This window comes from Cetorhinus maximus, chromosome 13, assembly GCF_964194155.1.
Source record: "Cetorhinus maximus chromosome 13, sCetMax3.hap1.1, whole genome shotgun sequence".
Classification (NCBI taxonomy): Eukaryota; Metazoa; Chordata; class Chondrichthyes; order Lamniformes; family Cetorhinidae; genus Cetorhinus; species Cetorhinus maximus.
The window spans coordinates 86,730,302-86,872,897 of NC_135891.1; the positions used below are offsets into that span (position 1 = coordinate 86,730,302).

General features: G+C 41.5%; 3 protein-coding genes across 6 annotated transcripts in view; 2 read left to right on the forward strand and 1 right to left on the reverse strand.

Annotated features, from left to right (window-relative positions):
* The first annotated feature begins 520 nt into the window (after nucleotides 1-520).
* On the forward strand, nucleotides 521-45,967 carry chaf1a (chromatin assembly factor 1, subunit A (p150)). 3 transcript variants are annotated; one of them, XM_078555690.1, is made up of 15 exons: nucleotides 521-831; nucleotides 5,918-5,971; nucleotides 9,023-9,852; nucleotides 22,045-22,092; nucleotides 23,980-24,215; nucleotides 25,342-25,402; nucleotides 25,922-26,002; nucleotides 29,780-30,009; nucleotides 33,608-33,779; nucleotides 34,784-34,864; nucleotides 36,122-36,214; nucleotides 38,131-38,383; nucleotides 40,197-40,720; nucleotides 43,986-44,091; nucleotides 44,897-45,967. In XM_078555690.1, exons 1-15 carry the CDS (start codon nucleotides 771-773, stop codon nucleotides 45,124-45,126), a joined length of 3,060 nt encoding a protein of 1,019 aa, XP_078411816.1. In that variant the 5' UTR covers nucleotides 521-770; the 3' UTR covers nucleotides 45,127-45,967. The 3 variants fall into 3 exon arrangements, with proteins under 3 accessions (XP_078411816.1, XP_078411817.1, XP_078411818.1); XM_078555691.1 differs by having other exon boundaries at nucleotides 33,611-33,779; XM_078555692.1 differs by lacking the exon at nucleotides 521-831 and adding an exon at nucleotides 3,156-3,174.
* Nucleotides 45,968-48,092: 2,125 nt separating this feature from the next.
* On the reverse strand, nucleotides 48,093-93,098 carry ubxn6 (UBX domain protein 6). Its single transcript, XM_078555689.1, has 11 exons — nucleotides 92,935-93,098; nucleotides 82,899-83,053; nucleotides 81,216-81,274; nucleotides 79,456-79,587; nucleotides 76,813-76,910; nucleotides 73,168-73,243; nucleotides 69,100-69,184; nucleotides 64,858-65,077; nucleotides 58,499-58,629; nucleotides 52,674-52,819; nucleotides 48,093-52,035 (listed from the first exon to the last, which is right to left on the reverse strand). Exons 1-11 carry the CDS (start codon nucleotides 93,015-93,017, stop codon nucleotides 51,910-51,912), a joined length of 1,311 nt encoding a protein of 436 aa, XP_078411815.1. The 5' UTR covers nucleotides 93,018-93,098; the 3' UTR covers nucleotides 48,093-51,909.
* Nucleotides 93,099-118,249: 25,151 nt separating this feature from the next.
* hdgfl2 (HDGF like 2) overlaps nucleotides 118,250-142,596 on the forward strand; it is a 62,600-nt gene continuing 38,253 nt past the window's right edge. For both annotated transcript variants that reach the window (XM_078555693.1, XM_078555694.1), the window contains exons 1-3: nucleotides 118,250-118,433; nucleotides 135,798-135,874; nucleotides 136,474-136,612. In XM_078555693.1, the coding sequence (XP_078411819.1) occupies nucleotides 118,362-118,433; nucleotides 135,798-135,874; nucleotides 136,474-136,612 (288 nt within the window). In that variant the 5' untranslated portion in view covers nucleotides 118,250-118,361. The remainder of the gene's footprint in view (nucleotides 118,434-135,797; nucleotides 135,875-136,473; nucleotides 136,613-142,596) is intronic.

The window sequence follows — 142,596 nt, forward strand, 5'->3', positions numbered from 1 at the left end:
GGAAAAGAAACACAGGATTATTAATTACAGAATCACAGTTGGGGTAAATTTTGTGGTTTTCTCCTACTCTAATTGTTGCAATCCCCAACTACTTTTTGATTTTAGGTTCCTCCTCAAGGCTTTTTTTAAATAAAAAAAAGTGCAATATTTCTCAAGATATTGCTGATTTAATTAAATGTTATATACAGTTAGTTTCAAAGCTCCAACGAGAGTAAGAACCCAACATTCAGCTTACTCCAGGCTCTCCTGCTTTGGTGTCAGTCCTGAAAAAGGTCCAGTAAACCTGTCAATCATTTCCGTCCGACCAACCGATTGGTCAAACCAGCTGTCAAGCAGCCCTCGCCCCAGTGACCAATCGGGAAGATGGGGGCGGATTGAACAGGGTGACCTGTTGAATTTATTTTTTAAAACCCTATTTGAATCTTTTGCCTTCAGGGAAAGCCTTTTGTGAGAAATTATGTTTTAAAATAGCTTTAACGAGCGGCTGTTATTGTGAAGTTGGGGGCACGTGACGCGAGGCAGCCAATGAGGGTGGAGGTGATGCCGGCTCGTGTGGGTTCCCGCCAAATACGAGCGGCTGGCGACTGGGGGGAGGGGAAGGAGCGGGAGCGGCGGTCGGGAGGGAGGCCAGGCAGCAGGGGAAGCAGCGCCGTGCGGCCCGTCCACAGCTGCCTACCTCAGCCTATCTCATACAAGAGAGCCGGTGGTACCGGGCCTGACCTGGGCTTGGGGGGGGGGGGTGGGGACTGAGGCGGAGGTGGGGGGGAAAGATGCTGCAGGTCCCGAGCCCAGGACAGCAGGAGCAGGCGGCCGCACTGAGAGGGAACCGAGGTGAGTGAGTGAGTGCTGTGGGAGGCTCGGAACTGGCCACAAGGCCCCGGCTAAAGTGAGGGCAGCCGGCTCTGGATTGACAAGGCAGCTAATACATCCTGACAGACCGGGAGATGGAGGGGAGGGGGTGCATTGGGGGGGGGGGGGGGGGGGTTGGATCTGAGAGTGGAAAGTGGCTTTGGAGAGGGGGCAAACTGGAATAAACTCTCACTTCAATCTCCAAGGCATTTTCTTTTAAATTAAACTTCATTTTAAGGCGCTGACAGGAAGTTTGTTGCCTGTGGCCCCGATCCCCTTCACTCAGCTGCTGAAAGGCGGGAGAAGCCGAGTCCCGAATTAAATGGAGCTATACCCAGGCAGGGCAGATCAATCGCTTAGAGATGTTTATACTTCAAATATAAACATCCATCTTTTGACATTTTTATGTAATCGGTGTAAATCCTACTCAATATTATTTCAGGTGTAGTTCTGAAGCTTTTGATCACTTTTTTGGAGTTTATTTTGGAGCTGACTTCCCTGTGGGGCTTGTAAACAAACCTTATTTTGTTCAGTTCTGTAATCCAATTTTTTTTGTCCATATCTCACCTTTCTTTCTCTTTCTCTCAAGCCCCCCCATTCCCCTACAATTAGTGCGGGACTCTTTGTTTCTTCCCCCTCCCTCGTTCTGTTTGAATTAAGTGAAATCAGTGCTTCTAATAATTTTCCGCCTTAACACTATACGTGGGAATTCAATGCATTAAAAAGATGGTTTCACATTTTACAAGAAATGGAATTGATCTGTGCAAAGCGATTGTCAAAATTGAACGTTTTTGTAGAATAAATCCATAGTATATGAATATGCATGCTACTGCATTGCTTTCAAATACGTGCAGCTATTCATTGGGAGGATCTGAACCCTTTGTGAATACTTGTTCATTGAGTAACATCAGTGTGATCCGTTTCATAAGGTGACGAGATTCTAGTGACTCCACAATTGCAATAGTGTGTTTTATGAAAGTCATCACTGGTTATTTTGAAGTTTGTTGTGTACTTTCTCAGTTGAAAGAGGTGTATGTTTAGTTGGTGACTTGTTTCCAAGACTTGCGCTAGATTTAGAGTTGGAGGCTGTGATGTATGCTTTGGTAGGGGAGGAAAGAGTGAATGTAGCAACAACAACAAAATTGTAATTCCTAAATGACAGCTGCCTCGCGTGGTTTTAACATGGTGTATTTCAGCAGATAATTGTGGAATAGCGCTGAGTAAAGTTTTTTTTTGGTGATCACATGCCATCCTAGGTGGCTGTCTCAAATTTGCTGTAGGAAGATTATGCATACCACTGTCTTCCTCAAAAATCCCTGCATAGAACTGCTTGATGCTTTCCTCACAACAATGTTATTCAAGATGGAGACTCCAGAAATTGTAGCAATAAACCATTTTGTGGCATAATTAATTTGTTCTGGGTTGCAAGGCTGTTGCTACTACACGGATAGTTGTGTTTTGGAAGTTGAATACCTATTTCTAGAAGAAGTTAATAAAGTAACGGACAAGTATACCAGCTGAATGTTAACACATTAGCTTACAGATGCAGAGAAAGTGTTTACGGCTTGATTGATAGAATTATCATTTTGCTATCCTCCATAAGCCCTATGTGTGTGAAACTAATTTAGAAGAATGTTATAGATTTTAATGGAGGTACTTGAGAAGGGATACTTGTGTCAATAGCTCTGTTAATCTGTCAGATTTTGACAAGACTAAAAACAAAAAACTACTGCGGATGCTTCTCCACCGATGCTGCCAGACCTGCTGAGTTTTTCCAGGTAATTCTGTTTTTGTTTTGACAAGACTAACTTGTCTTTTAGATCTATTTTCACTCTCTCAAACCACTTATGAACTATTGAAGCTTCACACCCCCCCCTTGCCCCCTGTAAGTTTCCATTAATTGGTGCTTTCTTTTACTAGTCAGCTGAGATTTAAAACTTCTCATTGGGATGCACTTTTGAATTTGATGGTAGCACTGGTGTATTAGGGGATACTGTCCCATTGTTCACCCAGGATAAAGTAATTTATTGATAAGAATTATTTATTGGTGATGTATTGCTTAGGGTATTTCTCCCCTCCCCACTCCACCCCTTTTTTACTGTTTACCTGACAACCTGGATAGCGTACTTTTGATATTTAGCCTCCCTTTCATGGTATGCTGGGGATTCTCAAAGAACTGACTGACCTTTGTCGTAATGAACCACAGATCAACTGGAGACGTCTGGGTCCAATCTTAACTCTAAAAACTTTTGAAATGTTTTCTGGGCTGCCAGAAGTTGAGCAATTCCCGCAATATCATTGCATTCCTTGGAGGTAACCTCTGAAGTAGGTCAATTGTTTTGGTAGAATTTTATATTGCTGAATTGCATTTTTGTCTTGTGAAGTTGAGTGGCCAAGCCCAAAACATTACTATATGTGACATCTCAGATTATGCTTCACAAAGTTTCAAGGGGCTTTTGTGCTTGTGTTACCCTTACTATTGTACACAGCAGGATAGTTTTTAAAGTCACTAGGCTGAAAAGATTCATGATTTACACTCAATTGAGGATTTACAAAAGCCATTGTTAAAACTGAAATCCTAGGCTTGATTCTCCAGTTAATAGTACTTTTATATTATGTACATTGCCACATTGGCCATAATCTTTCATCAATGTTTATCAATGTTGAGTGGATGTCATTGCAATAAATATTGGTGAAATAGCTGAGATTTGTGGGACCTCTGTAGTAAAAATCCCTTTGCTATCACTCCAGACAGGGTTGAGTTCAAATATTCTATTCTATGTGATTTGGGTTACACCAAATAAATTAATGCCTTGAAAGTGCTGAGTAGAGGCCCTGCTGCTTTTCTTCAAGTTGTTTATGCGTACTTTGTGTTGGGACTTGGAGTAGAGGTCGACACTAAGATTGCTTCCCCTGGCTGGGGAATCTAGAACCCAGGGGCACAGTGTCAGGATAAGGGGCTGATCATCTATAACTGAGATGAGAAGACATTTCTCAACTTGGGTTGTGAATCTTTGGAATTCTCTACCTCAGAAGGTTGTGGATGCTCCATCATCAAATATATTTAAGGCCGAGATACATATTTTTGACCTCACAAGGAATTGAGGGATTGGGTGAGAAAGTGAAGTTGGCCAGCAATCAGCCATGAATGGCAGAGGATGCTCGAGGGGCAGTATTGTCTCCTATTTTATGTTCTTATGGGCTTCAGAGCTAAATTGGCAAATGTATGAGTAGGCTGCATACTTGCAGCCTTTACTGTAGAGTGAAGAGTCTGCCACTGAACAAGAAAATTACCATGTAGTAAATTTCATATACTGCTCATACCAGGTTGCAGTTTGACAGTTTCTGGCATCATTCCAGTTGCTGCCTATTCATCTTTGAATGGGGAAAGTGATAGCAGTTACTCAGCAATGAGGGACATTACACCCAAGGTGTATTTTGTTTACTTGATAACCGCATCTGAACTTTCCAGTAGAAGTTAGGGGGCAGCACTCAACAGGAGCCTTGCTGTACTACTTTCTTGTCACTGTAGGACATGTAGTGTGCAGTCAATTCTAGTGATTCCGCCACTAGCTTATTGAATCTGGACAGGGTGGCGCAGCACTCCTTTGTGCAGTATATTATAAAACATTTCTTTTGTCCATTATCAATTTTCAACATTTATTCGTGGTGAAATATTTGCTTTCTGAGCTTTATCCAGTCTATTCTTAGTTCAAAGCTATTCAGTTGAGTTGAGATGATCTTTTGCGCTAAATTTCCATACTATGTTCTTTGTTAATTCAGTTTTTTAAACACATCCAATGAATATGAATTATTACTGGTGGACAGTATTCTGATAACTTGCAATTTCACCCATAAGACATAGGAGCAGACATTAGGCCATTCGGCCCATTGAGTCTGCTCCGCCATTCAATCATGGCTGATAAGTTTCTCAACCCCATTCTCCCGCCTTCTCCCTGTAACCTTTGATCCCCTCACCAATCAAGAACCTATCTATCTCGGTCTTAAATACACTCAATGACCTGGCCTCCGCAGCCTTCTGTGGCAATGAATTCCATAGATTCACCACTCTCTGGCTAAAGAAGTTTCTCCTCATCTCTGTTCTAAAAGGTCTTCCCTTTACTCTGAGGCTGTGCCCTCAGGTCCTAGTCTCTCCTACTAATGGAAACATCTTCCCCACGTCCACTCTATCCAGGCCTTTCAGTATTCTGTAAGTTTCAATCAGATCCCCCTCATCCTTCTAAACTCCATCGAGTATAGACCCAGAGTCCTCAAACGTTCCTCATATGTTAAGCCTTTCATTCCTGGGATCATTCTCGTGAACCTCCTCTGGACCCTCTCCAGGGCCAGCACATCCTTCCTGAGATACGGGGCCCAAAATTGTTCTCAATATTCTAAATGTGGTCTGACCAGAGCCTTATAAAGTCTCAGCAGCACATCCCTACTTTTATATTCTAGTCCTCTTGAAATAAATGCCAACATTGCAGTTGCCTTCCTAACTACCAACTTAACCTGCAAGTTAACCTTAAGAGAATCCTGGACTAGGACTCCCAAGTTCCTTTGCACTCCAGATTTCTGAATTCTCTCCCCATTTAGAAAATAGTCTATGCCTCTATTCTTCCTACCAAAGTGCTTGCAATTTCACCCATGTATGCCTATACATTACTTTAGAGTTTAGGCAAACGTTGCAGCTAAGATGAAAACTATATGTGGAACAACAATTGCTAACAAGGCAATAAAATTACTTTGAATTAGCAGTTCAAGTGCAGCTGGCAATGTGGTCGTCTTATTTTTTTTTGCATGATGTATGGGATCTATAAGAATTGTATAAAAATTGTACATTTTTTTAAATATAAATTTTTAGTCTGCACACATTTCCCTAGCAAAATCTGGGGTTTCATTTTTGGGATACTTTAATCAATGGTATACAGCTTTTGCTTTTGATAGAATTACAAATAATATGAGGGGTGAATAATTTAGGACGTGCTGTAGGACATTTGAGTGACATTTTATTTATAAAGAAAAAAAGTTTGTTTTTGTGTGAATAACTTATTTATTTTCTTTGCAGTAATGGAGGAATGCAAGTTGAAAGCAGTCACTCCAGCAAAGAAACTGGTCCAAGGTAACTAGTTCTTGGGTATCAATATGTTGCAATTCTTGATTGTGATATAATGGGTCACAACATGGTCCTTTCAGGCTTCTAAACCTTGAGCTATGTTTCAGCCAAGATAGAGACCATTAATGTCTCCCATGATTGAACTTTACCCCTATTCTTTCATCCAGTTGCACACTTGAATGATTTTCTGAAATGAAATCCCTTGCCAAACTGATGCTTTGTTTGGAATTCTAGTTTTTGGCTTTCTATTTCTTCCTCTCCCCACCCTGCCCCCAAGCCTCGTTACCATGAAAATCTCTTGTGTTTTTACACTAGCTGTAAATTAGTTTTTATATGCAGAGACGCACTGCTGATATTAAGGGCCATTGCTTTTTATGGAAAGCAAGTTGCCTCTGCAGGAGACACGGTCAAAATGGCAAGAGCACTAAATGGAACCAAGTGTAACTGGACATGACTTCATCTAATTTTTATGATTCAATATTTGAAAATCTTGACATTTTTAATCATTGGCAGGACAGAGTTGAGATTACTACAATTGGCCACCATCATGCTGTGTTCCTACATGTCACAACTATCCAGTGTGATTAAAAACTGCTTGTGTGGGCACCAATTGAAGGCATTATCGTACTCAGCTGTGATGTTCCAGTGGTCTCTTAACCATTTGATACTCAGTTGAAGCTCACACGTGTGAAGAATGGTAACTTCTGGTGAAATACTAAAGTGCAATGGAGCTGCAGAGCAGCATGAATCTGTCTGAGGGGAAAAGTAATAATGGATTGGGAGACAGTGATTAATTAAATGTTATCCTTGCAGGACTTTGTTGTTGCTTAGAAACATGAGCTTAATATTTCTGTATGTACATGTCTAAAACTCTTGAGGATTTTTTTCTCCCAATATGTTAAGAAAAATTCAGCTGCATTTTGTGATGTTGTGATGTTGCCTGTAGGAACGTGGGATGTAACTGCAGGGTATGTGAAGAACAGTTTTGGTGTCCAAATAAATGAAATTCTGCAAGGCTAATCAATCTTATATTTTCTACTTTCATGAAGAGACAGTAAATCTTCAGAAATTCATATTGTTGGTAGAATTACCATTGATCAGAGGGTTATAAGTTGACCAGGCAGATAAGCTGACCCCATTCTTTGGCACCAAAATGCATGTTTGGACTGAGAGTGTGTAGAATTCAGCCCCACTTTTCTGCTAAATAATGCTATGCTTTTATTTTGAGCCACCCTCAATTTATCACCTCAGAAATGCATGCTTTACTCGCCTTCATAAGTCATGAGGGATCAAGCAGGTGACAGAAGCCATGTTACTAAGATGTGTGGAAGTTTAAGACATGCCCACAGAGCAGAGTTGCATATGGCGACCGATGAACAGGAATTGGTCCTCAGGCAAAAAGAATGAAGTATTAAACTGGTTACAAGCTAAAAGTGGGCACGTTTGCTAACTTGTCAAATAATTGTGCTGCAGCGAGGGAATTCTGTGTAAGTGAAAAAGTGGTGTAAGAATGGAAGAAGCAGAAATCCACCCTGAATAAGGTACCCAAGGCCAAATGTACCATGAGAACCAGGACGATCCACTGGCCTGATCTTGAGAAGCATGTATCAGAATGCGTCCTCAAATCGTCAGTTATATGATCGCCAGAAATGCACAGGGTCAAAAAATTGGATCAAAGCAAATCTTGAGTCCAGCAAGGATTTCAGAGCAACAGCTAGTTGGTGTAGCTGCTTTATGGAGCAAAAATGTCTAACAGAAGACCAAGATCACTCAGACAAACAAAAGACCTCATTGCCAAAATTACCAGCTACCAGTAATTCACCAGACAGTGGAAAAAATACAAGTACAGATCGGCAATATGGATGAACGCCCATTAATTTCAATATGCCCAGCATCCAAACTGTGGAATGGAAAGGACCTTCACAGAAAGTGGAAATATGCTTGATGTTTTGTGTGCTTTAGTCATCAAATCGTGGGATATTATTAATGCACAAACTCGTCAGACTGTTCAAAAAATGTGAAAAATCTATTTCATTGGATGGAGAGAGATGATTTGTTGTGGACAGATGATTGAAACCAAGAGCACCAAATCTGATCCAGAGTGGGATCCTTATGATGATGCCATAGCCAAAGTTACTCTGGATGTCAGGTGCAAAGACAATTACTTTGACAGTTTTAAAAATGTTTTGATTGTGGTTATAGGTATCTTTGCCGTATTAATTCATTCAATAAAACATCTCGCATTGACTTAATTTGAAATACCACTTCTTTTTACCACACTTCAAAATGGTGACCACCTAACACCAACATAAGTCGATCATCGTTTTTGGAAGGATTTTGAGGCTTCAAAGTTGACACATGCCGCAAACTACAGGAACTGCAAACTTCAATCTCTTCATTATGTAATATATGAATTGTACTTGAGACTCCAGGAAACTGAGTTCTTGGCACTACATTTCTTATCACTACATTCCATTTGTTTTAAGCTGCTCTATTTAGCTTGTTCAGCTGTCTATCTTATTGGCTTCCTTTGGGATATATGCATCATATGATATGGCATTTATCCATTCAAAATTGGATCCTTGATTTATAATGATTTGGTTTGATATTAATTAGAAACAGCCAACCCCAGGATATAATATTCAATGACACTCCAGTACAATACCAAGGTCAACTGCATTTTTTTGAAATTGCTGTCCTCTGCTTGCTTAACTATTTTAAAGATTACACTAAAAGGGCAGGGTGTTTTTTTTTGGTGTCCAAACCAGCATTATTGCCCCTGTCATTAAAAACAAATTAACTGCCCATGTGATGGCCTTGTGGCCAGTAGTCTGCCACAATACTGCTCAGGCTAGCTAATGAAGCAGTTTTTTGAATTTCTGGACAGCTGTTGGTAGCCATGAGGTCTATTGTTGAGCATGAGTAGTTAACCCCTGGATTGGAGGTGGGGGAGGAAATTGGAAGAAGCAGTCCTGGTTTATTTTTGTTTAATATGTTGTGAACTGCTTGGTTTGAAGTCTACTTAACAAAGGAACTTTGTTTATGCTTATATTGCAGCACGATTGCCTTTCAAACGTCTCAACCCTGTACCAAAGCCAGGAAATGAAGAGGCTACTGATACTAAGCGGACAAAAATTTCTACCAGTGCACCGGCACAACTAACTGCAGTCACAATGATTGCATCTGTCGAAGATGTTGAAAATGATTGCAAAATAAACTTGGACGGCCAAGCTGAAAGTTCTGAAACAGTAGATGGGCATCTGGCTCCCTCCAAACTTGTTAATGGGAAAGGACCTCTTGATGATTTCTTGCATTCCATTCAGAAGAATAATCCTACGGTTAAGATGCACAGTAATGAACTCCATTCCACAATTGACTTAACATGCGATTCTAGCAATGAAGTCTTGGACAGCGTAGGCACCACAGATGTAAAAATGCTGGCTTCTGCTAAAGACCTGAGTAAGAAAACAAAAGGAAACAAAAATGGTGGTTCTGAAAGAAAATGTAACTGGTTGGATAGCCTGAAGCCTAGTGTAAGCCAAGAGGTAAATTCTGAAAGTTCAGCACCTGGGCAGAGTAGCAGGGAAAGTAAAGCAAATCAAGGACAAGAAATTGAAGGCGATAGCCCTATTGTGAACAGTGTGTTCAAAGGCAGAGTGCCAGTAGTGGTGTTAAAAGATATAATGGCTGACAAGTCATGCTGGACTGGGAGTTTAGAGAAGGGCATAGTGCAAGTGGAAGGAACTGGGTCATTTACAAATGAAAGCAACGAGTCACCCATCAGTTCCTTATCAAGTTCTATTTCAGCTACTGATAGCTCACCAGAAGCAAGGTCTCCAGCGGATGAGCGAAGTCCCAGATCTGCATTCTCAACACCTGGAAACAAGGTTGATATGAAATTATTTTTGTACATTTTGAAATTTGGGGGTGGGGAAAAAGAAACATTAGTGTCTCTGGTACGTTAATGAGAACTTGTATCGCGTCCACTTGAACAGTGAAATATCTAGGAGTACAATTAAGCATGCTTGGAAAAATCATTTTAAGCTGTTTAACAAAGATAAAATGCTGCTTAATGGTGTGAAGAGAGCATTTTATAAACAAGAGGGTTGTGCAGTAATATCCTATTAACTTAATTGCATATGTATTTTGGATTTCTTGACACAATCCAAATTAATCTGACAATTGTTCTGCTTTGGGTTGTCCTCTAGTTAAGGTAGGCAAGGTTGCCACTTGATTATTCTGTTGTTGTTGGCTACAAAATATGTTTAAATATCTTTTCTAAGCAGCATGGAATTTTCAATTCTCTTGCATTATTTGTTATAGAAATCTGCAAAGTATTTTGTGTAATGTGAATTGCTGAACCTCACGTGCGTATAATGCTTTTGATTGGATTGCCTCCGGAGATAGAAGGATTGTGTTCATGAAAGTTAGACCAACTGCCTGGCTTGTACTGGGCACAGTAGTGCTCCTTCTCGTGTAAGTGAGAAAAAGCAAAATGCTCTAAATGCACAGCAGGTTGGACGGCTTCTAAAACAGGAACCTAGGTTAACCCACAAGGGTGGGGTCACTATCAGACTGCAAGGACCCACTCTTTACCATAAACATTTTTTTTTACTGAGTCTCTAGATATTTCTATTGCTTACAAGTATGACTTTAATGCATTGTTTGAATTTGAGAAATTAGGATAGGTTTCTTCCCAGCTGCTTGGCTCTCAAAAACTTGTCCAGTAAGGCACCTTAGGGATTCTGTTTTAAATATTTCTCAAACTCGGAGTTCATATTCCTCAAAGACAAAATTTCGTCTTCACTATTGCTAGCTCTCCTTTCCTCCTTTGTCATCTCTTCTACTGTATCCATCCTTTAAAATTTCATAGCAATATTTAATTGTTGTTTTATTTCAGCTTCTTTACAAATATTAGTCCAGTTCCCTTTTTTAATTAAATAGTTTCAGATAATTGTCACTTGAAAAGATTTCATAAGGAGATTATTGATCTAATAACCACTGGGGTGGGTGTGGGGGGAGAAACATCCTTGTGATTTCATTCTTCAAATGGTCATCATCAATCCACAACAACTAGAGGAAACCATCTACTACTTGCACTTAATCTTTCTCAAAGATTCTATTCCCACACCCCTTAACCTTCTGTGGAAAAAAGCCTACATTTGTCAAGTATCTCTTCGATTATAGCATTTTTTTTGAGTGAATCTTCATTGTACCCATTCCAGGACTCTAATGTTCCTCTAATGGGGTGTTCAGAATTGCAGCTCAACCTACATATGAAACTGACTCCTATTTTATCTTTACTGTGAACATATGAATAGGAGCAGAAGTAGGCCATTCGGCCCCTTGAGCCTGCTCTGCCATGCAACAAGATCATGCTCATCTGTTTGTGTTTTGAGTTCCACGTTCCCATCTAGCCCCAGTAACCTTTTAGATTCTTGTCGTTAGGCAAGGGAATCAATCTACCTCTGCTTTAAAAATATTCAGTGACCCCCCGCTTCCACTGCCTTCTGAGGCAGAGAGTTCCAAAGTCGCACAACCCTCTCAGAGAAAAAATTCTCCTCATCTCTGTCCTATAAGGGTGACCCCTAATTTTAAAACAGTGCCCTCTAGTTCTGGACTCAAGAGGAAACATCCTTTCCATGTCCACCTTGTCAAGACCATTCAGGATCTTGTATGCTTCAATCAAGTCACCCCTCACTCTTAACTCTAGTGGAAACAAGCCCAGCCTGTCCAACCTTTCCTCATCTAAAGCAACCTGCTCATTCCAGGCATTGATCTAATAAACCTCCCCTGAACCGCCTCCAATGCATTTACATCCTTCCTTAAATAAGGAGACCAAAACTGCACACTGTATTTGAGATACAGTCTCACCAATATAATCAGTATAACTAAAGCATAACATCCTCCCTCTTGTAATAAAGGATAGCATTCCTTTATTAGCTTTCTTGATTACACCCTGTACCTGCATACTAACTTTTTGGGACTTGTGCATGAGAACATCTAGATCCCTCTGCACCTTGGAATTCTGCATTCGTTCTCTGTTTTAAGTAATGCTCTGCTTTTTTTTTTATTCTTCCTGCCAAAGTGAACAGCTTCACATTTTCCCACATTAAAACTCCATCTGCCAGATCTTTGTCCACTCGCTCGATCTATCTACATCCTGCAAACTCTTTGTTATCCTCACAACATACTTTCCCACCTATCTTTGTGTCATCTACAAATCTAGCTACCTTTGCTCTCCTCATCTAAGTCATTGATGTAAATTGTTAAAAGTTGAGACCCCAGTACAGACCCCTGCGAGACTCCACTAGTCACATCCTGCAAATTGGACGAAGACCCACTTACATGCTTTGTTCTCTGCCAGCCAGCCAATCTCCTATCCAGGCTAATATGTAACCCCCTACACTGAGCATTTATTTTCTGCAATAACCTTTGATGTGGCACCTTATCAAATGTGCTCTGGAAATCCAAGTACAGAATGTCTACAGGTTCTCCTGTATGCATGCTACATGTTACTCCTTCAAAGAACTCTAATAAATTGGTTAAACATGATTTCCCTTTCATAAAACCATGCTGACTATTTTCTATTACCTTGAGTTTTTCTCAGTGCCCAGCTATAACCTCCCTAATGATCAATTCTAACACCTTCCCTGTGACAGTTGTCAAGCTAACAGGCCTATAGTTTCCTGTTTTCTACCTCCATTCTTGAATAGAGGGGTTATATTTGCTCCTTTCCAGAATCTAGGGAATTTTGGAAAATTAACACCAATTCATCTACCTCATTAGCCACCTCTTTAGGCCCCAGGATGAATTTCAAAAGGACCCGGAGACTTGTCAGCCTGCAACTCCATCCGTTTGCTCAGCACCGCTTCCTTAGTGATTCTAACTTCACCAAGTTCCTCTCTCCCATCCCCTCCTGATTTACAGCTATTACTGGAATGTTTTTTGCATCCTCTATAGTGAAGACTGAAGCAAAATATTTGTTCATTTCATCCACCATTCCTCATCTATTATTAACTCTCCATTCTCACTCTAAAGGACCAACACTCACTTTATCTACTCTCTCTGTTTAAATACTTGTAGAAATTCTTGCTATCTGTTTTTACATTTCTAGCTAGCTTCCTCTCGTACTCTTAATTTCTTTCTCCAGATTAACTGCTGTTCTTTATAATCTGACCAACCAGCTGAGTTACCACTCATCTTTGAGCAGTTATATACTTTTTCCTTGAGTTTGATGCTTTCCTTGACTTTAGTTAACCATTGATGGTGGATCCTCTCGTTAGATTTTTTCTTTATAGGAGGAATATACTTATTCTGAAATACACCCTTAAATGTCTGTCACTGCTATAGACCACTCCCACTAGTGACATTTTCCCTGACTATTCCTCATCTCCACCAAAAATGATTCTACATCCTGATCTCCTGAACCAAGGTAATCTCTACCTATTGCACAAATGCCACTCTTGATCAACAGTGCTACCCCTCCACCTTTACCTAGCTTCCTATTCTTCTTGAATGTCTTTTAATCCTCAATATTCAGGACCCAATCCTTGTTATCCTTCAGCTTGGTCACTGTAATGGCTATCAAATCATATTTTTTTACTTTGTGTGCTATAAATTTGTTTACTTTGTTATGAATGCTACCCACATTCAGATACAGAGCCTTTAGTCTTCGTTATCTTTGTGACATCTAGTCTTGATTCTTTGTGCATTCTTAGACTTTTATTCTGTCTGTGCTTCCCATTCTCTGACCCTCATTTCCCAAATTGCTATTTTCCTCTCTTACATTGGTTCCACTCTTTGTACCACATCATTCCACATTTGATCCCTTGCCCCCAAATTTAGCTTAATACTCTCTCTCCTTGCCTAGTTATGTGGTTTGCCAGAACACTGGTCCCAGCCCAGTTCAGGTGTAGACTGTCCCAAAGGTACAGCCCCCACTTTCCCCAGTACTAGTGCCTGTGCCCCACAAACCAGAATCTGTTTCTCCCACACCATATATTCATCTCTCTAATTTTATGTATCCTATGCCAATTTGCATGTGGCTCAGGTTATAATCCAGAGATTATAATTTTTGAGGTTCTGCTTTTCAGTGGTGTCTAGCTTCTCATAGTCTCTACACAGAACCGCTTTTCTGGTTCTACCTATGTCACTGGTACGTACATGAACCACGACAACTGGATCCTTACCCCTCTCACTGCAAGTTCCTCTCCAGCCCTGAGCAGATGCCCCAAACCTTGGTACTGGGCAGGCAACACAGTGGCTTGGACTCTTGCTCTTTGCTGCAGATAACAGTGTCAATCCCTCTGACTGTACTGTCTCCTACTACCACTACATTCCTTTATGCTCCCCCCACTAGGTTGGCTTCCTGTACCACAGTGCCATGGTCAGTTTGCTCATCCACTCTGCAGTCCCCGCTCTCATCCAAACAAGCTGAGAGAACCGCAAATCTATTGAACAATTGCAGAGGCTCGCATTCCTGCACTCCTGCCCTCTCTGTCCCCTTACCTGCCTCAGCCACAGTCATACCCTCCTGTCCCTGACCACTGACCAAATCAGAAGACCCAATCCTAAGTGTTGTGACTGCCTCCTGGTATAAAGCATCCAGATAACTTTCCCCCTCCCTAATGCGTCGCAGAGTATGCAGCTCAGCCTCCAGCTTAATGACTGAGTTGAAGTTACTCAAGTGGCAAAGACTCACTACAGACATGTTTGCCCTGGATCCCAATGTTATCCAGGAGCCCCCACATGCGGTAGCCTTGACACATCACCCGTCCTGCCATCCTTAATCTGTTTTAAATAATTACTTAATTATATTATTCACTTTTATATTGCTTTTTAATATATTTTATTAACTTTACCATCAAATTGTGCACTATTTTAAACTTTAGGGGTAGAATAGAACTTACCTACCTAACAGATACTCGCCAAACAGCTAACTCCTTCCACCGTAGAAGAGCAAGAACCAATTCCACCAGGCTGAGAAAGATAGAAAAAGGAAACTAATGCCTTCTCCCCTCTCTGAATGTGTACTAAACTGGACTGGGGCTTCAGTAACCAGATTCAACCAGTTAGCTAATTAGCTACTTAGCTCCCAGAGCTGAAAGTGAGTTTACCCTGTTTAAACTGTAAGAAAGAAGGAATTTAGCTTGCTTGCATAGTACTTTCCAGTTACTGCTATTTACAGACTAGATTAGATTTTAAGAGCAAAATTTAAGAACAAAATTAACACTTTAAACTCCCCCACTTGCCACTCTCCAAGTCTGCACTGTTTCCTCAGCTGCATTCCGTTTGCCTTTTCTGCACTTATTTTATAAAGAAATGTGCTTCATTTCACCTTTTTTCTAAAATGTACTATTCCACATGACTCTTATATCAGAAAATTGAGATATTAATTTTGTGCTTGCATCCTAATCCTTACTTGGAAACACCAACTAAAAAGAGTCGGCATTGGGATGAGTAATTGGTAATGTAGAAACATAGTTTTTGTTAGGTAGTGAGAATTTGCATTAATTAGACACCCATAAACCATTCGAGCCTGCTCTGCCGTTCAATAGGATCATGGTTAATCGAATTTTAACCTCAGCTTCACATTCTTGCCTACCCCGGATAATCTTTCATCCCCTTGCTTATTAAGAATGTATCTATCTCTGCCTTTAAAGATATTCAGACTCTGCCTCAACCACCTTTTGAGGAAGAGAATTCCAAACTCTCAACCCTCTGAGAGAAAAAGTTTTTTCCTCATCTGTCTCGAATTGGTGACCCTAGTTCTAGATTCTCCCACAAGACAAAACACCTTTTCCACAGCCACCCTGTCAAGTCCCCTCAGGATCTTATTTGTTTCAGTCAAGCTACTTCTTGCTCTTCTAAACTCCGGCGGATACGAACCTAGCCTGTCCAGCCTTTCCTCATGAGGCAGCCCACCCATTCCAGGTATTTAAGCTACTAAACCTTCTCTGAACTGCTTCCAATGCATTTACATCCCTCAAACTGAATGTAAAATTCAATCATGTGATCACTGCTACCTGGGGGTGCCTTCACTATTAGGTACTTATCCGTCATGTATAAGAAAGCCAGTCTGCAGTCATCAAATGTTTTTTTAAAAAGAACTTCATATAGTACTTCCTACTTTAAAATATAGGATTATTAGTGTTCTCCAGTCCCTCCCTTTCTTTGTTAAAGCAGCCTAACGACTTCCCTACAGTTTTTTTTTCTAAACCAACCCTAACTGTCTTTGTAACTGACTAGTTTTAAGTGCAGTGTAAGAAAGTATCAGTCAGCACTTGTCAATTTGTTGCTTCTCTTAAGTTAGTGGCCGTTGTTGCATCTGCAGATGGCCAGCTGCAGGTAATGTTCAATGATGCCCAGCTTTTCCTCCCCTATGAGTTCATTTCTGGAAATACTAAAGAGTAAAATCCAAGACTTGGACTATAATTTATTAGAGTTTTAGATAATCATGAATTATCATCTTGAAATGTCAAACAGGAAAGGAATACAAGTTATGAAAAGTAACATTTTGTGGCAATAAACTTTTCCCTTCCATTTTGCTTGTCTCTTGCTACTTTTTTCCCTGCTTATCCATTTTCTTTACTATTTGTTTTTGAGTTTTTTTTTTGTTTCTATTACCATTGACAGATTTGAGGCAGCATTGTTACTGGAAAGAGATGCAGTTGCCTGGAATTCTCTCCTTCCATGGGAAGGGGCAAGAAGGAGAAAGAGAGGGGTACTGTGTGCACATTTGTGAACCATATTTGCGTGAGTTGGTCTTTAAGCCCTCCTAGTAGCCCACCTGTCCACTCTGCACCACAGCTACATAAGTGGATCTAGTCACCTGTGACAAAAGCAGATGATCTGTTGGTTAACAAAATTGTTGCCAGATTTTGCAATGAGGGTGCATGTGGCTGCTGACTTCCCTAGCCATACTATTTTTTTGTTTTATTCTCATCCCAGTCCAGCTTCACAAATAAACCAAACCGTAGGAGCTGTGAAAAGACTGATAGCAGTGTTGCTCAGAGTCGTATAGTTAATTTAGTGCTCCCCGATGGCAGAACTGGCATAACAGACTTTATCTTTGCCCACATGCTAATTAACTTGCTGTGCATTACTAGTATTTTATTTCTGGCTTTCACCATTTATTTTTGACTACTGTAAAAATGAGCAATGTTAGTGGCTCTGTTTCTAGCTGAACAAACTTTCTATCTGAAATTCCATTCTTAAAATCTTCAATATCTACACACTAAAAATGAGAATTCTGGACACTTTCCACATAATTAACTTCTGACTCTTTGTCTCACTGAGAAGGAACCATTTGGTTAGAAAATAACCTATTTCCAAATCTTTAGCTAGTCTAACGGGCTGTATCTGCAATGTGAATCTATTGTGAATGTGCAAAAGAAATGATGCTGAAATTTAAGACTTGAAAAAGGCTCGGCAATGAAAAATGAAGGGACACTGATCTCAGAGGCAATAACTAAAATGGAAACATAACTAAGAAAAGGTGGACAAGAAACGCTAGAAACTGTAATATTGACAAAAGGAGTATTAATTGAAAATGGATCTACTTTTAAGTAAGAACATAGCCATGACGTTTTACTTGCCGCTTTTTCAATCCATATAAGATTTTATTGAACTCAAATGAGCTGAACCTGGACTAGGGAGAAAAGTCGCACTAATATTCCTTAAGAGTACATCACAGCCATCTGCTAAATTCAACTTGTTTTGTTTTCAATAAATTTTTCTGTCACACTGTATTGTTCATTCCAAAATGTTGCAACACTTATTAAAATAACTACTCCTGAAAACATTTGGTTTGCTAAATACCATATCCCTAATGTACTTTGTTAAACATTGCAGCAGTTCTCACCTTTTGACTTTAGTGCTGCTGTTTAACTGGGGCCTATTCAGTTTCCTGCAGCTAAATTGTTATAACCTGGGTCCTGCTCTTCTCCAGGTTTACAAATTATTAGTGAAATTCTGCCTAGAGGGTGCAGTAGGTGGTGCTAAGATCATGAACAGTGCCGCCCTTTTCTCAAAGCCTGTGTTATCCATTTATCTATAGTAGTACTTCTCACGAATAAACCTTGGATTTGTGGATCTTGCTGCATGAATTTCTTATTCCCAGGCCATGTGCCGACTGTGGCTAGACTGTTCCTTGGTTTGTTAATATTACTTGAGCCAATTGTGAGATATACATGGCTGGCCTGTAGTATTACCATCTTTGTTCTTATCTGTACATGCTCTTCATAGTAGCATAGCTGAGGGTGATAAACAAACCTCTGCCTTTTGCCCAATATGCTGTCTTCCCTTATCACTGGGGAGCTAACGGTTTTTTTCTCTCCCCAATAAATTAGTCCCATCTGAAAGTTAAGTGTGTCTGAAGACAGTTTTTATGCAATTGTGCTCCTTGCACAGTGCTTGCTCTCGTACGTGTAGCATGTCAGAAAATCATGGGCTCACTCAACTTAACTTTTTCACTTATTAATTTTAATAGACGTAATATCATGGCAAGTGAACCTGCGATTTCTCAATTTGTATTATGGCACAGATTGTCCTCACCCTAACAGTACACAGAAGATGCACTCAGAATTTGTCCTGCATTAACTGATCATTCCATTCTCAAAGAGAGATCAGTTAGAATTGTAAAGTTGACCTTGGCCCTCCAGGTTAGAGAAGGGATAGTTGTTTTTGCTAAAAATTTGCATGTTGGATGAGGACAGGATCAGGCCTGGGTGTGATGCCACCCATGTAAGCTGGACTACTGCTATTTACTGAAGTTGATAGATGGAGTGACACTTGAGGCTGGTATCCTATATTTTGATTTCAAGGGAAGGATTGAATTCTAAAGCATCCATTTTAGTAACTGGAACTTAAAAGTTGTTCCATTGGTTTTCAACCTCCAGTTAATAATTAACATGCAACTGTTTACAATAACAATGGAACCATTGAATTGTGGGTGTGGGTAGAAAAGTTAAACTTTAATTTCATCTAGCTGGGGACCTGGAAAAGTTTGGGGCTTGGCAGGGGCCAATGGGCCTTATGCACACACCTAAGCATCATGCCTTTTTCTCTCATGAATCTTCTGTTTCAGACTCCAAAGCTGTGGTGCGGACCAAGCTTTGAGGCATTTTCCATTGCAGCATTTAACTGCATTTGTGTATCTTGTTGGCATTGATTATACTAGAAAAGGAAAAGTTTTATCAGCCTTTGAAAAGGTATTGTGGTGTCATTAGGACACTTGGATAGACTTGCTCCCTGTATGAGTTTGTTTTTTAAAACCTGCACAAGCTGTATTGGATATTTTATTTACAGTGGTACAACGCTCTTAAATTATTTTAAAATCTGATATTTGCACTGCTTTCTGTCAGTGATATTTAAATTTTATTTGCATTGCGTTTTATTTGTTGGGATAAAGGATATCTCTGGTGTTTTTCTGAAAGTGTCAACAGCTAACCCTTGTATTTTGGGTGTAGTATTGGCCTGATGCACTTTTAAAGATTTCATCCATTCACACACACTCTTCTCGCCAGGGAAAAAATTCTTTTTCATGCCACCTGTTCTGATTTATCAGGTCATACCTAGTTTTGTGCACTTCCCACAATTGTTGGTAATAGGATTTAGCCGAAGTTGAATCTAGATCCCAGAAGTATGCAAACTCACTCTATTGAAATCGTATGCAAGTGTTTCCTTCAAACGTAATTTTACATAGTCTTATCCTGGACAGTTCTGGGAAAGGGGCATTATATGACTAAATCCTATGTCCCTAATCATGATTCTTGGTATCTTAGTGTTTTGTAACGGCAGCGCCTGTTTATGTCATCTTTTATGTATTCTGCACAGAGTTGTAAGGAATTGGGTGATGTAGGGTAGTATGAGTTCTGTTTTTTTTTTAATTGGGATTTTAATCCAGCCTAAATTGATTGACATCCAAGGCTCTCCCATGCTAGTAAATAAGATTTAATGTAACTTCGATTCCAGTACTCTGACCCTGGGCCAACATAAGATATTAGTTCAATCTAGTTTAACTGGGTACCAATCCATATCAAGGTTAATGTTGTGGGGAATGCAAAAGTTTGCTTCTTGGTTTTTTTAATTCTTTACTAGTGCTTGAGTATGGCTGAAATTTTTAAAGGGCATTGCATCTCCTCTATCAAAAGCTTCTGACATCTCTTGGGCATGCATAATCTAGGTCGAAATAATATAATAAGCTAGCGATCAAGTTTTGAAACTACTCGAGTGTTGGAATCATATTCATCAATTTCCAGAAACCCAGACCTTTTCAATCACCAAAGGTATTCCAATTGTGAGTCCCTATTTGAGTGTCTTGTGAATGATTTGACTTTGGCAAACCTGATTTTTTATTTACTTCTTCTGGGTCGTATGAAAGCAAAAAATATGGTTTTCTAGTGCCAAATGCAAGTGTAGAAATTTTGAAGGGTGCTGTGTCAAATAACTTCATTTATTTTTAATGGAAGTATACTGCCAAATTTAATACCATGCTGTATCAGTTGAGCCATCTTAGCAAACCAATAACAAAGCAAAATGTTGAAGGTTGCAAGTTGAGCTGAAAGAGTTAATGCTACGTTTGAGACCCTTGGTCATAACTATCAAAGTTGTGAAAGATTCTCAATTCGAGAACAACCCATTATGCTTTCAGGTGCTCTCACCTATGCATTTTCAGAATGTTTTGTTTCTTCAATGAAATTTGATATTTAGCTGATTATTGCAAAATTGACTAGATTTTGAATCTATTTAATGAAGCCAGCTGCAGTTGTATATTGACTTGTTTTGATGCTGCTGCTTTAGGTTCTGTGCTACATTGAATTTCCCAGTAAAATGTCAGTTAGGAATCAGAAGTAATGTAACCAAAGCTAGAGTTCCTGCAAGAGAAACAAACTCTTAACTGTGTGCTTTCAGTTTTTTAAAAAAAAAACCCAGTGCATCTGCAAGTAAGTTTCTATGTTTAAAGCTGTGTGCTTGGAGAAATTTTAGTGTAAATCTATGCTGGTACTCCTTTGGAAATTGGGCAATGGTTAGAATAGCAATCAACCACTGCTTCTATTCAGCATAAGTTTAATGAAAACTCAGCACTTTTCTTTTCCTGGATGACATGAAGTTTAGTAATTAGTTCTGACATCTTTATGGCTACTTTTTTTTTTAATAAAGCGACTGATGGTCGTCAGTGATTTTCTTTTTCACATTCCTGTAAGTTTCTAAATTGAAAGAACTTTGTGACCTGTTTTGCCATCATCTTGGTCTTTTTAGATTTTTATATGCTGTCAATTGGTATAAAATGGATATTGAAGCTTTCAATTATCTTGCATTTCATCCAAGTTTATGTGCAATCTTAAACTATGGCAGACGAGGTTAGTGTATACCATCCTCTTGGATCTGACTTTGAATGTAGCCTCATATTGATGAGATTCACTTCGAAAACCCTGCTTTAACTATATAAGGTTTGTAACTCATTCGTGGGACACATTATTCTGCACATGTTTAAAGCGTTCAGGATTTTAAAGTTAGGTCCGGGATTTGTTAAATTGAAAAAGCAAAGAGGAAAAAAAAACTGTCCACCTTGTGTTGGATGGTGCAATTTTATAATATTTTGTAATATTCCCATAAACTGGAGCATTTAAGGTGCCGGATGTGGTTCAGTTGGTAGCGCTCTCACCTCTAAATCAGGGTGTGGGTTCAAGTCCCGCTCCATATTCATCCCTCAATCAATATCACTTAAAAACAGAATATCTGGTCATTATCATATTGTTGTTTGCAGGAGCTTAGTATGCAAATTGGCTGCCATGTTTTCTACAGTTATAGATACATGACTACACTTCAAAGGTACTTCATTGGCTGTAAAGCACTTTAAGATGTCTGGTGGTGGTGAAAGGTGCTATGTAAATGCAAGACTTTATTTCAAATGCTGCTGCTGTGCTGCATTATTTTTTTAAAGGGTGGAGTACATGCAGTGAGGGGCTTTCAAACATGATAGTTGGATTTGTGCAATTAGCTTTTTCTGTGTAATATTGGGTATGGAAGTTTTATTTCTATGCTGTACTTAAGAAGAGCCATTGTATTTGCAGATTGCATGGACACCGAAGTTGCAAGGCAAGAGACTCAAGCAGCAACAGGTATTCCAATATATTTCCTAAACACTGTCAGGAAATTAACTAATCATTTGTGAGCCCAAATCAGACCAGAGCTGCAGAATCATTAACTTCCCCCAATTCTGACCCAGATCACATCCTTTTCAAGTGGCTTCCTGCTATGTTTTCCTTTTCTCCTCATAGATTGTCTGCAATTTCACACTATCAGGCATCTTAAACTAACAAATGTGTTTGTACCACCATGCTTCAAGTTGTTCCCAAATTTTAATGCTGGACTTCAACGTCTGTTCCTCTCCCTCCTTCATTGTTTCCAGAATCTAGAACCAGTAATAATCCCGTTGACTCCATAGTATCTAATTTTGCACATTTGAACACTGACTCCATATAGAAGACCTGCTGCCATAGATCAAGGGCCAGATTTGCATACTACTAATGAGGCTCTTAACCTGAGTTTTTCTTTGGCTGTAGGTATCTCAGTGGCATCTACTTTGAAAGTTTTAAAGAATTGGAAGGAAATTATTCAGTTGCTGCAAACATAACTAATATAAACTTTTGAGGTGTGACATTAAGTGTCTTAAGGACACCAAATACTGTATGTTATTTGGTTGGAGTATTCAATAATTGCATTTAAAGGAAAAGTGAAACATGAATAGTTTTTGTTCAAATCAAAATGCCTACTTGGAATCTCTCTGACCAATTTGCCCTCCAGTTTATGACTTTTTTAAAAAAAAAAGTAGTTTGATTTTTGCCTGTGACAACAAAATAAGGTTTACTTTGGCAGCATTGTAATGCTAGGGTTGGGTAGCCCTCAAGACTGAAGCACATTTGCTTCCTCGTGAAAGGATGATGTTTGCACAATTGATAAGTTGTTAATAGGTGTCCAGGCCATCTTCTAATATAGCCAACTGATTATTTGGTGAAGCAACTTGTAAGCTCTCCTTGTCTGGTTGTTGGATGTTCTTGATGTGACCGACCAGGCAATATCGAGGTAGATTCTGCTTATCCTATGACTGCAGCTTGAGCAAATCTGCGGTGGACTTTTTAAATTTTACCTGTAATCTTGATCAAGCTTCTTGTACTAATTGATACCATTTTAGGCACAATGCTTCTCGTTGTCCTGGAATTTTAATGCTAGGCTTTATCTTCTCTCTCTTTTCCCACTACCCCCACCTCCCCACACCCTCAATTTTTACCACTTCAGCAAAGTTCAGCTGGAGGTTGAATAAATAGCGGTGTTTTTTGCTGACTGTTGGTGGTCACTGGTCTCTCAAATAGAGATGAATATTGAATGACACCAAAAATGCTTCGTGTATATATCAAAGGGTGAATAGGCTGGGTCTCTTTTCTCTTGCTGAAAGAGGAATGACCTAACAGAGGTGTTTAAGATTATGAAATGTTTTGGTGGAGTGGATACAAGGAAAATGTTTCTATTTGTGGGGCCATCAATATTAAATAGTCACCAAGAAATCAAATAGGAAATTTATAGGAAACTTCTTTACTCAAAGTAGTGGGAATGTGGAATTCATTACATCAGAGTGGGTGAGGCGAATAGTCTAGATACATTTAAGGGGAAGTTAGACAAGCTTCTAAGAGAGAAAGGAATAAAGGGTTACAATGATAGATTTGGAGAGAGCTCACGTGGAGCATAAACGTTGTGTTCCTTCTTTGCATGACTTGGATCTCTGCTATTATCTTCTTTCAAAACGAGTATATTTCCAGGATATACTCCTATGTGCAGAGATCAAACCATGTGGTCCATGTTAGATTAAACTCTTAAAGGTACGATGTCTTTGGCTTTCCCTTTATTTGGATATAGGATTGCAAAGACTTGACCTATAGTAAGTACTTGCAACATTCTGTTACTAGCTTTAAATGTATTTATCAATGCTTTATGGTTTTGTTGTGTCATAGGAGCGTGAAGAGAAAAGACAAAAGCTAAAATTAGAAAAGGAAGAGCGGGAACGTGCAAGAGAAGAGGCCAGACTTGCCAAAGAACGTGCAAAGGAAGAGGCTAAGAGAAAAAAGGATGAGGAAAAAGAACAAAAAGACAAGGAGAGGAAGGAGAAAAAAGAGAAAGAAGAAAAGGAGAAAGCAGAGAGGCTGAGATTAAAGGAGGAAAAACGGAAGGAGAAACAAGATGCGTTGGAGTGAGTAGCTCCCACTATATCTGCTTGCTTGGGAGAGTTTGGATAATTGTAGAATGCTCTTATTTCAGTTTTGGCTTGCTTCATATACAAGGTAATGCTATAATTTGGACTTGTAAAATTTAGTTTTGTTGAGGATTAAGATGTAGTATCGTAATTGTCTCCCACTTAGACCATTCACTTTAGTGAAATACAATTGTGTTTTATGTTTTTGTTTCTGAGCTCTTAAAGTATCCCTGTTTACAACAGTGCCCCAAATTTTAGATCTGAAAAATACTCTGGTGTGATTCTACAGGCAGGTACTTAGTGCAATTTAGTGTGGCCTAATTAGCAGACTGGTCTTGTGTAAATTCTTAGTTGGGTTGACTAGTGTGCTGATTTCATACACATGAGTTTATTGCAGTGTTCATGTGAGTACACAGCATGTCTGCATATCAAGGGGAGCAAGCTGTGTTTATGGAATACCTTATGCCTTTAGGAGAACCTAAAATGGTGCCTAGCCAATATTTTGAAAAACTATTGCCTTCATACGTTGGCAAACACTAGGTTGCATATAGTAAAGTCCTACAAACAGCTATTGAATGGCTACATAATCTGTTTTTAGTGGTGTTGATTTGTGGAGGAATGGTGGCGAGGGAGAAAGGAGAGCTCTAAGCTTCTCTAAATAGTGCTATTGGATTGTTTTATGTCCTCCTATGGTGATTTGATTTAAAATTGTCTTTTTTAAAAAAAAAAAATGGCACCTACTTCCTCAGTTGCTGCACTGAAGTGTCAGCTTCGATTATGTGCTTGTTCATAATGGGACTTGAACCTGCGATCTTCAGACTTCCAAAGTGAGTGTTATCAGCTAGGCTGGGCTAATACTAACCACTATTCATAATACCAATTCTGAAGAAGAGTTATATTCGACTCAACGTTAACTCTGTTTCTCTCTCCAGATGCTGCCAGACTGGCTGAGTATTTCCAGCATTTCCTGTTTTTAGATTTCCAGCATCTGCAATATTTTACTTTTACTAATCACAATTTATTTTGTACAGCATGCATTTCTATGTTTTTAGTATTAACTGAGCATTATTTACCTGGATGAAAAGGTGCACTAAACATATAATTTCTCTCGTTTTTGTAAAAGGGCCAAATTGGAAGAGAAGAAAAAGAAGGAAGAAGAGAAACGGTTGAAAGAAGAAGAAAAAGTAAAGACAAATTATCTTTCTGTTTTGTAATCCTTTAGTCTTCCCTGATACAGCTGTTGATTTTAGTTCCGATAACTCCCTCATCTACATCTTTGTCTTAACTCTCATCAAAGCTTTATATTTTCTCATCATTAGCAGTTCCCCCAGTAAAACCCCCATCTTTGTTTGCTCAAGTCCAAGGAGCACATGTTTGAGCATGTCTGGCACACAACTGGTTTAGCTATTTGTCATATCTGGCTCAGCTAGTGCCATTGGGCCTCATTCTCTTCTGTCAAAACTATCGCAGGATAATCTTGGTGAGCACAGATAATCCCTTGCTGTTTGCTTCTACATATGCTGCAATAATTAACCACTCAGATGTGCACGAGAAATACTTGATCATTGAAATTTATGCCCCATTTACAAATTATGTAAAATTTATCTTCATGTGGCAGTTTTTACTGTGTGCTCTAATGTTACCTCATGGAGGTTAGCTATATTGTCTGTTATTGAGGTATACCATGTTAAATGTGATTACAGCGTTTGAAGGCAGAAAAAGTGAAAGAGATTTCAGAAATAACCAGATTCTTCCAAAAACCAAAGGCTCCACAAGCCCCTAAGGTAAGGATTCTTTTTGCGAACTTGAAAATGCTTGCATCTTAAAGCCTCACCAGTGCAAACTAAATTAAATCCTGTAAGGTATTTTCACCAATATCTCTTTAATATCTTTCTTGCTGTTGTGGCCATTACTTTGTTAAAACATGATATAATCATGAGTAAAATACTGACCACCGGCTTGATTTTATTTTGTCCTTATTTTCCTATCCTGACTGAATAAGCAGGTACTTGATACATAATGCTATCTATACACCCCCAAGTTTTCCCTATGCTATGGTATCTCAACTGCACCCTATTTGACTCTGTCATTATGATAGGAATTGGGAACTGCTTTGGATGAAATGTGTTGTAACGAGTGAGCTTTGAGCTGGATATTGAACTCTGTGGAGGAGCTTAGTAAATCTATTGGCCCTCTTGCCATGGATGAAACTCCAGGTGCTGATGCTGTACTGCCTGAACTCATCAAGCACAGGAAACTAGCACTCCTCCAGCATCTGCACAAACTTATCTGCCTCTGCAGGAGGGCCTCAGGATATGCCTGATGCAAAAATTGTGACCCTGTATAAGACCAAGGGCAACTGTGGCAATTGCAACATCTGTTGAGGCACCTCCCTACTGAGCATTGTGGGAAATGATGGCGGACATTGCTGACAAGTGGGAGACAGTTGCTGACAGCCATGACCTCTGGAGACTGACTAGAGGGGCATAGGAAGAGGCAAGCAGAAATGGAAAGCTCAGCTGGCTGAGAAGAGGGCCTAGAGAAAATTTAAGGCCAGTGAATCCAGCATTTTCTCAGCCCCTTGTCTTTGCAGAAAATGCAGCAGAGACTGCCATGCCAAGTGAGGCTCCTGAACCACATCTGGTGATGTTTAACACAGTTGACCACCACAGTGCCAAAACATCATCTCACTGGATGGAAGACTGCCAAAAGAGGGCTTTAAGAGTGCTTCCATTCTTCTGGTTACATTGCTCTTTATCGAGTTGTGGGAAGATGCACAAGGTTGTTATCCTCCTGTGGGGAAGCTTGCCTTGCCTCTGCACTCTAATTTTGGAAGTGGAGGATGCCAGAATAAAATTTGACAAGCCTGAGCAAGATTATAGTTAACAGAACATAAGCACCATCTGTTGTCTTCCCTGCACCCATCCACCCCTGCAGCCTTAAACCCTAAGGTGCTGAAACAATACAGACTATATTTAAGTATTGATTCTGGTCAACAAGGGAAGTATTTAAATGCTAGCGGCAGTACCAAAAAAAAAGGTTGGCCTCTTTTATAAAGGCTTCTTTGAATAATAAACTTGGACTTTTCAGCCTTGAAGTGTGGTGCCTCAGAAATGTATATGTTGGTTGACTAGAAAACGTAAATATGAAATGTTACTTGAGTTGTAAGAAAAGTAAATGCCAGTTCAAACTAGTAAAAGCTAACTATAACAGATACTAAGAGGTTATTCACACAAAATGAGCAACGTATGAAATGGGTTTTCCAATAAAGTGGTAGAGGTGCAAACACTAGAATTAATTACTGATTAAATTGGAAGTTTTCCTAGATGGAAGAGTCAAATGTGCTTACTGTAACCATTTTTTACAAAATGGTTAAAACTCCATGAATATGCATCGGGTCAATAAAAACAGAAAGTGCTGGAATAACTCAGCAGGTCTGACAGCATCTGGGGAGAGAGAAGAGTCATACGGACTCGAAATGTTGACGCTTCGTTAACGTTTCTCTCTCCCCAGATGCGGTCAGACCTGCTGAGTTTTTCCAGCATTTTCTGTTTTTATTTCAGGTTTCTAGCATCCGCAGTATATTTGCTTTTATCAAATGCAAAGGGTTGTCTCCAGCCTGCAAGCGATCCCTAGCCGTATTAATTACCTGCAATCCATGCTTGGCATTCAAGCTTAATCACAAAATATCAGTCAACAGAAAATTGAAATGTGCCTGGTTGTAAAAGCACTTACTTTTATTAATTGAGGTTTAAGATTTCAATGACCTGTATTGTTGAGGCCTTTTTAGAGCACCTTCACCATCTGCCTAAATTTAACCAGCCCAGCGATGAGCCAGGGATTTTCCTGCAACTGAGTACCACTTTTCCTGATGTTTTTATCCACTGTAACTGCTTATTTTAATGTACAAGGCATGATGGTAGTCTTTAAGATTATGAAAGGATTTGATAAGCTGTGGAGAGATTTCCTCATGCAGGTGAGACCAGAAATAGGAGTCATAAACAAAAGACGGTCACTAATAAATCCAATAGGCAACTCAAGAGAAACTTATTTTCACATTGTAGTTAGAATGTGGAATTCAAGAACTTAACTTTAATACGCCCATGCTATTATCTTAAGCTAGGTAAACACGTGAGGGTGAATGAAATAGAAGGATACGTTGATGTGGTTAGAGGAAGAAGAGTGGGAGACAATGTTCCCTCTTGTTTTCCTTTGTGCACAGCCAATTTGTTGCTTTGTGCAGCATATCCTGGATTGCAATGCACCATTGCAGTTTAGAGGAAGCATTGGAAGGACTGCAGTGGTTCAAGGAGGCAACTCACCACCACCTTAAGGGCAAGGGCAACTAGGATGGGCAATAAATGCCGACAGCAAATGTCAGCGATGCCCACATCCCATGAATGAATTAAGAAAAAGGCTCCTTTTGAAGCTTAAAACATTGGCATATATCAGTTGGACAAAATGTCTGAGCCTGTACTGAAGTATTATAAAATCCATTTTTAAAATGGAGCTATATGCATAATTCAGAGTGAGACTGAATTTATTTTGTGCTTTCATCTGGTTGCTTTTTTAACTTAAACGGCTCCCAGAGGCTGTTGGAATTCATAACCTCCACTTTGCTAGACATTACTACAGAGGTTGTATTTTATGCTGGCTTGCTATTCCATTACCTAAATGACTGACTGGCTAGTGCAGGATCATTTTCTGCTGCTCCACTGTACAGGTACCAGTCTGCCACTGTAATCTTTTATCCTGCACTGGATGCTGCTGAGTGATTTCCATGTTGCTTCTTGTGTAGCAGAGGAAAGTGCAGCCACTTCACACAACTCTTTGTTGGACTGGGTTGGAGAAGCTGCTAAGGCTACCGCTGCCACGCAGCTTATTGTGTTTCTTGCCCTGCAGTTGTTCTTTGGGCTATCCATTTCCTCTGCCTCCAGGTCTTTGCTGGTCTCAATCCTGAGTTTTAACCCCATTGTCCATACTGTTTTGATCTCTGATCCATTGATCAGTCCGTAACTTTGAAAGCACAGGTTAACCTCCAGGATCTTTGTTTACAAACTATGCCTTTTCTTTTGCTCTCCATCAACTGGACAATCTCCACCAGTATTGCAGCAGCTCCTCCTACAGCTTCTGGGCCTACTCACTTTTGACATTGGATATTGGTTGGAAGCTGCTCCTCAAATTTCACCCAGTGTAGTCTACAAATGGACTTCATCCCACCTACAGAGCTTAATCTTTGGGATATTTTTTCATATTTCCTCCTTGCCTGACTTTTACATTTCTCACCTAATCTTTGCCCTGTCTATGTAGCCCAGAATTCCTTGTCTGTGCTTATTTTGCCATTTTTGATCTAAGCCATTTAATTGTTTCCTTTTTGTTTGGGCCTTTCATTTCTCTCCCTATCCATTGATTTAGACTTTAACTGTAATTTTGATATTTTTGCTGTATTTGGTGAGCAAATCATCGAATGTGCCAACTAAAATAGCATACAGTTGAAAAATTACCAATGTTTATGTGCGGTGCATGCTACATCTCTTACCCAAAGTTCATCTGTTCTTCAGACTCTAGCTGGATCCTGTGGGAAGTTTGCTCCTTTTGAAATCAAAGAGCACATGGTCCTTGCTCCAACAAGCCGGATATGCTTAGATCAAGATGTTCTTGAGCAGTTAGATGAGCTGCTGGAAAGTCAGAGTTTTAACTCTAATTACATTAAAGAGTTGCACAACCAGAAGCCAAGAACATCGGGTCCTACAAGTCCCAGAATAAGCATCACAGAAGATAGTTCATGCAGGTAAAGATGAAGCTCCATGTTTTTCAGAATTTTTATTGACTTTCTTACAAATTGGTGAGGACGATGGAGACAAGTAGATTAAAATTGTAATAGTTTTCTCTTCCCGTGCCTGACTGCCTTAACCCACCTTCTTTAATGGCCTCAGCCACCTATTTTTAATGCCTTCTGAACCTGAACACTGAAAACCCTCATTCTAATCCCCAACCTTGCCCCATTCAAAGTATAATTTTTATTAAAATGCCATATGGAAACAGGAGTAGAACATTTAACCCCTTGACCACACCCTGCCATTCAGAAAGATCATGGCTGAGCTTTACCTCAACTCAGTTAACCCACCTTTGCTCCCTATTGCTTAACACCCTTGCAAAATAATAGCCAAAAATTATTGATTTTCATCTTAAGTTTTAATTGGTCAAGTATCCTTTGGGAAATGAGTTCCAGATTTGAAATACGGCATGGGGAAAGTGCTTTCTGATTTTGTTCTAAATTTTAAGATTATGTCCTCTTGTTTTGAATTGCCCCACTAGAATCATAGAACACTACAGCACTGAAAACAGGCCATTTGGCCCTTCTAGTCTGTGCCGAAATATTATTCCGCTAGTCCCATTGACCTGCACCTAATCTATAACCCTCCAGACCTCTCCCATCCATGTATCTATCCAATTTATTCTTAAAACTTAAGAGTGAGCCCGCATTTACCACGTCAGATGGTAGCTCGTTCCACACTCTCACATCTCTCTGAGTGAAGAAGTTCCCCCTAATGTTCCCCCTAAACCTTTCCCCTTTCACCCTAAAGCCATGTCCTCTCGTGTTTATCTCTCCTAATCTAAGTGGAAAGAGCCTACTCGCATTTACTCTGTCTATACCCCTCATAATTTTGTAAACTATCAAATCTCCCCTCATTCTTCTACGCTCCAAGGAATAAAGTCCTAACCTGTTTAATCTTTCCCTGTAACTCAACTCCTTAAGACCCGGCAGCATCCTAGTAAATCTTCTCTGCACATTCTCAATCTTACTGATATCCTTCCTGTAGTTAGGCGACCAGAACTGCACACAATACTCCAAAGTTGGCCTCACCAATGTCTTATACAACCTCACCATAACATCCCAACTCCTATACTCAATACTTTGATTTATGAAGGCCAGTATGCCAAAAGCTTTCTTTACAACCCTGTCTACCTGTGACGCCACTCAGGGAATTATGTATCTGAACTCCCAGATCCCTTTGTTCCTCCACACTCCTCAGTGCCCTACCATTTATTGTGTATGTCCTACCTTGGTTTGACCTTCCAAAATGCAACACCACGTACTTTTCCGCATTAAATTCCATCTGCCATTTTCTGGCCCATTTTTCCAGTTGGTCCAGATCCCTCTGCAAGCTTTGAAAGCCTTCCTCGCTGTCCACAACGCCTCCAATCTTAGTGTCATCAGCAAACTTGCTGATCCAATTCACCACATTATCATCCAAATCATTGATATAGACAACAAACAACAATGGTCCCAGCACAGATCCCTGAGGCACACCACTAGTCACAGACCTCCAGTCTGAGAAGCAAACATCCACTACACCACTCTGTCTTCTCCCACACAGCCAATTTCGAATCCAGTTTACAACCTCTCCATGATACCAAGTGTCTGAAACTTCTGAACTAACCTCCCATGTGGGACCTTGTCAAAGGCCTTACTAAAGTCCATGAAGACAACATCCACAGCCTTTCCTTCATCTACTTTCTTGGTAACCTCCTTGAAAAACTCTACAAGGTTCATTAAACACGACCTACCACGCGCAAAGCCATGCTGACTATCCTTAATCAGCCCTTGGCTGTCCAAATAATTATATATCCGATCTCTCAGAACACCTTCCAATAATTTACCTACTTCTGACGTCAGGTTCACTGGCCTATAATTACCTGGTTTACTTTTGGAGACTTTTTTAAACAACGGAACAACATGAGCTACCCCCTAATCCTCCGGCACCTCACCCGTGGCTAAGGACATTTTAAATATTTCTGCCAGGGCCCCTGCAATTTCTACACTAGTCTCCCTCAAGGTCCGAGGGAATATCATGTCAGGCCCGGGGGATTTATCTACCTTTATTCGCTGTAAGGCAGCAAGCACCTTAATCTTTATATGTTTCATGACACAACTGCTTGTTTCCCTTCCTTCCTTGTACACTATGCCAGTTTCCTGAGTAAATACTGATGCAAAAAAAACTGTTTAAGATCTCCCCCATCTCGTGAGGCTCCACACATAGATGACCACTCTGATCTTCGAGGGGACCAATTGTGTCCCTTACCCTTTTACTCTTAATATACTTGTTCGGTAAAACCTTCGGGTTTACCTTCACATTATCTGCCAAAGCAACCTCATGTCTTTTTGCCTTCCTGATTTCCTTTTTTAGTATTTTCTTACATTTTCTATACTCTACAAGTACCTCATTTGCTCCTTGTTGCCTATACCTGCTATACACCTCTCTCTTCTTCTTAACTAGATCACCAATATCCCTTGAAAACCAAGGTTCCATATGCCTGTTAACTTTGCCTTTGATCCTGACAGGAACATGCAAACTCTGCACTCTCAAAATTTCGCCTTTGAATGCCTTCCACTTACTGAACACATCCTTGCCAGAAAACAACTTATCCCAATCCACTCTTCCTAGATCCTTTCTCATTTCCACACAATTGGCCTTTCTCCAATTTAAAATCTCAACTCGAGGACCAGACCTATCCTTATCCATAATTAACTTAAAACTAATGACATTGTGGTCACTGGACCCAAAATAGTTTCTCTTCCCTCCCTACCCAATTGAATTTATCATTTTAAACCCCAATTTGATTATTACTCATACTTGATGACATTGAATTTCACCTGCCACTCCTGTTCATTCCTCCACCTTTCCAGTATCTCTCTATGACTACCCTGTACTTAGTATTATTTACCATGTCTCTATTTTAATATCTGCAAATGTGGACACCACTACTTCTAACCTTGTAATCCTTTTATGCCAAACAGAATGCTCTATTTCCTTCTAACCAGTTTCAATCCAATTTGTTTCCCTTTAATCTTCAGTACCTTGGCAGAAGCATGTTTTTCCTGCATCCAACATATCTCACTTCTTCAAAGAGCTCTTCAGATGCCTTGCCCTAAAATACGTTCTAAACTTCAATTTTCTTTATCTTGACATCTTTGCCCAAAAACTGCCTGAGTAAAATAACTTAATTTGAATATCCTTCAGCTTCTTATTAATTTTAATTGCATGAGACTTTAATATAGGAATTGGTTTGTTACAGACCCTTCATCATGCTTTTCGTTATCTAATTTTGAAGTGGAGATAAATGTCACGAATTACTCAACGCTTGTAATCTCATTGCTGTTCGTTCTTGTTTTCTGGGTGCCAAGTGAATGTCTGCAATGGAGGTGTGGAAACCAGTGTGTTTTGTGGAATTGGTCTCTGATTTGAAAAATTATCAGTTTGCTTATTGAAACTCTTTCCTGACTTTTGGGGGGGTGTGGTGCTGGGAGTGGATCATAGCTGCAGTTTGTAGATAAGCTATGTTCACTTCCAAATTAATGTTAATTTTACCCTTGTTTTTTCTAGTAGTGATGTGATTGTGATAGACACTAATTTAAATAGTGGAATCGTTGATCGGAAAAAACTTTGCAGGATGAAGCTGTTGCAGTTTTGTGAAAATCACCGTCCTGCCTACTGGGGGACCTGGCAGAAGAAGAGTGTGAAGGTGAACCCTCGGAATCCTTTCACTAAAGATGAGGTAAGGAATTTGATGCAGAGATTATTGGGGAAAGAGCTCTGACTAAGATAAATCTGAGATTTCTCCGTAAATCACCAATCTTTCAGTATAAAATGTGACACCAAGCCAATGGAGTAGTTAAGTTCATTAAATGGATAATTATTGTGGGAATAGGCTAAAGGTTATAGCAATGGGGAATTTATGTCTGTAAACTCCCTTCCAGATGAGGGTCTAAAACAACATTTACTGGCAAAGTGACTTATTGTATTGATCACAAACTGTCATGCTTTTCTACAGGCTGAAGAAGGCAATTTTTATACTTTGAACCAAAAAATTAGGGCATGGTAAACTAGACCATTTCTTTGTTTCTCCTTGTGGTGGGTTTAAGAGCAAGATATTGAAATATTGAAATTGTCACCTGGCTGTGCTTTTATCAGCCTTGGGATCTAAGAACAACTAAAATTAGGAAGAAAGGCTCAGTGGGTAAATGCACCACTTGTTGGAAGATTTTCTAGCCAGTAGTATGGTCTCCTGGGCTAGGGTAAGTATATCATCGCTCTTTTCCTAACAAAGGAGGAGACCTGAATTGTGTCTGTGTCCTATTAATAAAATTGAGCTTTTTATGAATGGAAATAAAGTGAGTGTTTTGCTGATATTGAATAGGGGAGGCAGTTTGAGTAGCAAGTTCCTCCCCCTAATTTAGTGGCAAAATTGCTGGAGAATTTGTAATATATAGGAAAAAATAATTTACAGTAACACTTAAATAAAACAGTCCTCTTTGTAACTAGTGTTTGTAGAATGGATAGTACTAAAGTCTTGATAACTGTTGCTAGGTACACTGATCATCTTCTGCTTTACATTAGTGAAAATAATGTGTTTTGCTCTATGACATCATACTTTATAGTAGAGCGCAGGAAGTAAATTGTTTTCTTAATTGTGTAACTATTTGCTGGTAATTCCAAAATTGAGGTTGAACTTTTTTTCCACCCTACTAACATAATGTTTAAATTTTAATTTGTCCCTAGCAATTGTTGGATTATGAAGTGGATAGTGATGACGAGTGGGAGGAAGAAGAACCTGGCGAATCTCTCTCCCATAGTGAAGGAGTTAGTACAAACATTTTATTCTCATTTTTAAATGAAATATTTCACTGTTTGAGGAATGTCTAGCAAAACAATTTTATAGTTGCTGTAGTAGATGATAAGATGTACATTTTATTTGGTTTGATTTAATGGGAGTAGTTTGAGCTTTTCCAGTTGATATCCGTGGTGTACAGAAAAATGCAGGACCGAAGTAAAAACACCGCAGTTCATCTGGCTAATCTCCCAAGTTTTAAAAAAAAAAATGCTGCCAAATACTATTTCAGATCCCATCATTTCTTTAACTCCACATTTCTTTATGTAGTAGGTGGCATGCATCCTTTGTTTCATCAGTCACTTAATGTGATTGACCCACTGGAAGAAAAGGTCTTTATAAAACAGTGACTACGCTTTGAAAAGCATTTATTCGGCTGAGAAATGTTTTGCAATGTTATCAGGACATGTGTGTGTATTTATTATATACTGTTACTTTCTCTCCTCTGTAGGCAAAATATTAGGAATAACTGCTATTCAGTTTCTGTAGTATATCAGGGCAAATTGAATCTCTACAAACTGATAAATGTACAGAAATCAAATTTGTAAGCAATATATGGTTACTGATAAACATCTTTCCTTTTGAGTTATTAAGCAATTTCACTTGCACCCAAGAGGATGGGAAGCTCTGTATTCCAGTGGAAAGCTTACTGCAATTAACTGGATTGAAAAGTAGTTATGAAAGTTTGAAGTGGGGTCTGGTATGGGGTCACTGCAATAAAGTAACTGGAGAGCTCTTTAAAAAATGAATATAGTATGTCATATCCAGTACCATTTAACATTTGAACACCTTGCATCATATCACGGTTTTGTTCCAAAGAGACTAGAAATGTTGATTTTTTTTGTTAAAGCAATTGCCAGTTGTGTACTTGAGGTTTTATAAGTTACAAATGAAGAGAAAATGGTTTTTATACAGCAACTGCTGGAAATTGAAACAGCTGAGCCTTGCTGTAAAGGATCATAACCCGTCCTTATTTCGGATATTGACTGAATTGTGCATTTTCACTATTTTTTCCTTTGCCTACAATGATTGACTTTATTTGATGGAATGCAGAGCTTCAGCATGATTGTACACAGCATTGCATAACAAATGCCATGGATTTGATTTTTCCATGCTGTAGGGAAAAATGATGCATAGAAATGTAATTACTAAATGAAGGACACTGGAATAAACTAGTAACCATGGAAAATCTATCCTTTTAAACTTAATTTTTACATCTTCCTGTTTAGGATGAAGATGACGAGGCAGATGATGAAGATGATGATGATGGATTTTTCGTCCCTCATGGCTATCTGTCTGAAGGAGAAGGTGCAACTGATGAAGTAAGGCTTCACAGCTGAGGCAATGGGACTTATGGTTAGCCACATCAAGCAATAGTAACAAGCTTCTTGACCACCTGATTGCTCATGAACAAAGGAATATCACGTAGTACTAAACCACACAGATAAAGTAGGCTCACTTCCTAATCTCTCAGAGGTGTCAGCTGTGGCTCAGTTCATAGCACCCTCGCCTTTGAATCAGAGGGTTGTGGGTTCATGTCCCACTCCCGGAAACCAAGAACTGTGATTGTACTCGAAAAGAGTTGCAATCTGTGACTGTTGGTAACTCGAAAGAGTTTCCTAATCTCTCAGATTTCTGATCCAGGTTTAACCAGTAGTTGGATTTAGTGCACCTGGGTGAGGGGTGGGAAAACTTGATTGTAGCAAATGGATAACGAAGGGTGGTGCATGCTGGATGAGAAGATTGGGTATGAATGTAGTCAAATAGCCTGCTAATATTTATAGGTTTGTATAAATCAGCCATTTAGATGATGTGATAGGGGATAGCCTGGGAGTCCTGTGATAGGTTTCTGCCTGGCACCCTTTTATTGAGAGGGGGATGGAGCATAAAAGTAGGGAAGTCTTGCTATAACTGTGCAGGGCATTGTTGAGACCTCACACAGTTGTTGTAATGGCACAGCTGATGGTAAATGCTGAGCTGCTCAAATCCCAAAAGGAAACTGAAAACAACTGTTTTGCAATTTATATAAATTTCAAGATGTGTGCCTTGAATTCAGTAGTAATAAGACCACTGAGTCTTTTGGGTTTCTTACAAAACTAAATTAAACCTTTATTAATAGAAGAAATGATTTTAAGAAAATATATAGATCTACAATTACTACATTGATAACTTCTTCTAAATCTCCTAATTAATCTAACTCCCAGTTATACTTTTGTTAAGGCAACAGTAAGACACAGATTTTATAAGACCCAGGCAAAGAAACATGATACCCTGAGCAATCCAATTCAAAGTGAGTTTTCTTAACTTCAGTTCTCTGTAGACAGCAGCTTGAGGCTTATATGCTGAAGGCTTTTCACATGCTTGTTAGACCTTAGAATGCCTACCCTTACACACAGCCTTCACTCCTTTATACATATTGTCCCCTTTGAATGCAAACTCCCTTTACACCTATGTTTACCTACTTAACATTTCAAACCTAGCTTATCTTCTGTTACGTCAAAGCCTTCAGACCAGCTAACTTTAATTCAATTAAGATGCGCGCACACACACACACACACACTCTCTTACTCTACTTTATAAATTCCAATAAAATTATGAAAATTATTATATCTTCCTGACATTGTGTACAATTATACTTGCATTGGAGGCATTTCAGATAAGGCTGATTGTGGAGATGAATGGGTTGTCTTATGAGGAAAGGTTGAGCAGGTTGGGTCTATACTCATTGAAGTTTAGAAGAATGAAAGGTGATCTTATTGAAACATATAAGATCCTGAAGAGGCTTGACAAGGTAGTTGCTGAGAGGATGCTTGCCCTCATGGGGAATCTGGAACTAGGGAGCAAAGTTTGAAAATAAGGGGTCACCCATTTAAGATGGAGACGAGGAATTTGTTCTGTTAGTCTTTGGAATTTTCTTCCCCTTGAGAGCAGTGGCAGCTTGGTCATTAAATATATTCCAGGCTTAGTACGATTTGATCTATAAGGGAGTCTAGGATTATTTGAGGGGGGTGGGGTGCGGCAGGAAAGTGGACTTGAGGCCAAGGTTTTATTGAATGGCAGAACAGGCTCAATGGGCTGAATGGCCTACTCTTAGGATCCTGTGCGCCATCTGAGATCAGGAAAAATAACCAGTGCAAGCAGATATGTTAGATGGTCAATTCCATTTAAATGATGACACGCGGTGGGGTGGGTGGGTGGGAAACATGGCTATTCTGAGCTCCATTTTTGCTTTGTTCAGGAGGGCGAAAATCCTGAAAAGCAGAAAATCCGTCAGAAGATGAAAGCAAAAGAATGGGATGAGTTGATGAAAGGGAAGAAATTCCAGGTGCTGCAGCCCACCCTGATTGGATGTTTTTGGGAGAACGACAGTGATATTTTGCAGAGCTCAGCCATGAAGATACTTCAGCAATTTTCAATCTGTCTGTTTGATAACCAAATGGAAGATGAACAGCTACAGGAAATACACAATGGAAAATTAAAAGAGGAACAAAGTAAGGGCATTTCATGAGTGCTTTAAGTCACATCTAGAATATTGTTTTGCCATTTTTTCAGTTGAAACTGTATGTGACAATTCTAAAACTTTGCTTCCTGCCTGTCAAAATAATTTCTTGCTCAAGTAGCTAATATAAAATTAAATGAAGTGCCTGCAATCTATGGGAGAAAATGCCTTTTTTCACTTCAGAATATGCTTTGCCGTCTTAAAAGTTTTTTTGGGAGGGGTGGATTCTTTTGGAGATTGGAGGCTGTATAAATATAAGATGTATGCTAGTGTGTGCAGTACTGCTAATGACAAGAGCTAATACTAAAGCATTGCACCATTTTTATACAGCAATGCTGAGAACCTGAGGTAATATTCAAGTTTGCAGTGGCCTAGGTTTACTTAGCTCTGCAACTAAATTCCAAATTGGTGCATGCTTGACTGACTGTCATTTATTGCAGTAATGTGCTTGGCACACCGAATAAGAATCTTTTAATTTTGACATTTTTAATTAATATAAGCTGAAATATCATATTTTTAAGCCCCCAGTGGCAACATGCAACCTAACAAATTTGAGGAAAACTAGGTTGCCTGACATTGCAATTACACAACTGGGAAGCACCGAGCAGGGCTACACAAAATGACTGCCCTAGACAAATTAGTCATTGGGTGAGCTCCCTTTTAGCTTGATGGGTTAACGTGCCACCTTAGAGTAGCACTGAGCCATTCTGATCAAAAAGATCCTATTTCCCCCATCCCAGGATCTGCTGATTAAACTGATCTCCACTGAGGGGGTCTGAAAACTAACCTCATGTCCCTGAGCGAGGAAGGAGTAAAGCAATATGGGTTCCTTTCCCTGATGACTATGTTGGGATGGAGAAAACAACTGAATGCTGTTGGAAACTGTACCTCCCCATGGCTTCCCAAAGAAAAGTTGCTGCTTGGGCAAGGTATTCTTTATACCTGTAGAGACAGATGAACTCCTTCAGAACTGCAGAGGGTGGACCTCTTTATTAAAGAACTTGGATTTGTTTAGTAACTTTGCCACGGCTCCCCAAAGTGCTTAGCAGTCAATGAAATTCTTTAATTACTGTTTTATAGGCAAAGTCCCACAGATCACCTAGTCATTTATCTTTTAGTAATCTAATTGTAGTGGTGTTTTTGAAGGATAAGTCTTTGCCAGGGTGGCAAGAGAAACTGCCCTGCTCCTCAGATCTTTTTATGTTGAGCTAAACAGGCATATGAAACCTTGGCTTAACTTATCTGAAAGACAGCATCTCCAAAACCGCACTACTCTACTCTACTCTCTCTTACACTAGATATCAATTTAGGTTTCTGCTCATTTAGCTAAATAGGATTTGAATCTGCAGCCTTCTGACTTAGGCAAGAATGCTGCCATTTGAGCCAAGCCGACATTTGTTGAGGCTCAACTCCAACTTTGGGTACAAAAGCAAAATACTGCAGATGTTGGAAATCTGAAATTTAAAAAAAAAAAGTGCTGGAAATGCCCAGCAGGTCAGGCAGTATCTGTGAAGGGAAACAGAGTTAATGTTTCAGGTCAAGATGACCTTCTGATGAAAGGTCATAAGGTCATCTCGACCTGAAATGTTAACTGTTTCTCTCCACAAGATGTTCCCTGACCTCCTGAACATTTCCACTTTTTGGTTTGTGTTTTACACACACGATTCAAACTAAGAAAATACTTGTATTGTTGCAGCATTGACTCTTAACTAATTTAGACCACATGGTCATTAATGTCTTACCTTGCAAGCCACAGTAAGAATTTAGTGTTCTCTTGGGTACTAAATGTGTCTTCTCTCCTACAGTATTAATAAGCCTGCTTCCACTTCTTCATGGAAATGTGAATGGCAAAAAGGCCATAATCAAGGAATTTCAGGAGTGGTACAAACAGAAACCTTCTGCAAACATGCTGGCACTCCCTCCTTCTGATTCCACGAATCCCCTAGGCTCTGATGCCTCTAGACCCGAGACACACTCAGTGGATGAGGACTTGTCCATTCCGTCCAAGGCAAAATTACAACGCCTTATTTCAGAAAATGGAATATATGAGAAAAGAAGGGCTTTCAGACTGAAGTGCTGGTATGTACATGAAGAGGTGCTGAAAAGGTTTAGGATGGAAAACCTTCCTGTTCCAGGACAGTGGAATTACCTCACGCAGGTCCAATCTACAGCCAAGGAAGAAAGCACCATTGCAGCAGGGAGTGGACAGAATGCTCCCAGTTTGGGAAGGAATACAGGGCAATGTGTAACTGGTTCAGCGAAGAGGAAGGCTGCTGGAAGTATGTCAATCAAAAAGTTCATGCACAAGTTTGTGGATGCTGATGGTCAGGTAAGATATTGTCTTATAAGTGAATTACATTTATCTGTTAAATGTTGGCCCTTGTATGCTTTCTGTTCTAAGTAACTTCTTTCCCCAGCACTGCCACTTTATGGTGAGTAATAATAAACATATAGCATTCCTCAGGAAAACATTACAAGCACTTCACATTGAGAACAAAACAGTGTATGATAATGGTGAGGGACAGTGGAGAAGGTTAGGATAAATCAGAACATGGGGGAAAATGGCATTTTTGAGGAGGTTTTTGCAGCCAAGAGACAAGTGATAAGGCAGAAGCTGAACAAGCACCCGCTAATGTTGAAGTGGGAAGATAAGGGTATACCTAGTGTTGGGTAGAGTAATAATGGGGAATGGGGGGCTCTGGTGGAAGGTGTCTGAAGGGAGGGGCCTTAAAATGGCTTAAGACATGGAGGGATGTGAAAACGTGGGCACAAAGCAAATTGGTGATAGAATACTGATTATTGTTTGGGTTAGAAAGTTGAATTTTGACTGGTTAAAGTTGGAGCTAGATTGTAATGTTAGGAAAACTGAACCTCAAGCTGTTGGATGCACAGACTAGGATTTCAACAAGGCTAACAGGAGTGGGATAACAGACTTTTGTCTAGGTTAAAGCCTAGCTCAAAGTTGAGCAAAATGTCTTTTCTATACTTTCTAAGGTGGCAGTCAGGGAGGTTAATGGAGTGTCAGAAGCACATAGAAGCTTATAGGAACTTTGATTTTGTCCATTTGAAACCTGGGGACATTTTTTGTCAGAATGGTGCAACAGTTTCTAGATCAACAAAAGTGGCAGATGGTGTCAGCATACAAGTGGAAACCAATCCCATTTTTCTGAAGTTATCCATGGTGGAGGACCAGAGGAACACAGCGAGTCATTGTGGTTAAAAGAAAAGCCATTGGAGGAGAACCAGGAATTAGCAATGCTGCAGAGGTGAACTGGAGGAAACATTGGAACATTGTCCTTTGATAGTTGATGATTCCTAGGGAGTGAGAATGAGACACTCATCATCACCCCAGTTATCTGATTTTCGTGCAGTGCTAGTAGTGGCAAAGAAGAAACTGGATTGGAGCACCTTGTAAGAAGAGGTGGAAGAATAGATGTGTGGCATCTTGAGAGAAAAGAGCAGAAATTGGGTTCTAGTTGAAGAGCATGGCAAAATAATCTTGGAGGTAAATGACAGTACCAGAATTAGGCTTATGTCAACTTTTGCCTAAGGAAGTGAAGTTGAGTAGTCGGATGCAGTTTTGGGAGAGGATCAAGTGGTAGGCTTCATGAGTGTAATCAGTGGAATGAGGGCTGATGGAGAAACTCCAGTGAGTGGAGAATGGCTGAGAACTTAGCTGGGAGAGGGAAAATTGAGACTCGTAGGGGACATTCACTGTGGGCGGCCTTGATTTTTGACACACTCCTCTGAGGCAAAACCAGTTGCCACTTTCATTTGATCTTCCTTGACTGACTGCTCCAAGACATCACTGGATGACCACTGTTTTTGCAGTGGAAGCTGTGACCTTGAGACCAGCCTGCGAGTCAATCCTGAGAAAGCACATTGCCAGCTGGGTACGCAGTTTGTGTAGTGTTATCATGGTTTCCCATTCTTCTTTGCCTTTGGGTTGGTACTGAGATTGGAGTCATGGGGTGAATGCAAGCTTTGCCAAGATCAATTGTATTGGTTCAAAAGTGTGGTGAAAAATATTAGTTGATACTGGGTGCTATTTGATATGATTAAAAACTGGTTTATGATTAAAGCATTTTAAAATGGTGTTGTGAGCCACCTGATTTTATATGGCTAAAAATGACTTGAGCATAGAACCATTTCCTAGTTACATTTGGGCACAGTAGTCAGTTTCTAGTAAAATTGCATTCAAAGCTTTAAAAACATTCCTACTGATGTCCCTGCACTGAAAAGTTCCAGCTTAATTTTCGGAGCTTCCTTAAAGGTCTGCAACAGAATGCAAGGGAAATTAGGGATGAGTAGTTAATGCTAGCCAGCTAGTGACACTCACATTCCATGAACGAATTATAAAAAAAATTAGCAGGAACTCTCAAAGGTGATAGGCTAGTATTATTGTTATGGGTAGGTCCATCATCTGGCACGATTGGTTACCTGTGTGACATTGTCAAAGCACAATTACTGACCATCCTTTGCCTTTTGAGATTGACAACGGAAAACGCTCTGCATTGACCATCTCTGCCCAACAAGAGCTGCATTAAGATTGCCCAAACTTTCCACTTTCATCTCATGTTTTGATGCCAGTTGGTGTAAACCATCTTTAGATTCCAGCTGCATCTGATGGGGTTCGTGCCAAGAACTTGTCGTGAAAACTTGTAGTATCTTTGACATTAAGATGGAAAACTTCAGTTCAACTGAGAGCCATCTTCTGTGTCTGCACTCCAGTCTACCATCACTAAACTATTTCTAAATCTAAATTTTTAAATTTGGTTATCTGTTTCTAAATCTGAACAAACAACTTAAAGAATGGAAAACTGTTACCAAGTGAGATATCAATTTAAATATTTGTTTATGAATCTTTCTACTTGAGGTTTAGAAAATAACTGGATTGCTATTGTTGAAAAAGTTATTGTTGTATTTTATAGTAAATTGTGCTATTAATTCATTTGAACTAGTAGAAACTAAATAACCAAGCCATTTTTGCTGCCATCCTATCAGTTTTCCCAATTTAGAAACTCACTCCCCATCCCCTGGTAGCTCAGCAGTTTTTCCATCATTTGTACCAGTCGATAGTTGAAGCAGAGAGACGTTAGTTATATTTTGGATCTGATTTCCTGAGACAAAATTGTGCCTTTTTATCTTTTTTGTTCCACTTCATCTTTGTTCATCAAGCTCTGTAGGAAAACTCTATTGGTTGGTGATTGGAAACTGAAGGACTTGTGCTAGTGGCAGCTGTCTTTTCCACTTCCTCTTCCACTGGCACAGTCCTTGTGTATGGAAGGCATAAGTTTAGACTAAAGGAATCACTTCTAATTTAGTACCTTGAAAATCCAGTTTTTGTTTGTTTCGAGTAGACAGTATATTACTTTCTCTCTTCAGTGTAAGGTTTATGAATTTCTCCTTTTATTAATTTCTTCTACCAGTAGATAAAACCAACTGTACAGCAGCTAAAGAAGCATTTTTGCTTTGTGGCCACAACAGCTTTTCTCTGGTTTCTGTGATGCTTCATTTTTACCAAGTGTTGGGTGTACAAATGGAGATAATATTGAAAGAACAGATTAACCGTGTGATGCACTTCTTGTTTCTAGGCTGAAGTAACTGAGACAGATGGTTTTCAGGCAGACACGGAAGAGGATGATGATGCTGATTGTGTAATTGTTGAAGTAAACACGAATAAGCCTATTCCAAACCAAGGTACACATCTACTTGTTTATATAAAAGCATCCTCAATGTATAATTGCTGCACCACCCATATGGGGAAAAATTCCAAGAGACCTGAACCTTTTGGTCATGGACATACCTGTGAACATCACCCAATGCACATTCTTGTCCCCATGTCATGTGCCCATGTCTTTACTATTATCTGTAGCAGTGTCTCCCACACTTGCTGCCACTGGGAATGATTCTTTGAAGTATTTCATCTCTTGGAGTTGGTTTATCTACTTTTTCTATTTGTAGCCAATTGGCTCACTTGACCATTTCAGAATCCACCATATTGCTGTAGCTCGGAGTCACATGGACCAGACAGGGTAAAGACAGCAGATTGCCTTCCCTAAAGTACATTACTGATTGTGTACCTTTTCATTCCAGATTTATTTAATTAACTGAATTTGAATGTTGCCGTGGTGGGATTTGATCTCGTCTCTAGTGTACCCCTGACTGTTTCATTGACCATTCTAGCTGCAGGTGGTTATTACCAGGCCTTTGGCTAGTTTTCTACTTAATATTTTGTGTGAAGACTTTCTAAAAGGATCAGTATAATGATTTGAATGCTGATGGGTAATCTGAGGACATGACTGATTGTTTCTTCCACCAGGAACAGATTGGACTTGTTTAAGATTTTATAGATATTTTCGATATAAATATTATCTTAACACTTTCAATGAAGGCTACACGGCACCATAAGAGAGTATCTATTAAACAACTATGGGAACTTAAATAGCTTCTGGTTACTAATGAGATGTTTCTATTTTTTCCACACCTACCTCCAAACCCTCAGAGAGCAAGGAGGAGTCTGCAGATTTATGCTCTGGATTGGTAAAAAGTGAGGAACTGCCTACAAAGTCTGGCTCTGGACTGGTCAGGAGCGAGGCACAGTCTGTGTTGTGTTGTGGTTTGGCAGCTGGTGATGGTCAGTCCACAGAGCAGAGCTCAGACTTGACCACTGATGAGACGATGGACATTGAACCCTGTGAAAATGCTGCTGTCAAACCATCCAACAGTACCTGAATTGATTTAAGATATATATACTAATAGCTGTATGTATGTAGGCTACTTTTTAGAAACTTTAAAAAACCTTTCTGTATCATTTCATAAACTCTGACTTAAAATACTTGAAGTTCTGTAAAAAAAAATAAATAAAATGGCACTTTTGCAACAGATTTGTAATTTGATAAATTAATATAAGTAAAATCTTGGCATTCATAAACCCACCTGTTACTGTACAATGTGAAAGATGTTGGTATAATAACATTTCACAAACACTTCAAACTTTACTATCCTTCACTCTGGTGATTTATTGCATGTAGATTTATTTTTAAACTTGGCTGATTTTATTGTAATGCGAGCCACCCTTTTCACAGTGCCATTCAACACTATCATCAGCCACAAGAAACCTAGTTTGTGATTCTTTGTAGATAATGGCCTAGTTTTGGAACACCTTTTGTATTTAACTTTTTATATTCTCATGAATAGATGTTGATTTTCATCCTCTTTTTTCTCTTGCCCTTTTCCAGCACCTGCAACAGTGAGAACAATTAAATTACGTAACCCCATGTACATCAGCTGTATTATTTTGAAGTTGGTTGCAGTGCACTTTTCCTTTAGTTTAGTGCAAATGTAATGGATTTTATAGACCCAAACTTGTTTTTTTAAACTTGTGTTAAGGTTCTTGCTCCCAAAGATGAACTCTGGACATCAATTATTACTGGAATTGAAACTAAAGAGACTGGCCTTGGGGTTTTTTTGAGATTTAATTCTCTTGACAAGCACATGCTTCCAACTTGTGTTCGGTGATGATGTGTATTTAAGTGTCCAGATTGTATTAAAATCAACACCTGTTCACAAGTGAGATGATGGTCTTGTTTTTTGGTGGAAGCTTTTTGAACAGAGTAATGTGATTGAGTGAAAACATAATAGAATTTTGGGTCATCCCTAGTTCAGTTGTTTGGTATTTGCCTTTTAATCTAATCAGTGTTTATAATCTAGAGTTTCCTCCTGCTAATCTCTCATTCCATATGTTTAAAATGGATCCAATTTGGTTATCACAACCCCAATGCATGAATGAAATATTTAAGAACTGTTTTAAGTCTCCCTGTCACTTGGTTCCTTTGCAGGGTCATATTTACCCTGGTATTGACTTCAGCCATGAAATGTGCAGGATGTGGTCAATGATGGAGGTGTTAGGTATGGTGCAAATCTGAGGTGCACCCTAACTTTCAAAGCCTTTTGATGAGGGTCACCATGCAGGAAGAATAAATGGTGTGGAACTGGGGGAAGTATCAAAAATTTGATTCTAAAACTGGTTAAAAGGGAGTAAATTGAGTGGTGGTTTAGTTGAAACCAGGTAATGGCATCCCAGTGGGGTTCTATTGAGGCTTTGTTTATTGTGTATATTAGTGATTTGTATATAGGCAAGAGTTGAAGTGCAATAATGACTCAACTATCTCTCAACCTCAATCTGGCTGTAGCTTTTGACAGGCTGATCACATCATCCTCCAACATCTCCCTACCATCATCCACTTGTTCCATTTTTATCTAATTTCTCACCTATATGCTGTTACATTGCTATCATCCATGAACTCTGGCAACACAAGCTCTACCTTGCCATCACTTCTGATATTAGGAAAACCAAATAATTTTCTTTGTTCCCTAGCCAGTGAACCCATGCAGGTCTGTGATAAGAGACTGAAGTTTACCATACTACTCACAACCTTGGTATTGCATTTGACTGAAGCTTTTGACCAAAACATCACCTGATTCCATATCTGCTCCAAAACTCCCAGCCATGTCTTTGTTACTATTCTGGCACACTCCTGGCTGGCCTCAAGTTCTACGCTCTAAATTTTACATCATCCAAAACTCTGCTGTCCATGTCTTAACTCACACCAAGTCCCCTTCAGAACATCTCAGCTCACTGAGCTACATTGCTCAACTGGGAGCCAACATCTCAATTTCAAAATTCTCATCTATTTTCGAATGTCTCCTTCCTGTCTCTAATCTCCTCCAGCCCCACAATACTCAGATCTTTGCATTCCTAATCTTAGCCTCAAACATCCCCTAGTTTAATCACTCCACCATTGGTAGTGTGGCTTAGCTACCTAGGCCCAAAGCTCTAGCATTCCCTTCCTAAATCTCCACTTTTTCCTCCTTTAAGATGCCTGTTAAGACTGACCTCTTTGGCCAAGTGTTTTGGGCAGTGTTAAGTAAAGATTTTTTAAAATTGGAGCTATAATTACAAATTGATTTGATGGGTGTTTAGCATAATTGGGACTAAGGGATATAATAAGATTGAGAGATTTGGGACAGAAAGAGAAACTGATTCCATGGGGTTGTGAATGCATAGGCAGAGACCACATCAGCATTAAATAATGGATTCTACAGGTTTAAGGAAGGATATGGGAACCAGGCAGGCAAATTGATTTCGACTATTCATTGGGAGGATAAATAAACAGCCTAGTTTTATCTAATTTATGATTAGGATAATAAATTTTCATACTTTTAACACTATAATTACAGTTTGGACAGTTCTCCAATAGATTGTTCAAGTGGCCATTCTCATCCCAAACTTGTTAGTTGATGGCAGCAGAGTGTGATAGTGGTTGTTGTTTCTAGCAGAAGTCAAAACTTTTTAATGTTCTTCAACTGGGACAGTCCTGTTTGTTTACACGTTGTATAGTATCACTCTGAAGCAACGTACAAAGTTTTAATAAATTATTCAATACCAACAGCCTTCCATGAGAAAATCAACCAGCAGATTTGTTTCAGTACCCATGGAGCTCAACTTGGAACACATTAGGATGCAAACTTCAGACTCCACAATATTCTCTCATTACCTTTGCTGCTAAGGAACAAAGAGCAATTGGGATAAACTTTCAAGGACAAAGATTGTGCATGAAACTTTGTTTGGCATGCAGATGGAAAGATGTAAGATGTAGTTAGCTTAACAACGTGAAAGTATATTAAACACAATCAAATTGTTGAATAATTAGTTTATATAATAGGTGAATTATGAAAACTAAAGCAATATTACATAGAATGTTTTCATACATTACTTAATATTCCCAGCCTCTCATCATCAGCTGTATTAATATTTGATATTTGAATCAGTTAAAATACATCAAGCAAGTTACTAGTTAAGGGGATCGGTTACAAAAATGATTAACTATCTCCTGCAAAGTACTCCTTTCTACAGCACAATTTCACAGGAGTGCCACAATAATTCAAGGGGCGAGGCATTGAAAGGTAGGCAGTGATTTCTGTTTCTACATCAGTAACAAGATCATAAACTGACAAATGACTCCTGTTACTGGGAGTAAAGATGATCCGGTTTTTGGTGTGGAACAAAATATATAAGTGCTCAGAAATTTGAATACAATTTTCAAATGTTTACTAGCTGGGTCAGTAATAGTTATTAGTACAAATTTAAACACAGGAGTTGGCTGCAAGATTACAAATAATTAGCTTCTGTGCCTATGCTAAGAAAGGAAATAAAATCAGTCCCAAGAGAAAACACTGATATGAACAGTGGCTAAATATGAGCTCAAATGTGTTACAGCACAGTTGCTAACACTGGAGAACTGCTAGCATCTGTTGAACTGTACCCCAGGAAGAATTAGGGCAGGGAACAGAGGAGAAACTAAATGCTGAACTAATGAATGGTGCTGCATTTGGCCTTAAGCTTGAAACAAAATACTACAAAGCTTTTGCCAGTATACATCCCTTTTTATAGGAGGTGACCAAATTGCTTTACAAGTGTAAAATGTGAGGAAGCTTCATGACTGGAACTAAAGCTTCTTTGACAAACGGGTTATTCTCTTCAAAAAATTTAAGGTGGGCTTGTAATGCTTTAATCAAATCTCAGTTTGGTTTAGTTTTGAGGATAAGATCATTCTGAACAAATATACAACATTAATAATATGTAATTGCCTGCCTTAAGTGCTATTAAATTAAATCTAAAGGTTCAATTGGTCAGAATTTGTTTCCTATCTCCAGTGTCAAAGTATAACAGCTCTACCTGCATTCATTGCATAGATAGAGGCTGGTCCCTAACCCATTTAACAGTTCCATTAACAGTATGGTATGCAGCTGAAGCAATTAAAACACTCGAGCATAACCAGGTGACCAAAGAAACTCAAACTGCACAAGATGTTTGGTAAACAGTGTAGGCAGGCCATCTGTATAATCAAACATACAGTATTTGAATACAAATCCAAGTTAATGTAAAAGCCACTGTTGAAATCACTTTCAGAATTTGGTTCTCCAACTGGATATGGTGAGTGATGATCCAGAATGGAATTTATAATTTGTATATTAAACCATTCAGATGGAGCACATTTACAAGATTTTTTGCTTAAAATATGGAATCCCTTTTTAAATGTAATGAATGCTCCATTTCTTGATACACCAAGTGTTATAAAGAAAGAACTTTCATTTATATTTCACCTTTCATATCCTCAGCATTTCTCAGTAATTGATTACTTTTGTAGCGTAGTCACTTTCGTAGGTAAATGCAGGAACTAATTTGAACTCAGCAAGGTGATGATCAACTCATCTGCTTTTGGTGAAAGATAAATGTTGACCAAGACACCTCTGAATAATGCTACAGAAGTTTTTACATGCACCCGAGCAACAACAGGGCCTAAGTCAATGCCTTATCTAAAAAACGGCACCAACACGATAACCCTTATTCTACTGTACTAATGCAGCAACCTAGATTATGGTGTGGTGCTTGTACCTACAACCATTTGGCACAAAGGTAATAGTGTTCCCACTCCCAATTCATTAAGTACCAATCTATGAGCACTGGGCTAGCCACATGTCAATCTACACATGACCTACAACTGAGTTTTGACAAACAGTTCAACAGGGAGGTTAAGAGCAAATCCAATCATGACCTCACCTAACTCGCATTACATAATCAGGAGTAGGAACTTGGACCTACATTTTTCTCTCCCTTGCACCAGCCTCAGATAAGGCTACTGAGACCAATGGCAGCATCTGTACCACTTTCACCCCTGAAAATTCAGTAAACTCAGAGGAAAGATGTGATGGCACCCATGTCTTTACTGGTTTGTATGGCTTAGCTCCACAGCAGGTTGCACATGTAATAGGCATCATACTTTAAAAAGCAATTCAACTTGCAAATGCTTGAAATGTCTCCAGGTGATTAGGTGTCATATAAGTGCAAATATTTTAATGTAATTTATTAACTAAGCCAGGAGTAAGTCCAGTATTCAATCGCACCTAGAGGACACTGTCACCTTTGTGTTAAAACACACCTTTAACTGATCAACTATACATTAGTGTCACTTAATAAAATTATAGCTTGAAACCCTTTTTAGAAATCTCATTTACATAATAAATAACAAATGTTAAGTGTCACACATAATGCATTCCTAGCCAAACAATATTGAATTTGTTGCTAATTAAGCAATATTTTATAGGAAGGTGTGCTACTGGGTACAAATTAATACTGTATCAAGACAGGTTTACTTCAAACAGTGCAAAAGAAACAGAAGGGGAGTGGAATGATTTACAGGGAAAATCTAGACATTAGGTATGTTATTAAATCACAGCATCATATTTCACCATTAGAATAATAGCCAAGGATGGTTTGAATTCCATAAGCCAAATGAGAACAGGAAATGCTAGGAATATGTAGCAGATCAGCCAGCAGGTGAATGGGTAGAGTCCAACCTGATTCCAAAGGGAAACTTTTTGTATCAATGTTAAGAGTTTTTTGTTTAAATGTAGCTTTCCACTGACTCCACTCAATACTCACATATGCTTTCACCTGACCTGGCGCACAATATGTTATTAAACAGCTCCAATTTCCACTGAAGGCTCGCAGATCTGAATATGAAAAAGGGAAAACCATTGGGCTTCTACTAACCCACTTTTTCCTACAATGATCCCACCTGAGTGACGTTACCACTGCCAATGATCATTTAATTTGATGTGTTCATGGTAAATTGAATCTCAGGTTTTCTCTTGCAAAATCTGGTTCTTTTCTGAAACTATATGACAAAGTACAAAACGATAACTCTTGGCAGTTCACAGCAGACTTATTTTATCATGCTGCAAACACCACAGAATATAGGAAACCTCAGCAAGTATCAGCTACAATTTCATCATGGAATCTGGACAGTATCACAAATAATCATCTGAACCCAGGCATGGAGGTCTGTAGGTAAAGAGGCAGTGGTAACATTCAGCATACTCAACAGCAGTACCTGGCACTATAATACTAAGCTCAGCACATTACTGATGAATAACATATAGTTAAACTAACACCAAGACCAAATCCGGCTCAAAACTAAGTTCAATAGCAGCGGTTTAATCAATGCTCTCAAATCTTTTCATTCTGCCTTCTCTCCAACCAAGTTCTTGTATTTTTGGAAGAAATGCTCTTCCACTCGTGAGTTCAAACTCCATATGCATAACTTCCTAACTAATAATTGATCCATTTCAACATCATCCTCACTACTTATTGTGGTTACACCCACAAAGCCTTGGGTTCAGACCCAATCAGTTTTTTCTTCCCTTTGGGAAGTGCATCCTTAAATGGGCCAGACCAAAAGTGGGAACCTAGTATCCAAGAAACTACATCTAATGGCTGCATATTAATATCGCAATGTACACCTGCCTTTAATCGTGTTACTTCAAATGGCTCCAGAAAATTCTTGATTCTTCCCTTCCCCTATTGGATACAGTATTAATATGATGCCATTTATTTTATACAAAATAAATTTACATACAATATTCATCTGAGCATTGGAAGTCCATTTTTACTTATACAAGTGTTTGGACATTAGACAGCAGTTCTTGTTTGAGCATGTTGGTATGACTTTGTCCTGTAGCCTCGAGATCGGATAGGACCTCTGCATCCCACGTCAAGGTCAGCAGAGCAGCAGGAACCTGAAAACAAAGGGGCAAAATGTCAGTGGGACACTGGTCTTGAAGACACAGTACTCCTTTTGATTACCTATATCGACTGGATAATATTAGTCTCCCTCCTTCCTATACATAACTTTCAGCTTGTACACACATCAGATGACCATGAAAAAAAACAAAGATACTGGAAATTCATATCTGCATCTGTACAGAGAAAAGATAGGATTCGGAGTAGAAATTGGAAAATAGCATAAAAGGTCATTACTTGAAACATTAACTAGTATTTACAGTATTTATCATTTTACCAGTCAGTTCTTTGTTGTGCTTACTATCTGCCTTATGCCCTAGGAAACAGTGCATGCACCAACCCTGTAGATAATGGCATTCCTGCAATTTCTTATTTTCTACAAATGAAAAAATGGGAACAAATGAGTAACACCAATCCTCTCCCTTCTGCAGAAGGCAGAAAATTTGAACATTGTTATACCAAAAGAACAGATGCTTCTTCAGTGTAAGAGGTGAGGGAGGAACAGATCATATAGGAGTGCCTCCTGGCTAATTGTTTTCAACAGGCATCAGCGGAGTCAAGGACAGGGAGACATCCTCACTCCTAAATTAAGGGAAAAGCACAAGTTGTATAGGGAAATTGTAAATCAGTTTACCAATCCCACTTCAATAAACATTGCAGATTCATCTTTCAGTTTCTGTCCTCCAGGAGCCACCAGTTCAAAAGGAATCCAGTCTTTTTCCAGAACATCGTGGACAAATTCACGAAGCGCTAAAACCCTCTCTCGGGCATAGAAAGTCCCTGGAAGGAAGGAAGGAAGGAATACTCAATAAATTTACCACCACAAAAGAGTGAGAGATTTACACTTACTTTGTTTTACATACAGTAAAAAGGCTGATACTTCAGCTTTAGTTATCAAACATTGATGGCCTCACTGGAATCCCACACACATTTCCTCAAACTGTTGGGGTTATAAGCATCATTTTATTAAAAAAAACATTCTATCAGGTTCATGTCGACATATTAAAATACAATATTCAATTCCCTTGCCCAAACAAATTTGAAATCCTGATAAGGAAGTCTTAAGAACAGTTTGTAGCTTTTTTTTACCCATATAGAGAACGCAGGGATGAGAAATAAGCCTGTCAAATGGCATTTAAGTTCTTGGAAATAACTATTCATTAATAGAGAAGAGAACGTGAGAGCAGAAGAAATAGGAGGTGGAGAACATATTTGGCCCTTGGAGCCTGCTCCACCATTCCGTAAGATCATGGCTGATCTCAGATGCATCGTCCTGCACTATTCTCATACCCCCAGATTCCCTTAGTACATGAAAATCTATCTCCACCTTGAATATACTCAACAACTGGGCATTCACAGCTCTCTGGTGTTTAGAATTCCAAAAATTTTGAGGAGTTGAAGAAATTTCTCAGCTCAGCACTAAATCTCCGACCTATTATTCTAAAGCTGTGACCCCGTGTTCTAGGTTCCCCAGCGCAGGACAAATATTTTCTCATCATCTACCCTGTCAAGCCCATTAAGAAATTTATATGCTTCAAATAGGTCACTTCTCATCTTTCTAAGCTCCAACAAATATAAGCCTGGTCTACTCAATCTCTCCTTATAGGACAATCCCCTCATCTCAGGAACCAGTCCAGTGAACCTTCATTGCACTCCCTCTAGGAGTGTCCTTCCTCAGGTAAGGTGGGTGTGACCTTACCAATGCCCTGTTCTTTTATTTATTCATTCAAGGGATGTGGGCTTCGCTGGCTAGACCAGTATTTATTACCCATCCCTAATTGCCCTCAAGAAGGTAGTGGTGAGCTTCCTTCTTGAACCGCTGCAGTCCATGTGGTGTAGGTACACCCACAGTGCTGTTAGGGAGGGAGTTCCAGAATTTTGACCCAGCAACGGTGAAGGAATGGCGATATATTTCCAAGTCAGGATGGTGATTGACTTGGAGGGGAACTTCCAGGTGGTGGTGTTCCCATGTGTCTGCTGCCCTTGTCCTTCTCGATGGTAGTGGTCGTGGGTTTGGAAGGTGCTGTGTAAGGAGCCTTGATGAGTTTCTGCAGTGCATCTTGTGGATGGTACACACTGCTGCCATTGTGCATCAGTGGTGGAGGGAATGAATGTTTATGGATGGGGTACCAATCAAGCAGGCTGTTTTGTCCTGAATGGTGTCGAGCTTCCTGAGGGTTGTTGGAGTTGCACTCGTCCAGGCAAGTGGAGAGTATTCCATCACATTCCTGACTTGTGCCTTGCAGATTGTGGACAGGCTTTGGGGAGTCAGGAGGTGAGTTACTCGCTGCAGAATTCCTAGTCTCTGACCTGCTCTTGTAGCCACAGTATTGATATGGCTAGTCCAGTTCAATTTCTGGTCAATGGTAGCCTCTAGGATGTTGATAGTTGGTGATTCAGCGATGGTAATGCCATTGAATGTCAAGGGACGATGGTTAGATTCTCTCTTGTTGGAGATGGTTATTGCCTGGCACTTGTATGGCATGATTGTTACTTGCCACTTGTCTGCCCAAGCCTGGACGTTGTCCAGGTCTTGCTACATTTGAACATGGACTGCTTCAGTATCTGAGGAGTCACGAATGGTGCTGAACATTGTGTAATCATCAGCGAACATCCCCACTTCTGACCTTATGATAGAAAGAAAGTCATTGATGAAGCAGCTGAAGATGGTTGGACCTTGGACACTACCCTGAGTAACTCTTACAGTGATGCCCTGGAGCTGAGATGATTGACATCCAATAGGCACAACCATCTTCCTTTCTGCTAGGTATGGCTCTAACCAACAGAGAGCTTTCCCCTTATTCCCATTAACTCCAGTTTTGTTAGGGCTCCTTGATGCCACACGCGGTCAAATGCTGCCTTGGTGGCAAGGGCAGTCACTCTCACCTCATCTCTGGAGTTCAGCTCTTTTGTCCATGCTTGAACCAAGGCTGTATGAGGTCAGAAGCTGAGTGGCTCCAACTGAGCCCAAACTGAGCGTCAGTGAGCAGGTTATTGCTAAGCAAGTGCCACTTGATAGCACGGTTAATGACCTCTTCCATCACTTTACTGATGATCGAGAGAAGACTGATGGGCCGAAAGTTGGCCGGGTTGGATTTGTCCTGTATTTTGCCTACAGGACATACCTGGGCAATTTTCCATATTGCGGGCTAGATGCCAGTGTTGTAGCTGTACTGGAACAGCTTGGCTAGGGGCACGGCAAGTTCTGGAGCACAAGTCTTCAGTACTATTGCCGGAATATTGTCAGGGCCCATAGTCTTTGCAGTATCTAGTGCCTTCAGCTGTTTCTTGGTATCACATGAAGTAAATTGAATTAGCTGAAGCCTGGCATCTGTGATGCTGGGGATCTCTGGAGGCTGAGATGGATCATCCACTCGGCATTTCTGGCTGAAGATTGTAGCAAATGCTTCAGCCTGATCTTTTGCATTGATGTGCTGGGCTCCCCCATCATTGAGGATGGGGATATTTGTGGAGCCTCCTCCTCCAGTGAGTTGTTTAATTGTCCTCCACCATTCACGGCTGGATGTGGAAGGACTGCAGAGCTTAGATCTGGTTGTGGAATTGCTCATCTCTGTCCAATTGTAGTAAGACTTCTATACTCTTATGCAGGACTCTACTGCCTTTGTAACAAAATTTAACATTGCATTTGCTTTCTTAATTGCTTGCAGTATCTGCACGTTAACTTTGAAATTCATTTACATGGACACTCTGAATACAAGCATTTCCCAGTCTCTCACAAAACATTTTTATATCCCTACAAAAGTGGATAATATCACACTTTAGCATGTTATATTCCACCTTCCATGCAAAGCTCGGGAGAGGTGGGGGGTGTGCACAAGGTGGAAAACACCAGGGCCTGTCCTCTAGAGGAGGCCCAGACTCACTATACCAAGGATGGTCAAACAGAAAAATCTCATCCGGAGAGGGTCACATTTTTATTGCTGGCAAATTGCACTTAATTTACATTTAATCTTTGGAGAATAAAAAATATAGAAATTCAAGCCAATAAATACTCCAAATTAAACTCCTTTCTCATAAAAAGGGAATGGATCAGCAAATGAGCAGTTATTGGCAGTGATGGGTTACATGCTTGGCAGCTGATGAGTGCCAGTTGACCATGTGTTGAATGGGGGTGGGGGGGGGGGGGGGGGGGGGTCACGTGTTGCAGGACTGTGGTTGGTGGTCGATAGTGTTGGGGTCACGTGTTAGGCAATGGGGGGGGGGGGGGTGGCAATGGGGTCATGTGTTGCAGGAATGTGGTCAGAGATTGGCAGTGACAGGGTCACGTGTAGAGCACCTCGTGGGCAGCGGTTGACATTTGGCAGGGGTCGCATGTCGGGCAGGATGAAGGCCCCAGGAGCCACTGAGGTTTGAGGGGAAGGGAGGCGGTTGTGGGCCAGTGAAGAGTGACAGAGAGGGCAGCGGAAGAGCAGGTAGAAATCAGACTGGGTGATATCAGCCAGCTTAAACATTAATTACAGAGCCATGTGACTGTGTTCCAGGTTCAGCCGGTGCCGGGATTGGGCTGGGCTGGTGGGGGTTTCTCTCCTGCAAAGGCTCTGGCTGGTGGGAGAGGGTTAGTGAGGCCACCAGTGCTATGCCTCTGGCTTCAAAGCCCCTCTCTCTCCAGGGTTAGAGTACCTCCAGGATAAAGGCCACCCACCTTCGGCACCGCAAGGCAAGAGGTGCTGCTAAACCAAGGAGCCATTTCCCTCTCCTGCTGCTTCAGTTGAAGATTAAAGATCCCATGGCCCCTGTTTGAAGAACATTTCCTGGTGTAATAAACAACATTACTCTCTCTGGACTCGTACCATTTCTCCCTCTCCCCTTCACTTCCTCTCAATAATTAAAAGGGGGGTGGAAATAGGGACCCTGGAAACAGGAGAAGCAACAGGGCCCATGATACAGGGCCCATGATTTCTCTCCCAAGCTCATCTCCCTGCTGCAATGTTCTTGCCCACTCACCAACCTGTCTCTATCCCTTTGCAGTTTCCTTATATCCTCCTCACTGCTTAATTTCCCACCTAACTCTGTATCATTAGTAAACTTGGAAACATTACACTCAGTCCCCTCATCTAAGTCAAGAACATAGACTGTAAACAGCTGAGGCCCAGGTATTGTCCCTTGCATATCCCACTAGTTACAGCCTGCCAAGCAATAATGTCCCATTTATTCCTATTCTCAGTTTGACCAATCCTCAATCCGCACTAACATGACCTCTAACCCCATAAATCATAATTTTCTGTTAAAACCTCATGTGACACTTTATAGATTTTCTGAAAATCCAAATACTCTGCAACCACTGTTCCCCTTATCCATCCTCCAAGCTACATCCTCAAAAAGCTCTTAACAGATTTGTCAAACACTATTTGCCATTTCATAAATCCATGCTGATTCTGTTCAATCATATGCCCTGTCACTAATTCCATAATAATAGATTCTTAGCATTCTGCCTACTACTGATATTAGGCTAACTGGCCTATAGTTCTGTATTTTCTCTCTTTCCTTAAATAGCAAATTTATGTTTGCTACTTTCCAGTCCTTAAGATCTGTTCTTGAATTTAAAAAAAAACACTAGAAGACCAAATCCATACATCCGCTGTCTCTGCAGCTACTTATTTTAAAACCCTAGGCCGTCAGGTTCAGGGAATTTGCCGCTACTTAGTTCAATTAATTTTTCCAGTACTATTTCTTTACTTATACTGACTTCTTTAAGTTCCACATTCTCACTAGACCCTTGATTCCCCATTATTTCTGAAGTGCTTTTTGTGTCTTCCATCATGAAAACAGAGACAAAACATTTGCGCAATGTCACTGTCATTTCCTTATTCCCCATTATTATTTCATGGGACTCTGCCTCTCATGGGCCCAGATTTTCTTTCATTAATCTCTTCTTTTTTCCATACCTATAGGATTGTTGTAATCTGTTTCCATGTCTCTTGTTGGTTCTACTCTCATATTCTCTTTTCCCTTTCCTTATCAATTTATTTGCTGAATTCTAAAGTCCATCCAATCTTATTACTCGTTTTGGTGACAATATAAGCCTTTGATCTAATATTATTTTTAACTCCTTTTGTTAGCATCTTCTCGAGAGTTGACCCACTTGAAATCTTTACAAAAAGTATGGAACACTAGGTCTTGCAGTCAGAAAAGATCACAGGACAGAAAAGATCTGTGTATCAAACATAACATATAAAAGGATGTAAAAATCGTGATTTTATACTTTTTCTAACCATTCCAGGAACCACATAATGCATACCTATTTACAGCGAAAATTCTATCAGTTAGACATTCTCTATTGTAAAATTAAATTACTTAATCTAATACAGTATTCCACCAAGATTTAAAAGAATTAGAGGGAATTTAGATTAAATCAAGAAACTAGTGAACTGACATCTTTTTGGGGATTTTAAAGAGCATGGCCAGACTGACTGCAGGTTTTCTAAAAAGCGGAATTACCTTGTAAAATGTATCCATCTGGAAACCTTACACGCAAGAGTGTGTAGTTATATTTCTTCAATTCTCTCTGCTCGTCCCTCTCCCGCATGGCTTTAGTTCTCAGTTTGGTCATCCTATCCACAGCTTCTGATCTGCCATCAAACACCCAATTGCCACATTAATTTATACAACAGAGATCTGCACAAACAATGCAGCACCCACTGTGGCACTGGCATAAAGACCAGGTTCAATTCTGGGTCTAAGCCAACTAAAAGTAGTGATGGTGCCAATAGTCTTTGGGAGGGGAAAGAAATTACAGAGTCTCTAGCACAATAAATTGCTTGTACATAAAAGACTTGCATTTACCAATGCACATTAGACTGCTGGAACACAACAAAGATCAAAGCTTGAGTATTGCTGAAAAAAAGAGACATGTCGAAGCTTTTCATCTTGCATTCTTCAGGACGCTTCTCAAGAATTCCAACATATAGGGGGAAGACAACAATTTATACTGTATGTGAAGAAAGTGTTGATTGATTAGCAAGTGGACTCTGACTGGTAAAGGCGTTGCCATGGAGAATGCACCAATAATGGTGATTGATGGTTAACTGCCATTCATTGTTTGAAATTTAAACCAGGCAGCTTGACCCTGATTGGTCAAGGCATTGCCCTGAGGAATGAGTCAGCAAATGGCTGTCACTTATTTTGTTTAGCTGAAAAAGGCACAGTGTATGTGCATGTTCTGTCTGCAAAGAACAGGGCCCTGTGTATTAATATATATAGCTTCCAGTACACGCAAATGCGCCACACTGCGTGCCCAACTGACAATCTTAAATTGGTTGTCAGCATAATTCTTAGCACACTGAAGATTATTTAGCAAATATTGTCCAATCGCAGAATCATATCTAATGTTGGACACTGTTTTGAGTTTTGCAAGCACAGACTGGTTGGGGACGGTCTGTAACGTGTCCATTACGAACAGCAGCAGGGACATGCTGTTTGATACGATCCGCCAGTCTTTGGGACATAGAGCCAACATACCTAGCATCACACTGACATTGAAATTCATATACCACATTACTCATTTGTGAGATTGGCAGAACGTGTTTTTGGATTGAAGGCAGCATCTTACTGGTGGTGAATACCACTCGTCGGCAGAGCAAAGCATTGACGTTCTTGTTACATTTAGTTATTTGTATTACGTTCAAATAAACAACTTCATACAGCCCAGAAGCCTCGGTTATTCAGCCCAACTTGACTATGCAGGCATTTATGCTCCACATGAGCCACTTCATCTTACCCATCAACATATCTTTCTATTCTTTTCTCCCTCACGTTCTCGTCTAAGTTCCCCTTAAATGCATCTATGCTTTTGGCCTACATTACTCTGTCATAGACAGAATTTGTGTGTTTTCTTACTGTCCGTGATCAGTGTATTTTGTATGTGAGCAGTGTGTGCTTTCTTATCCTCAGAGTGATTGTCCCAATTTAAATAATTCCAGCAGCAATCATTTTGTGAATTTAAAAATAAGTAAGGTTATTTATTATCACACACTTGCCCTGGAAGTTTAAAAATGTGCACTCATTCAACTCTCACACATTATCACTCATACAAAGATGAGATACAGATGAAGGGGCAGCCTGTAGTTTCTTAGATGAGTTGATTTAGTTGAAGCGAATGTCTTATAAAGCAGATGATTAGTGAAGGTCTTATAAAGCAGATGATTTTTTCAGTAAGCTGTGGAGCCTCTTGTAGTCAAATTTCCAAGAGGTTGGTTCTCAGGCGAACTCGAAGTTGGAACAGGTTGGAGAGAGTCCTCCAAGTTTCAAGGTATGATTGTTTATCACCTTGACTGCTTAGTCGACTTGCAGTAGATTTGATGGTTGTCTGATGACCTCTGTCTCTGAGCAGCTTCTTGCTGAATTCTTAAAGTAGATCACAAAATAGCTTCTTCACCATGTGACTTGTACAAGTTCAAAGTCCTTTTTTCCAAAAGGTGTGATGATTACACATCCTGTGTTGTCGTCTGACACTTTGAAATTCACCCTGTCTAATTTGGAAGAGAGGCCATCATAATACAATGGAAGGTTGATAGAAATCCATTCATATTCATCTAATACACATTAAGTTTTGATGTTTCTTTTGTCCATGGTGAAACTGAAAGATGAACCAGCTGGAAGACTATAGCTCTTTCGTTGTCGGTCCATCTTTAAACAGTAGGATATGTGAATCCTCCGGATGTCTGTGAATGTCTATACTTAATTAGGTATTTGCTTGAGACTCAGGACTGTCTGAAGCTCAGATGTCAAAAGGTCACATGATTTGCAATGGCCATTTTAATAGAGGGCGTTCAAAAGTTTTGACTGAAAGTTCATAATATGCTTGAACATGACAAAGCAATCTGGTAGCAAGTTCCACATTCTAACCACTCTTAGAGTGAAGAGTTTTCTCCTGAATTCCTAATTGGGTTTATTAGTGACTAGGTTATACTTACGGTCATTTGTGGACTCCTGTGCAGATAGAAACATCTTTCTTACTGCTAACCTCTTAATTTTAGAAATCTCTATTAGATCACCTCGCAGCCTTCTCTATTAAAGAGAAAAAATCCCAACCTGTTTAGTTTTTCCTGATAGTTATAACCTCTCAGCTTCGATATCATCCTTGTAAGCCATTTTTGCATTTGCACCTTCAGTAATGCCTCTGTATCTTTTACATACCATAGAGACCGGGACAGATCACAGTACTTTAAGTGTGACAGTCATCTAGGATTCACCCATCCCATCACTAGCCAACAACTCAAACTAGACATTAAAAATAACTTTGGAATAAGAAAAGGACAGGATTTGATTCAATTAAGATAACATTAAATGGAAATAATAATTTTGTACTTATGTTGCATATTTCATGTCTTCAGAACACCCCAAAGTACTTTTCAACCAATGAGTCACTTATTGAAGTGCTGTCGCTGCTTTGTAAGCAAACATGCAAGTGAATTTGCATACAGAAAAGTCCAAACAATCAGTTAATCTGATAAAAACAAAAAAACTGCGGATGCTGGAAATCCAAAACAAAAAATAAAAAATACCTGGAAAAACTCAGCAGGTCTGGCAGCATCGGCGGAGAAGAGTACAGTTGACATTTCGAGTCCTTGAGGACTCAAAACGTCAACTGTACTCTTCTCCGCCGATGCTGCCAGACCTGCTGAGTTTTTCCAGGTATTTTTTATTTTTTGAATCAGTTAATGTGATTTTGATGGTGGGAAGAATGCTATGTGCAAGTATTGGAGGACCACCAGCAATCGTAGTGCTGTATCTCAGGGGACATCTTCAGGAGCAGACACAAAGACAAGGAGAAAATACATACAGAGCTCAGTGCCACTGCTGCACAAATCACACACTCAGTTATCAAAGGGGAGAAACTATTTCTTTGGAAAGTTATACAAAACAAAAGATACGAAGAGCCCTAGAAATAACAGTAATTTGCACTATTTATAGCTAAATTAGCATGGTTCTATAGAGGTACAACTGTGCCAGTATGGGAACATACAGACTAGCATCTATGAATCTCACATATAGTTCCCAAACTTGGTCAGCGTCATCTGTATGCAAAGCTTAGGTTCAAAAAATAGTAAAAAAAAAGTCAATAATGCAACATACACAGAGGTTATTAGGACCTGTTGAATTGCTCAACCTTGACGACACTCACCATTCTGAAAATGTGTCTTAACATAACAATAAAGTGGAACTGAAAGAGAAGCTTCAGTGCAAACCTGATCCTCCCACTAAGACTTGGCCTGGGACTGCTTTTGAAAATCACCATACTTTGGCAACACTGTCTGCTCTCATGTATCCCTTCGCAACCACAAAGAAATACTGGTACATTTGATTTGTAATTTGGGAAAAGAATGTCACAACCAGAATTTGGTAATGCTATTCAGTTTTTTAAAAAAAATAAAATCAGCCAATAACCTCTATAAAATCCTTAGATAAAAAGCAAAATACTGCGGATGCTGGAAATCTAGAACAAAAACAAAAATATCTGGAAAAACTCAGCAGGTCTGACAGCATCTGCGGAGAGGGATACAGTTGACGTTTCAAGTCCGTATATAAAATCCTTGTTTGTGCCAATTGTTGCTGCTGTGAAGTTGTTCAAATCCATGCCCCTCAGGGAGCAGCATCTGGCACCATCGCCAGAGAAAAAGGCAATTAAAAAAATTAAATCCCCTTTCACCTTCCATAGCCATCCTCGCATACACAAAATCTTAGTTTCTTTTTTTAAAAATTCATTCAAGGGATGTGGGCTTCGCTGGCTGGGCCAGCATTTATTGCCCATCCCTAGTTGCCCTTGAGAAGGTGGTGGTGAGCGGCCTTCTTGAACCGCTGCAGTCCATGTGGTGTAGGTACACCACAGTGCTGTTAGGAAGGGAGTTCCAGGATTTTGACCCAGCAACAGTGAAGGAATGGCGATATATTTCCAAGTCAGGATGGTGAGTGACTTGGAGGGGAACTTCCAGGTGGTGGTGTTCCCATCTATCTGCTGCCCTTGTCCTTCTAGATGGTAGTGGTCGTGGGTTTCAAAGGTGCTGTCTAAGAAGCCTTGGTGGATTCCTGCAGTGCACCTTGTAGATGGTGCACACTGCTGCTACTGTACGTTGGTGGTGGAGGGAATGAGTGTTTGTGGATGTGGTGCCAATCAAGCGGGCTGCTTTGTTCTGGATGGTGTCAAGCTTCTTCAGTGTTGTAGGAGCTGCACTCATCCAGGCAAGTGGGGAGTATTCCATCTTGGTTCAAACATGATGGTGGACAGGCTTTGGGGAGTCAGGAGGCGAGTTACTCGTCGCACTATTCCTAGCCTCTGACCTGCCCTTGTAGCCACAGTATTTATATGGCTAGTCCAGTTCAGTTTCTGGTCAATGGTAACCCCCAGGATGTTGATAGTGCGGGATTCAGTGATGGTAATGCCATTGAACATCAAGGGGCGATGGTTGGATTCTCTCTTGTTGGAGATGGTCATTGCCTGACACTCGTGTGGCGCAAATGTTACTAGCCACTTGTCAGCCCAAACCTGGATATTGTCCAGGTCTTGCTGCATTTGGACATGGACTCCTTCAGTATCGGAGGAGTCGCGAATGGTGCTGAACATTGTGCAATCATCAGTGAACATCCCCACTTCTGACCTTATGATGGAAGGAAGGTCATTGATGAAGCAGCTGAAAACGGTTGGGACTAGGGCACTACCCTGAGGAACTCCTGCAATGATATCCTGGAGCTGAGATAACTGACCTCCAACAACACAACCATCTTCCTTTGTGTTAGGTATGACTCCAACCAGCGGAGAGCTTTCCGCCCAATTTCCATTGACTGCGGTTTTGCTAGGACCCCTTGATGCCACACGCGGTCAAATGCTGCCTTAATGTCAAGGGCAGTCACCCTCACCTCACCTCAGGGGTTCAGCTCTTTTGTCCATGTTTGAACCAAGGCTGTAACGAGGTCAGGAGCTGAGTGGCCCTGGCAGGACCCAAACTGGGCATCAATGAGCAGGTTATTACTAAGCAAGTGCCGCTTGATAGCACTGTTGATGACCCCTTCCATTACCTTACTGATGATCAAGTAGACTGGTGGGACGGTAATTGGCCGGGTTGGATTTGTCCTGCTTTTCGTATACATTCCTTCTGTTACACTGCTGTGCAAGTGCCAGGAATCCAGACACAGACACATGCATAGAAGCAGTTTATATAAAGATAAACTTGCCAGATTTGCTAAGGCTATGCACAAGACTCATGAGTCGGGAGCTGGCAATACTAATACAATACAAAAGCAGCTCAATCGGGATTACGGCAGAGAGATTTTTGTGGCAGAAATTTCGTACATTGGAGCAGCTGAGCCTGGTCGGACATAAGGCAGAAATCTGTAACTGACTGTGTGAAGGTCGAAGAATGGAAACCTGTTTCACTGCTCTACAATGCAGAACAGTGGAAATAGTGATAGCAGACTTTCCACTGTACTCAGCAACTGGAACACATACAACAAATAAAAAAAGAAAAACATTCCTAAAGCTTTAAATGATTTTCTTTTAAGCGATGCAGTAATCAGTGTCAGCTTGGCTCATTTCCGAGTCAGGAGGTGCTGGGTTCAAGTCCCACACAAAAATTTGAACACGTACTCTAGTTTGACACTTCAGTACCAAGAAAGTGCAGAGTTCAGCTGTTCAAATAATGTAGGAAGCTGCAGTAAAGAGACAGCTAGAATTGATACGCTGGCAGCATGAGGTCAGGCCTTCTTCATGCATTCATATCCAATTTTTAAAAACACAACTGTATTTTCAATAACCGAACCACAGATTGCAACCCATTGGCACCTCTATCTGAATCAGGCCTTACCTCATCAGCTGCTCCCGTTTAATTTCATCAGCAGTCAGGTTATAGAAGTCACTGGGCAACTCAAATCTTGCTGCCTGGGGTGAAGGTCGAAAAACCTGGATCCGCCGATCCAATTGCGCTCTAACAGGCTCAGCACTTAAAAGTTCATCCTTGTACTGTCTAAGCTCTTCAAATGTGGTGAGAAATTCCTCATTTAGCACGTAAAAATCTTCTTCATTTTCTACACAAAAATATATAAAAGGTTTGTTACACTACACCATAAAAGGTCAATTTCTTTAACGCACTGAAATCTCACTTTGATGGTTTCTCCTTCACTGCAGAGCTCCCACTAACAGAAAGTGACCATGCCAGAGCAACTCCATTCATTACCAGTGGAGCCAGAACTTTGGACTAGCCCCAGAGTCAAACTGAAGACACTAACCCAGGAAATTGGGCTAGGTGCTGATGAAATTTATTATAGTCAGGGGAACAGATAGGCGCTACTGTGGCCATCAACGTGACTCCAGGATGGTGTGTTGCCTCCCTGGTTCCAGCGTCCGGGATGTCACTGAACGGCTGCAGGGCATCGTGAAGGGGGAGGGTGATGCCTGGGGGAGGAATGAGGTCCTGCATCAAGAATTCAGGGAGTTAGGCAGTAGACTGAAAAGCAGGACCTCTCGGGTTGTAATCTCTGGATTACTCCCAGTGCCACATGCTAGCAAGCACAGAAATAGAAGAATAGCGCAGATGAATACATGGCTTAAGAGTTGGTGCAGGAGGGAGGGTTTTAGATTCCTGGATCACTGGGACCGTTTCTGGGGAAGGTGGGACCTGTACAAGCGGGACGGTCTACATCTGAACCAGGCGGGACTAACATCCTTGCAGGCGGGTTTGCTAGTGCTGTTGGGAGGAGTTTAAACTAATTCAGCAGGGGGAAGGGACACAGAATGTTAGCAGAATAGGGACATATCATAATACAGTAAAACAATCAAGTCAGAGGGAGTACAGCTGCATTAAGTTTCAAGGGAGTAAGGCAAGGCTGGATGGCCTCTACTTTAATGCCATGAGTATTACAGGTAAAACGGATGAGTTAAGGGTGAAGATTGACACGTGGAATTGTGATATAGTAACCATCACAGAGACGTGGTTGAGGGAGGGGCAGGATTGGCAGCTCAACATTCTGGGATATAGAATCTTCAGGTGAGACAGGGGAGGGGGTAAAAGAGGAGGAGGCATTGCATTATTAGTTAAGGAGTCAGTTACTGCAGTAAGGAGAGATGATATCTTGGAGGGGGCATCGAATAAAGCTTTGTGGGTAGAGTTTAGGAATAAAAAAGGGGCAGCCACATTGTTAGGTGTTTATTATAGACCCCCAGATAGTCAACGGGAAATTATGGGGCAAATATGTGCACAATTCGTGGAGGTGTGTAAAAACAGTAACGATAGGGTAATTATATTAGGTGATTTCAACTTTCCCAACACTATGTCTATCCCAATTAATGTTAAGGGCTTGGATGGAATGGATTTCTTGAAATATGTACAGGAGAATTTTTTAGGTCAATACGTAGAGGGTCCAACAAGGGACGGCGCAGTGCTGGACATCATTCTGGGGAATGAAGCTGGACAAGTGGCTGAAGTGGTGGTGGGCAGCATTTTAGTGATAGCGACCACAACATGGTACAATTTAAGTTTGTTAATGACAAAGAAATAGACAAGTTGCAAAAAAATGTTTTGGATTGGGAGAGAGCGGATTTTAGTAAAATAAGGCAGGATCTGGCTGGGAACAGCTACTTGTGGGGAAATCTACAGAAGAGCAGTGGGGCCGTTCAAAAAGGAAATTGGGAGCGTACAGGCTCAACATGTTCCCTCTAGGGTGATAGGAAGGAATAACAAGCCCAGAGAACCATGGATGACCAGAGATATTCAGGATACGATGAGAAGGAAAAGAGAGGCTTTTAGCAGGTACAAGGGATCAAATCAGCAGAGGCATTAGAGAAGCACAGAAAGTGGGTGGAGCTTAAGAAAGTAATTAGGAGAGCAGAGAGGGGATATGAGAAAGCTCTGGCTGGTAAAAGTAGGGAAAATCCCAAGATATTCTACAACTACATCAATGGGAAAAGGATAACCAGGGAAAGAGTAAGGCCAATTAGGGACCAAGGGGGCAATCTATGGGTGGAGCCAGAGGTAGAGTGTTGAACGAATACTTCACATCCTTCTTCACCCAAGAGAATGAGGATGAAGATATCAAACTCGGGGAGAGAGACTGCAAGGTTCTTGAGCAAATTGATATAGGGAGTGACAAGGTATTGGAGGTGTTGGCAGGCTTAAAAGTGGACAAATCTCCAGGTCCTGATGATTTGTGTCCCAGACTGTTGAGGGAGGCATGGGAGGAGATCGCAGGGGCTCTGAACCAAATTTTTAATTCCTCTCTGGCCACGGGGGAGGTGCCAGAAGACTGGAGAACAGCTAATGTGGTTCCGCTTTTTAAGAAGGGTTGTAGAGATAAGCCAGGGAACTACAGACCAGTGAGTCTCACGTCAGTGGTAGGGAAACTATTGGAGAAAATTCTGAAGGAAAGAATCTCTCGCCAATTGGAGAGGCAAGGTTTGATGAGGGATAGTCAGCATGGCTTTGTCAGAGGGAGGTCATGCCTAACAAATTTGATTGAAGTTTTTGAGGAGGTGACCAGATGTGTCGATGAGGGTAGTGCAGTTGATGTAGTTTATATGGATTTCAGCAAAGCTTTTGACAAGGTCCCACATGGGAGACTTATAAAGAAGGCAAATGCACATGGGATACAGGGTAATTTGATAAGGTGGATTCAAAATTGGCTTAGTTGTAGGAGACAGAGGTTGATGACAGAAGGATGCTTTAGTGAATGGAAGCCAGTGTCCAGTGGCGTGCCACAGGGATCTGTGCTGGGTCCCCTATTATTCATCATTTATATAAACGACATAGATGGCTATGTGGGGGGTAGGAATAGTAAGTTTGTGGATGACACAAGGATTGGCCGGGTGGTTAACAGTGAGGTTGAGTGTCTTGAACTATAGGAAGATATAGACGGGATGGTGAAATGGGCAGATAAGTGGCAGATGGAATTTAACCCTGAAAAGTGTGAGGTGATACACTTTGACAAGGAAGTATTCAATGAACCTCATGACACTAGGAAGTTCTGAGGAACAAAGGGACCTTGGCGTGTTTGTCCATAGATCTCTGAAGGCGGAGGGGCATGTTAGTGGGGTGGTGAAAAAGGCATATGGGACACTTGCCTTTATCAATCGAGGCATAGATTACAAAAGTAGGGAGGTCATGTTGGAGTTGTATAGAACCTTGGTGAGGCCACAGCTGGAGTACTGTGTGCAGTTCTGGTTGCCACATTATAGGAAGGATGTGATTGCACTGGAGAGGGTGCAGAGGGGATTCACCAGGATGTTGCCTGGGATGAAACATTTAAGTTATGAAGAGAGGTTGGATAAACTTGGGTTTTTTTCGTTGGAGCAGAGAAGACTGAGGGGCGACCTGATTGAGGTGTACAAGATTATGAGGGGCATGGACAGGGTGGATAGGGAGCAGCTGTTCCCCTTAGTTGAAGGGTCAGACACAAAGGAGCATAAGTTCAAGGTGAGGGGCAGGAGGTTTAGGGGGGATGTGAGGAAAAACTTTTTTACCCAGAGGGTGGTGACGGTCTGGAATGTACTGCCTGGGAGGGTGGTGGAGGCAGGTTGCCTCACATCCTTTAAAAAGTACCTGGATGAGCACTTGGCACGTCATAACATTCAAGGCTATAGGCCAAGTGCTGGTAAATGGGAATAGGTAGGTAGGTCAGGTGTTTCCCACGTGTCGGTGCAGACTTGATGGGCCAAAGGCCTTCTTCTGAACTATGTGATTCTGCGAAAGGGAGGGTGTGGGGTGTGTGGTGGGGTGGGGGACGGAAGAACTTTTTCGTCAAGGTGTCTTATTTCAATGTCATTTCAGGCCACTAGATGATAACAGGCAGAGTGACCTTCAAAATTTTAACTTTTTTCTGGCTGGTTGGAGGAAATTTCAGCCTAATGATTCAAGTAAGGTTGAGACAGTTCAAGGCCAGCCTTAATCCACTTTTGCACTAGTGTTCGTATATATATATATATACACACACACACACACACACACACACACACACGCAACTATACAGGTTGATCAGGAGAAAGTTGGGCACACTCCATACTGTTTAGGTGCAGCACTGAACAGTCTATTTGCGAGTTACAAATGATTCGTGGTTACCTTGTCCTGCTACTTGCAACGTTTTTCTTTCAAACCCAATCGACTGTAAAAATTCATGTGTTCCTTCCAGTTCAGAGATCCTTTCCTTGAGAGAGGGCAAGAGAGAGAGAGAGAGAGGAGAGAGAGAGAGAGAGGCGGGAGAGAGAGAGGCGGGAGAGAGAGAGGCGGGAGAAAGAGAGAGGCGGGAAAGAGAGAGAGAGGCGGGAAAGAGAGAGAGAGGCGGGAGAAAGAGAGAGAGAGGCGGGAGAAAGAGAGAGAGAGGCGGGAGAAAGAGAGAGAGAGGCGGGAGAAAGAGAGAGAGAGGCGGGAGAAAGAGAGAGAGAGGCGGGAGAAAGAGAGAGAGAGGCGGGAGGAAGAGAGAGAGAGGCGGGAGAAAGAGAGAGAGAGGCGGGAGAAAGAGAGAGAGAGGCGGGAGAGAGAGAGAGAGAGGCGGGAGAGAGAGAGAGAGAGGCGGGAGAGAGAGAGAGAGAGGCGGGAGAGAGAGAGAGAGAGAGGCGGGAGAGAGAGAGAGAGGCGGGAAAGAGAGAGAGAGGCGGGAAAGAGAGAGAGAGGCGGGAGAAAGAGAGAGAGAGGCGGGAGAAAGAGAGAGAGAGGCGGGAGAAAGAGAGAGAGAGGCGGGAGAAAGAGAGAGAGAGGCGGGAGAAAGAGAGAGAGAGGCGGGAGGAAGAGAGAGAGAGGCGGGAGAAAGAGAGAGAGAGGCGGGAGAAAGAGAGAGAGAGGCGGGAGAGAGAGAGAGAGGCGGGAGAGAGAGAGAGAGAGGCGGGAGAGAGAGAGAGAGAGAGGCGGGAGAGAGAGAGAGAGGCGGGAGAGAGAGAGAGAGGCGGGAGAGAGAGAGAGAGAGGCGGGAGAGAGAGAGAGAGAGAGGCGGGAGAGAGAGAGAGAGAGGCGGGAGAGAGAGAGAGAGAGGCGGGAGAGAGAGAGAGAGAGGCGGGAGAGAGAGAGAGAGAGGCGGGAGAGAGAGAGAGGCGGGAGAGAGAGAGAGGCGGGAGAGAGAGAGAGGCGGGAGAGAGAGAGAGAGAGGCGGGAGAGAGAGAGAGGCGGGAGAGAGAGAGAGGCGGGAGAGAGAGAGAGGCGGGAGAGAGAGAGAGAGAGAGGCGGGAGAGAGAGAGGCGGGAGAGAGAGAGAGGCGGGAGAGAGAGAGAGAGAGGCGGGAGAGAGAGAGAGGCGGGAGAGAGAGAGAGAGGCGGGAGAGAGAGAGAGGCGAGAGGGAGAGAGAGGCGGGAGGGAGAGAGAGGCGGGAGAGAGAGAGAGGCGGGAGAGAGAGAGAGGCGGGAGAGAGAGAGAGGCGGGAGAGAGAGAGAGGCGGGAGAGAGAGAGAGGCGAGAGAGAGAGAGAGAGGCGAGAGAGAGGCGGGAGAGAGAGGGGAGAGGGGAGAGGGAGAGGAGAGAGAAGAGAGAGGAGAGAGAGACTCAAAAATTTTGATTGCTAATTTATCCAAGCTTTGATTACTCTCATTGACAAGATAATAAATAATAAGTTAATAAATCAATCACAATTTGGTAATTCTGGAAGAACCATAACAGGACAGATGCATAAATAATGAAAGATGGTAACTAGCTAAGCAAGAAACTAAAACAGGTGACAGTGACAGTCGGCTCCACTTTCAATACATCTAATCATTATGGAGCAACAATTAACCAAACTAATATAATGCTGAGCCATTTTGCTAAATCAGTGAGAGGCTGCCATGCTCCCTCCCTCCTCTCCTCCAAGGTGCTTGTTTCAGTTCTAGTCATCAAGATGCCAAACCCTACAGAAGATCCAGGGATCTCTAGTGCCAGAGGACTGAGTTATGAGGTTAAACCATTATTTGAAAAATGGGAGGGGGGAGAAAAAGAGGAAACCTTACAGATAGAAATTGAAATAGAAAAGATTAATTCAGAGCTCAAGTCCAAGTTAAATAATTGTAGGGCAAAAGGGAGATGCAAGTACAATGCTTAAAAGATAAATGTCAGGATGCACGTCATTCAAAGGGTGTAGAATGGTCTTTCCAGTAGGGAAATGGAACATCCCTGGAATCACTCGTGAAGTAGTTGGATACTGTAACAGTGATTCTGTAGCTTTCTCGGAGGTGATGCAATGAATGGATTTAATTGGCTCTCATCTGCGCATACGCTTGTGACAGCTGGAGGCTGGTATTAAGGCAACCTTTGGATAAATATTTGTTACTCATGTTTTTATTCCAAGTCAGGATGGTGTGTGGCTTGAAAGGAACTTGCAAGTGGCGGTGTTCCCTGTGTCTGCTACCCTGGTCCTTCTGGATGATAGAGGTCACAGATTTGTAAGGCGCTGTTGAAGGAGCCTTGGTGAGTTGCTGCAGTGTATCTCGTAGATGGTACACACTGCTGCCACTGTGCATCAGTGGTGGAGGAAGTGAATGTTTGAGATGGTGGATGGGATGCTGGTCAATGCTAATCCCCAGGATATTGGTGGTGGGGGATTCAGCGATGGTGATGCCATTAAATGTCATGGGGAGATGGCCATTGCCTGGCACATGGATGGTGCAAATGTTACTTGTCACTTATCAGTACAAAGCCAAATGTTGCCCAGGTCTTGCTGCATATGGACATGGACAATCGCTGAAGGGATGCGAATGGCGCTGAACATTGTGCAATCATCAGTGAACATCCCCACTTCTGACTTTATGATAGAAGGAAGGTCATTGATGAAGCAGCTGAAGATGGCTTGGCCGAGGACACTACCTTGAGAAACTCCTGCAGTGATGTCCTGAGACTGATTGGTTGCCAAAATTCACAACCACCTTCCTTTATGCTAGGTGTGACTCCAGCCAATAGAGTGTGTTTCCCACCCTGATACTTACTGACTTCAGTTTTGCCAGGGTTCCTTAATGCCACAGTCAGTTAAATGATGCCTTGATGTCAAGGGCAGTCACTCTCACCTCCACTCAAGTTTAACTCTTTTGTCCATGTTTGGAGCAAGGCTAGGAGCTGGGCGGCCCTGGCGGAATCCAAATGGAGCATCAGTGAGCAGGTTATTGCTGACTAAATGTCCCTTGATAGCACTGCTGACAAAACCTTTTGTCACTGTGCTGATGATCAAGAGTAGACAGATCGGGCAATAAACAGCCGGACTGGATTTGTGCAGCTTTTCATGGACAGGACATACCTGAGCAATTCTCCATATTATTGTAGAGATGTCAGTGTTGTAGCTGTACAGGAGTAGCTTGGTTATAGGCATGGCTAGTTTTGGAGTTGAAGTCTTCAGTCCTAGTACCGGAATGTTGTTAAGGCTCATAGCCCCCATGGTATCCACTGCCTTCAACCATTTCTTGATATCATGTGCAGTGAATCGAATTGACTGAAGACTGGCATCTGTGATCCTGGGGATCTCAGGAGGAGGCACCATCCATTTGGCACTTCTGGCTGAAGATTTGCCAGGAAAGCTGCTTTTGTATTTCTTGGCAACTTGCCCCACTGATACCAGACTCTTCACATTTCAGGTGTTGCATGTCCACACAGATCTTTGATGGGATGATTTTTGAGCAGTCGCAGTACAGTTCCTAATTCACACAGGACTACAGCATGGCTTCTGGTTCCATTTAAATTGAGGATCTCATTCAGGAAGTCCAGAGTGGTTCAAAACTGGGAAAATGTCACACTGTTACATTGAGAAGAGAGAATGCCTAGAGTCTGGGTCATGGAGTAGAGGAAGCTTTACTCCACATCTAACAATGCTGTACCTGATGTGGAAGTGTTTGCTGAACTAAGTACCCTAACGTCCATAAATTTCAAAACATCTTTCCAAAAATTAAAAAAATTGCCCTTTCTTTCGCAAGGATAAGAGTTTCTGTTAACTTTGGCACTGCATACCTTTTGAAATGGGTCTCGATTAGGATTACTGATTTACTATGACTGAATCCATTAAATTCCGATTTCTAGTAAATGAGGTTCTGCACTTTTACCAGTGTTTTGTGAGATTTTGTTTTAACTCCATCCATTCCACTATGAAAATTATCAGGCAACCGACATGGCACACAAGCAGCTCAAGCTAGCGCTCCAAACCAAATGGTTTTACAACAGAAAGAAGAAAACTGATTAAGGCTTTTACCTGGAAGACTTTATTTTGCAACTTGATTTTTCTGTATTTCTCTTCACTTGGATTACTGCATATGTTATCAATGTATCTGTCATTTAAAATAAATTTTACATCGTTTAAAGGAATGCAGAGAAACTCTGTTTATTTTTGGGTTTTTTTTTAATATAAGCGGCAGGAAAAAATAAAATATAAAGCTAAAACACTAGAAATGCAATGAGGACGGTCAAAATGTAGACAAACAAAGATGTGTTTCTTATTTGTAGCAGTGGGGATAAGGGCAAGGTCCAAGAGGACGCACACAGAGGGAGGGAGGGAGGGAGGCGGAGGCCGCACACAGAGGGAGGGAGGGAGGGAGGCGGAGGCCGCACACAGAGGGAGGGAGGCGGAGGCCGCACACAGAGGGAGGGAGGCGGAGGCCGCACACAGAGGGAGGGAGGGAGGCGGAGGCCGCACTCAGAGGGAGGGAGGGAGGGAAGCGGAGGCCGCACACAGGGAGGGAGGGAGGGAGGCGGAGGCCGCACACAGAGGGAGGGAGGGAGGGAGGCGGAGGCCGCACACAGAGGGAGGGAGGGAGGGAGGGAGGCGGAGGCCGCACACAGAGGGAGGGAGGGAGGGAGGGAGGCGGAGGCCGCACACAGAGGGAGGGAGGGAGGCGGAGGCCGCACACAGAGGGAGGGAGGGAGGGAGGGAGGGTGGCGGAGGCCGCACACAGAGGGAGGGAGGGAGGGAGGGAGGCGGAGGCCGCACACAGAGGGAGGGAGGGAGGGAGGGAGGCGGAGGCCGCACACAGAGGGAGGGAGGGAGGGAGGCGGAGGCCGCACACAGAGGAAGGGAGGCGGAGGCCGCACACAGAGGGAGGGAGGGAGGGAGGCGGAGGCCGCACACAGAGGGAGGGAGGGAGGGAGGGAGGCGGAGGCCACACACAGAGGGAGAGAGGGAGGGAGGCGGAGGCCGCACACAGAGGGAGGGAGGGAGGGAGGCGGAGGCCGCACACAGAGGGAGGGAGGGAGGGAGGGAGGCGGAGGCCGCACACAGAGGGAGGGAGGGAGGCGGAGGCCGCACACAGAGGGAGGGAGGGAGGGAGGCGGAGGCCGCACACAGAGGGAGGGAGGGAGGGAGGGAGGCGGAGGCCGCACACAGAGGGAGGGAGGGAGGGAGGGAGGCGGAGGCCACACACAGAGGGAGGGAGGGAGGCGGAGGCCGCACACAGAGGGAGGGAGGGAGGGAGGGAGGCGGAGGCCGCACACAGAGGGAGGGAGGGAGGCAGAGGCCGCACACAGAGGGAGGGAGGGAGGCGGAGGCCGCACACAGAGAGGGAGGGAGAGAGGCGCAGACAGACAGAGAGAGGGAGGGAGAGAGGCGCAGACAGACAGAGAGAGGGAGAGAGGCGCAGACAGACAGAGAGGGAGAGAGGCGCAGACAGACAGAGAGGGAGAGAGGCGCAGACAGACAGAGAGGGAGAGAGGCGCAGACAGACAGAGAGGGAGAGAGGCGCAGACAGAGAGGGAGAGAGGCGCAGACAGAGAGGGAGAGAGGCGCAGACAGACAGAGAGGGAGAGAGGCGCAGACAGACAGAGAGGGAGAGAGGCGCAGACAGACAGAGAGGGAGAGAGGCGCAGACAGACAGAGAGGGAGAGAGGCGCAGACAGACAGAGAGGGAGAGAGGCGCAGACAGACAGAGAGGGAGAGAGGCGCAGACAGACAGAGAGGGAGAGAGGCGCAGACAGACAGAGAGGGAGAGAGGCGCAGACAGACAGAGAGGGAGAGAGGCGCAGACAGACAGAGAGGGAGAGAGGCGCAGACAGACAGAGAGGGAGAGAGGCGCAGACAGACAGAGAGGGAGAGAGGCGCAGACAGACAGAGAGGGAGAGAGGCGCAGACAGACAGAGAGGGAGAGAGGCGCAGACAGACAGAGAGGGAGAGAGGCGCAGACAGACAGAGAGGGAGAGAGGCGCAGACAGACAGAGAGGGAGAGAGGCGCAGACAGACAGAGAGGGAGAGAGGCGCAGACAGACAGAGAGGGAGAGAGGCGCAGACAGACAGAGAGGGAGAGAGGCGCAGACAGACAGAGAGGGAGAGAGGCGCAGACAGACAGAGAGGGAGAGAGGCGCAGACAGACAGAGAGGGAGAGAGGCGCAGACAGACAGAGAGGGAGAGAGGCGCAGACAGAGAGTAGGAAAGGCATTCAAATAGATAACCATAGGAATTGCAAGTAATTGAAAAGCAATGTTTAAAAGAGAGAAATTACAAATCAAAATCCAAGTAACAGGCATGAAACTAATCCGAGAAATCAAGTGTACAAATTATTTTATTTATGGAACTGAATTTTTCTAAGCACTGCTGAGAAGAATACTTTTAACTGCTTTACCGCTAGCAGCTTCTTCCTTCTTTCCCACGAAAATTCCAAATTCCCATGAAGTTTAAAAATCATAAAATTGAAGGAATTATAGATGTGGATACAGAGTTAATAATAGCATCTTCTTGGCAGCAAGTTATATGATATCTTGTGGCATGATATTGTACTAGCCATTTCTACCACATCAAGCTTCTGATCTCAACTGTTCTTGAATTGTCAACACTAGGAAAATTTCCAGAGTGGAATGTGTGATCAAAAATGGACACAGATCACAAGCCCTTTTAAACAAATGTGGCTGTGCTTATTTTTCAGAGAAAGTTACAGCAGAAGCTACAAAGTTAAGCCAAAATGAGTGAAAGTGGACAATGCTACTGAGAAGAAGCAAAGGGTATGGTTACCTCACATCACGACAGGAAAAAGCAAGGAATCCAGAGACGCACAGAACTGCTCACAGAGCTCCAGTCAAACAGCAGGGGGATAAAGCTTGGCTCAGAGATGAAAATTACTAAATAAATTTAATGTGAACAATACTAGCCTTCATAATACAAAAAGGGCACAGACACAAGGGAGAAGATGCAAAAAAGATTTACTGTAATTATAGCGAATTAAGAGATTATCCCATCAGGAAAGATTGAGCATATTCCAGAAAAGAGAAGATTGAGTGGTGACCTGACAGAGATCTTTAAGATTATGAATGGGTTCTATTAAGTAGACATAGAGATGTAGTTTCCACCTGTGGGGGGAGACCAGAACAAGGGGCTTTAAATACAAGATATCACTAATAAATCCAACAGGAAATTCAGGAGGAACTTCTTTAGCCAGAGTGGTTAGGATGTGGAACACCCTGCCACAAGGAATAGCTGAGACAAACAGAATATACTTTCAAGAGGATGCTACAAAAGCATGAGGGAGAAAGGATACAAGGATGTGTCGGCTGAGGTGGGGTTAGGTGGGAGGCGGCTGGAATGGAGCATAACCACCAGCATGGACCTCTTAGGCCAAATGGCCTGTTTCTACTCTATAAATGCTTTGTAATGAAATGCAACTGTTAAACTGGTTTATTTATATTTAACAGTTTATTTCACTAGCCACCTAAACCATATGTCAAAGTATAGTTTAACAGTCAATAAAATATTGAAACGAACAGACTATCTGGCAAATAATACATGTTCGAGCTTCCACAAGGCTTGATTTCAGAATCCGAGGCCTATACAGAAATGCAGATGACAAACACAATTACATTTAGGCATTCCCATTGTTGGAAATGAATCAAATGGAAGCAACATTTGTTCTTTACTTACTTGCCAAGAGTTTCACAAGCGATCTTTATTCTCTCTTTATCTTTATTAAATGTGTGAATCATCATTATAGAGGCTCGCACAGGATCCTCAGCAAATTTCTGGATTGGAAACATTAGATCCATTTAGAAAGGATGTGCAACTACAACAACCTGTATTTTTAATATTCAAAACGTTTCACTGAGAAAGAGCAATTACGGACATGAGGCAAGAGGGTTACGAGAGGTGGCTGAAGGCTTGATTGAAAAGATGGTGTGGACATGCAGCTCACCATACAATACATGCAGAATCATTGGCATGCTCCTTACATTTAATACAACAATAGCTAAAGACAACTGATTAAAAATTCAATAGTCCCAACCCCGACCACCAATTTTCACCTTCTGAAATTGATCCTTCCAGGTGCCAATCACCCTCCGGTGCATCACGTGAATGACTCATTATATTCATGGACGCACCTCGATAGCAAATGCAGGGACAATATCCAATTGTCAAGGGCATTAAAGCCAAGCCAGATTCTACTCTCACCTAACAAATGTATTGAAATACATAAAGATAATGGACACATACCTATCTTTGCACTTCCAGCAGGAATCATTGTGTAGAAGTCACAAGTGGAATCTCAGGTTGATTTGTCCTTTCCCAGCCCAGGGGTGCTGAGGCCTGTTGTATAACCCTTACTGCTATGTCAGCAAGTTTCCTGGCCCACCCAATTCCCAGCGCATCTGGGTGCAAAACCAAGAAATTCTCCTCTAGCATTTAGTGTTACTCATTTAAAAACGATTTTTTAAAAAATCCTCTCTTTGAAAAAATTGCCCCAAGAGCCTAAATCGTGACTAGGAGAAATAAAGAGTTTGTACAGAAGACTAAAGTCGGAGGTCAAAGGTAACAGGCTGGCATATAGGGCTGGAGGAGGTTGCAAAGGTTGGGAAAAGCAAGACCTAGAAGGATTTGGAAACAAAGACTTTGAATTCAAAGGTTTGGGAGCTGAAGCCAGCAAGGTTCAGGGTGTCAGGGGATCACAATTTAGTTTTAGCCAGAATTCCAGTCAAGTAAGATGTGTTAAAGTGAACCCAGGCTAACAATAAAGGTCATTTGTGGAAAAAATTTTTTTTTTTTTTTTAAAAATCAAGATTACAGTCAAATGTATTTAAATACTTAGCAGGTTCATGGTTCAAAGTTCTGAAAACTTTTATTTAATATTTACCAGGCCAGCCATAGTTTCTACAGCCTTAGAAACACTGAATATTCCTCCTCCTCTTTCAGGTTTCTTGCTGTTTAAACAACACCCACTCAAATCTGCCCTCACACCACTTGACAGGGAAGAATTTCAGTCTCCTATTCTGCTATAGGCTAGGCACCAATTAAACAATTGGTTCAAACAGCATCAGTGGATGTGATCAGCTATTATGAGGTCAGCACACAAGTCACACAAGGAGTCCCTTAAACACACAAAGCTGATCTCTAACCAATTTCAGTTTCGATTTTAGAAAACTCTTTGAAAGAGTTGGCACAGGCTCAATGGTTTCCTTTGGTGCTGTATCCTTCTTTGATTCTCGGACAGATTTGATGTGAACAACAATATCAAGGTAAAGCCCTGTGCAATACTGATTTTCAGTTTTTCTCCCCTTCTCTGCCATTAAAAATTGAAGTTTTCTTTACATTTGTTCTCAGAATGTGGACCACATTTATGTTAGTTGCCTTGCTAGACTTTTTGAACCAGTTTCTGAGACATTCGCGCTGCTATTTTTCTTGTTAATATGATTCATAGCAGTTTTGTTCTTTTACCACACCTGAATGGTTCTCTGGGACACTTCAGAGGGCAATCATGCATATTGGGTTAAATTACCTCTAGGCCAGCCCAGGAAGGACACTTATGAACCAGCTGGGAATTTACCACAGCCCATCCGGTTTATAGTCATCTTTCTGATTTATTGAAGTTAAGCTGAACTCATTGCTCTGAGTTGCTAGTCCAGCACAATCACTGCACCTATGTTGAATCTGGCTGGGCTATCATTTCACAGGCACTAGGCATGCACTGGTACATCAGCCAAGGATTATTTTTCCCGTACAAGTGCTCAGGGTGCCAGCAAGCTATTTTATCAGGGGGTAAATGCAGTTGAACACTATCCTATTCTCACATGGCACTGACACAAGCTCAGTTTGGCAGAGGTCTCTGGGTAATGGCCCAAAATAGGAATTCTGGTAGATTTCACTCTTCAAGAACACAGATAATTGCAGAATCCTCATGAGTGCCCTACCTAAGACCCAGCAAGCAGTATAGACTGGGATTGAACAATGACTTTTCTGGCCTATGTTGCCTGCTATATCCAGAGAGTCACGAAAGAGAAACCTGTTCTGCTGAATGCCTATGGCAAGGAGCTCAGACATTTCCCTGCAAAATACATCTTGTGATGAACAATGAAGTGCACACTAGGAAACATCAAAAATTAAAATATCAAACCATTCCAACTGAGAATTTATGCAGTGAGTGAATCTTAGAGTATACTGAGGTCACGGCATAAGGGTGCTGTGACAGATTTGTTTTAAATCCATCTCTTTACAAAGGTCAATGGAAAACTGACCAAAGGTCCTTTTAACTATTACGAAATACCACTTAGCTTCAGAATTGCATCTAAAACCTACCATAAGAATGGCCTCCTTAATGTGTGAATCTCTTGCACTTTTGGAGATCGAGGCATTTGTTAAAGGGCAGATAAAGTATACGCCAGTAACAGAGAAGTTGGTGCGGTCTTCCTTCACAGCATTGCTTGGACCCTAGGATCACAATGAAGAACTTTATAATTATAGCTCATCACCACTTCGCTTGACCCCTCTACTGTCTAAATTGTGAGACTGTTCATGAGCGATCCTGTAACGGACAAGCAGAAATTTCCTCCAGCTAAATATTGGGAAACCTAAAGCTATTGTCTTCTGTGCCCACTATAAACTCCATTCGTCAGGCACTGACTCCATCCCTCTCCTTGGCAACAGTCTGAAGTTGATCCAGACTGTTCACAACTTTGGTGTCATATTTGACCATGAGATGAGCTTCTGACCATACATCTGCACTAACATCTATTTCTACCTTCATAATATCACCTGACTCTGCTCTTGCCTCAGCTCATGTGCTACTGAAATACTCTTCTGTCATGCCTTTATTACTCTAGACTTAACTATTCCAACACACTTCTGGCCTGCCTCCCATGTTGCACCATCTGTAAACTTGAGGTCATTCAAAGCTCTCCTGCCTCACTCTTTATTCGCCCATCACCCCTGTGCTCATTGACCTACAATGGCTCCCAGTTAAGCAACAACTTGGTTTTAAAATTCTCATTCTGTTTTCAAATCCCTCCTTGGCCTCACCCTCCCCAACTGTTATATCCTCAAGCCATTCAACTGTCTAAAATATCTGTGCTCCTCCAATTATGGCCTCTTGAGCATCCCCGATTTTAATCACACCACCACTGGCAGCTGTTCTTTCAGCATCCAAAGCCCTAAGCTCTGAAACTCCCTTCCTAAAACCTCTTTGCTTCTCTATCCTCTTTAATGATGCTCCTTAAAACCTCACTCTTTGGCCAAGCTTTTGGTTATCTGGCCTAATATTTTATGTGGCATGGTATCAAATTTAGTTTGATAACGTTCCTGTGAAGCACCTTGGGATGTTTCACTATATTAAAGGTGCTATATAAATACAAGCTGTTGTAGCATACTAACATCAAGAGCATTTGTTCTTTTCTCTATTCGGATATTAAAACAGTACTGAAAAAGCATGGGACCATGACTAGAACGAATGTTGAGACTTCCTGCGTTTTTTTGTTGGGAAGTTTGTACTTTGTTCAGTAAGGCCATTACGGACAAAGCAGAATTTCATTATATTAGTCTGACCTGGATTTATGCCCAAAGTCACTTTTTGCGCTTGAAAGAGTCAAATAATTTGCATTAAGCAACATAAATAACATCACTATTTTCTAAAAAAAATTCTGATAATTCAAACTCAAGTAGCTCCAATTTAAAGCTAACAATGATTGTGCTTTGGAAGCCTGTAATTGACAGTTATGCATTTCTTATGCTGGTATAATAGTGTATTGCTCCATATTGTACAATATTGTCTCTGTCCAGCACAGAATTACTGACCTCAGTACAACCAGGGAGGGGTGATGTCCCAGCACTGCGGCACACAAATAAGACAGTTTGATACTGCTAAAGATGTAAATTTTGGTCAGTATTGCTCAGATGCTATTCTCAATTGAGCCAATGGTTGAGTTTGAAATTTAGGGTTTAAGAAAAACTCTAGTAGACATGGAAAAAACACATTACAAACTATGTCAAAGGTAACCAGGTACAATTTTAAGTCAGTCAAGAAAGACTCCATTTATAATGTAAAATGTTAGTGCAATATTTACCTGACTGTTTAGAGTTTGTGCTTGAGGGAATGCAGCCTCTGCCGTCAGTTCCTTCTTAGCTATATTAAAAATAAATAAAGAATGTTTAGATAACCACTTCACATAATTTCAAATTTTAAAACATAACCCAGCGTCCAATTTGAATCAAGGCAACACCTATACCAGAGGTATTGTGCACAGTGTTGATATGACAGCCTTCTTGTAGACAAATTGATCACATGCTTCTAAGCCTATTCACTGAACTTTCTCTCATAGCATATTAAATTAAGGGCTCCCTCTGCCTTTACCAAGTTCCACTGTTATCTGATTCTGAAATCCACTGTTCACAGTCTGACCACATGGTGGCAGAGTTGGTTCTTAATGCCCTCTGAAGTAACCCAGCAAGTCACACAGGTGTAAAGTTTCAATCATTACCAAATCTAAACCCACTTCTCAAATGCGGGTCCACAGAGACTTTCTAGGGGATGTCTGAAATAATGTGAAAGAGTTCATGATCAGGATAAACAGTCTGCAGTGGGAGGAAGGCACATCCATTTCATTGATATCCGTAATATCTGTTTTCTTAAAGCATTTTCATACAATGGAGCCTTATACATTGTTATAGTTTAGATTGAGGTGGGGTTGTAATTACTGATTCATTTGAAAAAGGCTCTGTCAAGCAAAAGAGTTTGAGAGCCACATTTGACAATGAGGAAGGCAAGATAACAACACAATATAGTTACAGGTAAGGGAGGTCATTCAGACAGTTATTAGCTTATCAGAATAAAAGATACATATTTCTTACCACTGCCTCTAGGGCCAAGATGGCTCCCTCACATTGGAATGACCAGAACTCAATGCCTTACTCCAGATACACCCTGACCAGAGCAGTCTACAGCTTCAGCATGGAGACATGCACACAACGTTTTTGGAAATACAACCAACATCCTACTTAGTTTATTTATTACTACCTCACCATGCGCTAATCAAGCTACTTGTGATCTATTACCAGATTTATCGTTTTCTTGCTCAGGGTACCTTCTGGGAGCCAGAATGTCAAGCAAGTGACCTGCTCAAGGATCACTGTCACAGCCTGACTCCTTGTGCCTATTTTAATCCAACATTTTAAAATGCATTTTTTTTCTTTTCCCATCCCCCAGTCTGGTTTTAACACCATATCCTAAACCCCAGATGGATTGTGTTGGGCATATCAAAAGTAACACTTACAGCAGTTCTCTTACCAACAGCAGTGCTGAGCTATCATACAGATTTAACTCCACCGAATGGTCACCAAGTCTGCTCAGCATATTGGTGGCAATGCACTACAGGCAGCAGTGGAGCTGTGTGGGACGAGGGTGGGGGGGTGACACAGGGAGAAGAGGAAGAGAGAAAAAAAACGCAGAACACCATACTTATTCTTAATTCTTAATTTGTCACCTCATATTGCCTTCACTGCTCCCACCATCAGTGTTTTATAGATTTGTACTTCATTGGGATATGTGTTCACCAATCACAACTCAAGTTTATAAGTGCAAGAATCTATAATCTTACTGCTGGGTTTTAAAATGCCTGCAACACAGCTGTGTGGGAATGTCACCAGCCCAATTATATGCTTTGCTAAATCGTAATGACAACCATGCACTAACTGTAAGGGCAAAAGTCAACTGGTTCAGCACATATTGCTCCTCTTCCTTGTCCACCTACCCTCACTCCGTAAGCTGCTCGATCCAGATGTGTTTCGCCCCCTATGTTGCTTAACTTCCAGCCGAGATAGCGCTGCAGCTGCCGCCATTTGAGCTTCTTCAGCCGGTGGTTTACGAGGTTTCTCTGGCCCTTTGGGTTTGGTTTCTAAGGGTTTTCTAGAGAAGATCACAGAAACAGAATTTGTTTGTCAGTATGAAGTCTCAAATAATTTGAAACCTGTGCCTGCATTTTTATGCCAACAAGCATCCATCTTTTTAGTGAATGCTGCATATAATCAGAGTTTGACATCAATTCTAGCAGAACACAACTCTATAATGCTACAGGAGTCTTCATATATGACAAAAGAGTTTAATTTACTAAACTAGGCATAATGAACACAACTACCTGAAAGTTCCCCTACAAGCCATGTGCCATCCTGACTTAGAACTATAATTTCCATTCCTTCACTGTCGCTGATTCAAAACCTAGAAAACACTTCCTAACACCACTGTGGCTGTACCTGCACCTGATGGACTACAGCAAATCAAGAAGGCAGCTCACATCCACTTTTTCAAGGGCAATTAGGAATGGGCAATAAATGCTGGCCTTGTCAGTAATGTCCAGATCCCATGAGAAAAATAAAAAAAAATTTTAGGAACAGAAAAAGGACATTAAAGTCAATAATCCTACCCCTTCTTCAAGGTTACTCTCACCTATCCATGTACTTCACATGCCTCTTGAATTTGTCTGTTTCACTTGCCTTCTCTGATAACTTCTCAGGCAGACTAACCAGCTGGGAAAGTAGTACCCATGAATGGTCCCATAACACTGTGGTATTGGCATCCATCCACCTTTGAGAGAATCTCGTTTCCTTTTGGGGCTGTCAGCACAGTACCCCTCTGTTTATTTATTACCCAGTGTTTACGACTTTCCAAGTGCTCAGTTTTTCTTCTTACTCTTATTTTGCTATTTTTTAAACTCGTGCCCGTTATTTAATCCTACAACACCGTGAACAACTTTTCTGCATTAATTTTGTCAAGTAGGTCACCTCAGAGTCTCTCTTCGAAAGGAAGTTACAACTTTAACTTTATCATAAGTTAAAATGCTCATACCCAGAGTCAATTTTGTTGTAGACCTCTATGCCATCAAGTATGGTATCATCCTTCACATGGATACACCTGCATCCTGAATCCCAAATTGGGTTAGACCAATGCTCCTTAGCAACAAAAGAACCTCTTTTGATTTGTATTGTATCCATCTGCCAACACATATCAGTATTTTATCTATTTTTAAAAAGTGTGATTAAGCTCTTAGCTGACCATTCATAGATTTTCCCACTGTATTAGCACCCTGTAATCCTGTTCAATTAACCACACATTTGTTCTTTTGCTTCCTCACTCTTATGCTGTCCAACTTACATATGGTTTATCAACTTGTGCAGCAGAATTACAGGAAATTAAATTTGTAACTCTTAAGCAGCAAGATTTTTTCAGGGAAAAAAAAACGAGTGTTTTCAACTGGATTGTACAGTATGTTACCTACTGGACTTCTACCTCCATGGCGTGGGTTCAAATCCGGTACAGACTTACAGGGCGAAAGCCTCCTGTCCACTGGATGAGAGAGCTTCAAGGAAATTATTTTCAGCAGTCATAATCCAACTCTTAAAGCAACAGGATGGCTGGCATGGAAAATTGAAAGATGGCACATTGCTACAGTATATGGCACTCCTCTCAGATTTGAGAGACATTGTTGGGGCAGCTACATCGGGCTGTTCTATACTTGGCCTGGGAGTGCTTAATTATTTCATTGGGTGTCTGATATGGGAAGAGCTCAATTTGAAACACCAACACCCTTCACCTTGATGAGAATAACATTTGGAAAAAAACAGACCTCTCCATGAACCTTACACCATGTCCTGTATAAAAAAAAACACTGGATACATACAAGAGGTTTCAATGCTGTAGTGTTTATGACATCTGAGCCCTGTTTTGCTGAGATCACTCCCTTGCTCCCAGCTAAGCATCATTTCTCTATGAACATGATGCACATTATATTTTGCTATCAGCCTCTATTCCTATTAACTGAGACCATCACACCAATCACGATATCACATTTTTATGCCACATGAATCAAAGAAGAAAATGATCTATCAGTGACAGTGCCATCAGTATTAATATAAGGCAGAAGCCAAGCAATGCCAAAAAGGTACATGGACCAGGAAGGTTCCAAGTCTTGTGCTCGAGTCCGGGTTCTCATGGGCTACACTCCGGATTTACCAACTGTGCAAGCATAAATAGAAGTGAAGTGCAGGCAAGTGGGTGGAAAAAAATTCAGGAATGGGAATCCCAAATAATTTTCCTTCCTACTGTACCCTAGCAGACACCAATGCACCCCTATCGCCATCCAGAGGAACTCAGATGAGACTGGGATTGAACAGAGAACATTGCTGAGCTATTTGGTTTAATTACGTACCGAGCAACACACTTTCAACTGAACCACTTTAAGCACAATAATTCAACCCAAAAAAAACTTGAGGAAAAAGTTAGTTATTTAAAAGTAAAAGGAGCAAAGTAAACAAAATGGAATAGGGATAGAGGTACTAAATGTGGATTACATGGCGCTTGTGGGTGTTTGACACTTTAAGGTTTCTCAACATGGTGAGCTTGTGTCAGGCACAAGGCTGGTTTAAGGTTGAAGCAATTTATTTGTTCTTGATAAAAGCAAAAAACTGCGGATGCTGGAAATCCAAAACAAAAATAAAAATACCTGGAAAAACTCAGCAGGTCTGGCAGCATCTGCGGAGAGGAACACAGTTAACCTTTCAAGTCCGAATGACCCTTCAACAGAACTTAGTAAAAATAGAAGAGAGGTGAAATATAAGCTGGTTTAAGGGGGTGGGTGGGACAAGAAGAGCTGGATAAAGGGCCAGTGATAGGTGGAGATAACCAAAAGATATCACAGACAAAAGAACAAAGAGGTGTTGAAGGTGGTGATATTATCTAAGGAATGTGCTAATTAAGGGTAGAAAGCAGGACAAGCAAGGTACAGATAGCCCGGGTGGGGTGGGGTGAAGGAATCAAAAAAGGCTAAAGGGTAGAGATAAAACAATGGATGGAAATATATTTAAAAATAATGGAAATAGGTAAGAAAAGAAAAATCTATATAAATTATTGGAAAAAAAGGGGGGGGGGGATCGGAAAGGGGGTGGGGATGGAGGAGAGAGTTCATGATCTAAAGTTGTTGAACTCAATATTCAGTCCGGAAGGCTGTAAAGTGCCTAGTCGGAAGATGAGGTGCTGTTCCTCCAGTTTGCATTGAGCTTCACTGGAACAATGCAGCAGGCCAAGGACGGACATGTGGGCATGAGAGCAGGTGGAGTGTTGAAATGGCAAGTGACAGGGAGGTCTGGGTAATGCTTGTGGACAGACTGAAGGTGTTCTGCAAAGCGGTCACCCAGTCTGCGTTTGGTCTCTCCAATGTAGAGGAAACTGCATTGGGAGCAACGAATGCAGTAGACTAAATTCAGGGGAGTGCAAGTGAAATGCTGCTTCACTTGAAAGGAGTGTTTGGGCCCTTGGACGGTGAGGAGAGGGGAAGTAAAGGGGCAGGTGTTGCACCTTCTGCGGTTGCATGGGAAGGTGCCGTGGGAGGGGGTTGAGGTGTAGGGGGTGATGGAGGAGTGGGCCAGGGTGTCCTGGAGGGAACGATCCCTGCGGAATGTCGCCAGGGGAGGTGAAGGGAAGATGTGTTTGGTGGTGGCATCATGCTGGAGTTGGCGGAAATGGCGGAGGATGATCCTTTGAATGCGGAGGCTGGTGGGGTGATAAGTGAGGACAAGGGGGACCCTACCTATCACGTTTCTGAGAGGGAGAGGAAGGTGTGAGGGCAGATGTGCGGGAGATGGGCCAGACATGGTTGAGGGCCCTGTCAACCACCGTGGGTGGAAAACCTCGGTTAAGGAAGACATGTCAGAGGAACTGTTTTTGAAAGTGGCATCATCAGAACAGATGCGACGGAGGCGAAGGAACTGAGAGAATGGGAAGGAGTCCTTACAGGAAGCGGGATGTGATGAGCTGTAGTCAAGGTAGCTGTGGGAGTCGGTAGGCTTGTAATGGATATTGGTGGACAGTCTATCACCAGAAATTGAGACAGAGAGGTCAAGGAAGGGAAGGGAAGTGTCAGAGATGGACCATGTGAAAATGATGGAGGGGTGGAAATTGGAAGCAAAATTAATAAATTTTTCCAGGTCCAGATGAGAACATGAAGCAGCATCGAAGTAATCATCAATGTACCAGAGAAAGTTGTGGGAGGGGGCCGGAGTAGGACTGGAACAAGGAATGTTCCACATACCCCATAATGAGACAGGCATAGCTGGGGCCCATGTGGGTTGATGCCAATGAGGTAGTTTAATTGTGTACTTTTGACAAAGGAGGTTTTTTTTGGGGTTGTTCTGTTAGACTGTTTTAACTGTGTAACTTTAACCTTGTGTGCTTAAGTTTTTTTTCTTTTTAATAAATCTTTTAATGTTTAAAATTCTAAAAAGGTGCTATTGGAGTTCCATGCTTTTGAGGTCAGTAGCTTTTCCTCCTCCTTTTCACAATGTAAATAAGGTTTATGATTAGCGAGACAGACTTCACTTTGGGGTCATGCTTGCTCAGCAATAACACCTGCTGTGATCGTAACAAGTGTAATAGCTCCCCGAGACTGACAAGACCACAATCTAACCCATAGGTGTCCACAGGCTATGCATTTACATACTATGGAGCATAGCAGGCACGGGAGTACATAAAGTTTGGGTCTATCTTTTCAGTAAGGTGCACATATATTACATTGCTGATATAGGATTTATCCTGAAGCAGCCTCTTTCAAACCTCCAGTCCCTCAAAACTGCACAGATCAGTGAATATGAAATAAGAGTTGCCAGCGCTTCAAAAATTGGATTAATAGGGCTCAAGGATCACAGGTTAACCATACCGGATCTATGAAAGCATATCATGACGTCCATTCAGAGAGACTGTTTTCAAAAGTCACACTGCTGCCAGCTCGACAAATTAACAGTAGTGTAAACTGATCTAGTCAGAAAAGAAAAGTCCCAGCCTCCATTCTTGATCTGGACCAAGCAGGTTGATCTTGATTACAGCGACAGTATGGCAATACAATTGGCATCAGTGCCCCCTGCGTTGGGGTCTGGAAGAACATGAGTCAGTCAGAGCTCAGATATCACTATTCAGCACCCCCTGTTGCGTGTGTACATGTAAGGTCAGAACAAAGTTTGACTGTGATGTCTCTTGTAGTTAATCAGCCGATGAAACTCACTGGAAGGTTGGCATGATTAATGGTCAGTCAGATGACGCCTTGCAGACATAAAAAGTGCATGAAATTGTACTTTAGCAAGGAGAGTACAGGAAAAAAAACTAACATTAAAATCTGTAACTTTGGAGCTCAATGCACTCCTTATTTCCTCCAATACAAATTAAAACTTTAGCATCTCTCAGGTATTGGGGCAGCTCCAGTGACTTCCTGTTGCAACATTTACAAGAGGATATTAAACTCCCATCGAGGTTATGACTGAAATGTGACACAGGATTCACTTACAGTCAAACAGAAGGAAAATCTATAGGATGTACACTTCCATAAACAAGGAAGCAAATCACTTCAGATATTCACATCACAATCACAGTTGTTAAAGACCTGACAAAAAAGGCTGAAATCCAAGGCCAACTGAATTACAGGCACCTGCTGTATCTCAGTCTCCACCCAATGAAAGTGAAGTTACGTTTATCCCTTTTGCTCAACTGACTGGAATCTGAATGATGATTAAAGTTTCAGGGAGCCAATCACTCCTTTAGCTCTTCACCAACATCAAACAAAGTTTCAAAATAATTTTTTTTTAAGATCCTAGGTGGTCAAAACTTTGCTCTGCCCCAGTAGCGGTTTTTGCCAACATAACAATAGTGACACTTCAGAAGTAATGCAATGACTGAGACACTCAGACATCTTGATGCTGTGAAAGGTGCAATAAAAAACAAGTTCTTTCCTAATTACAGCAGTGTCATGGAGCTACTAATGCATATAATATTTTGGAAAATATTTTTCTTTTCAAATAGAGGTTTAGTTTGTGGGTGTGGCTTAATTGGATTAAAGCCAGCTAGTCTGGGTGCTTTGATGTGTACTAGTTTTGATATGTAAGAGAGTTAGCGTGCATTTGCATTTTTTGAATAGAGCATTCAAGAAGCAGGGTGAAAATTTTACACCTATCACGTAGCTACCAAGCAATATTTTTATAATACTAATAAAATTGGTACTATGAAAGGGGTTTTATTGTTAGAGAGGTTTAGTTCAGAGGTTGTTGATACAATGAGAATTAACATTCAATGGGCAGTGGTAGGTATAACAAGACAACCGTTTTGGGTGTGCAGAGCAGAGGTAATATGAGATCAAAAAGCAGCTGTAAGCCTTCATTTGGCTCCACAGATATCAGTGAAAAGAACCTCATTTTGAATTCGTAAGGTGAAAAAGCTTTGCCTGGTGTTTGGTTAAGTCTATGGGTTGCTGTTGCCTTAATGGAGATTAGTTTGGGAATTTGTTAAAAGTTACGATAGTAGTAATTTGAAGCTATGTGTACATATATTTTAACTTGTGTAAATTAATAAAATATTTCATTTAGTTTAACGTAAAGCCTCGCGAACTGGTGGTCTGATTCCTGAACTTGTTGCATCTCAAGCATAACACTTAAAATTAAAGGTTATGACAGTTGTTTAAAGTTTCCCTCTGGGATTTTTAAATAACTCCGTTTTACCAACTGCATCGGTCACAACAATTGGGGGCTGCGCCAGGATAAATTATATTTCTAATTCCTCGATTGGTTAGGAATCGGTGAATCTTAAGCTAATGAGTACGAATTTGAATACTTTGAATTCAGGAATTGGTGAGGTATTTTAGAAGTGGTGAGACTGTAAGATGGCTTTGGCAATTGCTAAGACTTGTCTGGAAGTAGAAGAGATAACTCTGAATGGGTTGAAGAAAATAAACAAATGTAAGTTAACAGAGTTGGCGGATAAGTTAAAATTGGGGTTACCTGCGGGGGCTAGGAAATCAGATATAGTTAAAAGTATAGTACAGCATCTACAGTTGGAAGTGAAACCTGACACTAGTGAGTCACAGCTGGAGTAGTGACACTTCAGTTGCAAATGAAGAAGCTTGAATTTGAACAAGCAAAGTAACTGAATAAGCTTGAATTTGAAGCAAGGGAATTAGAAATTGTGAAGACGGAGAAGGAGGAAAGAGTAAGAGAGGGAGAAAGAAAACTTCAACTGAAAATGTTGGCAGTTAGAAAAGAGATGTCAGTAGGTGAGGAAGGATTTATCTCTAAAGTAGAACCCAGAGGGGATATGTTTAAATTTGTACAAGTTCTTCCAAAGTTTGAGGAAAAAGATATTGAAGCATTCTTTATTTCATTTGAGAAGCTAGCTAAACAGATGAAACAGCCACAGGAAAACTGGACATTATTATTACAGTCTAAGTTGTTAGGTAGGGCACTTGAGGTATATACTTCGTTTCAGAAGAAATGTCGGTAAATTATGATGTGGTGAAAAAAGCTATTTTGAGCACATACGAGTTGGTTCCTGAAGCATACAGGCAGAAATTTAATATGAGAAAACAGCCTGGGCAAACTTATATTGTGTTTGAAAGAGTAAAACAAAGTAATTTTGATCGGTGGATATGGGCGTTAAAAATAGAGACAACCTATGCAGCTCTTAGGGAAGTCATTCTTTGGAAGAATTTAAAGATTCAATCCCTTCGGTAGTGAGAACTCATGTGGAGGAACAGAGGGTTGATTCTGTAAGACAAGCAGCAGAGATAGCTGATGATTATGAGTTAGCTCATAGGGCTAAACCTTTTTTTTCCGTCACCCTTTCAAGCTGGAAAAGGATAAAAGGTGGGAACCGCAGAAGGTGCAACACCTGCCCCTTTACTTCCCCTCTCCTCACCGTCCAAGGGCCCAAACACTCCTTTCAAGTGAAGCAGCATTTCACTTGCATTTCCCTCAATTTAGTCTATTGCATTCGTTGCTCCCAATGCGGTTTCCTCTACATTGGAGAGACCAAACGCAGACTGGGTGACCGCTTTGCAGAACACCTTCGGTCTGTCCGCAAGCATTACCCAGATCTCCCTGTCACTGGCCATTTCAACACTCCACCCTGCTCTCATGCCAACATGTCTGTCCTTGGCTTGCTGCATTGTTCCAGTGAAGCCCAACGCAAACTGGAAGAACAGCACCTCATCTTCCGACTAGGCACTTTACAGCCTTCCGGGCTGAATATTGAATTCAACAACTTTAGATCTTAAACTCCCCCTCCCCCCATCCCCACCCCGTTTCTCCCCCCTCCCTTTTTTTTCAATAATTTATATAGATTCTTCTTTTCCCACCTATTTCCATTATTTTTAAATCTAAAACTAAAACCTTGTTAGTCTTTCCACCCCACCCCAACTAGAGCTGTACCTTGAGTGTCCTGTCTTCCATTCTTAATTAGCACTTTTCTTAGACAAATATCACCACCTTCAACACCTCTTTGATCCTTTTGTCTGTGACATCTTTTGATTATCTGCTCCTATCACTGCTTGCTTATCTCCACAATCACCACACCCTCAACTTCTCTCTCCCCCCGCCCCCCAACCTTAAACCAGCTTATATTTCACCTTTCTCCTAATTATGCTTCAGTTCTGCCAAAGGGTCGTGAAGACTCGAAACGTTAACTGATTTCTTCTCCACCGATGCTGCCAGACCTGCTGAGTTTTTCCAGGTAATTCTGTTTTTGTTTTGTACATACATTTTAACTTGTGTAAATTAATAAAATATTTCATTTAGTTTAATGTAAAGCCTCGAGAACTGGTGGTCTGATTCTTCCTGAATTTAGAGTCACATCTCAAGCATAACACTTAAAATTAAAGGTTATGACAGTTGTTTAAAGTTTTCCTCTGGGATTTTTAAATAACTCCGCTTTACCAACTGCGTTGGTCATAACAAGCAGGGACAATTCATAGCACTGTCAGAGTAGATCTTGAAGATGGTCTTAATTCAAGACTTCACACCCAAATTGCACTACATTGCAAAAATGTGATGCCAAAACCACTTTGCAAGGCTGTTTAATTTAACTGGCTGACAACCAGCCTTCATAATGACTTGAATTATGTTCGTTTATGCAAATATTGTGGTCCGAACAACCAACAGCCATTACAAAAAATTAAAATAAGCAAAATAACTAATAATAATAAAACTGTGTACAGTAATGAGCATTTAAATCATAGCAGTGCTCCCACTGGCTTGCTCAACCACTGGCGGGGAGGGGAGGGTCTTCCCTAAACGCTGATTTGGAACAACTCAGCAACAATCTTCACTAGGCCGTTCCATGAAGTAGCAGTCGATCACAACAATCTAGCACAGCACCAGAGAACAAACAGTAACCACAAACAAAAACAGAAAATGCTGGAAAAACTCAGCAGGTCCAGCAGCATCTGTGGAGAGAGAAAGAGTTAACGTTTTGAGTCTGAAGACTGTTTCTCTCTCCACAGACGCTGCTGGACCTGCTGAGTTTTTCCGGCATTTTCTGTTTTTGTTTCAGATTTCCAGCATCGGCAGGATTTTGCTTTTAAACAGTAACCACAGCCTGACAAAGAGAGAGGGGTAGGGGGCGGGGGAATTTAATTTAAATGTCTTTTCTATATGTTGCTCCTTTAGGTTTACGAGAAGGGCCGAAGGCAAAGCTCACATCATATCCGCGTAGTGGTGGGTGAGCAATGCAGACTGAGAGGCCAGAGTTGTTAACAGGCTAGTGGGAGAAGTGAGGTCAATCAATGTGCAAAAGACTGAAGACTAACTCCTATACGGGGAGCTATGAATCTTTCCGAGAGGGAAGAGAGTTCAATTCTGAAATCAAAGCTCCAAGCTGAGTGAGGTTGTAGATTCCGGCTTCCTACCTGTGGCTCCCCACCCCTCGGCCGGCCTGCTCGCTCGCTCTCCCTCCCTCCTTCGAACCCTCCACAATATCCCTCTCACCTGCTCTCCTCGGTCAAGACATGACCCGGCCCCACGCTTTTAAACTTTATATCCCGCTTCAAGTCGCCTAAGAATTTCTTCATCTTTGCCGGAAGCCCCGTTGAGCTCCAGATATCATATCATCAAAAGTCCCCCCCCGGCGGGCCGAGACCGGAAACTCCACCGCCCGTCCGAGCCGGAAGTGAACCATTTCACTGATGCACCGACGCCGTTGCCGGGACAACAAGTTCAGCTCCAACTTGCAGAGAGACAGTAAAGGTCAGTATTGCTGCTTGTAGTGTTGGGAATCTTTACCAATTCCACCTCTAATCAGTGGCTGAGTAAAATAAAAAAATAAAAGAAACTGCAAATAATTAAAATATAAACAAATGGTTGAAAGAGCAAATCTTTAAACAAAAACAAACCAAAATCTTGGAAATCTGAAAAAATACTGGTCAGTCATTATCTATGAATGGAAAAGACAAAGAAAATGTTTAAGATGTAAAGCCAATAGATTTCGACAGGGTTTAATAATTCGACCTCTATTCGAATGAATGGTTATGCCTGAAATGTCAACTTCCCTTTTCTTTATATGGATGCCTTTTCTTCAATTACTGTAAATGGTTGCCCCAGTGTCATCAAATATAAAACCTAAAACGAAATGCCTCCTTTATAGAAGGACACAACTAATTGAGGTAGGAAACTAAATCGTTAATGTAAAGAAATGAAGGAAATTTATCAAATTAAATTAAATATTGCCACCTGTGACCAATCTGCCCTCTCTCCCCTGCGGTGACCATTCTTTGTAGAAATCCTCAACCCTCAACCAAGCTGCTGGTCTTGTAATGGATACTGACTGACTAACAAACACAAAATGATATTGCAGAGAAGGAGGCCATTTAGCACGTTGTTCCCCTGTCAACTCTTTGAGAGTTCTATTCAATTAGTCCCACTCACTGCCTCTGTCCCCATAGCCCCCTAACTGTTTTACCTTCAAGTATTTACCAGCACCTTTTGGAAAGTCACTATTGAATCTGCTTCAATCATCCTTTCAGGCAAGGTATTCCAGATCACAGCATCTTGCGGTGTAAAAAAAAATCCGATTGTTACCACTGGTTATTTTGTGCGTTACCTTAAATCCTCTGGTTACCAAGACTTCTACCACTGGACAATGCCATTTATGATTTTGAACACTTCTGTCAAATCTGCTGTTAAACTTCAAAGGAGAACATTAGCTTCTCTAATCTCTTCACATACCAAAAATCCCTCATCCCTGATACCATTCTCGTAAATCTCTTTTTGCACCCTCTCTAAGGCCTTGGCGATCTTGTGGCACAATGTGTAGTTTCCCTGCCTCTGAGCCAGAAGCTCTGAATTGAGCTCCGTCCCAGGATTTGATGGCCAAGCCAAACAGGTTGAGTATCAGTCTGCAAATCCTTCCAACACATCCAATGGCAGGTGGTAAAAGTGGGAGAAATTCCTGGCCAGCCATGGAATGAATGTTGGAGCTTCTACCATCACTATCCATAGCTCCACACTGCAACATGCATGTTGCCACAGCAACTCGACCACTGAGTGAACTGTATACACCAACACACTAAGGCCTTGACATCCTCCTTAAAGTGTGGAGCCCAGAATTGAACATGAAACTCCAGCTGAGGTCTAACCAGTGTTTTATAAAGGTTTGATCATAACTTTCTTGTTTTTGTACTCTATTTTTCTATTAATAAAGCCAAGAATCCCATAAGCTTTTTTTTTTAACAGCCTTCTCAACTTGTCCTGCCACCATCAAAGATTTGTGTACATATACCCCAGGTCTCTGTGTTCCTGCATCCTTTTTAAATTTATAATATTTTGTTTACATTGACTCTGCTCATTCTTCATATTAAAATAAAAATCACTTTTTGCACTTATCTATGTTCAATTGCATCCACCATGTGTCAGCGCATGGCACCAGTCTATGCCCTTCTGACATCTGTTACCCACCTCCTTATTGTTTACTACATTTCTGAGTTTTGTGTCATCTGAAAACTTATGCCCTCTATACCCAAGTCCCAGGTCATTAATATATACCAAAAAGAGCAGTGATTCCAATCCCTACCCTGGGGAGCACCCTCTGTACTTTCTATCCCTGAGGAAATTTTGTATACACACTGCCATTGTCCCTTTAATCCCATGGGCTGTCATTTTGATTTCAAGCCTGCTATATAGTACTTTGTCAAATGCCTTTGGAAAATCCATAGGCACATCAGCCGAACTGTCTACATCAATCCCCTCCAATATACTTCCTTGCCTAGAGATTCTGCTTGGTCAAGCTGGTTTTCTCAGTGCCCAAATTATTGGGAATCAGTGAAACCAGCACAAAATATCTAGTGGTTCTATATTTTTTTAATAGTAATTTTCAATTACACTATTTAAAGCCAGGTCACTTACGGGGGGTGGACTAGACACTGTGATTAAAATACTTATTTTTTGTGATAAACCTATTTTCAGCTGTGCCAATCAAACTGCACCAAGTTACCACAAATTGCCACTCTCAAAATAAAAATGAGTTTGAGCAGAAACTTGAGAAATTAAAAAACACTTCTCAAAATTCGTGCAACTTTGGGTATAATTTGCACTCAGATTGTCCAATGCAGAGATTCCAGGCCATTGTGTGTTTCTGGAATTTCTGGTTTCATTTCAGTAAAGAATGACACAGGCTACAACAAATCATAGCCTGTAGTCTCAGTCATATCTTAAAGTATCAGTTTCAATTTGGCTCAGTTGGTCCTTAGTCCTCTGATGTCCATAATGGGTAAAAGTAGTGTTGAGACATACTCACTTACACTAATTTTTTTCAATAGATCTTTTGTGCATATCAGAATGAAATATGCTAGCACTGTGAAATTGAACACTTCCCCATTTCAGGCAACTCAATCGAAGACTCCCAGGTCACATGTAACATGGTAAAATATAGATTGACTTATGGTGGCTGACATGTTTGATTCTTGAAGGAATTTTTCAGATCTTCAAAGGCAATCTAGCAGCATCAATGTGCACTAACACTAAAGAGTCAAAAGTCAACAACAGATTAAAAGTGGGCGAAAGACTGCATCAGAAGCTGTCTGTGCTTGAAGATAAAGTTTAATAAAGTATGAAAAACGATGCAGCACTTTGCCATGGGAGAGATGCAGCCTGCAGAACTCTCCTAGTGGTAGCAGAGACCAGGTAACCAGAGGAGAGGAAGAATTGAAATGGGAACAACTGAGAGAAGTAAATTTAAAAGAGGTGCACCATAAAGAATTATAATTAAGAGGGAGGTGTGTTTGTTGTGGAACATTGTGCGCCAGAAATGAACTTTCAAAGATGAGTAAACAAGACTCAGTAACCGAATCATCACACATCGGTATAATAGACGGACTGGATCTCAAAAGGGGAAAACTAGCATTGGAAATAGGATAACATGTTACCCATCTCCAGAAAGGGTGATAAAACAGATGCAGGGAATAACAAACTATCAGTCTTAATGACAGAAGACGATGCTGAGCTAATAATAATAATAATAATACATTGTGCAATTGATGCTAAATGTCAAAGTGAACATATGGACATAGTTTTTGCTAAAATAAAGCATCTCAAAATAAACAACAAAGCGTGCTCAAAGAAATGCAAGGCTCTTACTCATATTTTACAGTTTACTGGGATCTAGGATCTGTGCCAGACTTACCTCCGGCCCCTCACTACTTCCAGGGTAACCCACTCCAACTCCTATTCTAGCCCATGCCTCCGAACCGAAATAGTGGGAACGGGACAAGTAATGTTAAAAAGACAAGCCTTAAGGCTTTGTGCCTTAACGTGAGGAGCATTCGCAATAAAGTGGATGAATTAACCGTGCAAATAGACATAAACAGGTATGATATAGTCAGGATTACGGAGACATGGCTGCAGGGTGACCAGGGATGGGAACTGAGCATCCAGGGGTATTCAGTATTTAGGAAGGACAGACAAAAAGGAAAAGGTAGTGGAGTTGCATTGCTGGTTAAAGAGGAAATTAACGCAATAGTGAGGAAAGATATTAGCTCCGACAATGTGGAATCTGTATGGGTAGAGCTGAGAAACACTAAAGTGCAAAAAATGTTAGTAGGAGTTGCATATAGACCCCCAAACTGCAGTGATGATGTTGGGAATGGCATTAAACAGGAAATTAGAGATGCATGCAATAAAGGAACATCTGTAATTATGGGTGACTTTAATCTGCATATAGATTGGGCAAATTAAATTAGTAACAATACTATAGAGGAGGAATTCCTGGAGTGTATACGGGATGGATTTCTGGACCAATACGTTGAGGAACTAGAGAACAGGCCATCCTAGACAAGGTATTGTGTAATGAGAAAGGAATAATTAGCAGTCTAGTTGTGTGAGTTCCCTTGGGGATGAGCGATCATAATATGATAGAATTCTTCATCAAGATGGAGAGTGACATAGTTGATTCTGAGACTAGGGTCCTGAATCTTAATAAAGGAAACTACGATGGTATGAGGCGCGAGTTGGCTATGATGGATTGGGAAACATTACTGGTGGATAGGCAATGGTAAACATTCAAAGAGCGCATGGGTGAACTGCAACAATTGTTTATTCCTGTCTGGTGCAAAAGTAAAACAGGAAAGGTGGCCAAACCATGGCTTACAAAGGAAATTAGGGATAGTATTAGATCCAAGGAAGAGGCATACAAATCGGCCAGAAAAAACAACAGACCTGAGGATTGGGAGCAGTTTAGAATTCAGCAAAGGAGGACCAAGGGATTGATTAAGAAGGGGAAAATAGAGTACGAGAGTAAGCTTGCGGGGAACATAAAAACTGACTGTAAAAGTTTCTACAGATATGTGAAGACAAATGTAGGTCCCTTACAGTCAGAAACAGGGGAATTTATAATGGGGAACAAAGAAACGGCTGACCAACTAAATACATACTTTGGTTCTGTCTTCACAAAGGAAGACACAAATAACATACCAGAAATTTTGGGAACACAGGGTTTAGTGAGAGGGAGGAACTGAATGAAACCAGTATTAGTAGGGAAATGGTGTTGGGGAAATTGATGGGATTGAAGGCCGATAAATCCCCAGGGCCTGATAATCTACATCCCAGAGTACTTAAGGAAATGGCCCTAGAAATAGTGGATGCATAGGTGGTCATCTTCCAAGATTCGATAGACTCTGGAACAGTTCCTACAGATTGGAGGGTAGCTAATGTAGCCCCATAATTTTAAAAAGGGAGGTAGAGAGAAAACAGGGAATTATAGACCAGTCAGCCTGACATCGATAGTGGGGAAAATTCTAGAGTCCATTATAAAAGATTTAATAGCTGAGCACTTGGAAAACAGTGGCAGAATCGGACAGAGTCAGCATGGATTTACGAAAGGGAAATCATGCTTGACAAATCTACTGGAATTTTTCTAGGATGTAACTAGTAGAGTTGATGAAGAGGAGCCAGTGGATGTGGTTTATTTGGACTTTCAGAAGGCTTTCGACAAACTCCCACATAAGAGATTAGCGTGTAAAATTAAAGCGCATGGGATTGGGGGTAGTTTATTGAGATGGATAGAAAACTGGTTGGTAGACAGGAAACAAAGAGAAACAAAAAGAATAAATGGGTCTTTTTCTGAATGGCAGGGAGTGACTAATAGGGTACCGCGGGGATCAGTGCTGGGACCCCAGCTATTCACAATTAATGATTTAGATGAGGGAACTAAATGTAATATCTCCAAATTTGCAGATGACACAAAGCTGGGTGGGAAAGTGAGCTGTGAGGAGGATGCAGAGATGCTTCAGTGTGATTTGGACAAGCTGAGTAAGTGGGCAAAGGCATGGCAGATGCAGTATAATGTGGATAAATGTGAGGTTATCCACTTTGTTAGCAAAAACAGGAAGGCAGATTATTATCTGAATGGCTATAAATTGAGAGAGGGAAATGTGCAACGAGATCTGGGTGTCCTTGTACACCAGTAGCTGAAGTTAAGCATGCAGGTGCAGCAGGTGGTAAAGAAGGCAAATGGTACGTTGGCCTTCATAGCCAGAGGATTCGAGTACAGGAGCAGGGATGTCTTGCTGCAATTATACAGGGCCTTGGTGAGACCACACCTGGAATATTGTGTGCAGTTTTGGTCTCCTTATCTGAGGGAGGATGTTCTTGCTATAGAGGGAGTGCAGCGATGGTTTACTAGACTGATTCCTGGGATGGCGGGACTGACATATGAGGAGAGATTGAGTCGGTTAGAATTATACTCGCTGGAGTTCAGAAGAATGAGGGGGGGGGGCATCTCATAGAAACCTATAAAATTCCAAAAGGACTAGACAGGGTAGATGCAGGAAGGATGTTCCTGATGGTGGGGGGAGTCCAGAACCAGGGGTCACAGTCTGATGATATGGGGTAAACCATTTAGGACTGAGATGAGGAGAAATTTCTTCACCCAGAGTGGTGAGCCTGTGGAATTCGCTACCACAGAAAGTAGTTGAGGCCAAAACATTGTATGTTTTCAAGAAGGAGTTAGATATAGCTCTTGGGGCGAAAGGGATCAAAGGATATGGGGAGAAAGTGGGATCAGGCTATTGAGTTGGATGATCAGCCATGATCATGATGAATGGCGGAGCAGACTCGAAGGGCCGAATGGCCTACTCCTGCTCTTATTTTCTATGTTTCTATGAAAATCTGATGTCCGGGCAGACATTTTTAGAAATCGGGTTTGTAGAGCCGGGAATTACCCCATCCCTGAGCACCCGACAGGGGGTTGAAAATCTAGGCCATAGTCCTCCTTTTCTTGTTCTGCCGTTGAGGACTTTTTAGATCACTATACGTGGCCCTCCCAGGAACAGGGAGCTCCTGACTGCATTGCTCAAGGGATCACCCTGCACAAGCCTCTCCACCACATTAAGATGGTGACTCACGGAGAGAATGCATTTCTATACCATCTCCAACATAGGAAAACATTCCATGGAATATCGAAGAAAAAATTAGGAGTGACTAAAATATCACTCAAAGAGTTGGGTTTTTTAAGTACAGTTTTAAAAGAGAGACAGAGAGATTTGGGGAACAATTTCAGAGGAAAGACAGTGATGTGCAGGGGATGCATAAGTCCAGAGCGAGAGGAATACGGAGAGTTGTTGGGTTGGAAAAGAAAGGGAGGGGTGAAGCTTGAAGGGATTTAGATATATGGATGAGCATTTTAAACTTGAGGCATTGAACACTGGGAGCTAAAATCGGTCAGAAAGGACAGGGTCAGTGAGCAGGACTTAATGTGGGATAGGTTATGTGCAACGTAGTTTTAGATGAGTTGAAGTTTATGGAGAGGAAGCCAGCTAGGAGACCATTGGAATAATTGACCCAGAGCGAAAGGTCATCTCACCCTACTGAGGAAAAGGTGACCTAGCCCTCCCCTGACCAATGAAAAATTCAACCTTACTCCCTCCACTGAGGGCATCTTTATCCTCTTCACACCACTGTGAACAAAATAGGCATTATTCACAGAATCACACAATGCAGAAGAGGCCCTTCGGTCCATTGAGTCTGCACCGACACGTGAGAAACACCTGATCTACCTACCTAATCCCATTTACCAGCACTTGGCCCATAGCCTTGAATGTTATGACATACCAAGTGCTCATCCAGGTACTTTTTAAAGGATGTGAGGCAACCCACCTCCACCACCCTCCCAGGCAGTACATTCCAGACCGTCACCACCCTCTGAGTAAAAAAGTTTTTCCTCACATCCCCTCTAAACCTCCTGCCCCTCACCTTGAACTTATGTCCCCTCGTGACTGACCCTTCAACTAAGGGGAACAGCTGCTCCCTATCCACCCTGTCCATGCCCCTCATAATCTTGTACACCTTGATCAGGTCGCCCCTCAGTCTTCTCTGCTCCAATGAAAACAACCCAAGTCTATCCAACCTTTCTTCATAACTTAAATATTTCATCCCAGGCAACATCCTGGTGAATGTCCTCTGCACCCCCTCCAGTGCAATCACGTCCTTCCTATAATGTGGCGACCAGAACTGCACACAGTACTCCTGCCGTGGCCTCACTAAGGTTCTATACAACTCCAACATGACCTCCCTACTTTTGTAATCTATGCCTCGATTGATAAAGGCAAGTGTCCCATATGCCTTTTTCACCACCCCACTAACATGCCCTTCCGCCTTCAGAGATCTATGGACACACACGCCAAGATCCCTTTGTTCCTCAGAACTTCCTAGTGTCATGCCGTTCATTGAATACTTCCTTGTCAAATTACTCCTTTCAAAGTGTATCACCTCACACTTTTCAGGGTTAAATTTCATCTGCCACTTATCTGCCCATTTCACCATCCCATCTATATCTTCCTGTTGCCCAAGACACTCAACCTCACTGTTAACCACCCAGCCAATCTTTGTGTCATCCGCAAACTTACTAATCCTACCCCCCACATAAGCATCTATGTCATTTATATAATTGACAAATATTAGGGGACTGAGCACAGATCCTTGTGATACGCCACTGGACACTGGCTTCCAGTCACTAAAGCATCCTTCTGTCATCACCCTCTGTCTCCTACAACTAAGCCAATTTTGAATCCACCTTATCAAATTACCCTGTATCCCATGTGCATTTGCCTTCTTTACAAGTCTCCCATGTGGGACCTTGTCAAAGGCTTTGCTGAAATCTATATAAACTACATCAACTCCACTACCCTCATCGACACATCTGGTCACCTCCTCAAAAAATTCAATCAAATTTGTTTGGCATGACCTCCCTCTGACAAAGCCATGCTGACTATCCCTCATCAAACCTTGCCTCTCCAAGTGGAGATAGATTCTCTCCCTCAGAACTTTCTCTAATAGTGTGCCTACCACTGACGTGAAACACACTGGCCTGTAGTTCCCTGGCTTATCTCTACAACCCTTCTTTAATAGCGGAACCACATTAGCTGTTCTTCAGTCCTCTGGCACCTCCCCTGTGGCCAGAGAGGAATTAAAAATTTGGATCAGAGCCCCTGCGATCTCCTCCCTTATCTCCCTCAGCCGTCTGGGACACAAATCATCAGGAACTGGAGATCTGTCCACTTTTAAGCCTGCCAACACCTCCAATACCTTGTCACTCCCTATATCAATTTGCTTAATAACCGCGCAGTCTCTCTCCCCGAGTTCGATACCTTCATCCTCATTCTCTTGGGTGAAGATGGATGTGAAGTATTCATTCAACACTCTAGCGATGTCCTCTGGCTCCACCCATAGATTGCCCCCTTGGTCCCTTATGGCCCCTACTCTTTCCCTGGTTATCCTCTTCCCATTGATATACCTATAGAATATCTTGGGATTTTCCCTACTTTTACCAGCCAGAGCTTTCTCATATCCCCTCTTTGCTCTCCTAATTGCTTTCTTAAGCTCCGCCCTACACTTTCTGTACTCCACTAATGCCTCCATTGATTTGCTCCCCTTGTACCTGCTAAAAGCCTCTCTTTTCCTTCTCATCATATCCTGAATATCTCTGGTCATCCATGGTTCTCTGGGCTTGTTACTCCTTCCTATCACCCTAGAGGGAACAGGTTGAGCCTGTACCCTCCCCATTTCCTTTCTGAACGCCCCCCACTGCTCTTCTGTAGATTTCCCCACAAGTAGCTGCTCCCAGTCTACCTTGGCCAGATCCTGCCTTATTTCACTAAAACCCACTCTTCCCCAATCCAAAACATTATTCTGGCCCTCCCCTTACACCATTGAAGAACAAGTCCTCTGCCTCACCCATTCAGCTGAATCTTGTGTTACCACCACGGCTCAGAACAAATTCAGGCCTTTTCTTGTCCCCTTGTTGTGTTGATTCTGTGTGAAGAGCTGCAAAATACATATTTTAATTAGCAAATGTTGGGATAAAAATTTGCTTCCTAATTGGTGGGGAATTTAATCTCTTCATATGGAATTGGGCCCTGACCCAGTGATGCTTCTTGCTCTTACTGAAAGGTAAATTGACCCTGGTCCAGTGTCACCCAAAAAGTTTCCATCCAGTGATACCTCTTTTACACTCACTTCCCCTGTTTTCTTCATTTGCTCTTTTCGTCTTCCTATTAATCTTCCATCCACCAAAACCCTTCCACGCCCCCCCCCTGCCCTGCTCCGCTCCGCTATGAAGAAACAGATTCTTGTCCAGTGCTGGGAACCTCTTCTCATTCTTCTCCACCTTCTTCTCCAGCCCTTCTCTTTTCCCCTTTCCCTAACCCCTTCCCATCCTCTTTCCTCATTCCATATCCCCTCCCCAGTTATCCCAGTATCTATTAACCTACTCATCCTGAATACCACAGACTTGAATGCCTCAATGTCCCATGGGAGACTGATAATGTCAATTTACATTTGTATAATGTTTTTATCTTAGGAAGGGAGCTCAAGGGGCAGAAACATTTATGGATGGAATTCCAAGTTTTGGAGTCTGGAAGGCTGAAGGCATGCAAGGTTGAGCAAAGGGAGAGGGAATGCACAGGAGTTCAGAGTTGGAATAATGCAGAGTTCTGGGGGATTGCAGGGCTAGGGAAGGACAAGCCCATGAAGGGATTTAAAAAGTAAGGATGAGAATTTTAAATTGGAGGTGTTGGGGGACCCAAAATCTATATATTTCAGATTTGGGGAGTGGGACTTGATGTGGGGTAATATATGTCTCTTACATGTATAGTACAGTCCTAGTCTCAACCATCTTCAGCTGCTTCGTCAATGACCTTCTCTCCAATATAAGGTCAGAAGCAGGGATGTTCACTGATGATTGCACAATGTTCAGCACCATTTGGAATCCAGAGATAATGAAGCAATCCATGTCCATACGCAGCAAGACCTGGACAATATTCAGGCAGGTGCTGATAAATTGGCAAGTACCATTTGTGCCACACAAGTGCCGGCCAATGACCATCTCCAACAAGAGAGAAACTAACCATCTCCCCTTCGCATTTTCAATGGCCTTGCCATCACTGAATCCTCAACCATCAATATCCTGGGGATTACCATTCACCAGATTTTAACTGGACAAGCCATATAATATAAAATACTGTGGCTACAAGAGCGGGTTAGAGGCTGGTTATTCTGCAGTGACTAACTCATCTCCTGATTTCCTCAAAATTTGTCCATCATCTATAAAGCACGAGTCATGAGTGTATTGGAATAATCTCCACTTGGATGAGTGCGCCTCCAACAACACTGAAGAAGCTCAACACCACCCAGGACAAGGCAGCCCACTTGATCGGCACCCCATCCACCATCTTAAACATTAATGCTCTCCACCATGGACACAAAGTGACAGCAGTGTGTACCATATACAAGATGCACTGCAGCAATTCGCCAAGGCTTCTTTGACAGCACATTCCAAACCTATGACCTCTACCATCTAGAAGGACAAGAGCAGTAGATGCATGGGAACATGGGCCAGAAATTTAATGGGACTAGCCATATAAATACTGTGGCTACAAGAGCACGTCAGAGGCTGAGAATTCTGCAGCGAGCAACTCACCACCTGACTTCCCAAAGCTTGTCCACTGTTTACAAAGCATGATTTAGGAGTGTGATGCAATAATCTCCATTTGCCTGGATGAGTGCAGCTCCAACAACACTCAAGAAGCAGCCCACTTGACCAGCACCCCACCATCTTAAACATTCACTCCCTCCACCACTGATGCACAGTGGCAGCAGTGTGTACCATCTACAAGACACACTGCAGCCGCTCGCCAATGCTCCTTCATCAGACCTGACAATCCTGTGACCTCTAACATCCAGAAGGACCAGGGCAGCAGACACAGGGAACACCACCACTTGCAAGTTCCTTCCAAGCCACACACCATCCTGACTTGAAACTATATCGTCATTCCTTCACTGCCATTAGCTCAAAATCCTGAAACTCCCTTCCTAACAACACAGTACGTGCACCTACACCAGATGAACTCCAGCGGTTCAAGAAGGTAGCTCACCGTCACCATCTCAAGGACAATTAGGGATGAGCAACAAATGCTGGTCTTGCCAGCTAAGATCACATCCCATGAAAGAATAAAGAAAACGTTTTGCATGAACTGAATTTAACAGTGTGGAAGATGGGAGGCTGGCCATTCTGGAAGTGACAAAGGCATGTTTGAGAGTTTCAGTAGATGAGTTGAAGCAAGCATGCAGGCGAGTATTGTTACAGAGATGGGGGAGGCGGTGGCCTAGGTCACTGACTAAAAATTCCGAGGCCCAGGCTAATGCTGTGGGGACACGGGTTCAAATCCCACCACGTCAGCTGATGGAATTTAGATTCAATTAATAATTCTGAATTGAAAAGCTGGTCTCAGTAATAGTCGCCATGAAACCATTGTCGATTGCTGTAAAAGCCCATCTGATTCACTGATGTTCTTTAGGGAAGGAAATCTGCCATCCTGACTTGATCTGGCCTGCATGTGACTCCAGACCCACAGCAATGTGATTGACTCTTTAATGCCCTCTGAAAGGATCTAGCAAGTCACTCAGTTCTATCAAATGCTACAACGTCCAAAAGGAATGACACTGTGGGTGTACCTACACCACCTGGACTGCAGCGGTTCATGAAGGCAGCTTACATCACCTTCTCAAGGGCGATTTATGGGGAAAGGTCGCTGTCTAAGACCTTTCTGTCACAGTGCACCGAGGGGCTGGGAACTGTTGAGAGCCCCTCGGGCTGCACAGCTCAAAATGAATGTATGCAATGAATACTAATTGTATTATAATTGTATTGAAGCACCTCAGAGTGCAACATGATGTAAGTTGATAACTCCAATACCATTGTCTGATTGTCTGCATTGACCATATTGAAATGATTGTAATATTCACTGATTGTATTGATGCACCTTGTGATACATGTGTAAAAGTTGAATCTGATTGTACTTATGTGATGGTGATTTTGAAATGGTTTGGAATGTTCTTCCAGATATTTTATGAATAAAGTATATTTTTCAAAAAAATAAAATTATGGATGGGAAATAAATGCTGGCCCAGCCAGTGACACCCACATTCTGTGAACAAGTTTAAAAAAAAAACGGTGGTCTTTGTGATGTAGCAGGTACAGAGTCATAAACTAAGCTTTGGATTGAATAGGATGCTAAGAATGCAAACCATCTGGTTCAGCTTCAGAGAGTGGTCCTGGAGGAGGGGGTTAGAAGTAGTGGCAAGAATACTTTATTTGTCAAAGGCAACGGCTTTAATCCTCCCAGTGTCTAACTGCAAGAAATCGTGACAAGCAAGACTGGATATTGGAACAACAATTTGATGGCACAGAGGCAGCACAATTGAAAGAGATGAGGTAGAGCTGGGAATCATCAGCATACTGAAGATGTTGCCGAGGGCAGCCTGTAAATGAGGGTGGGAACAATTATAGATCCTTGTAGATAGCGATGTGAGGTCAGAAAGAGCAGCTATTCAGGATATGATTAGATAAGAGTGGAATCAATAAGGGGAGTCCCACTAAGATGGACAACGGGGATATGTTGAAGGAATGTGGTCTTCTTGTTGTAAAATCCTGTTTCGGAAACCATGAAGTATGCTTCCAGTCTGGAGTATATTAACAGCAAGTCTTTATTAACAACTCATAACTATGTACTTATTTATAGTAGAAGGTCTTAACCCAACTGTATCCATCTCCAGACTGATCTTGACTCTGGGTTATGTGCCTTCTTCCATCACTGTGTGGGTGGTACTGTACTTAGTCCCACATTATCCTTTTATGTACCAGACCTTATACTACACCTGCCCCCAAAAGTCTTTATCCCATGGATACAGAGTTACTTTAGTTTACTTCCGAGTCTTACATTGCTGTAAGTCTTGTGCATTAACTTTATTGTTACAACCTTAACGCTATTCTAACATTATTGCTATTACATTACATTATTAACATTAACAACCTTCTCGTTACCCCATTACCCCCTCCAAGTCCTTGAAGTTAGAGGTTCAGGTGGTCTAAAGGCTTTATAACCCTTCCACGTCTCATTTGCCATTCTGTTGGGAGAGCGCTAGACTCTGGTGTTACTTGTTCTCGGCTTGGAGATTGCATTGGTGTTTGGGTATCTTCATCAGTAGCAAAGGCAATCTTCTTAAGGGCAATTAGAAATGAGCAATGAATGCTGGCCTAGCCAGTGACGCCCACATCCCATGAACGAAAAAAAGTCCTCCACCATGCAATGGGTGGAGCCTGTCTAGGGAGAAGGTGGAGACGCCTCCTGTTGCATCTGACTGTGCCCTCTGGTATACCAAACTGGTAGGAGCAGGGTTGATTCTCGTTCTGGCAGAGGACTGTCCCGAGGTCCGGGATCCAGACCTTGTCACCCTGCTGCAGCTGCGGCAAGTATCTGGTGCAGTGCTGTCTGTTGTAGGCAGAAGCTTGTTTCTGTCTGTGGGACTGCTGTTTGGCTTGTACAGCCTGGTAGTCTTTGGCTACCAACTGTGGCAGGAGTTTCTTTAGCAGGATTGGGATTTGTGTGCAAAGTTTCCTGCCCATCAAGAGCTCCGACGGGGCAGGCTGCACTCTAAGGAGGTGAACCTGTAAGTGAGCAGTGCAGCGCGGAAATCCTCATTTTATTCAGGAGGGCCATCACCATACGGACTACTTGTTCACCTCGCCATTTTACTTTGGTATCTTGGTGAGCTGGTGCAGTGGCAGAAGCCAGCTGTGGCTGCAAAGGATGTGAAGCATGCGTTAGAGAACTGTGGGCCGTTATCCAATATGAGCTCGTGCGGAATGTCATGGCTTGCAAACATCTCTTTCAGTGCTTAGATGGCCACCTCCGTGGTGGTTGTATGAAGTTGCTTTACCTCCACCTTTCTGGAGAAATAGTCCACGACAATTGGGAAGGATCTGCCATTATAGATAAATAGGCCGACAGCCAACCTTTCTCATGGCCTGTTGGGGAACTGTGTTGGAATGAGTGGATCCCTCTGGTCTTGGCAATGCAGCGCGCAAACCTGGCAATTTGCAATGGTCTCTTTTATTGCTTTGGAGATGCATAGCCACCAGCGGCAGATTAGACCCCTGCCCTACACTTTGTGATTCCCAGGTGACCCAGGCGTATCTCCTGGAGGACTTCCAACAACTGAGAGGCCAGAATGACTCATCACAGACATCATAAACCAGGAGGCTGTCAATGACTGTGAAGTGGCTCTGTTGCTAGAACCACGTTTTGGCAGAAGTACCACTTAGGTGCAGATGCGAGCAGACTCCTCATTGTGGAGCTGCTCTTGGAGGAGCTGTTGGAGCCAGGCCATGTTTGCTGGTAGGTGCCTGGTACTGGTCTGAGAGTAGGCCTCCAGCACAGCAATGAAGGTGACGTCATGTTTGGTCGGAAGTCCCACCGTGGCCCTGGGAAATGCATCCGCGGTGTCTGATTCTTTCCCTACACATAGACGGTTTCTTACGTGAATCAAATGAGGCATAGGCGAAACCTCTGAATCTGAGGAGGCATCTTGACAAGCTCCTTTTCACGTAACAAGGAGACCAGTGGTTTATACTCTGTCTCGATATTAATTTTGTTGTAGTTGGAAAACTTCTCACAGAGCAATGTGACTACCAGAGCTTCCTTCTCGATGACGGCATACCTGGTTTCCATGTCTGATAGTCCTCTAGAAGCATAGTAGAAGGGTCAACTTGTGCCATCCAATTGCTCCTGAAAGAGAACTGCCCCGAGATCTGTGGATGAAGCATCAGCCACTATGGCGGTGGGCAGGGCTGGGTCACAGTGGGCCAGAATGTTGATGGAGAGTAACATGCCCTTGATGCAAGCAAATGCCTGCTCCTCCTGGGAGTCTCAATACCACGCTTGGTCTTTTTTGAGCAGGTTTCTTAATGGTTCTGTGACCTGTGCCAAGTGAGGTAAAAACTTTGCCAGCTGGTTGATCATTCCTAGGAGGCGCTGGACTGATGAAAGGGTAGGGAAATCCGTGATCACCTTGGTTTTGTGTGGGTCTGCTGTGATACCTTTGTGGCTGACGAAGTGGCCCAGGAAGTAGATGGAGGTTTTAGTGAACTCACATTTGTCATTGTGTCTTGCGTTCGCTTCTGAACTGCTATGAGCCTTTCATCATGCTCTTCCAGCATGACCCCATGCACCAGGGCATTATCCCATGTGGCAGATGACCCCCTGTAGGATGTCTGACATCAGGGAATATCTCTGGCACTGATGTATTCCCAAAGGGCAGACAGTTGAAGCAAAATCTGCCAAAGAGGGTAATAAATGCAGTTGGGAGCTGGGAATCCTCATTGAGGAAGAGCTACCAGAAACCACTGTTCATGTCTAGCTTGGAAAATGCTGTGCTGCTTGAAAGCTTGATCAGGCTCTCATCCACTGAGGACACAGGGTAGACCTCCTGTTCGGAAATAGATATAGTTTAAGTAAGTTATATTCGTATTTCTAGGTGTTAGGAATGAGTTTCCGCTTTAATGTTTAAATCTGATTTATATTTCTGTATATGTGTGTTAAGAAAGGTCGAATTGAGTTTTAGTTTCACTTTAAAAGATGCCTGCTTTTCTAATGAGAGGGTTAGGACTGTTGCAGCTAAGTTAAACAAACAGGAGTAAAGAAACTGGGCTGTTGCCTCACAACAGGTGTCCAGGTAGGCAGGTCCCTCCCACAGACACACACAGAAAAACTAAAGAAACACCAGTTTTGAGTTCAGTTTGAAGCCTGGACTCCAGAGAGACTGGATACTGGGAGAAGGAACTGCAGAATGAGAGCAGGTTTCCCAAAAGAGCCAAAAGGTCCCAAGGCCAATGGAATGAGACAGAAACAGGGGAAAGTCCCAAACAGACCTTGTAGTCAAAGAAAGGACAGGAACCTGGAAAAGATCCTGTTAAGTGAAGTTAAGAGTGAGGGGCAGAGAAAAGCTTAAAGCTCCAAGCTGCATAAAGCAGATTTAAATCGTGAATAGCTTGCAAGAGGCAAGAAGGTCCAAAGAGGTGGCTGAAGGTCTGTAACTCTTTGCTATGGGCATGTGAAGCAATGGCATACTGTTGACAGCTAAGTCGGTGAGAGAGAGTGTGTGGAAGACAGCTTGAATGCATGCGGTGACCCAGGGAAGAGGAACATTGGAAGGAGAGTTCGAAACCCTGGAGGTGAACCCTTGTGGAAGGCATCTGAGAGAAAGCTTCAGTTTGGGAGAAGGTTCGAAGGCGAGTTCTTGGAAAGACGGAATGCAGTGAGACCGTTGGCTCATGGTGTGACAAGCATCTAGGGGGAGTTGAGGAGAGGTCTATGGCATCTGGTTGAGGTGGCATTTGCCACTTGGTTTCAGAGTGTGGTGTGTCTGACCACAGGGTGCTTATTGGTTTACATGGACTGTGTACTTACTGTGAACATTACAGTATAAGATAGCTTTGTAATTTGTGTTATCCTTACAAATCTGTATATATCTGTAAAAGATATAGTTATGGGTGAAGGAGTATTGTAATATAGTTCATCTTTTCTTGTTTAATAAATGTTTTACGCTTTTGTTAAAAGTTCATTAGTTGACTCCGGTGACGCTGTTCAGTAACCCCTCTCCATGTATCTAAACAAATAAAAATAAAAGTTAGGATCTATCAAGCTGGGTTCCACCCTGGGATCAAGCTTGTCCAGTATTAGCCTCATTGGGGATCAAAACACTCCTTGGCCACAGCTTTGTTAAGGTTTGTGAGGTCCATGCAGATGTGGAGAGACCTATTCAGTTTCTGGATCAGGACCATCCCCGAGCAATATGTGGTAGGTTGCTTGACTGGGGAAATGAATCCCATGTTTAACATGCTGTCCAGCTGCCGCTGTACCTCCTCCAGGAGGGGGTGGGGGACATTTTGCAGAGTGATGAGGCACACTGGCTTGGCATCATTCCTGAGCGTGACCTGGTAGGCATTTTTAAGGTGGCCCAGTCCCTTGAAGAGCTTCAGGAACTGTCGCCTGAACTTGGAACCAATCCATTTCAAGAGATTAAGCTCAATGCAGGCGTTGCAGCTTAACAGAGAGTAGTCCTGATTTTGGACCACAAAGAGGGTTGCTTGGATCGTTTTGTCCTTGTACTGCAGAGTGATCTGCAGGGTGCCCTTCACTGGAAGGCGGAGTCCTCTGGCTGCATGGAGTGAGGTGTCCGTCATTTGTAGTTGGAGGTCTTTCAGCCATGGTTCCTTGTCTGACAGGACTGTGAAGTCGGCACCTGAATCTAACTTATAATTTGTTGTATGACCATTTATCAGGATATCAGCATTCCAAAAGGAAGTGCTGCTGTCTTTGATCTCACCCAAAAAGAATGACTGTGTACCTTCTCGGCTTTCTGTGTCGACTTCGTGGATTACCTTTGGGATGTCTGTGTGGTGCAGGAGTTTTTCCTTGCACAGTTTACCAAAGTGTCCCTGTCTGTTGCAGTGGAAGCATTGGCAGTACTCGCAGGACATTGATCTGTGAGGGCGCTTTGCACCGCAGCGCTGGCAAGCTCGCTCTGCTGGGTAATTCACGGGTTGCTTTCCCTGACTTGGGTGGTCCCTGCATTTTTGTGACCGATATGGTGGGCTGAGGGTTGGTTTCTGCCCACGAAGTGTTCTCTCCCATTAGGATGGTCCTGTGTTGTTCACGTAGTTCAGATAGTCTAAGTAGCTGGATTGCCTTGTCTAGGGTAAGACATCCTCTATCTTGCAGGTTGGCAGATTATTTTCTGAAGTCTGGAGCAATGCTGTTTCTTAAAAATCCCCTCCTCCAAAGACTCCAATTGTGTGACTGGTCAGGTAAATCCTAGTGGAGTTGGAAGTGTGAAATTGCAATCCATTTTTGAAGAGTTAAAAAAGTGTGGGTACAGATTTGAGAGATTACAGGCTTCCAAGATGGCATCGCTGGTTTGTGCTGAACAAAGGATCTACCCACGCTCGCTGGTTTTTGGTGGGCTTTTCAAAATGGTGGTAGCTTGCTTCTGCCTGAAGAAGAAGGGACTGCAATGGCAGCAGAGGTCGGCTGGCTGCCAACGTAACTAATTCGGCAGTATCGCATTACGAGTTGGAGCTCTTGGTAAAGAACCGCAGGCTTGCTGTTTGCGAAACTACACGGCCGCGATGAAATGAATTATTAGTGATGATATTTTTTTTCTTCTTGCTGGACTTGGTAGCCACGCACTGAGACTTGGAGTCTGGAATTGGGTTTAGCAATGAGTTGCTTTCAAATTATATTTCTAACTAAATGACTTAAAAGGGGTTTCTCAGCACTGGCTATCCTGGAATTTAAAAAAATTTATCTCAACCTTGCGAGCACTGCTTGCTGGAGCTGGACTTCTAAGGAGGATTCAATGGAGTCTTCTGCTTGAGTAAAACTTCTACCTTTCTTGTCTGCTTGCAGGCTCTTGTGTCTCTGGAGCTATTTCTTTCTGGTGAATTTGCTCAGCATCTGTAGCTTCAATTGGCAGTTAGGTTCAGTGCAAAATCTGTTGAAGATGGCCTTTTTCTTAGTTTCTCAGCATTCTTGTGAGGATGGGAGTTTTAATCTTGAGGCTGCCACCATGAAGAATCCTGCCTCAGGCACCATGAAGTAGGCTTCCAGTCTGGAGTATGTTAACAGCAAGTCTTTATTAACAACTCATAACCCCACTCTAAGTCTTAACCTAACTGTGTCCATCTCCAAACTGACTCTGGCTCTGGGTCAGGTGTCTTCTTACATCACTGTGTGGCAGCACTGTACTCAGTCTCACGTTAACCCTTTATGTACCAGACTCCTACTACAGTTGACCTTGTCAAACAATGCATTGATATTGAGAAAGAGGAGCAAAACTGCACCAGAGACAAAGAGAATGTTATTTGCCATTTTCGTTAGTGTTGTTTCAGCGCTTTTCAGCACTGTGATGGGGGGGATACCTGATGGGAGAGATTCAAACATGGAATTGTCAGAAAGATGAGCAAAGATTTGTGAGGTGACATGTTTAAGGACTTTGGAGTGAAAAGGAAGTTTGGAGATAGGAATGTAATTTGCAAGATCAGAGGATCAAGGGTGGGACATTGAGATGTAACAGCAGATTTGAAAGGGAGAATGGCAGTATCTGAAGAGAAAAAGAACAACTTTCAATGTCAGCTAGCATGGGGTCCAGAGAGGGAAGTTGGATGGTCAGCAGTTTAGTAGTTTTGGAGTCAAGGGAAAAGGAGGTGGATCTATTCGACAAGATTAGCTCGGAGAGGACATAAGGGTAGATAGGAGGTAAAGATTCAGGATCAGGCTTAGAGCAACAGGGAGCCTGATTAAGCTTAGTTTTGGTAGACAAGTATTGGAGGATAGCAGAGGCAAATGAAGGGATGGTCTCAGCCTTCATGCAAAGTCCACAAGTTCCTCATTCTTGTTGGAGGTAACGGTGGAAGGAACAGAGGAGAGGACATACTTAAAGGGGAAACAGCAAATGCTGGAGACCTGAAATAAATATTGAAAATGCTGGAAGTACACAACAGATCAGTCAGCATTTGCTGTGTGGTAGGTGGTCAAGAATGTAGCTTGGAGGACAGGGGTTGAGCTTGAATAGCAGATGGAAATTGTTAAAGTTCACAGTGGGTCAGTCATCATCTGTAAAGAGAAAAGATAGGTTATTGAGATTTTATGTAACCATAATTAAATAAAACATTTTAGTACAGTAGAAACGTAGGGAAAAGGGAGCCTGATATAACAGTGACTAAAGATGATACAATTAGAGTTGTGGAGCGCAGAGGGTCTCTGGCATTATTCTTGACCAATCATTGTAATCTTTGCTATAATATAGGATGGAGAGGGAATAGACAGATCAATAATTCATAGACAAAATACTGCAGATCATGGAAACCTGAAATTAAATCAGAAAATGCTGCAAATACTCAGCAGGTCTGACAGCATCTATCGGGAGAAAAACACAATATTTCAGGTCAATGAATTGTTGATGAGAATATTAGGGATGTTAACTTGGTTTTCATACAACAATAAAGCTAATGGGGAATTTTCAAGTATTTAAAATAAAACATTGATAAAGTCATTGAGAAATCATTGGTACGAATCCATTATCTCTCTTGTACACCAGACGGCATAACTAGGTACAAATAAAGACAATCGTAACAAGGTGCGATATCTCTTGAATTTGATCCTAAAATTTCCTGGAAGCATGGAAATACTCAGCAAAATTGTATCAAGGTATCAGCAGGTGTCCTGACAAACATATTCCAATTATGGAATCAAAGGCAGCAAAACCCTGCAAGTATTTCAGAAAATGGTGGTTTACTGCACATTTCAGTATTCAAGTAAGAAAGCTGTCTCACTGAAAACATCACAGCCAGAGATAGTAGTTGTCTTTTGATGGTCTGATTTTGGCCACGTCTAGTGACAGGGATGCTTGAATTGGCTTGAGTGTCCTGGCAATACATAGCGCAAAAATCAACTAGCATTCCCACTTCATCACTACACATCGACCTCTTCTGGAAAGTGCACTTGTGTGAATGGTCAATGAGGATGAGTGCAGTTTGGCTCTGCTGCTGTCCACTTTAAAAATATCCTAAAAGTCAATGTCCACAGCCAATGTCCACAACAGGAATCATTATTTTGAACAGATATTGAGGGGCAGTCAGTGTTAATGGAATTATTTAGCAATTTAGCTTCTTCAGGAGAGGGAGAGTAGAATAGAAGAGAAAATTGGAAAAAATCATAAAGTTATAGAATTAATTGTCAGCTGACTTGCTGAATCATTGAAGGAAATAAATAGATTTTTTCCTTGGCCTGCTGCATTGTTCCAGTGAAGCTCAACACAAACTGGAGGAACAGCACCTCATCTTCCGACTTGGCACTTTACAGCCTGCTGGACTTAATATTGAGTTCAACAACTTTAGATCATGAACTCTCTCCTCCATCCCCATCCCCTTTCGGATCCCCCTTTTTCCAATAATTTATATATTTTCTTTTCCCACCTATTTCCATTATTTTAAAATGTATTTCCATCCATTGTTTTATCTCTACCTTTTAGCCTATTTCGATCCCTTTCCCCCACCCCACCCCTACTAGGGCTATCTGTCCCTTGCTCATCCTGATTTCTAACCTTAATGTTACCATTGGCACATTTCTTAGCTAATATCACCACCGTCAACATCCCTTTGTCCTTTTGTCTATGACATCTTTTGGCAATCTCCACCTATCACTGGCCCTCTATCCAGCTCTACCTGTCCCACCCCCCCTTAAACCATCTTATATTTCACCTCTTTTCTATTTTTTCTTAGTTCTGATTAAGAATCATACGGACTCGAAACGTTAACTGTATTCCTCTCCGCAGATGCTGTCAGACCTGCTGAGTTTTTCCAGGTATTTTTGTTTTTGTTTGTAATAGATTTTTTTGTTTAAGATTTGCAGACAAAGCTAAAAATAATCCGATCATCTGGAACTAAATATTAGTATAAATTGGACAACATGAATACTATATTTAGTCCATTTGAACTTTTTTTAATGTTTAACCTAGCATGTTTATATGAAATTTCCACCGTTGGAAAGATAATCAATTGCTAGCAATCTTTATCTCTACGTCCGAAGGTTGTGGGTTCAGAAACTATTCAGGACTTAACCTCATAACCTAGGTCAGGGGTTGGCAACCTGCAACTCTGAAGCTGCGTGTGGTTCCCTGGTTTCTAATGCGTGACTCACAAGCAGCTCCTGAACGAATGCATCTTTTAAACATTGACTGAATGAGTTTACAGAGAATTGTTCCCCAATATGCTCGCAGTACAGAAACATTAAAAAATCATCAGCGCTCTAAAAATGCTTGTCTGTCAAATGCTTCATGAGGAATATTGGCTTTCTGCACTATTGCCTGCAAACGAATCATGTGGATGGCAGACAGGCAGATACATAATCAATAAAACATCACACTCATGCAGACCCTGATTGGTTCTGTTCGAAAGGCTGGCCCAAAGTGACACATTCTGATTGGTCACCATCTTTGGAACCTAATTGATTGATATTAATGTGTTAGTGCTCCACGATTGGATGGGTGTACAAAAAGTAGGGTGCTGATTCATCAGTTGTAACATAAGTGCTTTTGATAATCTTGATGCTGTGTTGGTGAGCACAGCAAGCAGGCACATTAATCAATAAAAGAGCGCACTCACTCTGGCCCTGGTGGGCATGTGGCTCATGTGTAAGCAGGCAGATAAACCATTGAAGGGATAAAGGTACTCTGGTCCTTCTTTTAAGGCTGCTTTAGTAATGCTGCAGAGAATAGAAGAATTGATGAGGAAAATTAAGAATTTCACGATGAATGGACTGGTTCATTTGCATTCATCCCAAATTTGGCTGACCTCGCTGTGAGTCTCATTTGCAATGAGAAATTCATCAACAACAAGAAATGAGAGGCATTTCAACGAGAAATGAGAGGCATTTCACTAAAAAGCACGGTGCCTTATCTGCAAGTGATCCAGCTGGAGAAGCCCAAAAGAAAGCGATACAGGAGCTGATGAACGAGGCAGAAAAATCTAGGAACACATTAGATAGCCAAACTACTGCTGGCTTTGAGGCTGCTAAAGAGATTGTAAGACAAGGAAAACTGTTCATAAATGGTTAATATGCAAAAGAGGGTGTTATTAAAGTCTCAGAGCCACTATACAGTGTTGTTAGAAACAAAAAAATGAAAATATTAAAACAATTAAAGACAATGCCTTTATCTGCAAGACTGTGAGAGACAGAATAGTGAAAATGTCTACAGAAAATGTAAACCAGAAGATTGAGGATATAAATTCAGCTTCAGTGTCAGCAAGTGTTTTCAAGTTTATGAGTTTCATAAAAAGCAAGTTGAGAAGCCAATTGAATGATGAAACGTTACAGTCCTGTATGAAAATGAAAATGACAGCAAATTGTCAAGATATCAAACAACTCCCCAAAGAAATCCAGCAGCAGTGGAAAAACATCATTCAGTTAGTAATTTCTAGTCAAAATCTTCAAAATGTTGATAATCAAATGTCCTCTTTCATAATTAATACATTTCCGTTTTTGAGCGTAGGTAAAATGGTGTTGCATAGAAACCCATAAATGTGTTTCTGTCTTTTTTGTTATTATTGACTAACACCTTGTGGCTCTTAACATGTTGTATTTTTGACTAATTTTTAATAACTCTTCTTGTCATTAAAGGTTGCAGACCTGTTCCATAGGTTGACAATTTTATGTTAAACTTAACTTTTGTTTGTTTGTTCAGGTGGATTTTTAGGATCCTATTGCACTATTGGAAGAAGAGTAGTGCTGAGGTAATCATGCAATCTAATTTACTGTAACTTTGCAACCAGTTGGGTATATTGTTCCCAATTTTCACAGCACTTTGCTATGTAGACAGTATATTAAAGTCCCATTTAATGCCTTTTAATGGATCATGACTACTCATCCTGAAATACCACGCCCTGCAAGCAAACTCTTTAAAATTCTGAATGCTGGATGTTTCTGATATCTTAATATGCTATTTTATTTAGTAATACATGTTTTATTTTTCAAATTATAGCACTGTTTTATTTTTCAAATTATAGCACTGTTGTCTTTTGAGAACTGCCCCTGCCTTTCAGAAGTTAGGACAAGGGGTCCCCAGAAATGTGTCAATATTTGCAAAGGACCTTCCGCCCAGACATGTTTGAAGACCATTGATTTGAGCTCACACCGAAAGAATGATCACTGGGTAAAAATACCGAGATGTCATGTTTATTCAGTCCAAAATCAGGCAGCATTTTTTCTTTGCAACTGCTGAGTACATGCATGAAAGGGGTCTGCAGCACACATATGCAAATACAGAACTGCAATAGTATGCATGCAATGTTGAAAAATTGCCCTTTTTCTGATTATCAAAATTACCAATCATCCTCCCCCAGCACCCCCCTATGAAGAGGTGGTCACCCAAATTCACCCCTTTTACAAAATAGCTGACAATGCTTGGCAAAGTGTATCAGCACCTGAAGAGAGAAGGAAAATTAAGGCAGTGGGGAGATATCTTGTAAAATTGGTTTTCTTCCTAAAATTCTACCTTATTAATAAAATTTGTAAAAGTACATTACTTAAGACTTAAAATTTGACATGGCATAAAATGCAATACATTTGAGATTTTTTCAATACTTGTGAAACAGCATCCATGCAGTAACCCAGAGCCCATAGCTCATTCTAGCAAATCCAACCCAACCACCCTTTCCCTTTTCTACGCATCACACGAACCTGGCAAATTCGACTCGGGTGACGTCACTTGACCGACAGCTGTGTTGTCCAATCAGAGCCTGTCATCGCGGCGCCGCGAGCATCAGGAGCCAATTAGAGGAGGAATAAGGCGGGACTTCTGGCAGCAGGTTAGGTTTTACCTTTCCTCCCCTCCCCCAACCCCCCCCCCACCCCCACCCCCAACCCCCCGCGGGCCCTGTGCAGTATTCGAAAGGCTGGGAATCGAGCTGCTGTACGGCTCGGGCCTGTTTTGTGAAAGCAGATTGATTTAAATCAGACCAGATCGGCCAGAAAATGCCTCACAGTTTCAAAGCTGGAGACCTGGTTTTCGCTAAGATGAAGGGTTACCCTCACTGGCCGGCTCGGGTGAGTATCCCGCTGTCTGATACGCTTTGGCGGGAGGGAAGAGTCTGACAGGGAGTGAAAAAAAATAAAAGCACAATCAAAACTTTTTGTATTCCAAATATGGCACTAGAATCAGTGTGAGGTAAATTAAAACCCATCTTCCATTTGCATATTTTTTTCTCTTGTGGTTAATTCTTTTGTTTTCGTTGATTATTACTGGACAAGGCAAAGGGCCTGTGCTGTCTTGGAGTTTTCTTTGTAAGAACTTAAATTTTTTAAGCAGATGTTGATGTTGAGTCTTTCTTGGTGTGAGATTTGTGGCTGAAAGTTTTTTGTTGAGGGAACGGATGTGTGTTGTACAGTGAATTTTTCTGGACGCACTGGTGATACTGCGCATGGGAGGCGTTTGCAGTGTATTATGGGGGTTGTAGTCCTGGTCGTTCAGGGCTCAAATGACGTAACGCAGGCGGAGATTCCTGGAGGACTACAATTCCCAGCGCAGAGAGCTGCTCCTCTACACAGGCAGACTCAAGCTTTCTCTAACCTATCCCCTGCCAGCGTCTCATCATTATCTAACAGGTTACCTGGAGAAAAGTGTTCAAAATTTCTTCAGATATTTGAAGCTTAATTCAGCTAAATTCATTAATTAATATAATGAGTGATCACCTGGCAACTTCACTTTTCTAATGTAACAATAATGTGCGAGTCTTGCCTCTAGCATTTTTGACTTGCGTTAGAAGATTGTGGGTTCAAGCCCCTCTCCAGAGATTTGAGTGCATAATCTAGACTGACACTTCAAACTGCAGTACTGAGGGAGTGTTGGAGGTGCATCTTTCGGATTAGACGTTAAACCAAGATTCTATGGCATTATTTGAACAACAGTTCACTTGGTGTTCTGCCAATGTTTATCTCTCAACCAATACCAGTGATCTGGCCATTTATTTCATTGCTGTTTGTGAGGCTATGCTGTGTGCAAATTAGTTGCCATAGGACTACACTTTCAAATGGTTCTCAGGAAAATAGGATTAGGTGTAGGCCATTGACCCTTCGGGCCTGATCCAACATGCAGTTGGATCTGATGGCTGATCTGCCCCATAGCTGCATTTTCCCACCTTATCTCCATCTCCCTTGATACTCTGCCTCAGTCATAAAAGCTCCAATTGTCCTTGCATCCACAGCTTTTTTGGGGATGGAGTCCCATTTATGTGAAAACACCATTGTTTGTAAAGTGCTTTGGAACATCCTGAGATTGTGAAATGCAAATCCTTTCATTTTCCATAACGCTGCCATGTTTGCCTCTGTAACAAGTGTGTGTTCATTTGTTGTGCAGCACTTTGGGATGCCTCGAGGATTTGATAAAAAGGAAGATTTGCATTTATATAGCATCTTTCACAGCTTCACGCCAGCCACAGCCCTTATGCCTCTGAGCCACATGAATGCAAATCGTTGTGCTCTAAAGGCACAAATTCTCTCTATTTTGTCTGAAAATGGAAGAAAGACCTAAAGTTTTGCCAAAACTGACTTTAATGTTAATGTAAAAAAAAAACAGAAAATGCTGGAAAAACTCAGCAGGCCTGGCAGCATCTGTGGAGAGAAACCGAGTTAACATTTCGAGTTTGTATGACTCTTCTTCAGAGCGTTAATGCTAATGTTCTGTTTTATGCTGTCATTTGGAAGCTGGAGTACTGTTCGTTTTTTGACACAACTCGCTTGACGAAATAAATGCCTTTGATGTTTTGGAATGTGATTCTTGGCAGTCTTGCAATTGCCTGTATTAGTTTGCAGGATAGATACAGAGTGGAACAAAGATTATGTGAAATGCACCTTCACTGGGAGGCAAGGTAATCAAGAAGTTAAAAACCTAGTGGTTACAAGGAGTGATGAGAAAGCTAAGGAGTATCCGGTCTTGTAGATTGTTTTATATTTATTTGGTTCTGTGGCTTAATTAATGCATTTAAATTATATTTTATAATGAAATGTTATAAACTATAATTATAAAATATTTTAAAAAGAAAGTACACTTTTGGTTTGTTAAAACAAAAATCTGAACAAGTGTTTTGTTGATAATGATTGTGAATGTAATGTAGAGATGAGATGATGCTCAAGCCAACAGATTGAGGTTTTTCTTCGATTCACATTTCTGAATGTGAACCAATGGGAATCAATACCAGGATTTTGTAGATCTGGAGTTTATTGGTAATTAGGAACACTGCAACGACACATTATGTGCCATTATTATGGTGCAGGAATCCCTGGAAATTATGCCATTGTGTACCATGTCATAATTTCTTGATAATTTTGTGCTACTTCCTGGTTGAATAAGTTAAACAGCTAATTATCATAGACCTGATTCTCATTAAAATCAGTGGGGAGATTGAGTTTATTGAATTAACTCCACTGTGACGCCCACAGCCACTTAGACTATTGCAGAATGGTACTGGTAGGCTCAACATGTTTGGAATTGTAAAAACCTTTTTTACTGTATACATTAAATCTGTTTCCCTTATTTTCTTAATTATTCCATGGTGCAGTTATGACTGTATCTAGGATTTCTGGTGCAAAGCAACATCAATTATATATAGCGAGAATAGGTTTCCCATTTCTAGCGTTAAGCTGCCATCCAAATAGGACTTCCTTTTTGGAAAATGTAATGCCAATCATTTATCCTTTGCATTATGAATGGGGCATTACTGATTGCAACATGCCAATTTGCACTTTATGACAATCTAATGAGGAAGACAGAAATAGCACAAGGATTACAGACTGCTTTTAATGAGGACAAAAAGCCTCAGGTTTATTTTTGCATTTTCAATGGGAAGTGGGGATCACTGCATCATCCAATGAACTAACCAGACAGATATAAAAAAAAATGCCCTTAAGGCAAATTTGTGCTTGTTTCTGCCTACCTATTCAATCATTAAATAGCTATTTTAAACACTTCTGGGCCTTGGTGTCGTCTTTGGCCTCAGCAGTGGCTTCTGACCACGCATCTGCTCCGTTACCAAGACTGCCTACTTCCACCCCTGTAACATTGCCTGTCTTCAGCCCTGCCTCGGCAGATCTGCTCCTCATCCCTGTCATTGTTACCTATAGATTTGACTATTCCAATGCATTCCTGGCTGGCTTTCCACCTTCCACCCTCCATAAACTTGAGCTCATCCAAAACTGTGTTGTCCATACCCTAACTCTCACCAAGTACAATTTTAAAATTTTCACCCTTATTTCAAATCCCTCATGGTTTTGTTCACTCTTATCTCAATCTCTATAACCTCCTCTAGCCTTGCAACCCTCTAAGATATATGCACTCCTCTAATTTTGGCCTCTTGCATTTCCCTGATTTTAATCGCATCACCATTGGTGTTCATGCCTTCAGCTGCCTAGGCTCTAAGGTCTGCAGCAAACATGGGGCCTTTTTGATGTCTTCTGTGTAATGACGAGGCAGGCATTGGTCACTAGGATGTCATTAAAGCATAATGCTGAGTGTTTAAAAAAATACTCGATGTTATTACAGAAATTTACACTGTATCTGAGGAGAGCATTGTATGCTGTATGAAACCAAGCCGAATCACTAGTTACAAGTCTTACCATAGTGGTGGAAGTAACTAACATCCCATTATCACAGAAGCAGCACATGAGGTCAAGCACAATTTTTTTCTCTCACTGGTGATGGTGCTGATGTCATGGGTCCAGAATTATAGCTATAATGCAAAGATCTATGGATATAATAAGCAGTTTATTGAGGTGGTATTGTTAAAAGACCATGTGTACTGCTATGCATTTTGTGTACTGTGTACAATTCTTGTCTCCATATTCTAAATAGGATATAGAGGAACTGAAGAAAGAGCAAAACGATGATGTCAGAACTTGAAGGTTATTCCATCAGAAATGATTGAATAGGCTGGGGTTATTTTCTCTAGAAAAGATAGAATCCTGGGGGTTGACCTGATGGAGGTCATCAAGGTTATGAAAGGGCTTGATAGGGTGATAGTTATAGAGAAAGTGGTTCCACTTTAAAACAAACCAAAGCCAGGGACCAAAATATAAGATAGTCACTGATAAATCCAATCGTGGATTCAGGAGATAACTCTTTCCACAGAGTAGTTAGATTGTATAGCATGTTACAACAAAGAGTAATTGAGGCAAATAGCATAGCTGCATTTAAGGGGAAGCTAGATATACACAAAATTGCAATAGAAGGGTATGTTGATGAGGTTAGTTGAAGTAGAGTGTGAGGAGATTGGTCTGGAGCACAAGCGCCAGCATGAATCAGTTAGGCTGTATGGCTTGTTTCTGTGCTGTACATTCTATGTAGTGCAGTATTGATATTTCTGAGAGAATAGATTTGTAAATATTTTTAATGTGGTGAAAACACTCAGTAAAGTTTTCACTCTTGTTTGTGTTTTCTACTTCAATACAATAAATCACACATCTGTTCACATGGGATTACATATGAGTTTTACTGTACTGTGTACATCCTATTCCTGCCTCACCTAAAAGGAGGAAAATACAGCAAGCTCCCAGGTGCCATGTCTCATTAAATCTTTGATGAGCCAGTAAGCCAGAGTGGAGTGGGAACAGGAGAATTCTCCCACTGACTTTACTTTCCTTCTCAAAAAGAACACTTGATGTGTGGAATTATGGCTATCAATCCAACCCTTTGTCACTTTGACACAGGGCATTCATACATCTCCTGTTTTTCTTGCTACATACATTTTCTAAATGTGTCTGGAGGAGCGCCTTCATGAATTGTATTATAAAATATACTGTTTTTACATCAGATATTCTGTTTGGTTGAAGTAAAATGCACTGATTATTCATAGGTTTGTAGAATAACCTTTTAATATTTGTAATGCATGTATCACTTATGACTGATTTGTACTGAGGGTAGGAGACATGATTTAGTGATGTGCTTAGTAGTAAACAATGATATTGGAAGGGTTGTTTCAGAGGAGGCTACGGTTGTGTGGTGAGAGCCTTGTTTAGCTGTGGAACAGTGTATTGCAGGAACATAATCAATAATCTTCACCAAATCAGTAAGAGTATCAAAGATAATTTAATTAAGTTACTCCTCAGTCAACAGTGTGATCCATTGTTACTTTGTATTTGGAAGTTTTGTCGTTTTTTTCAAGGAGGCACAAACAACATACAGTTCTGGGAAGAATATTACAGGTGTGGAAAGGGTACTGGAAAGATTCACTAGAGTTAACTAAGGAGGATCTAATAGAGCTTTTTTTACAATTAGAAATTTTTTGGTTAATTCATGCTCACGATGTATGTGTCAATGGCAATTTCTTGGGCACAGGCAATTCTTGCCCACCCCTAGTTGTTGAGAGAAGGTGGTGGCGGGCTACATTCTTGAACCACTGAGTAGCAGTTATGGATGCACCTGAGTGGCTGGATTTCCACACCACTTCAGAGGGAAGTTCAGAGTCAGCCACAACACTTATACATTCTGGGTTTCTTTTTTTTTTAAACTGAATCATTCCTCAAATTGCCATGGCTGGATTTGACCTTGTGTTGTGTTGAATAGATTATTAGTCCAGACCTGGATTCCTTTTCGGTAACAATGCTACCATACGTCCATTGAGGTAGGAATTAATGAAAGATTGTTCCCACTGGATGAGAAAATAACAAGGCATGGAATCCGGTTTAACACTAGAGGAAGAAAGGAAGCAGTTAGAAGAATTTTTTATTGGTTTTATTTGGAACTGTGTTATCACAAATGTCTTTTGAGGCAGAAATTGTGCAATATTATTTAGAAGGGAATTGGATACGTGTTTAAAAATGGAAACTAAAATGAATGGAGTATTGGGACTGGCACAAGGTGAGAGTAGTTGGCCAGGTCATTGTGGTGGCTCACAGGAAAGAATCAAAACAAAAGTCAGCATTCCATTTTCTAACCAGTAAAATATAGTCTATCTTCTTTAGGTTTTAGGAAATGTTATATATGGAAGGTACATTTGGAATTACTACCTTGTTTGTGTGTTTTCTGCAAAATAATCAGTTTTGCAATTTTTACACTGAACATTTTGGTGACCAGTTAGTCTCACCTACCAGCACATTGGGTGGAATGTAGTTGCAATCAATGATTTCAGTTAAATCTCAGTTTGGAGTTCACGCTTAATTAATTTACCATTTTGACAGCCACGTCTCATTGAATTCCAATCTCGTTTGACTTTCCAGCAGAAAATTACTGCCCATCAACTCAAGCTGCAGGTGGAATTTGGTTCAGGGGATGTCTCATAGGGGATTCGAGTTTGGTGCCTAAGCTTCCCTTGTTGGACTCTGAATAGCATTTCTGCTTCCCCCAATGCCACAAAGGAGAGTTTTAAAAAGCTACTTTTTTGTCACCTTCCAGAGATAATTCGCTAACCCCAGGTCCTGTGTTAGCCTAGTGGAAAGCCAAAGCAGCTATCCTCGGGTCTGAGTTTAACATTTCACTGAGGTAGTGATGACCTTAGTGGAACCTAACACATTTATGCAAAAAGGGATCCCACCAGCTTTGGGTGGGTATCCTTACAGCTTGCTCAGGAGAGTAGGTTAAAGTCACAGAACATGGAATACTGGCAACTTCAGGCCAGATAACGAATTGGCATTTAACTGCTTACCCATCCAGTTTCCACTGGGCGGGGAGGATTAAAATTGTCCCACATTTCATTTTTTTAAGTGACCAGGTTGTTGACATTTTTGATATTTAAGAAGCTATATATCATGATTAAAATCATCAAAACTGAATGCATGGTCTAGACATCCAATTTTAACAAGCCATGTTAAAATATTTTAAGGTTTAAGTTACAAGCAAGCACTTAAGACATGTTAACTTTGTATAATATTGCTTGTGGTTGAATGTATAATATTGCTTGTGGTTGAATCTTGAATGTATCTCTTGAGAACTAGCATTCAATAGCTTGCATTTAGTATGATAATGTAACCCATATTACAAATTGCCCTTGTAATGTTGTAGCAAAATATATAGAGGTAAGCATACCAGTGATGTCTTTTGTTGTAAAAGGTCAAAATTAGACACAGTTTTAAAAAGCTAATGTCTTTAATTGTGCTTGTGTACTTTCTTTAAACTTGAGTTCTGATATGAATTTTTGAAATTGACTTTCTGCCTGTAATTTGGTGCTTTGTTCCTGCAGTTGGTCGTTTTTATTGGCTTTCATTTCTAATGTAAAAATTTCATATATTGTGAGGGAATTGAGATTATTTTGCCCCAAGTTAAATCTTATTCTGTACTTGTGGGCTCTCTGGCTTGAATTTTTCAAGTGAAAGTCACTCTGAACCCAAGTCTCACGGTCACTTTCACAATATGTGTTTTCTAAACTTGATGCCGGAATGAACAAATCTGCATAAAATGTGAATGTAGGGCTTAAAATTAATTGATTAAAAATATATTTTCATATTATATATAATCAAGGGTGACACTCCAGTGCAGTACCAAGGGAGTGCTGCACTGTTGGAGGTGCCATCTTTTGAATGAGATGTTAAACCAAAGCTGCATCTGCCCTTTTGGATGGATGTAACACATCCCATGATACTATTTCAAAGCAGAATGAGGGAGTATTGCTATTGTCCTGACCCAATATTTATTGCTCGGTCAGCATCACAGAAACGGATTCTCTGGATGTCATCGCATTGCTGTTGTGGGAGTTTGCTGCATGTAAATTGGATGCCATGTTTCCTTCATTACAACGGTAACTACACTTCCAGAGTGCTTCGTTGTCTCTGAGCACTTTGCAGCCATTCAGTGGTCATGAAAAGCACTTATATAAATGCAAGCCTTTCTTTAATTGTTATTGGAGGTAAGTTTGATTAGTAGTCAGTGCTAAATGAACTGATTTCTACTAGAGCCTTGAAGCTGTGACTCTACTTGTTCAGAGTAGTACCAACTGCACTTTATGTCAGTGAGGCGTAGAAGAGAGCAGTCAAGGTGTCATGTAAATTAGATGTCTTTGACCAGTGCTGCCTGCATAAGATCCTGAGCATCACATTGGAGAGACAGTGTCACCAAATGAGGATGAGGAAGTGCTATAGAGGACTGGTCATCATGATGGAGAGAGGGCTAATGTTGGCTGGGCACATCCTTCGTGTTGTGGGCATGATCCCACCAGAAAGGCAGTCGAATGGACACCACAAGACAGAAGCAGAAGAAGAAGAGGGCAGCCAAAGAAGACCTGGCAAAGTATGTTTGAGGAGGACCGCCAAGAACGGGACACCAACTGGGTTGGAGCAGAAGACATTGCAATGGACTGGGGCCAGTGGCAGAGTGCTGCTGCCCATTGTCCTGCACAGGACCAATGGAACTAAATATAAGTAAGTAAGTTGACTCAAAGTGACTAGGGTGGGCATCAATTGGAAATCACATTCTTAACATAAATGCTGGACATGCACTTCAAATTGCTTATCTATAAAGAGAGAGGACAGTTTCTGACATTGAGCACGTGTTGATTCTCATCCATCACTACAAGTGCATATGGGACGCTGTGTTTTTTATGTAACATGTATCAGGAGATGTTCAACCTGTAGCTAGAGACTCCAGGAGGTGAGGGAGTGGAGGAACAACAGGCAGATTAGAAGGAACCAGTAACAATGCAGGAATCTGTTGAAGTGTTGATACCAAGTAGGGTGATGACATCTTGAACAAGTGTAGTCACTAGCAAACCCATGGCATTGTGGGAGACTTGGCTACATGGCGGGTGGCAGGGGGAATGGATTTGACGGGAAACAAGGAGTGAAATATATCATTGAATGGCTGCAGGGTGCCCACAAGATGAAGGAGAATAGCCAGATTTCATGATGCATCTTGGAATCAGTGACATAGGTAGAAGGAGGTTGATGGTCAACAGGTAGAGTTTCAGGACTACGAAAAAGATAGGACCTCAAAGGTGATGATCTCTGGATTACTCCAACTGCAGTGGGCTTTACTATAGAAACAGGAAGACAGTGCATGTGAATGCACAGTTAGGAAATGGTACAAGAGGGGAGGGCTTCAGACTCCTGTGGCATTGGGACCAATTCTGGGGCAGGATGAACTTTATAATAGCGGACAAGATTAACTTGGACAAGTTTGGGACCAGTGCCCTTGCAGGGAGTGCTGACGGGGAGGGATTAAACTAATTTGGCAGGGGAGGCAAACTAGGATGTGGCGGGAGAGAGAGAACGCATAGAAAACTAGGAGGGAAAAACAACAACAGGAGTAAAAAATAATAGGGGAAGGAATTACCGTAGGAGGAGGAAAAATGCAAGGCAGAATAACGTTGTTGGAATGCATGCGTGTTCATGTGAGGAGTGTTACAAATAAGGTTGATGAGTTGCAGGCACAAGTTGTCACATGAGGAGTTACGATATAGTATTTTAATAGAGACAAAAAAATTGCATTTATATAGCACCTTTCAAGACCACTGGGCATCCAAAAGTTCTTTACAGTCAATGAAGTATTTTTGAAGTGCAGCAATTATTGTAAAATAATGAGACCTGGCTTAAACATGGGCAGGAATAGAAACGAAACATCCTTGGCTACAATGTATTTAGGAGAGATAGGGAAAGAAGAAGAAGAGGTTAGGGGTAAAGGGGTGGCAATTGTACTTATTTAGTAAGTGTTTCATTAGAGTTAAGGAGCGGAAAAAATGCTATTACATTGCAGGGTGTTTACACCACAAATTGAGAGAAAGACATAGAGGAGCAAATCTGCAGACAAATTTCAAAGAAATGTAAAACATAATAGAGCAATGATAGTTGAGGATTTCAGTGACCCTAATGTGATCTGGAGGGATGAACAAAGGGCAAGGAGGAGGAAGAATTTCTAAAATGTGTACAGTAAAACTTTCTTAATCAGTACCCTGTTTCTACCCCATGGAGAAGCTGTGCTGAATCTAGTTCTAGGGGATGAAGCAGGCCAAGTGGGAGAGAAAATCTGGGAAATAGTGATGAAAAAGTTTAAAGGTTTTATGGCAAGGTATACAGAAAAATCAACTGTGAAAATGCCCAACTAAAGAGAGCCAACTTCAGTGATTCGAGAGGGGATCTAACACAAGTGCACTGAAACTAACATTGGCCAGGAAAATATGAACTGAGATTTGGCAGGCCTTCAGGACAGACAACCTTTGGGTAAAAATCAGGTACATTTGCATAAACAGGAAAGGTAGCATATCCAGAGCTAAATCTCCCTGGATGACAAAGAAAATAGTTAAAAGAAAACAAAAAAGCATTTTATAATATACGTCAGGTGTAGAATACAGAGTGTGCAGGGGGAAATAGAAAAAGGATTTAAGATGGGTAAAGAGGACATGAGAAAAGATTATTGGGAAATGTACAAAAAGAACCTAAAAACCTCTGACCTAATAGAGCGATTCAAAATTGAGAGGTCTTGGTTAAGTAGGGGGAAACTTGTCACCGATTTGAAATGGTTGGAATAAGAACTGGAGGGGGAATGAGAGAATGGATTTTCACACACAGGAAGTGTGTCTACAATGTTTTAGGTTTGCTAGGCAAAAGAAAATGAGTGTGGATGTGCATAAAATATGATATTGAAATCATCTGTCCTCTGTTGTACTCTCCTGCTTGCTCAGGTGTAGTTGTCTGAGGTTGCTGTAGAAATATTTATGTGAAATAAACTCTATCCCTTGGATTTCTCTTGCATTCAGAGCAGCAAGCATGATTCAGTGTTTTGGCGTACAGAATTTCAGTTGGTAACTTTTGAGGTATGATGGCATTCCTATTGCTGCAAATGATTCTGGGCAAGGCCTGGGTTAAGAACTTTAAGATTGAGCTCAGTTGAAGTTATTAAGTGACACGTGAACTTGAAAGAGGAAGAAAATCCAAGTTGTAACAATTATGATGAAAGTTAAAAGTAAAGACAAAGAGAAGGACCTAGAAAAAAAATTGGATAACCCTGACCGATGTAAGACAGTTTAAGCTTTTTTTTTGTGACTTACAGTATTTGGTTGACAAACTTATTTATATAAATGGCAATCTTTTAAATTTAAAAACTGATTTTCACAACGTTTGTTTTAATTGTGAAGGAAAGAAATTCATTTTAATGGGATTTATGCCTCTTTTGGTTTCTCACATTTGTGTCACCCATTTGTGCCTCCTTAAGTAGTACAACATGCACAAACTCTGGAGTGGAGCATTTCTTCACTCTGTGATACTGTGCATTGGTGCTCCAGCACTTTATGCCTTCATTTTTTTATTCTCTTGGTAGGGACTGCGGATCCTACCTCTTGCCACGAATATTTGCATGAGCTAATGATTTTTTTTTACTCCTTGTCGGTCCGGGGACTAAGAGTGCGAACACAAGGTCCCCTGTCCCAGGATAGAATTTGTACGTTCTTACAATTTATTGTGGTTAATTAGTTCTAGGGATTCACTGTAAGAATGTATTTGTCACTGTTTTAGCAATAAGCTTGCTTTACTAAATTTATATTAGCAGTAGTTACGTGCTTGCAGAGAGCTGGTTCGATTTGCTATTTAACATGTTATAGCATTTAACCTGCCAGCTGTCCATGTATTGCATAGTACTTTTTGACTGATAATATCAAGAGAGCAAGATTCGTATTTGGTATTCTCAAGTAATGTTTGTTGATTATCTGGTGTTAAACCAGTCCCTGCAGCAGTACAGATGCCAGCTGCAGCTTTCAATAGAAGCTGTGACCAAACTTGAAACCTGCAGCTACTGATAAATTTGAACTATTGGTTCACTTGCACTTTGTATATTTCCTCTTGTTATTGCCATAGTTTGCTTTGCAAATACAGTGACAACTTGATGCATGTTAACTGATCAGAATTAATAACTCCCAACCACAGATAGAAGGTTTGAATGATTTTAAAGTTAATTCTCAATAGTTATAATATCAAGACTCAATAATTATATTCAGTGGCATTGTCGTCACTGAATCCCCCATCAGAAACACCCTGGTTACCCAACGATCAGAAACTGAACTGGACCAGCCATATAAATGCCATGGCTAGAAGAGCAGGTTGGACGGTGGGAATTCTGCAGCAAGTAACTCACCACCTGACTCCCTAAAACTTGCCCACCATCTACAAGGCACAAGTCAGGAGTGTGATGGAAAGCTCCCCACTTGCCTGGATGAGTGCAGCTCCATCAACACTCAAAGAACGTGACACCATCCAAGTCAAAGTCGTCTACTTGATTGGCACCTCATGCACCACCTTAAACCTGCAACATTCACCACCTTGAAAGACACGGGCAGCAAGCAGACGGGAACACAACTATCCTGACTTGGGGCTATATTGCTGTTTCTTCATTGTGGCTGGGTCAGAAATTCATTTCATAACAGCTCTGTGAGTCTACCTCCACCAGATGGACTGCAACAAATCAAGAAAGTGGCTCACCATCACCTTCCAAAAGACAATTAGGGATGAGCAACAAATGCTGGCTTTGCCAGTGATGCTGACGTCCCATGAAAGAATAAAAGAACATCAAGGAACCCACACATGCATGCTTGCTATATTGAAGATTTCACGTGTATTTTAACTTCTTTAAAAAGCTACTTTACTGTTTTGCAGTTGAGATCACTATTGAAGTTTGCATGCAGAACTACTTGCAAGTCATGCAAAATGCACATTCCTGTGGTGTTGTGTTCCCCATAACATACATCTGTCATACGAAACAATCCTAATATTAGTGTTACTTAGACTCATTCTCCCCAACACCGAGGAATAGGTCATAAAGACTTATCAAAACATGGGGGATGTGAAAAACTGGAAATTTGCTTATTCTAATTGAGATTATGGTGGTAACATGTTCCCAGATCTTTATGCGAAAATAAATGTGAGCAGGCTACAGCTCTCAGTGAATTAATCTTTTTAACTTGGGCACTGCTATTGAAACTCTTAGTTTGATATGCACTGCCACTCAGTTGGTGACCTTGTCAGATTGCTGGGCATATCTAATATAAACATTTCAAACTTTGTTTTTAGAAATGGTACCTTTGAAATACAAAGGCTGTAAAGTCTTTAAAGGATATTGGGATCACAGAAGCTTTGGACTATTCTATAATTTTTGCAGAAAATCCACCTACACATGGTTAACATATATTTTTAAAAATACATCTCTGCTCCCAGCTCCTGCCAGCCTTTTCAGTTATAAATTCCTGTAACTGAATATAGTGGCAACTGCTCATGTAAACTTGTCACAATGTAATTACATCTTTGCACCAATGGAGGCTTGATCACCCCTATAAGTATGAGGGTGTAATTTGAAATATAACAAGTTTACATTGGCAATTTTTGTTATGAATGTAGATGTAGGAATTTATAGTGGAAATATAAGGGCAGAACATGTGACTTGAAAGTGGGGCTGAATTACATCTACATGTTCCAGTTCAGTTATTCCTTGTCCTCTAACCCCATTTCATTTAAAGACTGCAACACCATAGGAAATTGATACATTACAGATTTAAGAAAAAATGAGCCAAAGAAAATAAATAGTGGAAAAGCTTTTGTGACTGAAGGTGTGCCTGAATGGAAAGTTCCCTGATTTTATAATAAATAACTGAAGAGCAAAATTGTGGGCATGTTCTTTTCTTGCCAGCTTTCTGTTTTGTAACCATCAATTCCTTATTGGTGTACAGTAGCATAGGTTCTAGTTGCCCTCCAATGGCTCAGTCAAATGGCCATTATTCAAATAGGAGCCTTAGATGGAACTTTGTCAAGCTATCTAACCACGCGGGCAGCACTGCTGAACGTAACCCATCTTCATATGCACTTTCCATAATGTTGCTGGGTCACAGTTTTTTTCCAATTTCCACCCCAACCCAAGGTTATGGAGATCATCTGTAGCATCTCTATCATACCTGCAATTCCAACTAAATCCACTAACTGGGAGTCAAGATTTGTATTTTTCAGTGTTCACATCTCTGCTTAATGCTCCATGTTGAAGGATGTATTTTTGTTTTCAGTTCATTGTTTGAAAATCCATTTAAAATAACCAAAGATAAGTGAATACTATCTTTATGCTGAGTTTTAATTCATTAAATAAAATTTTACATGTAATGAGGATATTTCAAGCCACCTGATCTGAAAAAAACTGTATAATGGATCCTGTATAGAGTGAAAGGACACTTCAAGGTTACATTGCATTTTCAGTTTGGGGTCAGTTTTATAAGTTCTATTCACCCAAATAGTGATATACTGTGCCAACTAAAAGACTCATTTAAGTTTTTTTTAAAAAAAGATTTGAAATTAGAATCTTAGTTTGACACAGTGCAGAAGGAGACTATTCATCACATTGTGCCTGTGCCAGCTCTTTGAAAGAGGTATCCAATTAGTTAGTCCTATTGCTCTCCTCTATCTCCAGTTTTTTCCCCTTCAACTATTGATCCAGTCCCTTTTTGTAAGTTATTGTTGAATCTGCTTCCACCACCCTTTCGAGCAATTTTAGGCCCTTGAATATAGATTATCCTAAACTAAAATAAATTCAAGATAAAAGCAAAATACTGCGGATGCTGGAAATATGAAACAAAAACAAAAATAGCTGGAAAAACTCAGCAGATCTGACAGCATCTGTGGGAGGAAGACAGAGTTAATGTTTCAAGTCCGTATAACTCTTCATCAGAACTGAATTTATAAAATAAATTCATGTTGCTTTGAGAATAGAGCTACTTGTATGTGTTTGCTGCAGGCTCCAGACTAATGTTTTCTTTGTATTTACAACTTCTGACTAATATTCAGAAAGGCAAAGAAATAAATCCCATTTTAATTGCTACAGTTGAATTCAGCAGAGTTCTGAAAGCTGTGCTGCAATGATGATCGTTACCATGCTTTTAGTCTGCATGCTTGGAGTTACAATCCAGCTAGGCATATTTCTGAGCTAAGGTGAAGATAAAACAAATTGTTTACAAGAGAGCTTGTTTAAGAGAAAAGCACTGTTTGCGAGGCTTTCCTTCAGTTTAAACTCTGACCTGGTTTGTAAGCGTGTGTTCATATGTATTTATTGGTTAGCAGTTCCTCCTGATGACCCAATATCAATTCAGTCATGTGATCGAAGGTGTGTGTATTGGCAACTTTGTGCAGTGTTGTAGTACTTGCATACTGTGCCACTGGGATGTTTTTGGTACACTGGAGGCATGAATTCAAACAACCGTAGATGATATCAGTGAAAAGAGGAAGGAATTAAGTTCTAAAGCCAGTAAGTAGCCATCGTATTAGCAGTTTAATGAGCTGTGATCAACAGGACATTATAATTTCTTTGCTGTTGATGGTTGTGTCTTTGCAGTGTAACAGGCCGGGATTTTCTGTTGGTATCTTTCGGATTTAGGCAGGGTGACTGAACTGTTGCAATTCTTTCTTTGCCCTAACCAGTATTTATCCTTAAATCAACATAATTCAAATAGATAATCTGGTCATTTTTCTCTTTGCAATTTGTGAGACCTTACTGTGTGTAAATTGGCTGCTGCGTTTCCCCACAATACAGCAGCGACTCCACTTCAAAAATACTTCAATGGCAATAAAGCACTTTGCAACTTTCCAGGATCATAAAAGGTGCTATGTAAATGCAAATCCTTCGCCTCAAGGTGCAGAAAACTGTTTCCTGAGAGCCAGGTTTGTGTTTTCTGTTGAATGTTGATTCAAGATTAGACACAGTGTTAGGAAATAGAGTTTAAATAACTTATATTGGTATTTGTGGGTGTTAGGAATGAGTTTTAGCTTTGATTTGTACTTCTGTATCTGTGTTAAGAAAAGGTCAAGTTGAGTTTTAGTTTCACTTTAAAAGATGCCTGCATTTCTAATGAGAGTTTACAACTGTAAGAGAAGTTAAGCAAACATGAGTAGAAAAACTGGGCTGTTGCCTAGCAATAGGGGTCCAGAGAGGTAGACCCCTCCCGCAGACACGCACAAGGAACTAGAAACAGCAGTTTTGAGTTCAGTTTTGAAGACAGCTGACGAGCAGAAGCAGTTCAGAAGGGGCAGATAGCCAGTCCCAAGCTAAAGTTCGTTGAAAGTAGCTGCCAGAGAGAGACTGCAGCAAAAGGAACAAATAACCAGTCCCAAGCTAAAGAAGAAAGTCCCCAAATCCAAAGGAGTGGAACAGGAGGAAGTTCCAAGGAGACCTTCTAGTCGAAGGAAGGACAGGAACCTGGAAAAGGCCCCATTAAGTGAAGTTAAGAGTGAGGGGCAGAGAAAGGCTTCAACTTTAAGGCTCCAAACTGCAGGAAGCAGAGTCAAAGCGAGAAAAAGGTTTGTGAGAAGTCAGAAGCTCCAATGAGGGAACTGAAGGTCTGTAACTCTTTGCTATGGGCATGTCAAGCAATGGTGTACGGTTGATATCTGAGTTGGTGAGAGTGAGTGCGTGGAAAAAAGCTTGAATGCATTTGGTGAGCCAGGGGAGAAGAACATCGGGAGGAGAGTTCAAAACCCTGGAGGTGAACCCTTGCGGAAGATGTCTGAGAGAAAGCGTGAATTTGGGAGAAGACTCCAAGGCGAGTTCTTGGAAAGTGGAGATCGAAAACCCTCGTGTGAAAGACTGAGTTCAGTGAGACTGGTTGGCTCACAGTGTGACAAGCGCTGGTGGGGAGAGATGCATAGCATCTGTCTTGGGTAGCATCTGTCACACTTGGTTTCAGAGTTTGGTGTGTCTGACCACAGGTTTCACCAATTGGTTTACATGGACTGTGCTTACTGTGAACATTAGAGTATAAGATAGCTTTTGTAACTTGTTACTTGTTATCCCTACAAATCTGTATATTTCTGTAAAGGTATAGTTGTGGGTGAAGGAGTATTATAATATAGTTAATCTTTTCTTGTTTAATAAATGTTTTATGCTTTTGTTAAAAGTTCATTAGCTGACTCTGCTGACTCTGTTCAGTAGCCCCTCTTGTATGAAACAAACAAATAAAAGTTAGGATCTATCAAACTGCGTTCCACCCTTGGATCAGACTTGTCCAATGGTAGCTTCAGTTGGGGATCATAACAACAGTACTGAGGGAAGGAAGTAAAATCCTGGTGAATCTCTTGGCCTGCTTGTGCATTTTCTAGTGCCTGGTTATATGGCTGAGCAGTTAACGTGCCTTTGATTAGAGAGCAGGAGATGGATGCCTAAAAGAGGGAAAAATGGGAGTTAAAAGCACAAAGCCACCACTGAGTTCAGAAATTATAGCAATCAATAAGTCCAGAAATAGGTGTGGTTAACACTGATAATTGTTACTGATTATGCTACAAAATTTATCTCCCTGATTATTAATGATGCATGTTGAAGTGGACACAGTGATGTTATGACTGGAGCATATCATTGGGCATGTGTATTTCGACCACGTAAATGAGCTATTTATATTGGAAAATTGGTGTTGGTGGAACTTTTTTTATTTATAACTGAATAATAACCCTGAAGTATATTAATTCCATATTGTTCTGTTACAGATTGACGATGTTGCGGAGGGAGCCGTGAAACCGCCATCAAATAAGTACCCAATTTTCTTCTATGGCACTCATGAAACGTATGTATCTCTGCCTTGTAACAGCTATGTATACAGTAATGTATAATCAGTCCTAATTTTGGATTTGTTTACCAGGCTAGACCTTTTTTTTAAGCTTTCAATCCAACTTTTCATCAGCATAATGCTTGTATACAAGAACATGTCTTTATTTTGCCAAGTGAAAGCAGGTTTCAGCTGATAAGCCTGGCCTAGAAAAAGTGATGCTTAATCACATATAGTGTTCAAGAAAACAATTGAGTGGTTTGGAGCATTTTAAAAGGCTTAATAAATGTCATTAATTGCAGTGCGTGGTTGGGCCTCAGCCTCACAAGTACAGTTAGCAAATACAGTGCTTAAAAAGTGACCTGAAATCTAGTATTTTGCTTATTATTCGCCCAAGTGAAACTGAAAAAGAGCAAGAAGGGTTACCTGGGGAAAATACTCCCTGATTTGCTATCCTTCAGGTTCTATACTTGTGAAAATCTCCCTTCTCCATTTTTGCCCTCAAATAATGACAGTTTTATTTTTGTATATGGATGCAGAAAAGATTTTTGAAAATCACACTGACCCTTAGCCTATTTGGTCGCTTAGTTTGTGTTTCTTTTATTTTGGTTATCCAGGGCATTTTTGGGACCAAAAGACATTTTCCTTTTTGAAAAATACAAAGACAAATATGGGAAGCCAAACAAGAGGAAAGGATTCAATGAAGGACTGTGGGAAATACAAAACAACCCAAACGTCAGCTTTACTGCACCGCTGGTGAGTTAGGTGTCATTCTGTCTTGTGTTGAATTCCACTGTGACAGAACAAATTCATGCAGGCGTTATGTCTACCATTGAGAGATGTGGCCTTGCTGCATGTGAAATTTTGTGGTGATTATAAGAACATTTCCAAAAATTCTCTCGAAAGCCGGATTACACTATTAACTTTGGGAATCCTTCACTTGTGTAGTTATAGCAGCTGTAGTGCAGTTCAAACTGGTGAATTTTCCAGAACTTTAAGATTGAAGATAAAATGACTTGTATTATTCAAATATTCTAAGTCACAATATCAAATTGCACGCATTTTTTAAAAAATCATTCAAGGGATGTGGACTTCGCTGGCTGGGCCAACATTTATTGCCCATGCCTAAATGCCCTTGAGCAGGTGGTGGTGAGCTGTCTTCTTGAACCGCTGCAGTCCATGTAGTGTAGATACACCCACAGTGCTGTTAGGGAGAGAGTTCCAGGATTTTGACCCAGCGACAATGAAGGAACGGCGATATATTTCCAAGTCAGGATGGTGAGTGACTTGGGGGGGGTAACTTCCAGGTGGTGGTGTTCCCTTGTGCCTGCTGCCCTTGTCCTTCTGGATGGTAGTGGTCGTGGGTTTGGAAAGCATTGTCTAAGGGGCCTTTGTGTGTTTCTGAGGAAGCAATCTAGGAATTACCGATTTTTAAATTTTTTTTTATTTTGCAATTCCTTTTAAAATTTAGTTCTTGTTAATATATATATTTTGCTTAAAATAGTGGGAAGAAGAATTTGGCAAATCAAACTTTGTCTCTAGTACACTAATTGTCCCATTGTGGAAAAGACAAATTATGGGATGATCAGTGCCAGAAGAGGACCATCCTGCAGCATGTTTTGGGGTATTGGTGGTACATCTAATCAAATAAATTTTGGAAAGTTGGGAGTGTACGCAAGAGTGGGACACGTTATTCTGTGGTGTATTGCGGGGGAGCAATGTCAATCTTGATTTGGAAGTACGGTATTCAGAGCTAGGTATAGGCTGGAAAGAAGAAACAGGGTGAAACAGCCTCAGTGCAGCTAATGGCAGTTGCAGCAAGGATTTCTACAGCTAAACCCAGCTTGGTCACAGGCTTCAAGGGTAGGAGATCCCTGTTGAAGCCTACAAGGGTTTCTTCTATGAAATTTCCCAGCACACAGCCAACTAGGGAAGCCCAAGTAAGTTCAAGTGACTGACTTTATGCTCAAAGCCTGGCCAGCTTGCTTAGCACAGGTCATCAAGGCAATGATAAATCTAGTGGAGTTAAAAGAAAGGGCTTTTTAACTTGACAAGGGATATCAAAACCATCTGGTAGTGTCCAGACCAATAGTGCTTCCTTGGCTGTATTGCCAATGACTAAAGTAGCTCTTGACATCCACTTGCTGAGCCCAGGGTTAAGTGCAGTAAGAACAGATTGTTAGAACGCTTTTATAAGCTGTATACCTCCAGAGATGACTTAGAATATTGTAAAAATAGTTGGGCTGACAAGTGGCAAGTAACATTTGTACCACACTTAATTTTTCTAACTCTACTGCTACACCTAGGTGCATCCCCAACATCTGCAGCACAGGTGGAGGCAGCCTGCTGACTGCTACGCCCTGTTGTCTTTCATGGTTTTGGCATGAGGGTGGAGGGCTGAAGGGCCCTGGCCTGCTTTGGGCGTCCTGCTGCGGGGCAGGTACACCCTCCACAGTCTGTACAGCTGGAGGTGATATGGTCTTAGGCAGAGTGAATTGGGATTGGCTGGACTCTCTTGGAGTCACTGCAGGAGTTCCTCAGGGTAGTGTTTTAGGCTCAGCCATCTTCAGTTGCTTCATCAATGATCTTCCTTCCATCATAATGTCAGAAGTGGGGATGTTCACGGATAATTGCACAATGTTCAGCATCATTTGCAACTCCTCCGATGCTGCAGCGGTCCATGTCCAAATGCAGCAAGGTCTGGACAATATTTGGGCTTGGGCTGACAAGTGGCATGTAACATTTGTGCCACAGAAGTGCCAGGCAATGACCATCTCCAACAAGAGAGAATCTAACCATCGCCCCTTGATGTTCAATGGCATGACCATCACTGAATCCCCCACAAACAACACCCTGGGGGGTTACCATTGACCAGGATCTAAACGGGACTAGCCATTATAAATGAGCAGATCAGAGGCTGGGAATCCTGCGGTGAGTAACTCTCCTCCCGACTCCCCAAAGCCTCTCCACTAACTACAAGGCATAAATCAGGAGTGTGATGGAATATTCTCTACTTGTCTGGATGAATTCGGCTCCAACAACACTCGAAGCTTGACACCATTCAGGACAAAGCAGCCTGCTTGATTGGCACCCCATCTACAAACATTCACTCTCTCCACCACTGACACACAGTAGCAGCTGTGTGTGTACCATCAACAAGATGCACTGCAGGAACTCACCCAGCCTCCTTCGACAGCATCTTTCAAACCCATGACCACTACCATCTAGAAGGACAAGGGCAGCAGACAAATGGGAACACCACCACCTGGAAGTTTCCCTCCAAGCCACTCACCATCCTGACTTGGAACTATATCGCCATTCCTTCACTGTCGCTGGGTCAAAATTCTGGAACTCTCTCCCTAACAGCACTGTGGGTGTACCTACACCACATGAACTGCAGCAGTTCAAGAAGGCAGCTCACTACCACCTTCTCAAGAGCAGCTAGGGATTGGCGATAAATGCTGTCCTAGCCAGTGACACCCACACTCTGTGAAAGAATTTTAAAAAACACTCTGAATGCTGCAGAAGAACACTGCTGAATTCATTGACATATTCACACCAAAATGTCTACAGTGGCATTTTACTGAATTTAGTTCTCAGGGAAAGATCTGATGAAATGTTAATGAGGTCTTCTGATATTTTTGTTGGGACAGAGGATGGCAGCTTAGTTTAATATGTTCACTAAAGGGGTCTGAGCCCATGGATGTGTAGCAGATTGTTCCTTATGGACCTGCCAACCCCAGAAGCAGGTGCTAGGAGGAAATAGGCAGGCGAGTGCCAAGGCTGGCTGGTTAGGAGGCTCGCCTTAGTTTTCTTGACTGGATCACAGATGTTTTAGAAGATTTTAGGCCCCTGCTATCCCTCGCCAATCTTCCCCCCAACTATGGCCCCTCATGTACCTGCATGCCAACTCACGCCCCCAATGATCTCCATAGCCCCCATTCTTTCTCAGCCACTACCAACCATGGGCAGACCTAAGTTCCCATTTATGACAGCATCAAAGTTTCTAAATCTCCAAGTGGCTATGATCTTATAAAAACAAACTTCTGTTCATGCCCCTAATTCTTTAACAGCATCTTTAAGCTGTCGTTCAACCTGAATTCAGAACACTTGCTGAGATAATTATAGACTTTGAAATTCAGCCAAGCATTCATACTAAATAGCCCCTAAGGAAATGTCAACAAAGAACTCTATTGAAACTGCTTGAACAAGTGCTACACCAGCTGGCCTGTCAATCAAAGCAGCTTAGCCGAGGTATTTTTAAACAATCACTAACAGCTGCAGCCAGTTGTTTTTTTACAGTTTAAAGAACGGGGGATTTTAAAAAACCTCAGATCATGACAGTGAGATACACCTTATCCACCCTTCAAGAGTGTTTATTTCTACTCTATAAATTTGCGAATCCCCACACTGTGAATTAAGGTCATTGCAACAGCCAAAATGGGACCTGTTTGAAGTCAGCTGAGTTCAAATGGCCCTACTGAGTTTGGGTTTCTCTTTCGTGTGCATCGTACACCATCCCCTTTCCCCTACCGACAGAAATGGAATCTGTTGGGAATAGGGGCAGGACTTCCACATTCGGGTCCCACCTGCTGTTTTTAAAGGTACGTGGAGTCTTCTGACCTGAAATTCTGACCCAACATTTCTTAACTGAAAGAACGTAAGAGCTCAAACATATCCAATGTCCGCCCACCGTCACTGGAGCTGCCTGTTAAGGATGCAGATCACCACAAGGCTGAGCAGGTTGGCAGGATGGAATCATTGCATACTGGGAATCAAAAATTAGAAAATGTGCTGCAGATCAGCAGAAAGATGAAATTTTTATGATAGTTCTGTGTACCTGTATTTGTGGTGGATGCTTTTAAACTTTGGGTGGCAGCAGAACCCTGGTTGAGAAACCCTGGTGTAAATACTGACAGTTGTAGACTATTACGTTATGGTACCCAGATATACTGGCCCTGATACATACCAACATCATGGCCATGTTAGAAATGTTCACCTAGATTTAATTCCCAGAAGATATTCTGTCTGATCTGGATATTATTTTGGTATTCCAGTTAATGCTACACTCACAAGTAATACCAAGTAATAATATTCTGTTCTACCCAATTGGCTTATACAGTGGTGTAAATGGCACCCTGAAATATATGTTGCACATGTGAATTCAACAAGACCATAACAACTACCACTTGCATTTATATATTGTTCTAAGGTGCTTACCAGGAGCATTACCAAACAAAATTTGATACCAGCCTAAATGAGGAAAAGAACTTGATCAATGAGTTAAGTCTTCAGGAGCACCTTAAAGCCAAAGAGGGTTGAGTTTAGAGATTTAGGAAGGGAATTCCGGAGCTTACGGACTTGAGGACCGGGTTCAGTAGTTGTTCTCTATCTCTTGGTTGTGCATAAGGAGCTGCAGTAGATTCAGTTGGATTCTTGCCATTTGAATTGTAATACTGAAGCTAAATAGGCCGATTGTTAACCATGATCAAAGAGACTTGATTGTGAAAGACTCCCACAAGGCGTGGAATATAGTGTGTTATGTGCTCAGGTCAAGAAATTTCATTGCTATTTTAGCCAAGCACATGTAGGAAACTCTTTAGCTTGTATAAAGTCACCAGAAAAGTGCGAACAATTGAAATATTATGGAATATTTTTTCATATATCCTGGTAGTGCCTTTAGGTTTCAATCTGTGTAGAATAATGGCATGAAGAGCATTGTTCCAGCACAAACTGTTGAGAGTGGGATGATTAACAATTGCAAATGGTGTGACAGATATAGATGGACGATTGTGCTATAGAGTGTCATGGCCCCTTGTGCTCAGAGCCGAGATCTAGAACAGGGTTGTCCAAAACTTTCTCAGGGTGGGAGGGTGTTTTCAGAAAGATAGGTTTGGCAAACATTAAAATTGAGTTTTATAAAAAAGCTGACGTATAATAGGAAACAACTTGCTGAGCAAAAATAAGCTCGACAATAAACTGATAATTAAAAAATGAGTAATAAAGGACAAATAAATTTGAGTCTGAAAGGTTGAGAATGTGTCCAGCTAATCCCAGCCTCAGGGTGCTCGCTCACACACTCACCCTAACCCATTTTGCGAGTGCCTGTTGGTACGTAGGGGTGAGGATGAGTGAGAACTCTGAGACTGGGAATAAGCCAGGTGCATACACTCCATTCCCCCTCACCACCCCCCACCCCAACTATCACGTGCACACTCTCAACAGGTTTGTGCGGCTCACCCTCTCTCTCACACACGTGTGCTAACCCTCTCTCACACGCATGCTCACCCTCACACACACCTGTGTGTGTGCGCACACTCACTCACCCACCCACGATAATGCTCACTCACTAACCTATCCTTACCCTCACTCACCCATGTTCACCCTCACTTATGAAATCGGCTTAGGGTGGAGTGCGATGAGAGCTGCAGTGTGTCCTGAGGCCTAGCAGTACCCGATCGTGGGTGCCCGCTGATAGGAGAGCTGGGGGGAACTGGTGGAATGCCAGGTGAAAGCAGCTGGGCCACAGCACTCACAGCCAGGAGACAGTGGCTGCAGACGGGCCAACTCAACGGAAAGGGGAAAGCAACCACAGCCGGGCCAGAGCAACAGCAGCCATAGGAAAGCATGGTGAACATGTGCTCCTGAGTCTGTACCTCTCCCCTTCAATCTGTCCCTCTCCTTGGTCTGTCCCTCTCGGTCTCGATCTGTTCCTCTTGGTCTTTCTCTGTCTCTCTCTC

Coding starts and splice junctions, on each gene's coding strand:
- chaf1a (XM_078555690.1), top strand. CDS start 771: ATGCTGCAGGTCCCGAGCCCAGGACAGCAGGAGCAGGCGGCCGCACTG. Junction 832..5,917: donor CGCACTGAGAGGGAACCGAG/GTGAGTGAGTGA, acceptor TTTTCTTTGCAG/TAATGGAGGAATGCAAGTTG. Junction 34,865..36,121: donor CTCTCTCCCATAGTGAAGGA/GTTAGTACAAAC, acceptor CTTCCTGTTTAG/GATGAAGATGACGAGGCAGA.
- ubxn6 (XM_078555689.1), bottom strand. CDS start 93,017: ATGAAGAAATTCTTAGGCGACTTGAAGCGGGATATAAAGTTTAAAAGC. Junction 81,275..82,898: donor GAGCAGCTTACGGAGTGAGG/GTAGGTGGACAA, acceptor TTTTTAATATAG/CTAAGAAGGAACTGACGGCA. Junction 65,078..69,099: donor GTTGCAAGTAGCAGGACAAG/GTAACCACGAAT, acceptor ATTTTTGTGTAG/AAAATGAAGAAGATTTTTAC.